Genomic DNA, 124,982 nt, shown 5'->3' on the forward strand with positions numbered 1-124,982 from the left:
TCTTGGTGGCACTTTCTTGGATACCTTTGGTTCATCCTTCAGCAACCTTTTCCTACCATATACTCCCTTCTACCCCTATTGGATGCAGAGGAAAGAATGTCCCATTTCCTTCATGAAGCAATTCTATCTGTGCCTCTAGTTATATCTCTTTCCTCTCTCCTTTCTTGATAAGTTATTTCTCTCAGTCATTCTTATTCCCCCTTTTGTGTGAATCAATTCGACAGGTACATTTTTCTCCATCATCAAACTTTATGCTGCATCCTGTCCTCAGCACCCCAGCTTACAGATCCATCTCTCATTTTTCTGGCTGTTGCCCTGTGTTGAAAGCTGACACTTGAACATGAATCTACAAGTCCCTTGTACATGTTGGAGATACTTCTGTCCTACCATTCTTAAGTTAGAAGTTTTATTATTATTATTATTTTTTTTTTTTGCCCCTTCAATTTATTTCAGATTGGGAGACTGAACTGACAAGCGATGAGTCAATTTACAAGAAGGTGGTTTTGGGGGAAGAACCGCCTGGTGGGATGAACATTACAAAGCTCCCCAGAGAAAACTTGGGTTGTAGTCAACTTGAAGAGAATCATGGAGACCCCCAGAGGCTTTTGAGGCAAGTGGTGTACATCAAATCAAAGGCATTTGCTCGAGAGAAGGCTGCTGCCTGGCATGAATTTGGGGAAAGCTATAATCTGAGCACAGACTTTGTTTTATCACAGGGAGGTTCTGTAGGAAAACACTTCCATAACTGTGACCTAGATATTAAGTGTTTAGTAGCTGATCCATTCTTAAACCATCATCATATGGGATCTACAGAGCAGAGACCCTTTGAAAGTAATGAATGTGGGAAAGACCTCAGCCAAAATTGTCCATTTTTGCAACACAAAAGAACTCAAACGTCCACATATGCTGAAAGTAGGAAATCATTTTATCATGATCTGGCTCTTACAATACACAACGAAATTAATATGGTGAAGAAGCGTTATGATTGTTTCCATTGTGGGAAAGTGTTTAACCGGAGGCATTCCCTGAGTGAACATCAGAGAATTCATACAGGAGAAAGACCATATGAATGTCAGGAATGTGGGAGGACCTTTACACACAGCTCAAACTTCACTCGACACTTGAGAACTCATACTGGAGAGAAGCCCTATGCATGCAGTGAATGTGGGAAAGCCTTCAACAGGATTTCTTCTCTTACCCAACATCAGAGGATTCACACAGGGGAAAAACCCTATAAATGCAAGGACTGTGGAAAATCCTTCTGCCAGAGTTCTTACCTGATCTTGCACAAGCGAACACATACCGGCGAGAAGCCCTATGCATGTAATGAATGTGGGAAGGCCTTCAGTGACCGCTCATCACTTAACCAGCATGAGCGAACTCACACTGGTGAGAACCCCTATGAATGTAATCAGTGTGGAAGAGCCTTTAGCCAGAGGTCCTCCCGGATTAGGCATGAGAGAACTCACACTGGAGAAAAACCATATAGCTGTGATGAGTGTGGAAAGGCATTTAGCCAGAGTTCTTCTCTTGTCACTCATCAGAAAACTCATACTAGTCAAAAAACCTATAAAATCATTGCCTGTGGGAAGGCTTTCTATCAGAGCAGCCACTTTATTTCATTTTAGAGCTGGCTTGCTGCCCTGCAAAATACTTTTTTAGCACTCTACCAAGTAAGTATGATTAGACATTGCCCTTCTGATGTCCTGCTTGAAAAAAGATAGGCTTATGCCACATTCTTAAATAAAAGCTCTGAGATCTAGATCTCAGAGGAGCCTTGTGGTGGGGGAAATTGCCACTGAGCTATGCTCAATGAGTTCCACTTTCTTAGAAAAGATCAATAAATTGGAATACTAACGTGGAATGGGATTTTGCTAAGAATGATCACATTGAGTTGTTGAATCAAAAGATATTCTGTTTCAACTTTTTGTTTCAGTAATCTTTCAAGCTCTGGTCATGTAGCTTAGCTGGTTGGAGTGTCATCCCCATGCTCTAGGGTTTCAGGTTCAACCCCAAGTTGGGCCACATATAAGAAGCAACCTATGAATGCACAACGAAGTGGAACAACAGATCAATATTTCTCTCTGTCTCTTTCTCCCTTCCTAATTCTGTCTCTAAAATTATTCAATAAAAAGATCTTTCAATACTTTACATAATTATCCCACTGCTGTTGGTCTTTAGTGAGGTCCTGACTTGTCCCACACTCTACTATATATAATACAGAGTGTATGTTAAGACAGAAAGTGTTTGGGGAGCAATGTGAAAAATAGGGTGCAAAATAGTATACATAGTTCTATCCTATAAAGTTAAAATATATACATACATGGGCAAAGGCTGGACAGGGACATGTAGAAATGAACTTTACTGGTCAGGGTTGTGTGATTATGTGTGATTTTTTTTAACTTTTGCTATTTCTGGAATCATTTTTACAATAATTAAGAATCAAACAACACCACGGGATATTCCGTTTCATTGACCAGTTAGGGAGGACTGTGGGTACCAAGATGACTGGGATACAGTGCAAAAGGACTTAGTGGACAAGGAGAGGTGAGGTGACTGTTGGTGGCCTGGGAAAAGTCCCAACTGTGAGGTGTGTTTGCCAGAGTAGAGACCAAGAGTGCTGATACACATTATCGTCATTGCCATTGTTCACTGTTATTGGTGCTTCCTGCATTCCTGATACTGCTCCAGCACTGTGTTTCTATTTTTTCTCTTTTTAAAAAAGATTTTAAAAATTACTAATTACTTATTCACTTTAGAGAGGGAAGAGGGAGGGAGAGGGCGCGGAGGAGCAGAAAGCATCAACTCCCATATGTGCCTTATCCCAGGCAAGCCCAGGGTTTTGAACCGGCCACCTCACTGTTCCAGGTCAATGCTTTATCCACTGCACCACCATAGGTCAGGCCTTATGTTTCTTCATTTAACCTTTTCAACAACCCATGAGATAGTAGTTCTTCCTGTCCCCATGATACAGGAGGTGAACAGAATTAAGGTAACTTGCCCAAAGGCACACACTAGAAAGTAGTGGAATCCAGATTTGAATTTGAGAAACCTGTACAAAGCCAATGCCACATTAGGAGGGTTAGGGAAGCTGTGTTCTACATTCTTCCTCAGAAGCCATCTAACTCATCTGAATCTTCCCCTTTCCCTAGAGCTAAAGAGGAGTGTTGCCTGTCAGGTTTGTTTCTTTTTTTCTTTCTTACTTTCTTTTCTTTTTTCTTTTTTTTCCCCTCCCTCCCTCCCTCCTCTCCTTCCTTCCTTATTTATTTTACAGAGAGAAAGAGTCAGAGAGCAGGATAGATAGGGACAGACAGACGGGAATGGAGAGAGATGAGAAGCATCAATCATTAGTTTTCGTCGCGACACCTTAGTTGTTCATTGATTGCTTTCTCATATGTGCCTTGACCATGGGGCTACAGCAGACCGAGGAACCCCTTGCTCTAGCCAGCGACCTTGTGTCCAAACTGGTGAGCTTTGCTCAAACCAGATGAGCCTGGTGTTCAAGCTGGCGACCTCGGGGTCTCAAACCTGGTTCCTGCACATCCCAGTCCGACGCTCTATCCACTGCCCCACAACCTGGTCAGGCAGGTTCAGGTCTTTATTAATTTACGTGGGACCTGATCACATGAATATAGTTGCCTTTTGTTAAAGGAGAGGTCCCTTATCTGGGGTCTGTGTAGACCAGTGGTAGTCAACCTGGTCCCTACCGCCCACTAGTGGGCATTCCAGCTTTCATGATGGGCGGTAGCGGAGCAACCAAAGTATAAATAAAAAGATAGATTTAACTATAGTAAGTTGTTTTATAAAGATTTATTCTGCCAAACAGCAAAAATCTGACATAAAGTACTTGGTAAATAATTATTATTATATGCTTTAACTTGCTGTAACTCTGCTTTATAAATTTTATAAAGTAAAGTTACTTCCCTACTTTATAAATCACCATTACTGTGGAACCGGTGGGCGGTTAGAAAATTTTACTACTAACAGATACAAAAGTGGGCAGTAGGTATAAAAAGGTTGACTACCCCTGGTGTAGCCCATAGTGGGTTGATGGATGAATCTCTTTAAGGACTCCATAAACAACCATGAGCTGGATACAGAGTGTGTGTTGGAGACTACAGATGTGCTCTCTGGAGAAAGTATCTGGCTTTCACCATATTCTTAGGCATAGTTGACTTAGAGGTGCTGTGAGTTCCATTTTTCAGTTTTGATCTTTCCCTTCTGCCAACAAGTATTTAGAGAGTATCTGAACTCTCTGTGGTGCCCGGTGGCTGTATGTAAGATAGACATATTCCAGTGATGAGGAAGCAGGGTGGCTTCACGAGCATGTGACCTGTACAGTCGCCCAAGACTCTGCTGTCAGAAAGGTTCTATGGCTGGTTTAAAATTCTGCTCTATCCATCTCAGTATTAATAATATTGTTCTTTTTTTATGGCAGAGACAGAGAGAGGGGGACAGATAGGGACAGACAGGAAGGAAGAGAGATGAGAAGCATCAATTCTTTGTTGTGACACCTTAGTTGTTCATTGATTGCTTTCTCATATGTGCCTTGACCGTGGGGACTACAGCAGACTGAGTGACCCCTTGCTCAAGCCAGTGACCTTAGGCTCAAGCTGGTGAGCTTTGCTCAAACCAGACGAGCCCTCACTCAAGCTGGTGATTTCGGGGTTTTGAACCTGGGTCCTCCACGTCCCAGTCCAACGCTCTTATCCACTGCGCCACTGCCTAGTCAGGCTCAATATTAATAATTTTGAAAAGTGTACCCTAAGTTTTCATTTTGTAGTTAGCCCTACATGTTCTGTAGCCAGATCCATGATGGAGTGAGGGGCAGGGAGAGTTGTTCAATAAGTAACCAAGTACTTTAATTAAATAGTTACAGATTTTGGTAGACTCTTTTTTTTAAAGAAATTATTGTTTGATTTTAGTGAGAGAGAGACAGGAACATTGATCTCCTGTATGTGCCTTGACTGGAGATTGAACCAGCAACGTCTGTGCTTTGGGATGATGCTCTAACCAACCAAGCTATCCAGCTAGGGCAATTTTTGGTAGATTCTTTGCAGCACAAAAACAGGATGCTGCTGTAATAGATAATAAGAGAGGAAACAACCTCAGATAAGGCCTTTCTGAACATCTGAATTTAAGTTGAGATGTGAATTATTGGAGCAATTAAGATGAGGTATTTACCAGAGGAGAGCTTAAATTTAGCTCTGTTTTTACATGTGGTTTTATGATCATTAAAAAAAAACCCCACAGTTTTGTTTTTATTTCTATGACTGAAAAGTATTTTGAGAGAGGATAATATTTTTTGAACTTCTGGGTTTTTCTATGTCTTCCTTCCTTTTTAAAAATACAAGTTATTTTTCCTATCTTATTGCACTGGCTCTCTCCTTCAGTACTATGTTGAATGGGAGTGTTGAGAACAGATTTCCTTGCTTTGTTCCTTATCTTAGAGAAAAGTATTCAGTCTTTCACCATGGAATGTGATGTTAACTGTAGGATTTTCATAGATGCCCTTCATCTTTATTTTTTTTAATTAAATTTCTGCTTTTAATATGCTGTAGCTTGAAAATGTGTCTACTGTTTTGAATCTGAAATTTATTGAGGTTTACCATGTGACTAAGTTTTAGAAGTGTTTTAGAGATCTTGAGAAGCAGCTGTATTCTCTGCTTTTGTGATTAGGTATCTGGCTCATCTATTGAATCAATCTTTTTTTTTAAATTTATTTTATTTTATTTTTCATTTTTCTGAAGCTGGAAATGGGGAGGCAGTCAGACAGACTCCCGCATGCGCCTGACTGGGATCCACCTGGCATGCCTACCAGGGGGTGATGCTCTGCCCCTCTGGGGCATCGCTCTGTTGCATCCAGAGCCATTCTAGCGCCTGAGGCAGAGGCCACAGAGCCATCCTCAGCGCCCGGGCCATCTTTGCTCCAATGGAGCCTTGGCTGCGGGAGGGGAAGAGAGAGACAGAGAGGAAGGAGAGGGGGAGGGGTGGAGAAGCAGATGGGTGCTTCTCCTGTGTGCCCTGGCCGGGAATCGAACCCGTGACTCCTGCACGCCAGGCCGACACTCTACCGCTGAGCCAACCAGCCAGGGCCTTATTGAATCAATCTTATTAAACAATGGCTCTCAAATTTCATGTCAGGTGGTTCAGATTTAGTAAGAATTGGAGCCCAGTAATATGCATGTTTAAAATATACACTATGTTATTTTACTGGTGTTCCTTCTCTTTCAATTATAGTTGAGAAACACTTGATTGTCCTTGCATTGCTGATTCAAAGATAATTAGCTCAAAAGAACTAAGTTACAGTTTTCCATTACCATTGTGTTTAATTTCCCTCACTACTTTCTGTTATTTTTCTGCTTCATTTTTGTTGTTTTTTCATTTGTTTTTATTTTATGCTTTACTTGTGAGTAACTCATGGCAGGACTTCATTGTGAATTGTACCCTTTATCATTTTGAAGTTGTCTCTTTTTCTGCTTTAATTAATAGCATCACCTCTGTCTTTTAAACAAAATCTGTTTTTGGCAATATTTTTCACCTCCTTTGAATTTCAGTTTTTATTTTAGTGACAGAGAGAGATGGAGACAGAGAAGACAGACAAGAAGGGAGGGAGATGAGAAGCATCAACTTGTGGTTGCATCACTTTAGTTGTTCATTGATTGCATGTCATACATGCCTTGACCAAGGTTGGGGGGCTCCAGCTGAACCAGTGACCCCTTGCTCATGCCAGCAACCTTGGGCTCAAGCCAGTGACAGTGGGATCATGTCAATGATCCCACACTCATGCCAGCAACTCTGCTTTCAAGCTGGTGAGCCCATGTTCAAGCTGGCGACCTCGGGATTTCGAATCTGGGTCCTCAGCATCTCAGGTCAATGCTTTATCCACTGCATCACTGCCTGGTCAGGCTGAATTTCAACTTTTAAGATAATTTTGTTTATTTATTAATTTTAGAGAGAAGGGAAATGAGAGAGAAACATCAATTTGTTGTTCCACTTATTTATGCATTCATAGTTGTTTGATTTTTAAAAATGTTTATTTTATTAATCTTTTAGAGAGCAGAAGGGAGAGAACAGGAGAGAGACAGGAACATCTCTTTCTGTATGTTCCTTGACCGGGAATCAAACCAGCCATTTCTGCTCTTTCAGATGATGCTCTAACCCAGTGGTCCCCAACCCCTGGGCCACAGATCGGTACCGGTCCACAGAGAAAGAATAAATAACTTACATTATTTGTTTTATTTATATTTAAGTCTGAACGATGTTTTATTTTTAAAAAATGACCAGATTCCCTCTGTTACATCCAAGACTCACTCTTGACGCTTGTCTCGGTCACGTGATACATTTATCCATCCCACCTTTAAAGGCCGGTCCGTGAAAATATTTTCTGACATTAAACCGGTCCATGGCCCAAAAAAGGTTGAGGACCACTGCTCTAACCAACCGAACTGTCTGGCCAGGGCAATTGGTTTATTCTTGTATGTGCGCTAATTAGGGATTCAACCCACAACAATGATGTACTAGGACGGTGCTCCAACCACTGAAATAATTGATCAGGACTGAATTTCAATGTTTTAAACGCCCTGTAGCTCTCTTTAACATACAGATGGATTTTGTTTTATGATCCTTTTTTAAAATTGGTTTTAATTTATTGTGTTTATAGATTCAAGTATCCCCCCAAATATATCTCCCCCCACCCCCGTGTTCCTCTCAACATCCCCCTTGCCCCCCTCCCCCCAACGCCTTCCCCTCTTCCCTCCAGGATTTGCTGTCCTGCTCTCTATAATGCTGTGTTATGTATATATAATTTCACTAATCTCTTTCCCTTCTCTGATCCCACTGTCTCATCCCCTTTCCCTCTGTCTGCTTTCCCTCTGGTCTCTTTGACCCGCCTCTGCCTCTATTCTACTCCTCAGTTCACATTGTTCATTAGATTCCTCAAATGAGTGAGGTCATATGATGTTTTTCTTTCTCTGCCTGGTTTATTTCACTTAGCATAATAGTTTCCAGGTTCATCCATGTTGTCACAAAAGGTAAGATTTCCTTCTTTTTCATGGCTGCATAGTATTCCATTGTGTCTAAGTATCATAGCTTTTTAATCCACTTGTCCACTAATGAACACTTGGGCTGTTTCCAGAGCTTGGCTATTGTAAACAATGTTGCAATAAACATGGGGGTGCATTTCTTCTTTTGAATCAGTGATTTGGTATTCTTTTTTTTATTATTTTTTTTTATCAAGAGGGTTTAATTTTATTTTTTTAATTTTTTTAATTTTTTTTATTTTATTTATTCATTTTAGAGAGGAGAGAGAGAGAGAGGAGAGAGAGACAGAGAGAGAGAGAGAAGGGGGGAGGAGCTGGAAGCATCAACTCTCATATGTGCCTTGACCAGGCAAGCCCCAGGGTTTCGAACCGGCAACCTCAGCATTTCCAGGTCAACGCTTTATCCACTGTGTCACCATAGGTCAGGCCTGATTTGGTATTCTTAGGATATATTCCTAAAAGTGGGATGACTGGGTCAAAAGGCAGTTCCACTTTTAATTTTCTGAGGAATCTCCATACTGTTTTCCACATGTATGGAAAACAGTGGAATGCACCAGTCTGCACCAGTCTGCATTCCCACCAGCAGTGCAGGAGGGTTCCCTTTTCTTCACATCCTCGCCAGCACCTATCTTGTGTTGTTTTGTTAATGAGCGCCATTCTTACGGGTGTGAGGTGGTATCTCATTGTGGTTTTAATTTGCATTTCTCTAATGATTAGTGATGTTGAGCATTTTATCATCTGCCTATTGATCATCTGTATGTCCTCTTTGGAGAAGTGTCTATTCATTTCTTTTGCCCATTTTTTGATTGGATTGTATAATCCTTTTTTTTTAACTTTTCAAGATTTTTTTTCATTTATTTATTTATTCATTTTAGAGAGGAGAGAGAGTAAGAGTGAGAGAGAGAGAGAGAGAGAGAGAGAAAGGGAGAGGAGCAAGAAGCATCAACTCCCATATGTGCCTTGACCAGGCAAGCCCAGGGTTTTGAACCAGTGACCTCAGCGTTCCAGGTCAATGCTTTATCCACTGTGCCACCACAGGTCAGGCTATAATCCTTTTTATTTATTTATTTATTTATTTATTTATTTATTCATTTTAGAGAGGAGAGGGAGAGACAGAGAGAGACAGACAGACAGACAGACAGAGAGAGGAGAGATGGGGGGGGGGGAGCTGAAAGCATCAATTCCCATATGTGCCTTGACCAGGCAAGTCCAGGGTTTCGAACCGGCGACTTCAGCACTTCCAGGTCAACGCTTTATCCCACTGTGCCACCACAGGTCAGGCCCCTTTTTTTTTAATGGATACATTTATATCAGTTATTGCTATAATAAATGTTGGCTTTAATTCTGCTAACATTTTATGTCATTTTTCTTATTTTTGAAGTTTCATTTTCTCTTTATTTTATACTATATTATCTGTATTGGAAGGGTGTATTTATTTTCTGTTAATTTGGAAGGTGTGTTGTCTGCTTTAATTTTTTTGGCATCTTATTTTTTATATTAAACATTACATTAAACTTGTATATTGTGGTTTATTTAACATTAAGCAGTTTTTGAAGGATAAGAAAGTCAAATTATGGGCCCTGACCTTTTAGCTCAGACAGATAGAACTTCATCCTGAAAATACAAAGGTTACAGTTTTGATCCCTAGTCAGAGCACATATGAGAAGTGACCAATGAATGCACAACTAAGTGGAATAACAAATGAATGCTTCTCTCCCTTTTTCTCTCTCTGTCTCTCCAAAATCAATCAATCAATACATATTTTTTTAAAAAGTCAAATTGTATATGTATAGGATAATAGCATATTTATAAAATTTGAATATAAGGACAGTAATGTTATAGTTTATGGGTCCATATGGCTTAGAAGTAATAAGAATCCCATTTGTGAATATGGTTTCCCCTGAGGACACAGAGGAGTAGGATCCTGGAGGGGATACACAGGGCGTTTCAACTCTTATCTACAATATTTTCCTCCAAGAAATCTCACAGAGTATGGTGAACTAATAGGATTTCATACAGCTTAGCAGTAGATCCATGACTATCAAAATGTTATCCCCTGCATATTTTATATGATTGAAAAGTTTCATAATAGTTTAAAAGTGTCCCCCTCCCTTCTCGCTGAGTTGTGGTTATCATTAATATATGCCTTTGTGAGGAATGCAAAAATCAACTTTCCTAATGTTTTGCAAATGAATATTTATGGTTTGGGGTAAAACTTAAGAATATCATCTATACAAAAAGTGCTATATTAAAAAATACAAGAAATGCTATGTTTCAGACACAAAGATGTTGTTCTCTGAAAAACAGATCACTCTAAGATGTTTTATATAGGAGCAGAATCATGTTGAAAGAGCAGATAGAACATTCATGGCTGTCCCAAATGAGATTGGGAATAGAAGTTATTTGGGCCACTTCTTGTTTCTCTGCTTCAGACTCACCGTATGAGTTTTCTGTTATTAACGTAACAGATTACCACACATTTAGTGACTTAAAACAGCCAGTTTTATTTGTGTAACAGTTCTGGAGGTTAGAGCATAAATCCCAGGTGTGTATAGGGCTACATTCTTTTGGCAGGCTCCAGAGGAAAATTGTTTCTGGTCTTCCAGCTTCTAGAGGTGCCACATCCCTAGCTTCAGCCCTTTCCTCCACCTTCACAGCCAGCAGCGCAGCCTCTTCCATCTCTGACTCAGGCCCTCCTGCCTTCCTCTCATGAGGCCCCCGTGATGATATTGGGTTCCCCTGGGAATCCAGTGCCATCCCCATTTCAGGGTTCTGAACCAAATCCTATCTACAGAGTCCTTTTGCCGTGGGAGGTGACAGTCAGGTTCCACTGATTAGGATGTGCGCATCTTTAAAGGGTTGTTATTCTACTAGCCACACTTACCCTTTCATTCTTTGCTTTGTGACTGTGGGTGGGTGGAAATGCTATAAAACATGTTTCTACGTTCATTGTCAGAGGCTTCTCATTAGGCTCTGCTTATGGGAGATGCAGGAGGGAGGGTGGAAGGCTGGAGGAGGGAGAAGGGGATTTGTTCTGTCCTGCCTGGCCCTCTCTTTATGTTTGAGACTGGCTTTGTTTTCTATGTACATAAATACATTCCAGCGTGGTCCAAATACCTTTAATCACACTTCTTTCCGCTCAGATTTCCATAGTTGTTACTCTCTTGTGGCAATGAATGTTTTGTCAAAAATTCAGAGACCAACTTCATTTTTCACTTCAATAAATAAAATGACATGTTTTTTAAGAGTGATATTCCTAGTACAGCTCTCTGTACATGTTATGGCAAGTAGACCAGGAGTGCTAGAGGTCCATGTCAGGACACAATCTGAAGGCCGACTTCTAAATTCCATACTGATTTGTTGAAATTTCGGAGTAGTTGTAGTGCATATTTTAAAAATGCATAAAACTATATTTTATTTAATAGTTTATAAATCCAATGAGTAGTTTATTTTTAACTTGAAGCTTTTAAAAAATCCTCTGAACACTAATTCTTATGAGATTATATCAAACCTTTTTGGAAATCATAAGGAATTTTAAAAATTCTGTTTGTTCGGTCCCGGTCAGCTAGCTAAGCAGTAGACCATCGGCCTGGCATGTGGCAGTCCCGGGTTCGATTTCCAGCCAGGGCACACAGGAGAAGTGCCCATTTGCTTCTTCCTCCTCCTCCCTCTCCTTTCCCTTTGTCTCTCTCTTCCCCTCCTGCAGCCAAGGCTCCACCCATTGGAGCAAAGTTGGCCTGGGCACTGAGGATGGCTCCATGGCCTCCGCCTCAGACACTAGAATGGCTCCGGTTGCAATAGAGCAACGCCCAGATGGGCAGAACATCGCTCCCTGGTGGGAATGCTGGTGGACCCTGGTTGGGCACATGCAGGAGTCTGTCTCTCTGCCTCCCTGCTTCTCACTTCAGAAAAATACAAGAAATAAAAAAATAAAATTCTGTTTGTAATAAAATTATGTGATATTAGAGGTTGGTTGATGACTAAGAGTTTTCAGGTTTATCCCAAATATATAAGGTTTTTTGCTGTTTATTTGTTAAAGTAGGAATTCAGTTACCTTAGTGGTATTAGGTACATTCATACTGTTGTGCAGTATCAGAGCCTTTTCATTTTCAAAATTCTCTGGGATACACTGAAGACCTAATCTGACATAAATTTCCTTGTGGTGTAAATGCACACTGAGAATTCTAACATCTCCCTTAAAGCGGTGCTGAGAGGAGCCTGTGTGCAGGATGCAGCCCAGCATCTCACTTCCCAGGGGCTTTGGGCAGTGGTGGGATTCAAATAATTTAACAACTGGTTCTCTGCCCTAATGACTGTTTTAAGTATAAAAAAGATATACCAAAAGGTAGTTTATTATTTCATGCATTTAATACTTAAATAAGAACAATTAAAGAGGTACACAAAACTAGATTATAAGAGAGTTGTTTTTTTTTGTTGTTGTTTTTTCTGAAGTGAGAAGTGGGGAGGCAGACAGACTCCTGCAGGAGCGATGCTCTGCCCATCTGGGGCGTTGCTCCATTGCAGTTGGAGCCATTCTAGTGCCTGAGGTGGAGGCCATGGAGCCATCCTCAGCACCTGGGCCAACTTTGCTCCAATGGAGCCTTGGCTGTGGGAGGGGAAGAGAGAGATAGAGAGAAAGGAGAGGTCTGGAAAGGGTGGAGAAGCAGATGGGCACTTCTCCTGTGTGCCCTGGTTGGGAATTGAACCTGGGACTTCCACACGGTGGGCCAACACTCTACCTCTGAGCCAACCAACCAGGGCCAAGAAAAAGTTTTAAAATATTAAATGCTTGACAAAAAACAATAAAACTGTTATGTTCTATTGGTTCATTGTGTCCTAGCTTGCTATTGGTTTCAATGTTCAGGGAACATCACTGCACTCATAATATCTTGGGGGAATATTGGGCCTAACACAAAGCTGAAACAAATGACAGCTTGTCACCCCCAGATTGTTTGACACTTTTCCTCTTTATGTTATATGTTTGTTTACTGAAGTAACAAACATGAGGGAATTAAAATGTAGTATTTCATCAAAGGTATGAGTTTATCAAATGAATAAATACATATTACAAGCATAGTTCTGTCCAATTTTTTTCACCTGTGGACAGAATGAACATGACTATGGGCGCTTAGAATACACTGTTGCGCAAGTGAACGTTAAAAATGAGTAAGGAATGGCCTGACCTGTGGTGGCGCAGTGGATAAAGTGTCGACCTGGAACCATGAGGTCGCCAGTTCAAAACCCTGGGCTTCCCCGGTCAAGGCACATATAGGAGTTGATGCTTCCTGCTCCTCCCATTCTCTCTCCTCTCTACAATGAATAAATAAATAATTAAAAAAAAAAGAGTAAGGAATGTAAATTGTGATTTCCACATTGGGCGGCTACTCAGATGCCCACCTTAGAGAGAACATTGATTACCAGTGCCATTTTAACAACCAGTTCCCAAACTCAACAAAAAATATAGGTATCGGTTCTGCCAAAGCGGCAAAACCAGCTGAATCTCACCGCTGGCCTTGGGTTGCTGACCTCAAAACCCATTGTGAAGGCAGAAGGCGGGGCCACCTGGTTGGTGTCAAAGGTCACACCGTACCTGGACCCGTGGTGAACTCCTTGAGAGCCGAGAGATGGTGAGTGCGCAGGGGCTGGTTCCAACTAGCGGAAATCCACTGGAAACTAAGCGGGACTCTGCAGTGCATGCGGAGACGTCACTGTTGAGTGTCTGTTTTTAAACAAAGGGCACTTGATCAATGGTACTTCGCCCTAGGCTGACCCCAGATCACGAGGCCCTCCTGTTCTATCCCGGCTCGGGGCAGAAGGCACTGCGGAAGGAAGCTGCATCAGAACTTATTGGTCCTGAGCGAGGGTTCAGATGTCATTCCCCAGCTGCAGGCAGATGCCCATATGCCAGGCAGGGAGCAGGTTCTGCTGGCCGCTAATGTCCTGGGCTGTGGTCAGCGAAGAGTGTCCCAACGGCCTGCCACTCAAGGTGTAGAGGGCGGTGCCTGAGGTATTTGTCCATTCAGGATGACAGAGCGGTGCATAGGAAAGCAATCAGGACGCAGGGGCGGGGCCCAGAAAACTATCCAATCAAAGGTGTCAGGGGCGGGTCTAGGGAGGCTGTCCAATCCGCGGCTCCTGGGAGCGGGCGTTCCTGAAACACCGTTCAATCTAGATGTCAGATTCCTGAGCAACATCTAATTAGAGATTCTGTGGGAGTGAGGTGAACATTGCTTTCTGCGGATCGCGGCGTTGGTGCGCAGCCCCAGGTCTCGTGTCCACGTAGTTCTTACGTGCCAGGTCGGCGAGGAGGACACTTTGAGAGCCGGGAGATGGTGAGTGCCCAGGGGTTGGTTCGAACCCGCCGGAATCCTCTGGAACCGGCTGCGGGCTGGGTCTCTTCGAGCCTCCCGGGGTCCTCACCCGAGTCTCCTCCTTCGGCACGTGGTGAAGTCCTAGCATCCTGTCCGGCCCCTGCATTGAGTCCGGGGTCTCAGGACCGCGGCATTGGGTGACTCAGATGCGCGCTGCTGCACCCACCCGGAGGGCGGCGAATGTCAGCCCGGTCGGCCGCTCCCAGTGGACAGCCTGCGGGATGGGCGGATGTCTGGGAGACCTACGTGGGGACTCCCGAATTGGGACGGATCTCCTGCTAGGTTCTTGGTCCCTAACTGACTCCATTTATTATTCCCTGGATGGACACAGAGGTCATCTGACCAGGCGCTTGTAGTGAGTAAAAAAGATGATTCGGGTCCCTGAAGGGGGGAGAGAAACTAACTCAGAAGATTGGGAAAGCTCATCCAGTGAGATTGAAGCAGTCACCTGTAAAGCCATCCGCACTTGAGACTCATAGCCGGACACGAGCCTGTGTCCTTTGTTCAGGGAACACGTCAGAACAGAGAGGGAGGGGCAACAGAGTGGGGAGGGTCTCTCATGTGGTAGGACGGCTTCACCGGACCCTTGAATCTGAAGTCATTTTTGTCAGTGTTCCAGTTCAGCACTGCCCCTCCCTGGGTTTGTCACCTTGAAAAGATGTATTCATTTATTGGAGCCTCAGGTTTTCAGCTAATAATTAATATAATATAATTAATCTAATATAATATATTTTTTTCTTCTTTTTTTTTTTAGCGCAAGAGACAGATAGGGACAGACAGGAAGGGAAAGAGATGAGAAGCATCAATTTTTCGTTTTGGTACCTTAGTTGTTCATTGATTGCTTTCTCATATGTGCCATGATGGGGGGGTGCTCCAGCTGAGCCAGTGACCCCTTGCTTAAGCCACTGACCTTGGGCTCACGCCAGCTCCTTGGGCTTCAAGCCAGCAACCTTTGGGCTCAAGCCAGGGATCATGGGGTCATTTCTATGATCCCACACTCAAGCCAGTGACCCCACACTCAAGCTGGTGAGCTCACGCTCAAGCCAGATGAGCCCATGCTCAAGCCAGCGACCTCAGGGTTTTGAACCTGGGTCCTCTGCGTCCCAGGCTGACACTCTCTCCACTGAGCCATCAACTGGTCAGGCTAATATCTTTTTAATTAATAGATCTGGAGAGTTAATATATTTCCTCAGAGGTGAATTATATGGGGGAAAAGTATCTTTCCTTAGAGAGAGTGAGAGAGAGAGACAGGAAGGGAGAGAGGTGAGAAGTATCAACTCATAGTTATGGTGGCTCTGGCTGGTTGGCTCAGTGGTAGGGCCTCCCCCCTGGCATGCAGATGTCCCTGGTCCATTCCCTGTCAGGGCACACAGGAGAAGTGACCACCTGCTTTTCCACCCCCATTTCCTCTTTTCTCTCTCTCTCTCTCTTTCTCTCTCTTCTCCTCCCATAGTCATTGCTCTTTTGGTTGGAACAAGTTGGCCCTGGGGGCTGAAGATAGCTCCCTAGCCTCTGCCTCAGACGCTAAAAATGGAGCAACCTCAGCAGATGCATCCCTGGGTAAGCGGTTTGCCAGGTGGATCCCAGTAGAGGCACATACGGGGTCTGTCTCTCTGCCTCTACTCCTCTCACTAAAAAACAACAAAAAACAAACTCATAGTTGTGGCACTTTTAGTTCATTAATTGCCTCATACACGTTCCTTGAAGCTGGGGATGGGGGAGCTCATGCTCTAGCAGAGCCAGTGACCCCTTGCTCAAGCCAGCGACCTTGGCCTTCAAGCCAGCAACTTTTGAGCTCAAGCCAGTGTCTGTGGGTCATGTCTATGATCCTACACTCAAACCAGTGACCCCAAACTCAAGCTGGATGAGCCCATGCTCAAGCTGCGACCTCAGCATTTCACACTTGGGTCTTCAGCATCCCAGATTGACACTATCCACTGCAACGCTGCCTGGTCAAGCAAAACAGCACTTCTTTTCCTTGGCAGGGTGGAGAATTTGACAGTAGGTAAAACTGTTGTTTGCTATTATCTGTAATACATTTTGCTTTAATCTGCTGTGTATTGATATTGTCTGTGGAAGAGGTGAGAGAATAAAGTATCTTTGTTATTGGATAACTTTTTATCACTTTTTTTTTTTTTTTCAGGAATTTTTTTATTAATTTTATTTTGTTCTGTTAACATGGATTCAAATGTCCCACTGAATATAACACCCTCCCCCATTCCCATGTCCCTATTTACACCCCTTTGCCCCTCCCTCCCTCTAACTCCCGCCCCTCTTCCCTCTGGGATTTCCTGTCCCATTATCTGTATCTCTGTGTTATGAATATATGATTGAACTAATCTCTTCACCTTCTCTGATCCCATCCCTTCATCCTCCTTCCCTCTGACAGCTCTCCCTCTAGTCCCTGTAACCTCGTCTGTGCCTCTATTTCCTTCCTCAGTTCACTTTGTTCCTTGGACCCCACATGAGTGAGATCATAGGATATTTGTCTTTCTCTGCCTGGCTTATTTCATTTAGCATAATAGTCTCCAGGTCCATCCATGCTATCAAAAAAGGTAAGATTTCCTTGTATCTTAACTTTTTTTTTTTTTAAAGTGGTAATTTTTTTTATTTATTAATTTTTTAGAGAGGAGAGGGAGAAACAGAGAGAGACAGAGAGAGAAGGGGAGAGGAGATGGAAGCATCAACTCCCATATGTGCCTTGACCAGGCAAGCCCAGGGTTTTGAACCGGCGACCTCAGCATTTCCAGGTCGACGCTTTATCCACTGTGCCACCACAGGTCAGACTATCTTAACATTTTTTAAAGAGACCCTTGAGTTATTCATTTTAAAATTCTCAGTGACTAGGATACATTACTTATTAAATGAGTTTCGTGTAGAGGATGAACTTAACTTTATGGTTAACACTGGGAGGAAATAATCGAACTGTCTTCTAAAAGCATCAGGTTCAGTGCGATATGTACTTAATCTTTGCCAATACCGTCCGTTGAATTAACCTATTAATCAAAAAGTAATATGGCTGCCTTAAAGTCTTTCTGAAAAGAAGCAAGTAAATGCAAACAAGATACAAATACAACGTTATTAGTGACTGTGATACAGCTGCTGGTGTCCCTTCCCGCCGCAGCAAAGAAAGCACACGACCTTGAGACTCCAGCGGCCATATAGTCGCCGGATCCTAAGGAATTCAACCAAACTGAGACAAAGGACGCTGGATCCATGGCGGCTGCGCTCTTCTCGGCCAGGACAAGTCCTCAGCTATTTTTCCCGGCCTCTGGGAAGGGAGGGCGGCCGCCCAAAGGACAGCGAGGGCCGCACTTCCGTAAGGGATCCTCACGCGGAGCCCAGCGGGAGCCCAGCGCCTTCGCCCGGTGCCTAACACAGACCCGCACGGTGGGCAGAGCACGGGGATCTCCACACACTCACCAGCCGACGTGATTAAACGACGACAGTCAACCTCTGTAACCCGGCACCCAGACTTACACACGCCTAAAAAACCACTGTTTCATGTATTAGTCATTTCTGCCACTGCTCTGTGATGGTTGCCCTGTTGTGAATTACTAGACAAGGGCTTGCTTCAAGGTGTTGCTCAGCCTGACCAGGTGGTGGTGCAATGGATTGAGCATTGGACTGGGACTCGGAGGACCCAGGTTTGAAATGCTGAGGTCGCTGGCTTGAGCATGGGCTCATCTGGTTTCAGTGCATGCTCACCAGCTTGAGCTTGGGGTCACTGGCTTGAGCGTGGGGTCATAGACATGACCCATGGTCACTGGCTTGAGCCCAAAGGTTGAGCAAGGGGTCACTCGCTCTGCTGTAGCTCCTCCCCCGCCATGTCAAGGCACACATGAGAAAGCAATCAATGAACAACTAAGGAGACTAAGGAGCTGCAACGAAGAATTGATGTTCTCATCTCCCTTCCTGACTGTCTGTCCCTATCTGCCCCTCTCTCTATTTCTCTGTCTCTGTCACACACACACAAAAGAGATGTTGCTCATTTCATGGATTGAGTTGGTTATTCCTCTGCTACTTCCATTATGTCAGGATTACTATGCCTTTAAAATCCTCGCTGTGTGATATTCAGGCCCTGCGTTGTACTTCAGAATATTTTGGCATTTTTTGGATATTTGTTCTTCCTGTTAGGTTTGTAAAATTAGTATTTTTCAAATTAAAAAAATTCTTCTGTGGGGATTTTATGAATTTTATGAAGATTTCAGGTCTGGCCTGACCTGTGGTGGTGCAGTGGATATAAAGTGTTGACCTGGAATGCTGAGGTTGTCAGTTTGAAACACTAGGCTTGCCTGGTCAAGGCACATGCTCCTCCCCCCTTCTCTCTCTCTCTCTCTCTCTTCTCTAAAATGAATAAATAAAATCTTAAAAATAAAAGATTTCAGGTTTCTTTTGGAAGAACTGATATCTTTTTTTTTTTTTTTTTTTTCATTTTTCTGAAGCTGGAAACGGAGAGACAGTCAGACAGACTCCCGCATGCGCCCGACCGGGATCCACCCGGCACGCCCACCAGGGGGCGACGCTCTGCCCACCAGGGGGCGATGCTCTGCCCATCCTGGGCGTCGCCATATTGCGACCAGAGCCACTCTAGCGCCTGGGGCAGAGGCCACAGAGCCATCCCCAGCGCCCGGGCCATCTTTGCTCCAATGGAGCCTCGGCTGCGGGAGGGGAAGAGAGAGACAGAGAGGAAAGCGCCGCGGAGAGGTGGAGAAGCAAATGGGCGCTTCTCCTGTGTGCCCTGGCCGGGAATCGAACCCGGGTCCTCCGCACGTTAGGCCGACGCTCTACCGCTGAGCCAACCGGCCAGGGCAGAACTGATATCTTGGTAACCAAGTTCTTTTTAAGACCATGGGCCATCTTTCCATTTATTTTATTTCACTTGGTTATTTTTCTTAATGTTTACAAAATTTTCCATTTGGTTCTTTTTATAGCCTTCTTTAGACTTGTTTAGCACTAATTAATTTTTTTTTTTTTTTTTTTTTTTACAGAAACAGAGTCAGAGAGAGAGATAGACAGGAACGGAGAGAGATGAGAAGCATCAATCATCAGTTTTTTGTTGAGACACCTTAGTTGTTCATTGATTGCTTTCTCATATGTGCCTTGACTGCGGGCCTTCAGCAGACCGAGTAACCCCTTGCTGGAGCCAGCGACCTTGGGTTCAAGCTGGTGGGCTTTTCCTCAAACCAGATGAGCCCACACTCAAGCTGGCGACCTCGGGGACTCGAACCCGGTTCCTCTGCATCCCAGTCCAACGCTCTATCCACTGCGCCACCGCCTGGTCAGGCGAAGTGTCAGTTCTTCATTGCTGCTCCTTAGCTGTTCATTGATTGCTTTCTCATACGTGCCTTGATGGGGGTATGGGGCTACAGCAGAGCGAGTGACCTTTTGCTCAAGCCAGCGACCTTGGGCTTCAAGTTAGCTACCTTTGAGCTCAAGCTAGTGACCATGGGGTCATGTCTATGACCCCGCGCTCAAGCTGGCGACCTTAGGGTTTTAAACCTGGGTCCTCCACATCCCAATCCAACATTCTACCCACTGTGCCACCACCTGGTCAGGCACCAGAGGTAAGATCTTTAAACCAAGCATTCTTTTATGAGATAAAGGGCTTTGCCAGGAAAGGAGTATAAGGATGTCTGCATGGAATAGGAGGCTTCTGTTGGCTCTTCTCCGTAGTGCCAGGTGAAATCTAGCTTATCTCCTTATCACACTGGGAAATAACAATCACAATAACAAAACAACTGTAAGTTGTTTGTGAAAGACGGGCTAGTGGTAAGAGTTGGCATGATGTTATTCCTGGACTATTCTGCATTTCCTCTACTCTGAACCAGTTTTAATAATGTCTGCATTACAGAGTTTTCATAAGACTGTGTGAGTTACTGTATGTGTATAAAGCTCATTGCAGAGCTTTTTGCATAAAATGGGTGCTCAATAGCACACTTTAAAAATGAATGTTGTAGAATGTTAGAAGTATTTGATGTTTTGATCTGGATGTGTTGGGAGTTCCTGTCTTAGTCAGCTGGGGCTGCTATAACAAAAATACCACAGACAGGAGGGGTTTATAAACAGCAAACATTTATTTGTCGCAGTTCTGGAGGCTGGGAAGTCCAAGATCAAGTGCTGACAGATTTGTTGTCTGCTGAAGTCTGGCTTCCTGGTTCATAGGTGGCTGTCTTTCTACTGTGTCCTCAAATGGTGGAAGGGTTCGGGGGGGCTCTCTGGGGTCTCTGTTACAAGGGCACTAATTCCATTCATGAGGACTACGTGGACTCCCAGGATTCATCCTGTAGACCTGCTCATGGCTGTGATATATTGCAGCGTAAGAATAAAGCCGAGTCAGCCCAGAAGAAAGGAGCCTGAGGCCAAGTACTAAGGATAACAGGTACAGGGTCCCCTCTATTGATACCACAAAGCAACCAGGTGTGACGACAACACATTTGAAATGCCTACCAGGGAAGCTAATGAGAGATTCAGTTCAGGATTTTTATTGGGGACTGGTCATGTAGATGCCTTCTTCCTGGCCTGAACCAAGAATTCAGACTCCTAGAAGGAGAGCAGATCTTTGGCAGAAGCCCTACTATTGTTTGTATAAAAAAGGCACAGGGAGCCACTTGTATCAGGGTGTTGGGAACTCGACCCATATCCAACTGACCATCTGCTGGCCAAGGGCCAACCTTGCAAGCAGGTCTTTCTGAGGATAAGGACTCTCAGGCCTGTTTGACTAACACTTCTGCACAATTCATTCCCTTGACCCTCCGACAAGGCATTTTACAAAAAAATTATTAGTAGGATCCTATGCAGTAGGGTAAGACCACTGCATTACTGATTTTGGTTATGTCCTTTAGCGGTCCTGGACTTAGCCAGTTTGAGTAAATCACATTAACTATAAAGGTCTTGGAAAGCCAGTGGAGTGGGGGGGGGGGTCTTCCTCAAATATCTGTATTCTTTTTTTTTAATTTAACCTTGACCCAGAGAGAGAGAGAGATGGGGAGAGGGACAGATAGGGACAGACAAGAAGGAGAGAGATGAGACGCATCAATTCTTCGTTGCAGCTCCTTAGTGTTGGAGACTGCAAGCTGGCAAAGCCCTTGCAGTTCAAGACTTAGCCAAAGGTTAAGCTCTTCCCCACAAATCCATATTGGGTTTTTTTTTCTTTATAAAAATTTATTTAGGCCCTGGCCGGTTTGCTCAGTGGTAGAGCGTTGGCCTGGCGTGCAGGAGTCCTGGGTTCGATTCCCAGCCAGGGCACACAGGAGAGGCGCCCATCTGCTTCTCCCCCCCTCCCCCCTCTCCTTCCTCTCTGTCTCTCTCTTCCCCTCCCGCAGCCGAGGCTCCATTGGAGCAAAGTTTGCCTGGGCGCTGAGGATGGCTCTATGGCCTCTGCCTCAGGCGCTAGAGTGGCTCTGGTCGCAACAGAGCGATGCCCTGGATGAGCAGAGCATCGCCCCCTGGTGGGCGTGCCGGGTGGATTCAGGTCGGGTGCATGCGGGAGTCTGTCTGACTGCCTCCCGGTTTCTGGCTTTGGAAAAAAAAAATTTATTTAAAATAAATCAAAGATTTAAATATAGGATTTGAAACAATAAAATACAGAGAAAAATACATAGATTCTAAATACCTAAATCTCAGCCATAAAAAACTTTTTATAAATTTGATCCCAAAGGTAAGGGAGGTAAGTGCAAAAATAAATGACTAGAACATTATCAAACCTAAAGGCTTCTGCACAGCTAAAAAAACTGACAACAATAAGGAAAAAGGCAACATATTAAAAAAAAGATGATACAAACAATAGCTCTGAAAGCGGTTAATATTCAAAATATTGTTTGTATCTTTTTTTCAAAATATATAAAGATCTCACAAGGCTCAACAACAAACAAACAATTTAATTAAAAATAGGGAGAGAGCCTGACCTGTGGTGGCGCAGTGGATAAAGCGTCGACGTGGAAATGCTGAGGTCGCTGGTTCGAAACCCTGGGCTTGCCTGGTCAAGGCACATATGGGAGTCGATGCTTCCAGCTCCTCTCTCGCTCCTCTCTCTCTTTCTCTCTCTCTCCCTCTCTCTCTCCTCTCTAAAATGAATAAATAAAATTTTTTAAAAAATAGGGAGAGAACCTAAACAGACACTTCTCTCATGAAGACATACAAACAACAAAGTGATGCACAAAAAGATGCATATCTAAACTATGAGATGCCACTTCACACTTGATAGATTGGCTGCTACCAACAAGAGAGATAATAAAAAGTTTGGAGTGGTTGTGGAGGAAATAGAACCCTATTTTCACAGTTGGTGAAAATGTAAACTGGGTGACTTGTGGTGGTGCAGTGAAGAAAGTGTCGAACAGGAACACCGTGGTCGCCAGTTGAAAACACTGGGTTTGCCTGGTCAAGGCATATATGAGAGTTGATGCTTCCTCCTCCCCTCTTCTTTCTCTCTTTCTCTTCTCTCTGGCTGAGTTTCAATCACTTCCCAGTCTTGAGAATCTCAGGCTGTAATTTGCCACCACAATCCTTCCACTTTTCTTTCCCAAGCTCTTGTGGCACTCAAGCCATTTCACAGAAACCCCCTTCTCACTTCTGCTGCCTCACTGCTGCCATGTTGAAAGAGTTCCGATATTGGTTATTAAGCTGAGTATTTCTAATCGTCTCATCCCCCACCTCACTTGCTTGATTAAGTTGCTAAAGGCAGTTTTCTTTTTACCCATTGTTTTGTAAAGTTAAGATGTTACCCTTGGTGGAGGGTTTTCTGCACTCCAGACATTTCCTAATGTAGCTTGGGAGAATTCCTGATGTAGCTTGGAAGTGTGACTTTGTATCTAAGCTCTTTTGTTTTGTAAAATAACTCAGCTTTGCACTGTAAAAATAAAGCTTTTCGGGAATGCAGGCAGCACTTGTAGAAAAAGCCTGCAGAGAGACTTCCTGATCCCATCCTTTCTTCTCTGTGTCCTTTTTTCTCAATCCTCCACTGAACCCACTTGAGACTTGCAAAATTACTAGTCGTGTGGGTTCGCGACACCTTAGTCTCCTTTTTTTTTTTTTTTTTAATTTTTTTTTTTTTTGTATTTTTCTGAAGCTGGAAACGGGGAGAGACAGTCAGACAGACTCCCGCATGCGCCTGACCGGGATCCACCCAGTACGCCCACCAGGGGGCGACGCTCTGCCCACCAGGGGGCGATGCTCTGCCCCTCTGAGAGGTCGCTCTGTCACGACCAGAGCCACTCTAGTGCCTGGGGCAGAGGCCAAGGAGCCATCCCCAGCGCCCGGGCCATCTTTGCTCCAATGGAACCTCGCTGCGGGAGGGGAAGAGAGACACAGAGAGGAAGGAGAGGGGGAGGGGTGGAGAAGCAGATGGGCGCTTTTCCTGTGTGCCCTGGCCGGGAATCGAACCCGGGACTTCTGCACGCCAGGCCGACGCTCTACCACTGAGCCAACCAGCCAGGGCCCTTAGTCTCCTTACTTGTTCATTGACTGCTTTCTTATATGTGCCTTGATGGGGGGAGGGGTTATAGCAGAGCGAGTGACCCCTTGCTCAAGCCAGCAACCTTTGGGTTCAAGCCAGTGACCACTGGGTCATGTTTATGATCCCATGCTCAAGCCAGCAACCTCGGGGTTTTGAACCTGGGTCCTCTATGTCCCAGTCTGACGCTCTATCCACTGTGCCACTGCCTGGTCAAGCATGGAGAAGACTTTGACAAGTACAGACTTCCTATAATTAAAGTCAACCTGCCTTCAGGTGGGAGGGACAATATAGCTCTCAAGTGCTTTCCCAAAGCTCCATGCACAGCCCCAGATCAGTACAATGGGCCCATAACATTGAAGATACTGCAGAAAATTCAAGGCCTAGGCACTGTTGGAATCCATGGGAGTCCAAAAGACCAGAGTAACAGGCTTTATTGAAAGGAAGAAAGGAACCCTGCCGGGCACTTCTCTTGGGGAGAAGAGTGCAGGTTACAGACTAGGGGCGAGTTATATAGTGTTTGGGAGAGCCTGAGGGGATACTGAGGCAAAAGTCCTGGTATGTCCAGAATGCTCCTCCTTGGGGGGCTTTGAGCATGTGGGTGTTGAATCAAAAGTCCTGGTATTGCCTGACCTGTGGTGGCGCAGTGGATAAAGTGTCAACCTGGAAACACTGAGGTCGCCGGTTCAAAACCCTGGGCTTGCCTGGTCAAGGCACATATGGGAGTTGATGCTTCTTGCTCCTCCCCCTTCTCTCTCTCTCTCTCTCTCTCTCTCTCTCTCTCTCCCCTCTAATGAATAAATAAAATCTTAAAAAAAAAAAAAAAGTCCTGGTATGTCTGGAGCCCCTCCTTGGGGTGGCTTGTCAGCTTTTTGGAATTCCTCTGTCTCAGGGGCGATAGTCCAGTAAGGGTGAGGTCTGACAGATAAGCGGAACATCAAGAGGGCAATTTGGAATACACATATCTATCAGGCACCACCACCCTGAGGTTTGGGTATCCTTGGTCTGGTGAGATGCACGCTGCCCCAGAGGCTGTATTTGATCAGGTGCAAGCTTATCCAGCCCCTGAGAATGTGAAAGGGGTGCTGTTGTAAAGTACCCATACCTCACTTCCGCGGGTTCACGTAAAGACACCAAGTCCAGCCCTGGCCGGTTGGCTCAGTGGTAGAGCATCGGCCTGGCGTGCAGGAGTCCCGGGTTCGATTCCCGGCCAGGGCACACAGGAGAGGCGCCCATCTGCTTCTCCACCCCTCCCCCTCTCCTTCCTCTCTGTCTCTCTCTTCCCCTCCCGCAGCCGAGGCTCCATTGGAGCAAAGTTTGCCCAGGCGCTGAAGATGGTTCTGTGGCCTCTGCCTCAGGCGCTAGAATGGCTCTGGTTGCAACAGAGCGATGCCCCAGATGGGCAGAGCATTGCCCCCTGGTGGGCGTGCCGGGTGGATCCCGGTCGGACACATGGGGGAGTCTGTCTGACTGCCTCCCCGTTTCCAACTTCAGAAAAATCCAAAAAAAAAAAAAAAAAGACACCATGTCCAGATGAATTTTGAAGGATTTTATTAAAGGAGGAGATTTATTGAATATGCTGGCTGCATATGGCTGACACGAGGCATTTGCAGACCCAAATTGTGTGCACCAAATACATTTCAGGGGCTGGTTATACACCTTGATCACACAGGCTGGGGGGGAGCATGACATCATGACACAAACTTATAACATTTGTTTTTAGGGGATCCACAAAAACATTAAAACTTTTAAGGTAATACAATCAATGACATTTACAAATCTTTCAGTGTCTATCTCCCCTCCTTTGCTCAGAGGTATGTTACTCTCAGGATTTCAGGAAGGAGGAGGAACTACAATCAATGTAGGGTGGTATGTAAATTCTGTCTCTTATTGAAAGAGAAGAAGTTCCTCAGTTATCCTTTATTTTAGATTTAAAACTAAATGACCCGGCCTGACCTGTGGTGGCGCAGTGGATAAAGCGTCGACCTGGAAATGCTGAGGTCGCCGGTTTGAAACCCTGGGCTTGCCTAGTCAAGGCACATATGGGAGTCGATGCTTCCAGCTCCTCCCCCTTCTCTCTCTGTCTCTCCACTCTGTCTCTCTCTCTCCTCTCTAAAATAAATAAATTAATAAAAATTAAAAATTAAAAAAATAAATAAAACTAAATGACCCATTGTCCTTGCAAGCCAGAAACTTCTACATTCTTCTCCCTCCTGTCCCCAAAGGAAAGATGGGACAGGAAAGCCTGAACTTTCCTCCTAAAATATCAATATTAATTTTGCAGCTTTTTGGTACCTTATTACAGTGCAAGCCTTTAGAGATTTGGGGTTTGGGAGGATTTTTATTCCCCACCTGGCACTGTGCCTCTGTTGCTTATACCACCTGTGAGGTCAGTTGGCAATGGGAGAAGGTCATGTGAGGAACCAGGCCTGGGAACTTTGGCTGGAACTGCCCACACCTATGTTTGCCAAAAAGAAACGGCCCAGAGCCCTTTGAAAAAGACTGTCTGTCAGCCAATGAAATTTCGCCACGTCATATCAACCCAACCAGCCTAATGAAGCTATAAATTACCCCCCAGTGGAAGAATCCTCGCAACTTCTCTGGCCCCATCTCGCGGATCAGAGAACCTTGTCTGGGATGCACTCTACTAAATAAAGCTTTTGCTATTCCACACTTGGTAAATACGCCCTTCTTTCTTCCTCGGAGGAGAAAATACCTTATACCACCGCGTAAAGAAAGAGCACATACAGGACAAAAGATCAGAGCAGCCAACCCCTTTGAGAAGAAAAGCAATACTGGTGAAGCTGATTAAAGCTCTGGGCATTGTGCAAAGAGGGCTACCATTCCACCCGTCTGTGACTCCAGAAGGTGGGAACCGGGCACTGTGGCAGACAACAGGAGACAGCTTAGATGGGACCCAGCTCCAGAGGGACAGAAACCTGACATGTCCACAAAGGAACAGCTCCTGGTAGTGTCCACAGTGCTTCTCTAAGTGGAGCCTCTCACAGAGGAACAAATCGCAGCATTCACTGGGCAGAAGGCAGAGCTGTTTGGCTGGCAATTCATCCAGAGCTCTGGAAATTCACTTTTTGCACTGACAACTAGGCTGTTTTAAAGGGATCAATCCAGTGGTTTGGAAAATGGGAAGCCGAGTGGTGGGTGATCATGAGTGACTTAAGGGGTCAGCATGTGTGGGGACATGTTTGAGTTCACCTGCAAGAGCCTGATGCAGTTCTCATTCTCTCTCACATCCAGATTCATGAGGCAGTGACACCCCCTGGCCATCAGGGAGTGGGAGCCCTGACCCAGGTATGAGCCCTAGCAGCCAACCCTTCAGTACATAGAGCAGACTGGGTTCATAGAAAGGGTGGCCATCGAGGTGCCCAGGTGGGATGGCACATGGCCACAGATGCCAACTGCCTTTGAATACAGTGACTTGACTAACGCAGTAACACAACTTTCTGTGTGTCCTAAACAATACCTCGACAACTGCCAAAAGAGTCTTGGTCCAAGAACCAGAGTTCCCAATTGGTGAGGGATGGACAAGTTGACATATTGGGCCCGCCTTGCAAGTGAGGGTTCTAATGGGCCTGGGTTTATGTGAACACTGTAGCTGGCCCAATACACAGTTTCTGTAGCCACACAAACTGGAATGCCACCATTAGGAGGTTGGAGAAGCAGAATACTGTGTATAAATACCCTTGAATAGACAGTGACTAGGAAAAGAACGTGGTATTGAACGGAGATTCCATCTGATAACCCCCAAGAAGCAGGGCTGTTAGAAAAAAAAAGCAATATCAAAGCATCTGATTAAATTAATACCACCACCACCTTGTTCAGGTGGACTAACGTACTGTCCTATGATTTAATACATTTGATTGAGAGCCAGTAAGGGTTGTAGCTGCAGTGACTTGATGGACACCAGTGGGCTACATACAGTGTGAACCTGAAAACCAAAGAGGGGCCATGATGGGGAAGCTGGGGAACAGTCTGAAGAATCTGCTGCCTAAGAGGGAACTAACATCAAACATGTGTTTGGCTGGTTGTTCCAGAAGGGCAGAACCAGAAGTCAGAAGAATGCACTGTACCTCGGGCCCACTGGGTTCCCAATATGTCTCTGTCTCTGACAGTACAGTAGATCCGAGAGTCATGGCTCCTTCACTTCCACATTTCAAGCTTCCTGCATCTTCCTCTTCTTGTGCCGTTAGCCTAGAACAGGACAATGGGATATAGTTTCCTACCTCACCCAAGCTAACCACACAATTCAGCGGAACCATCGGGACACCAGCTTTTATTTTCATTCCACGTGTCTCTTTAACTCAACACATTGTGTCCAATTTCCAACCAAGATCAAGGACAATGAGCAGAAGTCAAATTACGAACACAAACAGATGAGACTGTCCTCTTCGAAGATCTTTTCACAATTCTTAATTTCTGTGAAGAACACATGGCATTCCCCAGCAGCAAATGTGGAAGATTTCAGTAATACAGACTGAAGGGGAGGGTAGATATCAAGTTAGAAACTTCCAGTGTCTACAACAATGGATCAGAAGAGAAATTTCAACAATACAGGACTCATATCATGATCACATACTAAGATCATAATGGAGAATAAGTATCAAAAAAACTTTTATCTAAAATACAACAAGCCTGACCTATAGTGGTGCAGTTGATAAAGTGTCGACCTAGAAAGCTGAGGTCGCCGGTTAGAAACCCTGGGTTTACCTGGTCAAGGCAAGTAGCTACTACAAGTTGATGTTTCCCACTCCTCTCTTTTTCTCTCTCTTTCTCTCCTCTCTCTAAAAATCAATAAATAAAATCTTTAAAAAAAAATCAAGTTGCACATGAAAAAAAAAAAAACCCATCACCCAAGTCAAGACATTGTAATGGAAGTGAGGCAAATTGTATATAACTGTACCATTAATTAAAGTAAAATAGAGCACAATGTCTTTAGTACAGATGAAGACATTAGAAAAATAACGACATCTTAAATGTTCGTATCAGTAACATGAACTAGAAACTAACGCACAGGGATTCCTCTTCTGGGTGAGGCACTTACAAGAAAAACCACATTTGTAACGAAAGATTTTTTACTGCCCTGAGTTTTCATGAACAAAGTAAGTTAAGTGAGACAATCTAAAAATTTCCCACCTACTTTCCAGTCATACAGTTTCTTTCCAGTGCTTCCTCACAGTTACAACGTTCTAAGAAAGACTAAATACAGTCCCCATACTCAGAGCATCTGTCCAGTGTGTGTCCTCCTGTGTCTTCGCAAGGAGGCATAATGCCTGAAGGCTTCACCACGTTTCTGACATTCATAGGGTTTCTCCCCAGTGTGCATTCGTGTGTGTCTCTGCAGGGAAGAGGGCCTCCTGAACGCTTTCCCACACTCCTTACATTCATAGGGCCTGTCTTCACTGTGTGTTCTCACATGCTCTCAAAGGGATGAGGAATAATCGAAGCCTTTCCCACATTCTGTACATTCGGAGCATTTCCCTTCACTGTGTGTTTTCACATGTTTTCTAAAGTATTTGGGACAATGGAAGCCCCTCCCACATTCCTTACACTCATATGGTTTCTCCCCAGCGTGCATTCGCACATGTTCTCATAGGTAGGAGTTACAGCTGAAGGCTTTCCCACACTCCTTGCATTCATAGGGCTTCTCTCCAATGTGTGTTCTTACGTATCGTGTAAGATGGCACCCATACATAAAGGCTTTCCCACACACTCTACACAAGTGGATTTTCTGTCCACAGCGACCTCTCACATGTCCCCGAAAGTATGAGAGGCAAGTGAAAGCTTTCCCACACTCTTTACACTGAAAAGAGGTTTTTTTTTCCTTTTTTAATTTTTAATTTAATTTTATTTATTCATTTTAGAGAGGAGAGAGAGAGGGAGAGAGAGAGAGACAGAGAGAGGAGAGACAGGGGAGAGGAGCTGAAAGCATCAACTCCAATATGTGCCTTGACCAGGCAAACCCAGGGTTTCGAACCGGCGACCTCAGCATTTCCAGGTCGACGCTTTATACACTGCGCCACCACAGGTCAGGCAAGAGTTTTTACTATTCTGACTCATCACGTTTCTGTCAGATGCTCTCCTGGTGTCCTGACGCTGATAGGGTTTCTCCACAGGGTCTGTGTCCACAGCAGTGAGAAGGCATGACACACTCCTGTGGGCTTGCCCACAGTCCTCACACAGGTGAGGTTTGTGTCCACTGGGAGACCTCTGCTGATTCTTCAGGAAAGAACAATCCGTGCAGGCTTTTCCACACTTAGTGCATTCACAGGGTTTAACTCCAGTCGGATGTCTCTCATCCTCAGGAAGATCTGTGACCTGGTTCAGGGTGTCTCCACCTTGATTACCTTCATTACTCTCACAAGGACTCTCCACACAATGACTTCTGTTAAAAAGAAATGGCACATTATTAAGGTATAATTATAAGGGGTTTCTCTATTCATAATTTATAAATGGTTGTTAATGATTACTGTGAGTATATATTTACCATTTTCAACAAATGGGTGTGTTTTCCACACCGTCTGCCCTGTTACAACGTGGCACCAACACTACTCCAAATTTCCGCAAATGCAACCCAACCCCAGTTCAGTCCATCAAAAGCTGTCACAGGAGCAGGAGTCCAGGAAACACATCCAGAAGAAGTCCACATGGCACTGGAATTGCTGTCACACTTCCACACTCTGCAGCTAGCGTCAAAGTCCCAATGACCGCTGCTTCTAGCTAGCTGGTGATGACCCAGGTAGACTGGAAAAGCCATTCGCAGCACGCATGAAGACGGAGCTTCCCTTTTCTTTAAATTGGAAAGATGAACCCAGGGGGCCTTATACTGAGCTTTACAGCCATGGGGTGGTGAGGAGAACCTTGGGATACACTAAGCTGGGTGGCAGAGATAAATTTGTAAGTTGGCAAAAAAGGAAAAAAGGAGCTCTAAATTAGGAGTAGGTCCCAGCCTAAAATATGAGTGGGGCATTGAGGCAGGAGGAATAAAGGAAAGACTATATATTAAACAAAGCAGCAGAAAATAGGACTATCAACACCCACAACAGAGATCTTCGAGGGAAGAATAAAAAACCTGAATATTCAGGCAAGACATAGTTAAGTGGCCCCTGTGTAAATGAGATCAGTTTACCTGCTACTTGAAAGAAATAGCCTAGATTCATCCACAGTGTCGTAGATGGGGCCGACGGCCCTGGGCACCTTCAGCCTTCAGTGGCAAACCCCAGCAATCTGGGCAAGGTTAGGTCATAGGTGGCTGGAGCAGGGCTGGAAGAGACTGAACACTCCCTTCGAGGAGTGAGGGGGAAGCCTACCTTCCAGTGTCCCTTCTTCCTCACAGCAAAGGCATGTAAGCCTGGCAGGCTTTGGCTCAAATGACCATCCTTTGTACTATTGAAGCAGGGCCCTGATGGAGTCCTATGAGGTCCAGTTGGAGCATTGGAGCCTTTGAGGGCATATGCCAAGAGCTAGTATTTTACCTGATCTCCTTTGGGCATTTTCCTGCCTCTTGGTACCTTAAAAGCCATGCTCAGAAGATCTCGCTGAGGGGCTTGAGGGTCCTGATCTGCCTAAATATCTGGAGCTATTTGGAAAAAAAAATAAAACAGGGTTATTGGCTAGAATCAAATTAAAAGAGGGTAGAAGTTTGCAGGAGAAAAGGATTTGGCGTCTCCTGTTCATCAGCATTCAAAAGAAATTTTTTTAAAAAGATAAGGTAGATTTGCAGGAATTCCAGGATGACTCCCCCTTTTATATATTTTTTAAAATTGACCTTAAATATTTGCTGGGTACACTTTAATAATACCTTGACTTTAAAGATTGTAAGAAATACCCGTAATTTGAAAGGCTTGACAAAATACAGTACAGTGATACCTCGGTTCTCGAACATAATTCGTTCCGGGAGAACGGTCGAGAACCAAATTGTTCGAGAACCGAAACAATGAAACCCATAGGAAATAATGGAAACTGGATTAATTTGTTCCAAGCCCCAAAAATATGCCTATTTACTGGTGCTTTCTCACAAATAACGACTTCATTGATGCTGTCACCTGCTAACTCTTTTTCTTTAATGAAAATAAGAAGCAGCTTCTCCATTTCCTCCATTATCTGAGGCCTTTGCTTTGTTAACAATGTAACACCTTTGGCAACATTGGCAGCCTTTATAACAGCTTTATTCTTAAGGAAAGTTGAGATAGTAGATCTTGGCATGCCATACTCAGCAGACAGATCTGAAACACGTGTGCCCTGTTCATATTTGGCAATGATTTCTTTTTTCAGCTCAATCGTTGTTCTCACAGCTTTCCGCTTACCTTTGTCTGCATTACCACTTCTGGCTTTCTTTGGACCCATGTCTAAGGGTTAAATTCAGTGTACAAAGCGTGCACAAAGCGTGAGTCTCTCCACAAAGCGTGAGTCTCACCACAAAGCGTGACTCTCACCACAAAGCGTGACTCTCACCACAAAGCGTGACTCTCTCCACAAAAACGTGATTCTCTCTCTCCACAAAGCGTGACAAAGCGTGACTCACACTGATGACGCAGGCAAGGCGCGCTCGGCCGAATGAACGCCATTCGGCTCAACTCGGCTAATCTCGGACGTTCGAGTTCCAAATATTTGTTCGGATTCCAAGACAAAATTTTCTCGAATTTCCTGGTCGAATACCGATTTGGTCGAAAGTCAAGGCGTTCGAGAACCGAGGTATCACTGTAAATGCTTTTGCTACATATGCAGGAACATTGTCAGTTTTAATCACATCAAGAAGCCCAATAATAGAAAATGCATAGACAATGAGTTATAACATGCTTAGCAGCCTCTCCTGTTCTGGCAGAGGCTACCATAAATTCAGAATAAGTACCCACCGTAATGTGGACATAGGACTGTTTGCCAAATGAAGGTATATGAGTAACCTCCATTTGCCAAAGTTGTCCTCGTAGGAGTCCTTGAGGGTTAACTCCAAATGAAGGGACAGATTGTAGAATAGGATACCTTGGACAGGATTTACCAATCTGCTGTGCTGCTTCCCGAGAAAGTTGAAACTGTTTACGTAGGGCTGCAGCGTTCTGGTGATGAATGGTATGAGACTGAATTGCTCGATCTGTCGTGGTTGCTCCAAATAATTTTCTTTTGGGTGGTGTTGGTCAAATAAGTTTGTAGATATGATATATATGTTTGCTCGCTTGTGACTTGTATTGGGTGTGGGGGACAGGCTATAAGCAGGCCAGGTCGTTGTAGCCTAAGGTTTGGTTTTAGGACTGGGCTTTTCCCCACACCCTTGACTGATTGTATGATCTGGGTGGTGTACTCTCATGAGGAATCCAATTATGCCTTGGATAAGTGACTTTGTATCAGAGACTTCCTTGTTAGTATATTGGATTAAGGGATTTTGGTTTTCTACACTATAAAGTGGGACAGACCGGGAGCTTACCCACTCAGTTCCTGCTATCGCGATTGCAGGGGCTTCCCTGATCCCTTGCCCTTCGTGGGAAAAGCTGGTTTTCTGCTTTTCCCTTGTCTTCTTTTGTGGTTTGCCTGTCTTGGTGAGACACCAATAAATAGGATGGCCCACCATCCTCCGACTCCGCCATTTCTTTACCATCTGCCTGAATCCAATGGGAACCTGCATGGGCCAGGCGGCTGCTTTGATAGTGACAGCCATGGCTCCTGGCCTTACAGGTGGCTTGATCAACAAGGGCATTCCGTTGTGCTAAAGCTCCAGGGAGCATGGAGTGAGCTCAAATATGTCCTATAAAACATGGAGTTCTATGTTGACGTACAAGTCTTTGAAGAAGGAGAAATTGCTGAAATAGTTCATCAGCAGTTGTCCCTAAGACAGCAGTCTCTATAGTGGAAACAACCATAAGTAAATATTTGCTGTCTGTATACAGATTAAAGGAGGAATATGGCAAATGCTGAAAAGCCATGATAATGGCATGTAATTCTAGTCTTTGAGCTGATTTCAAGACAAATTATTTTAGTATAAATTTGTCCATCAATTTTAAGCCTGCTATTCCTGAGCTAAACCCATCAGTAAAGACTGTGTTTCAGGAATGGGCTCATTAACAATTATTTTAGGAAATTCAAATGTAGTAACTAATGAAAATTGAACTATTTTATTAGCTGGGTAATGAGAATCAATTTGACCTCTAAAATTTGTAAAAGCAATTTGCCATTTAGTGGAAGTTTCCCAGAGCCATTGTTGTTGATCCTTTGATAAAGGAACAACAATAATTTGAGGCTCAAAACCTATAAGCTGTAAGAGTCGCCTACGTTCCTTGATAATCAAGGAGGCGACAAGATCAAGATACGAAGATAAAACTTTTTTAGAAGTAACAGCCAAATGAATCTATTCAGTAGGACCTGAAGTTTGCCCACAATAGTCTCATTGGAGTGTAACTTGAGGGACAAATTAGTAAGGCAATTGATTCTTCAGGATTTATGCGTTTAGTTGGGGCTTGTTGCAAGGCTTTTTCTTCAAGCTTTAAAGCTTGTTGTCCCGCAGCTGTAAGTAGCTGAGGAGAAGCTGGTTCAGCTGAGCCTCTAAGACAACCAAAAAGTGGTTTCAAGAGGGAAAGAATGCAGTGGTAAAAACAAAACAAAACAGTGGTTTCAATTCCCTGGTAGTTAATTTCAAGGAAGGTCTAAGCCAATTAATGTCTCCTAATAGTTTCTGGAAATCATTTAAAGTTTGCAAATGATCTGTCCTGATATCTATTTTCTGTGGACGAATTTGTTGTCCCTCAATAATTTGTCCTAAATAAGAAAAAGGTAAAGATTGCTGTACTTTTTTAGGAGCTATATAAAGTCCTGATTCTTTCAAAGAATATTCTAGTTGTTGCAAAATGATCAACACAGTGTCTTTATCTGGATGAGCGATAAGAATATTATCCATATAATAAATTATGTATGCCTTAGGGTGCTGCCTTCGTACTGGAGAGATAGCTTGAGAAACGTATTTTTGGCACAAGGTAGGACTGTCAGCCATACCTTGAGGCAAAACTCTCCACTGGTATCGCTCCATTGGAGCCTGGAAATTAAGTGAAGGAACACTGAATGCAAAACACTTGCAATCATGTAGGTTTAAAGGAATAGTAAAAAAGCAATCCTTCAAGTCGATAATTACAAGGTGAAAATTCCATCGAAGGTCAGCAGGGGAAGGGAGTCCTAGCTGGAGAGGACCCATAACTTGCAGTCTTATTTATTGCTCTCAAATCTTGTAATAGCCTCCTGTTTTATGATTTCTTTTTAATGACAAATATAGGCATATTCCATGGACTATTGGATGGTTCAATGTGCCCAAGCTGTAACTGCTCTTGTACCAATTGAGCAGCTGCCTTAAGTTTCTCCTGAGAAAGGGGCCATTGGTCTACCCATACAGGACTATCTGATTTCCAAGTAACTGGGTCTGCACAATGCCTTACTGGGGTAGCAGGAGCTACCAAGGCCCCTATGCTAAATTTTGATATCCTAATGCACACCTTCTGGTATTGGGTGCCACTTCTATGGGGGTGAGAATTCTCTGCTGTTATTTCCCTAGTTCCTTAGTGGGCAAAAAATTCCTGATCAAGCAGTTGAGTGCTGACTAAATTATTAGGACTGACAAGTAATGCTCCCATATTTTTCAAAACATCTCTACCCCACAAATTAACTGACAATCCAGGGAGCATATAAGGCTGAAAAAATCCAGAATGACCTTCTTAATCTTCCCAGAACTTTGTTGAGGGGATTTACTCTGCCCTATACCTTGTAATTCTGTGGCTGCTGCATGTGTTGGCTAGGAAGGAGGCCAATGTGGCTTAACAATAACAGATACATCAGCTCCAGTATCTAAAAGTCCTTTAAATTTACACCCTTGTATTGTTAGTTCCATTTCAAGGCGTTCCTGACCTATTTTTTTTTAATCAATTGGAAAAATTAGAGGAGCCTGTTGGTCAAATAAGTTTGTAAATGTGATATATATGTTTGCTCGCTTGTGACTTATATTGGGTGTGGGGGACAGGCTATAAGCAGGCCAGGTCGTTGTAGCCTGGGGTTTGGTTTTGGGACTAAGCTTTTCCCCACACCCTTGAATGATTGTATTATCTGGGTGGTGCACTCTCATGAGGAATCCAATTATGCCTTGGATGGGTGACTTTGTATCGGAGACTTCCTTGTTTGTATATTGGATTAAGGGATTTTGGTTTTCTACACTATAAAGTGGGACAGACCAGGAGCTTGGACACACAGTTCCTGCTATCACAATTGCAGGGGCTTCCCTGATCCCTTGCCCTTCATGGGAAGAGCTGGTTTTCTGCTTTTCCCTTGTCTTCTTTTGTGGTTTGCCTGTCTTGGTGAGACACCAATAAATAGGATGGCCCCCCGTCCTCTGACTCCGCCATTTCTTTATCGTCTGCCCGAATCCAATGGGAACCTGCATGTGAATGGCCACGATGGCGGCTCCTGGCCTTACAGAGCCAAATCACCAATTTTCTTGGGGCCCTTTTGCAGGACATGACCTGAGAAGCAGAATTAGCACCCTTATACTATTCTTCTAACTGCCTGAATTAGCTGTGAGACAAATTCCTGAAGTGACTTATTAGGTAGGGCCCTGCTTAATTTTGCTCAATTCCTTTGTTTTGCCTGAGTATAACCTTACACATAACAAGACAATTTATACACAAAAAACACAAGTATAACATATAACTTTGACTAATCCTAATATTTAAATTGCTATTTGGCTCCTAACTCTGAACACACCTCACAATGCACTAACCAAATCAGTAAGTCTTAAGGATCTACATTCTATTCTATTTAAATTTAAATGAGTGCTCCTTACAAGTTCTAAAAGCATTTTATTTTTTCTAAATATCAGAGCCAGCATTTCCAATTTTTGCATGCAAAAAACCCTCAATTCAGGCCTTAAAAACGGACACATTTTGACATTAAACAAAGACTAAACAGAAACAAGAATTAGATGAACCAGACAAACCAGAGAGAAACCCGGGATTTCAGAGCACATCCAGATTAGAAAGATGCCTGCCTGATATTAGTCAGGGCAATTTCTGACAAGGGACTGAAGGATGTGACTAAACAAAATCTCCCTGAGAAAATTTGCTCTCAGCAGCTGCTGGGATATTTTCTATAGTCAGATTCAACAGGTCCCCTGCCTCAATTTCCAGGCAAAGAATAAGAAAGAAACAAAATGATAGTTCAGAAGATCATAGTTAAAACATTAAAGAAAATCAGATCATGACAAGAAAAGCTGTAACTTTCCTAATACCTGAATCTCCTACCCATTCTCAAATTCTATAGTCACTGTAACCGGCGGCTCAGGTTGGCTATGCTGAGATTTCTCCCCTACCTCTACGGCCTTTTCATGGAAGTCTGACTTCCCCAGAAAATAATCACCCCCGGAGAGACAAGCACAAGCAATCGCCTTCCAGTCATTTGGGGGAAGAGCCTTTGCCCTAATAGTATCTAATAAACCAAGTGGAAAAGGGGCAGTAGGCCCATACTGAACACAAACAAGTTTAAACTCTTTCAGAGTTCTAAAAGGTACAGGTTCATGTTCTCGCACTAGTCTCCCTGTATCATCCTGTCTTTCTACAACAGGAAAATGGGTAAAGCCATCATTTACTGTTTCCCCTACATTTTGAGCCTGGTCTATAGATTGTTGGAGAGGGGATTTCCCAGATTTTGAGCTATAGACTCCACAATCAGCCCGGTAAGGGAACGGAGGAGCAGAGGGTTGAATGTATAAGGAGCTGAGGGCAGCGGAGGCCCCGCAGCTAAGGTAGCCATAGCCACGGATTTTTCATGGCCCCTGTCATCCTCAGACTCCAAGTTATCCTCGTATTCACATCCCTCTGTTTCCAGCTCACCCTGATACTCTTCAGACAACGATTTGTCTTCATACAGAAACATTTCTACATAAAGGTCCCTTATTTTTTACCCTATCTGTCCCATAATCTTTTACTCCTGACTACACTTTCCCAAAAAACTTTCTTTACTCTCTGTGTGCACTTCACTTTGGGGAGTTCGTCACCTTCCTTCAGTTTTAGTTTCCTTGTACTCATCTGTTCAGGTGCCACTTGCCGCGGACCAGCGCGGCTCCTAATAACGATGCAGAATTAAGGAAACACACTTATCAAAACAAAAACGATGGGACCAGGAGGACTTTTCAACATGCCTGGCAGTATCTGAGTGCCCCATAGCCCCAGTTTGCTTTATTATATAGCCATATGCAAATCAAGGACCCTGATACAAAGTTGCACATCCAAGGCTAAGACAGGAACTCTCCCAAGGCAAAAACAGGATACATTAGTGAAATCTACCAACATCTGAAACAAACAAAAAGTCAGAGGAAGGGCATGTATATTGCTTCCAGCAACCCAAGGAAGCAAGTAGTGTGGGTGCAAATACTCAGCATCAAAGCCAAATATGGAGATGGAGGGGGGAGAACTTAGCCTTTTGCTAAGCCTGGAATCTACAATGGCTTTTTGCCATTTACGGTCCACAACACCATGTGTAAATTTATGTTCATGTACTGATCCAAAAATGTATAGACATTCTATAAGGAAGAATGGATATGTAAGAAAAGAAATAATCTGAGACTTTGGCTATTTGGGACTTTGGCAATATTAAGGAAAATGGGGTCCAAATGGCAGCCTGTTCACTAAGAAATACTTCAAAAAAAATGGAGACTGAATCTGAGATAAATAATGATCACAGAAGCAAAGTAGGAAAGAAATAGGCAAAAAGCATGCGCCCAAATGCTCCCCTTACACAAGGAGATATAGAAAGTCTTCCCATATGAGTGAGGAGGGATGAATGTCATCCTTCTCCAACACAGACAGTCATGTTACCAAGAAATATCATCCCCTTGTCTAGAATTTGTTCTTCCTGAAGGTTGTTCCTCTCCTGATGTTCAGACCCCAAGGCCATAGATGCAGCATTTCTCACAGTCCCAGTGCCGCTGGGAGATCAGATACTGTGTGGCCACTGCCCTGCTCTTGGAGAAAGCTCATCATGAGAGAGGGTGGAGGGGAGCAAACGTTCCATGAGATGGGCTGCTACTGCGAGTGTCAAGGCTTTTGAGGATGGGTAAGTATGGGTGTAACTGCAGCAAGATCACCATTTTTGGGGACTGAATAAATAAACAGGGTATTTTTGCAATCTGGACAGAGGTGCTGGGCCCAAATCCCACCTCATTTGCCTGGTTAACAAAGAGCTACACCTGATTCTCATTTGTCTCACCCATGTTCTCTGGAGGAGGCTGGAAGCTAGTTTCTTATTAGTGTAAAGTAGATTTGGATGGTATGGTAGGGGTTGTCTTTAAGTTGCCTTGGAAACTTAATTGAATTGCTGATGGACCACATTTTTTTCTATGAATAAAAGTGGATGTGTTTCTGGGAGCAGGGACATTACGACTAAGGAACAGTAGAGACTGTTTGCCGTGGCATCCTCCTGAACCCATCTGTGTGTGTGTATATATATATATATATATATATATATATATATATATATATATATATATATCTTTAAGTCCCTGTCTACCATTCATTTCAAATCCGTACCTTTTCCGTTCAAAGACTCCGTAATAGACTCGTCATGGCTGGACCGTGACACACCATGTCAAATGTGTACTAACCACAGTGTCACACTCTTGGGGGGCAGAAACCATAAGGCTGCTCCCACCGCCTCACAATGAACCGGAGAAACTATGGTCACGTATAAAATTTAAAAAACCCTCAGACTTCTATTCAAAAGAAATAAAAAGTCAATTTAGTACACAAAACTTGATTATGGAAAAGCTATTTGATTCTAGGTGGGGTCCATGAAGGCTTGAACTGTGTCTGTCCTTTTTTCAATATATTTTTATTCCTTGGACCAATAAGAAATAAAAATTGTAAGAAATGTCTTCCCTAAAATCTAAGGGAAGGGATGATCCTTACCCACTGAGGCCAGGTTACTGCAGGTCTCCAGCGTCACATCTCTGTAGAGCTTCCTCTGAGCAGCATCCAGCAAAGCCCACTCCTTCACAGCCACATCTGCAAAGACCACTGAGTTCTGAAACATCCCACAGATTCTCTTTCAACAAGGCACCACTTCACCAATGTGTGCGGGAAAGTGGGGCAAGCTGACAGGGACCTGCACTCAATTCCTAGGACTCCTGAGCTCATATTCTCAGGAGAAATGACAATAAGCAAACAAACTAAATGCAGTACACTCAGGGATTGAAGGGCTTGGAACCTTGAAGCAAAGTTCAACAACAAATAATATAAATTTTATACACAAGTAGTGAAAAAGAATAATTTTTAATGATAGAGCAGATTCTACAGTAAGCTAAAGACTGAAAAATAAAATTAACATTCAGATAACATGGAAATGGATCCTGGGCTCGTTCAAAAGTTATTTTTTTGTGAACTCCAAGACGTGTAATCAGAATGTCGGCACATCATGAGATTCCCAGTGCTGCCTGATCTTAAGAACCCTTGCCTTGGGTGCCAACAGCATCGGGAGCCCGACCTAGTCCTCTCATATCTGACAAAGATAGAGACACGACCGCTTCCAGGATGAGGTGGACACTGCGGTCAACCACACAGCCAGGGCCCAGGGCCTGGCACACCTGTTGGGTAAGAGGAGACCCAGGTTCCTGACGACTCTGACAGGCCAGCAGAGCCTCTCAGATAAACAAAGGCATGCCTGAATTTAAGGAAAATGGCCACTCAAAGAAGAATCACTGAAGGATCTGAAAGTAAGAGAGCCAATTTTCACTTTTAATAAGAGAAAGTAACAGAGGCCCTGGTGGGGTAGCTTGGCTGGTTAGAGCGTTGTCCTGACTCACCAAGGTTGTGGGCTTGATCCCAATCAGGGCACATACAAGAGTCAGCCAATGAATGCATGAATAAATGGAAAAACAAATCAATGTTTCTCTCTCCCTAAAATCAATCAATAAGTAAATGTTTTTCAAAAAGGAGGAAAAATAACAAACTTAATTACTATCTTTAAAATAATATCGAATGACACTGAATACATGAAATAAAGTCAACAATTAGAAAAAGAATTAGCAATTGTTTATTTTATTTTATTCATTTTAGAGAGGAGAAAGTGTTGTTGTGAGTCGGGGGCGCAGAGAGAGAGATCAGCAGACGAAATCATCAAGGACTCGCAAAGGACCACCACTCGCTCAGGCATATGGCCCCGAGTTCGCGCTGTGTCCTATTTTTATTCACAAGACTTCAAAAAGCTTGTTTACTGAGAAATTGGCATAACATCAAGTGTAACTTTTACTTAAAGATACATGGAGTACACCTGCATGATAGCTTAGTAACAACATAATATCAGAAAGCATTAATTGCTATTGCTTCTATGGTTTCTACAACATTTCTCTCCTTATCTCAAGAGATAACCTTGGAAAGTACAGAAATCTTATGAGAATGTTTTACTGAGAAAAGCCCAGCAACTGCCTTCAGTCACATAGACCTGTTTCAGTGACCCGCCTTCAAGTCACAAAACAATTTTCTTAGCAAAACTTTATTTTCTTGTTGGCTGTGTTCCCATCCAAGGCCATGCAATGGGTTATTCCACTACATTTCCCCCTTTTTGTTTATGCTGAATGTTATGAAGCACCACAGAAAACACAGCCTTCTGTCGTTTATCCCTTATTTCTCTTGCTTTGATTTGTCAACAGACTACATATAAAAGAAAACATAGAATTAATATTATTATAAAAAGTCCCACAGTGGATCCCCAAAATTCCTTAATATATTCAATAGGATTTAATTGCGATAAATTATCCATTAATCCCTTCAATATAGGTTGACATGTTAGAATTTCTAATTTTCTTTGAAAAGCTTCATGAATATGTCTTTGTAATTTAATAATTTCTTTAGTTACATTATCATGATTTAACAAATGCTTTTTAACATTTTCCTAAGGGAAATAAGTATGATTTTAAGAAATAGGGGTAACACAAAAAGTAGTTACATTCTAATTACATCTTAGCTTAATTTGTCTTTGCAGGCTAACAATTTGATCTCTTAACATAATCATAGTCTGTTATAAATCATTAACTTTAGTATTAATGTTACTATTTATACGTTATTGAGAAGTCCACTGTTGTTCAGAATCTTCATGCCATTTTTGCACAAAGTCCACAGTCTGAATACTTTGATGTAATGTAACTCCAGATACAGCAGCCGCGGTGGTTACAGCTATTAGTCCTATAATGATGGCGATGATCAGTCCAACCAGTCTCTTGGTTTGCTTCAAGGACTTAATAAGATGTTGTAACAGCATCATGGAAGGGGAACCCTGCCACATCCGATGCATCTGTACTGGAATCTAGACTCTTGTTCAGGTTCTTAAAATGTAGACTTTGACTATTTTATTAAAAGGAATAGAAGAATTAATACATGTATAAAAAGCACTCTTATTGCAAGTTATTGAATAATTTTCAGCTGTCTATTTGGTTTCACCTATAACAAACATATAAAGCAATCTAACACAAGCAGATATAAAATGTGTTTCATTTTTCTTAAAGATTAACATAATATAATTAGAAGGATAATTTCTCCAGATTTTTCCTTTCTACACTGACATATGTTTAAGTGTCATGGCTACTTTCCACAAATGATATTGTATAGAACCAAATTCTATATGAGGAGCTTGAGGTGACATCCCTCCTCTATGCTATATGATAGTATGATTACTTTGATCACTAGCTGTAATTAAACTATTGTTCTTATGCCACCTTAAGTCAGCACCCTGCCCTTTAAGTTGGGCAGAGCTAGCTATGAGGGCTTTAATCTATAACGTTTTATGTACAGATGTATTACTTTTAAATCTATATCCTTGTAACAAATGTTTTTTTTTTCATCTCCTTTATTGTTCTTTGACAATAGAGAGCCAAGTTTGAGCTTTTATTTTTAAACAATGTGGCTCATGTCCTATACATATAGGTAATTCCTCAATTTCTGTTGTATGATTTTCTAATTTTATGCCTTCTTTCAAAGGTGCTAAGGGACCTCTATCATTAAAAGGTCCTAGAAGCCAATTAGAGTCATTAACAAAAATAAGAAAGGCACTATTTTCCTAATGAATAGCTCTACTTAATAGAGGATTAGGAACATATGCCTAATAACTAAAATTTTCAGCTCTACTTACCGGAATTGTTACCAAAGCAATCATTGCTAAAAACAGGTTAGTAGCATTTTTTTTTCTAGTAGCTTGTAGCATATTTTTACCATTAAAGATCAGCTTTTTAAGTTGAACCCAACTTGGTATTTTAGCCTTTTCAATACCAAGCAGCAGCACCTTTAAGATTCTTCTTTTGAAATTCATTTCTTCCATCTCAACAATGGGCAGATATAGAAAGAATCTATTGTTCTTATTCCTGTTGTTAGTTTAATTCTGCAAGCAGGACTCCAAAGGACTTCACCAGATTTTGCAATGACACAAGCAAACCCTCTTCCCCAATGTTGCACTACACTAGGTACCTATTGATTCAACTCACTTTTATAATGTATAGGTTAATTAATCTTAGAACCGTTACTTTTCGTCTAATGTCTGCAGCAGTCAAATTATTTTCTCCTGTATTTAAGAAATTTAAAGAAAATAAAGCTTTGTGTAACATAATTCTAGTTAATAATTTCCTTTCTTCTCCCCCCTTTTGTTTAAGTTACATATTTTTCAGAGTGCAATTACTGCGTTCAATAATTGCTTGTTCTTGTGGATTATATGGAATTCTAGTAGTATGTTTAATATTCTAAAATGCTAAGAATTGTTGAAATTTAGTAGATGTATAGGCAGGACTATTGTCAGTTTTAATTTCTTTAGGAATGCCTATAACATTAAAAGCTTCAATAAGATGTTGAATGACAAAATTAGCCTTTTCTCTAGACAAAGGTGTGGCCTATTGAAAGGAAGAATAAATATTAATAAAACTGTACATAAGATAGTTTTTTAAAAGAAGAAATATAAGCAATATCTATTTGCTACAGGTTATTACTGTGTTGCCCTCTAGGATTCATTCCTCTCGGTAATGGAGGAGCATTTATAATACTGTACTGAGGACAGTTTCTAACAATATTCTGAGCTTCTTGCCATGTTATTTTAAATTTTTGCATAAAATATTTTCTATTTGTATGAGTCTCTGTATGAAATTTAGTAGCTATTTCTATTGATTTAATGAGTAATTGATTAATTTTATTATTTGTAGTAGACATAGGTCCTGGTCAAGCTGTATGAGAACGAATGTGAGTTATATAGACAGGCGAATTTCATTCCTACAATAAAAGTTGTAACTCTTGAAACAATTTGTGCAATCTAGAACTATTATTTGAAATATAAACAGCTTCTATAAGTTTAATTGTATGTTCTACAATATGTGAATCAGTAACAGTGTTAATAGGACAGGATGTTTGAATTTTGTCTTCAACTACAATCAAACTACACTGATTTAAGGTTTCAGAAGCATTTTTAAGAATGACTGAAAATTCAGCATTATTTTTATAAGCTATTAATATGTCATTTATATAATGGATTATTAAAGATTGAGGATATTTTTGACAAATTTTTTTAAAGGTTGATTTACATAATGTTGATACAGTGTCTGACTGTTCAACATTGCTTTTTTTTTTTTTTTTTTTTGTATTTTTCTGAAGCTGGAAATGGGGAGACAGTCAGACAAGACTCCCGCATGCGCCTGACTGGGATCCACCTGGCATGCCCACCAGGGGACGCTCTGCCCACCAGGGGACGATGCTCTGCCCCTCCGGGGCGTCGCTCTGCCACAACCAGAGCCACTCTAGTGCCTGGGGCAGAGGCCAAGGAGCCATCCCCAGCGCCCGGGCCATCTTTGCTCCAATGGAGCCTTGGCTGCGGGAGGGGAAGAGAGAGACAGAGAGGAAGGAGGGGGGGTGGAGAAGCAAATGGGCGCTTCTCCTATGTGCCCTGGCCAGAAATCGAACCCGGGTCCCCCGCACGCCAGGCCGACACTCTACCGCTGAGCCAACCGGCCAGGGCCTCAACATTGCTTATTTAAGTAATATAAACTTAGTAAGAATAGTTAGTTATGCTTATTGTTATGGACACAACAGCTAGCATTGCTAGAAACAGAGTCAATGATTTTTTTGAAGTCTTAGTCTTAATTAAAACATTTTTTGCTTCCTGGGTAAGTTTATTTAATTGTCAAATTTCCCTTTTTTCTATTTCCAACTTATGCCGAGGCTTCAATTTTCTGGAAGGTATCTACTAGTCCCATATCTGTGGAGATAAGAGCAAATCCTCACCCCTACATTTTGTCTATATTACTGTTGTAAATTAGCAAACTGTCCGTTTAAAAAGTTCATCTTGTGTAATATTAATAAGAGGGTTAGCATTAGCATTTTGATTAGCTTGAATACAAGCTTGATTTTCCTAAGTTATAAATTGTAACTCTTTCGCTTTTGAAAGAACAGTCCAAGCTAACATTTCTAAATTTTTTGAAATAAAACATTCAGAGTAAAAAAAAAAACATTCAGAGTCTATGAAGGAGGATAGTAGTTCCTGCGTATAAAGACAGTTCTATACTGGGAGCAAGCCGTTTTTAACTCTTTAAGAGCTTTGACAGAAATTTGGTCATAGTGAGTATCAAAAACTCCTTGTCAGAAAGTTTAGACTGTAATTTAAAAAGTTGCTCTTTTAATTATTTATAAGATAAATGTTTTTCTTTATCAGAGGCCAAATGACCCTTGTTATTTTCCTATTGTAAAAGAAATCTTAGAGCTTTGTTAGGGACCTTTCCTAAGCCATGCAGCTTAGTGACTACTACCTAAGTGGCTAAAAAGAAAACTAATGTTGCTTAGTAATAAGAGATGCATCAGTTTCTATATCTAAAAGTTTTTTGTATTGTTAAGTCTATTATAGGGCATCAGAGGAACTAAATTCCCGCTTTCCTCAGTGCCTCCTTTTTCAGGATGTTGCCTTACAAGCAGCCAACTGTCTGAAGCAGCTTGAGATAAATTCTTAAAATGACTTAATTTTGTTTAATTCCTTAGTTTTACAAATTTGAGCATATTTTACACATAAACAAGACAATTTTCAACACAGAAACACAAGTATAACATATAACTTTAATTAATCCTAATACTTTAATTCTTAATTGATTTCAAACTTTGAATATACCTTACAATGTATTAACTAAATTAGCAAGTCTTAAGGATCCATATTCTATTTAACTTAAATTTAAATGAGCGCTCCTTATAATTTCTCATTTTAAAGCAAAGAATATATGGATGAAACTTTTTCAATATAAAAGCCGGCATTTTAAATCTTTGTATGTAAACACAATTCAGACCTTAAAAAATCACATTTTAGACAACATCAAACAAAAACTAAACAGAAATTAGAATCAGACAAACCAGACCAAACAAACCAAAGAGAGGATTTCAGAGCACAGTCAGACTAGAAAGATGCCTGCCTGATTTTAATCAGGGCATTTTCTGACAGAGGGACTGACGATGGATGAGACTAAACAAAATTTCCCCAAGAAAATTCTCTTGGCAGCTGCTGGGATATTTCCTATAGTCAGATCCAACACATGTACTCCGCCTCAGTTTCCAGGCAAAGAATAAGAAAGAAACAAAATGATAGCTCAGAGGATTGTAGCTAAAACACCAAAGAAAATTAGTATTTATTTATTTTATTATTACAAAGACTAGAGAATTCTAAGGACTTCATGATTCTTCTATATATCCTAATTCTAATTGAATTTGTATCAACTTATGTAAAGCTGCAAGCTTTTCTTCTTTGTCCCCAACTCTAGTGATTTGCATCCAGGCTTTAAGACAAGCGATCTAATCTGAGCTATAACAGCATCAGTATAACCAGTTTGTTGTCCCACAGTGGCATAAGCGCCAACATTGATGAGCATTTCAAAAGTAGCTCCCGGGGGATTATTTCTGATGTTCATGCAAGATATTTAAAGAGCCTCCTCTCTCCACCAAGATTTGAATTATAAATATTGTCCTGGTTCCAAAACTGTACTAACAAGTAAATCCCAATCTAAAGGAATCATTAAATGATCATTACAATACGAAGAGATAAGGCCTTGGACATATGAGGACTGAGGTTCATACGCAGCAACAGATTGTTTGACTAGCTTTAAGAAAGTAAATTCAGTTTAGTCAAATTGGATATTATGCCCTCCCCCAGGATCTGGAGTATTAAGAGGAAAAGGCTGTCGAATAATTGGAAAAATAGATGCAGAAAAATTACTAGAATTAGATTCTAAATCATCATGACGCATAAGCACCTGTTGCATTTCAGAGATTTCAGGGAATTGAAAAATCCTTCCCCTGCCAGTACCAATTAATTTTTTACCTTGAATTGGAGGAGCCGTAGGCTCACATTAATTTTGCTTTTGAACAGGATAAGCAGTATACTGATTTCCATTCTCCTATTGTTCCAGTGTAAATTGTAGTTTACTTAATAAATGTTTTAGACAGGCAACATCATCCATAGGGGCTCCCTCATTTTTTAAGAAAGAGGGATGAAAGCCTGTGGATGGCTGAATTTCATTAACATTATCAGTAACTTCAGAAGCAGAGACAGTATTGTCCAAGTCATTATTCTGTTCATTCTGTGCTGTATCAAATTCTTCAGGCTCATTAAAAATAACCTCACTCAAGTCTTTAACAGAATCTCCATCTGATTGCAAAGGTCCAAGGGCTGTAGTAATAAGATTATAAGCAGCCCACATTTCAGCATCAAGTGGATCTCCGTGCTGATGAACACAGCCTAAAGATTTTCCTACTTGTTGCCAAATATTCAAATTCAATTGATTACAATGTTCAGTGTATACCAATAACAGTGTTTCTGAATAGCATTTAAAAGACGTAACAAAACCTTGTCTTTTATCTGAATCCCTGATCCTCTTGAGAGGGATTTTAAAACTTGTACATAATTGTCCCCTAATGAATGGGAATTTCCCATGACTTTGCTAGTTACTGGAAAGTTTCGCGTACACAGCGTGTCCAACTTACCCTTTCGGGGTTCCATCTGTTCTCAATCTCTTCTTAAGGCCCCACAGTAGGCACCAAATGTTGTTGTGAGTCGGGGGCGCAGAGAGAGAGATCAGCAGATGAAATCATCAAGGACTAGCAAAGGACCACCACTCGCTCAGGCAAATGGCCCCCAGTTCTCGCTGTGTCCTATTTTTATTCACAAGACTTCAAAAAGCTTGTTTACTGAGAAATTGGCATAACACCAAGTGTAACTTTTACTTAAAGATACATGGAGTGCACCTGCAAGATAGCTTAGTAACAACATAATATCAGAAGGCATTAATTGCTATAGCTTCTATGGTTTCCACAACAAGAAAGAGAGAGAAGGTGGGAGAGGAGCAGGAACAATCAATTTCCATATGTGCCTTGACCAGGCAAGCCCAGGGTTTCAAACTGGCAACCTCAGAGTTCCAGGTCAACGCTTTATTCACTGAGCCACCACAGGTCAGGCAGAATCAGCAATCGTTGAGAGTAAAATATATTCTAAAAACTTCAAGAAAAAAAAACCCCAAACATTAATTATAACAAAAACAATGCTACTAAGCTGGAATTACAACTAGGCTTTGCTAACCACATACCTGATACAGCCTTCTATTCTAAATATATTTACAAAAACTCATAAGAGAACAATAAAAAATAACAATATAAAGACAAATAATACAATTAAATAATGGACAAAGAATGTGAGTAGACATCTTTCTAAAGAAGAGCTAAATGGCCAATCAGCACATGAAAAATGCTAGACATTAGTCATCAAGAAAATACAAATCAGCCTGACCTGTGGTGGCGCAGTGGATAAAGCATCGACCTGGAAATGCTGAGGTCGCCGGTTCGAAACCGTGGGCTTGCCTGGTCAAGGCACATATGGGAGTTGATGCTTCCAGCTCCTCCCCCTGTCTCTCTCTCCTCTCTCTCTCTGTCTCTCTCTCTCTCCTCTCTAAAATGATAAATAAAAATAAAAAAAAATAAAAAAATTTAAAAAAAAAGAAAATACAAATCAGAATTAAAGCAGATAGCTGCTCATCTCCTAGGACAGTGATAAGACAGAGAGACAGGCAGGTGCTGTCAAGAAAGTGAATAAGGCCCTGGCCGGTTGGCTCAGCGGTAGAGCGTCAGCCTGGTGTGCGGGGGACCCGGGTTCGATTCCCGGCCAGGGCACATAGGAGAAGCGCCCATTTGCTTCTCCACCCTGCCCCTCCTTCCTGTCTGTCTCTCTCTTCCCCTCCCACAGCCAAGGCTCCATTGGAGCAAGGATGGCCTGGGCGCTGGGGATGGCTCCTCGGCCTCTGCCCCAGGCGCTAGAGTGGCTCTGGTCGCGGCAGAGTGACGCCCTGGAGGGGCAGAGCATCGCCCCCTGGTGGGCGGAGCCTCGCCCCTGGTGGGCGTGCCGGGTGGATCCCGGTCGGGCGCATGCGGGAGTCTGTCTGACTGTCTCTCCCCGTTTCCAGCTTCAGAAAAATACAAAAAAAAAAAAAAAAAGAAAGTGAATAAGTCAGAACCCTCACACTTTGGTTTATGGTAAGTAATGTGTTAAAGACACTTTGGAAGACAGCCTGGTGGGTCCTTAAAATGATGAACATGGTATTCACATAATACAGCAATTTCACCTTTAGGTGTCTCCATGCACAGGACAAGTGAACACACATCAACACAACAACTCATACACAGACATTCCCAGCAGCATGATTCACAACAGCTAAAAAGTGGAATCAAGTGACTTGGACTTCAAAAGTCCACAAAGTAACTTGGATAAGCAAAATGTGGGAATATTCGTACAATGGAATATATTTGGCAATAAGAGGAATGAAGTCCTTATTCATGTCATAAAATCAATAAGCTGTAAATACATTATTACCAGGATTCACAAAGACCACAGATAGTGTTATATCATTTACATAAAATGTACAGAAGCCAACCTATAGAGACAGGAAATAAATGAAGATGTGGTTGACTGATGCAGAGTGACTGCCAGCAGACACAGGTTTCTTTTTAGGGTGATGAAAATGTTTCAAATGAGAATATAGGGATAGTGGCTAAACTTCTGTAAATGAACGAAATACAGTATAGTTACCAGTATGTTAAACAGGTAAACTTTATGGTATTTAAATTATATCTCAGTTAATGCTGTTGAAAAATAGGTTTGACAAGCCAAAAACATATTCTTAAATTAACGGCAACTTTATTTAAAAACAATAGAACTTGGGAATATAAAAGCACAAAAAGAACCAATTCTAGTAACACTAAGAATTCATTCACCAGCACAGAATAAAGAGAGTGAAAAGATAAACCACACTTGAGCCTGACCAGGCGGTGGCGCAGTGGATAGGGTGTTGAACTGGGATGCGGAGGACCCAGGTTCGAGACCTCGAGGTCACCAGCTTGAGCGCGGGCTCATTTGGTTTGAGCAAAGCTCAGCAGCTTGGACCCAAGGTCTCTGGCTAGAGCAAGGGGTTACTTGGTCTGCCGTAGCCCCCTGGTCGACGCACATACCAGAAAGCAATCAATGAACTAATGATTGTAGCTTCTCATCTCTCTCTGTTCCTGTCTGTCTGTCCCTATCTATCCCTCTCTGACTCTCTGTCTCTGTAAAAAAAAAAAAAAAAAAAAAAAAAAGATAAACCACACTTGAGAAAATGAGTAAAGTAAGTATCTGCATATGAAAAGGGGATTCCTGCCCAGAGTAGCTAAGAAAACATCAGGCATCAATAAACAAAAATGAATTAAAGGCGACTAAAAGACTGAAAACTGATTCCCGGAAGATGAAACACCACATGATCTGTTTCAGTGGTGACCAGTAAAAATCATACGTCACTATAAAATTCTGGGTCACACATTACATGGACAAAAATTAAGTTAGAGCCTGACCAGGAGGTGGTACAGTGGATAGAGCGTTGGACAGGGACACGGAGGACCCAGGTTGCTCCGTGAGGTCACTGGCTTGAGTGTGAGTACATCCGGCTTAAGCTCAGGCTCACCAGCTTGAGTGCCAGGTTGCTGGCTTGAGCATGGGATAACAGACTATGCCTATGGTCGCTGGCTTGAGCCCAAAGGTCACTGACTTGAAGTCTAAGGTCGCTGGCTTGAGCAAGGGATCACTCTCTCTGCTGTAGTCCCCCGGTCAAGGCACATATGAGAAAGCAATCAATGGACAACTAAGGAGCCGCAAGGAATAATTGATGCTTCTCATCTTCCTCCCTTCCTGTCTGTTTGTCTGTCCCTATCTGTACTTCTCTCTCTTCCTCTCTCTGTCACAAAAATAAATAAATAAATTGAGTGGTAGCAATCACATGGAGAAAATGAGCACATGGAAACAAAAGGGATCTGTGTAAGTGTGTGTTGTTGACTCCTCTCTATAAAAGCAAAACTTAAGTCCTGGCTGGTTAGCTCAGTCAGTTAGAGTGTCCTCCCCAAACACCAAGATTGTGGATTCCATCCTGGGTCAGCCCACCTACAGGAAGCAATCAATGAATGCACAACTAAGTGAAACAACAAATGAATGCTTCTTTTTCTCTCTCTCCCTTCCTCTGTCTCTCTAAAAAAATTCAATCAATCAATACTAATGATAATGATAAAGCAAAACAGACCAGACCAGCAGAGGCAGCAGCCAGAGCAGGGGTAGCCTGTGCCCTCTCCTGCTGCCGGGATCTCTTTCCCTCTTCCTCATTCTCCTCCTCCAGCCCCACTTCATTTTCAGGTTTCACCCTCCTATACCTGTGACCAAAGACTTAACCACTCAGAAGTCCAGCTCTCCAGAACACTGCTCAACGTGAACCCTGGTGTGACCGAAGGTGGATTAAAGGTCACTCTCACTATCTTCACTATCTGGCTACTTATGCATGGAAAGGAAGTGGGCAGCATCATCGGAAAGAAAGGAGAATCAGTTAAGAAGGTGTGCAAGGAAAGTGGTGCGCATGCATCAACACCTCAGAAGGGAACTGTCCTGAGAGAAGAATCACTTTGGCTGACCCACTAATGCCATCTTTAAAGCCTTTTCTATGATCATTGACTAAATGGAAGAAGACATCAGCAGCTCTATGACCAATAGCACAGCTACCCCCCACCCCTGTCACCCTGAGGTTGGTAGTCCCTGCTAGTCAGTGTGGCTCTCTCATTGGGAAAGGTGGTTGCAAGATCAAAGAAATTCGAGAGAGCACAGGGGCTCAAGTCCAGGTGGCAGGATATGCTTCCCAACTCAACTAAGTGAACCATCACTGTTGCTGGTGTTCCTCAACCCATCACTGAGCGTGTGGAACAGATCTGCATGGTCATGTTGGAGTCCCCTTGCCCCAAAGGGCGCGATCATCCCAAACCAGCCCAAGTCATCCAGTTCTCTGGTCATCTTTGCCTAGGTCAGGACTGGTACAGCACAGGCAGCGACAGTGTGAGCTTTCCCCACCCCACCCCACCCATGTACCTCAACCTTGACCTAGAAGGACTACCTCTAGGGGATATACCATTCAAGGACAATATGCCATTCCACAGCCAGGTTCGGCAAAGCTGCCCCAGTTGGCAAGGCAACAGTCTCATTTTCCCATGACACATGGCAACACCAGATTTAGTGGTTTGAATGCATCTTCTCCGACTATTTCTCATGAAATCACCATTCCAAATGATCTGACTGGCTGCAAAATTGAGCATCAAGGCCCCAAAATCAATGAGATCTGTCAGATGCCTGGGGCTCAGATCAAAATTGCAAACCCAGTCAAAGGATCTACTAGGTTACCACCACTAGATCTGCTGCCAGCATTGTCACAGGAGCAGTTAGAACACAGGTTCATCCATAATCCCTTTCTGCTGTTCACCACCACTCATGATCCATCTGCGTAGTTTCTGAACAGTAAGTAATTCTAGGTTTTAAATAGTTTAATTTTCAGTTTCTACACACTTTGTTACCCACTCGTGATTTTTTAACTAAAGCATTTTAGTTCCTTCCTCTGTCCAGCTGTTAATGCTGAGATCCATATTTAGTTTTAAAAACTTCTCCCTGTTGGGGTTTTTTTTTTCTTTTTTGGCTCATGAATTTTTTTTCTGTTTGTCATGGAAACGTGAGTGGAATATGAATACATTTTAATTTAGTTCTGAAAAAAAAATCACAAAACATCCCAATTGTTGAGACACTCCCAGATCACATGGTCAGAGCGTTCTCCCAACTGCACAGACCCACCTAGAGTGCACAGTCCCTTCTCCATCCGTTGCGATAATTCTTTCGAATGTATGTCTCTCTTTATAAAGCTTGGATTTTTCATTTTCCACAGGTTTGGCCAAGTGTTCACATTTTCCCATCTATATCCAAGCTTTATTCAGGTGTCTGCTCTCCCAACAGACCCAGACATTGCCCCAACCCCGTCTGTACAAGCAGTGAGATGGAGACAAGGCCCTGCTGACCTGGGCCGAGCAATCGCTGACCACAGGGCGGCCCTTCCTGCTTTACCCTTCTTCTACTATAAAGAAACTCCCTTTTCTGTCTGATTTGAGGCGCGGGCACACCTGAGAACTCAGACTTGTCCCTACTGCACCAGGCTCTCTATCATCCCCGACGCCCAGCCTGTGACTGCTGGTGCAGGCGACCATTCGCTCTCGGTCCACCCCACAACCAGACGCAGACTCGGATCTGACCCCGGGGCCCCTACGGGAGGACGGGATTGGACGCCGAAACCCACACGCGGCCGAGGGCGGAGATTTCGGCCGGGATCTCCGGTACGGCACCGGAATACTGAACTACGCCGCTTCCACTCAGAGCCCGTCGTACGAACCAGCGCCTCCCGGGTTAAGGCCGTGACCAAAGCACTCACCATCTCGCCGGGCTCAGAACTCTCCAGAGCATCCGCCAGCAAGCGGCTCTGTAGGCAGGGCAGGTGAGAGCGATAAGGACAGGTACCCAGGAGTCTAGCGAAGAAGTTACCTGAGAGTGTGACGTCACGCCGAGGACGTCAAACAAGCAGTGAGAGCCTACGGGTCTTCCGACCCTTCTAGATAATCCCTGATAGGACATTTTCACTCTGAAGTGAGTGGCCGATGTTACATGACTGAGACGGGCGGATATTCCAATTCTGGGCCTCACCCCTTCCCTGCCTAGCTTCCTTTCCTGACCCGGACCTACCATTTCCTAACGTTGGTTCTGAACCGAATGCGCTATCCAGCACAGTGAACCCGGCCTCCGCCCACAAGTCAGGAGGCCCCGCCTGAGCGCTCCTCCTGAAGCGGGAAGTCCTGACTCAGTTTTCCATGGAACATCCCCTGCATGGAGCTGGGGCAGGACAGGGCTGGACAGATGTCCTGGTGACCTGCGCGGTCAGGGGTCTGTCCAGGGGCAAGTTCACATGGGTTCTGTACTTTTAAAGAAAGAAGCACTATCACTATCCTGGCTGGGTAGCTCAGTTGGTTGGAGCATCTTGCCAATACAGTACTCCAAGATTGAAGGTTTCATCCCAGGTCTGGGCGCATAGAAGAATGCGCCCAGACACTAGGTGACTTTTTTTTTTATTATTCATTTTAGAGAGGAGAGGGAGAGACAGAGAGAGGAGAGACAGAGAGAGAGAGAGAGAGAGAGAAGGGGGGAGGAGCTGGAAGCATCAACTCCCATATGTGCCTTGACCAGGCAAGCCCAGGGTTTCGAACCGGCGACCTCAGCATTTCCAGGTCGACGCTTTATCCACTGCCCCACCACAGGTCAGGCCTACTTGGTGACTTTTGACACTAGGTGCCCCCGCCCTCCATCTATGCCTCCAAATTGGGGTTTAAGGTAGACAACCCAACGCCACTGTCCTTTGCCCAGTGTAAAGGGCAACCTGGTGGCCCGAGTCTATGCGCTGGACTCCCCTCAGCACAGACACAGGTATGAGATGTTAGATTTATCAGGTGTGCATTTTGCTGCAAGGAAGTTTATGTCTGATCAGGTTTTCAGTCAGTCCCCAGAGAATTCTGAAATGTGAAAGGCTGTATTTCCTTATGCAGAGTTTATAGTGATGTTGCACAGCCTTATGAATGTACAAACACCACTGAGTTTTATGCTCAAAAGTGTGAATGTTGTGAATTATATTTCCATTAAAACCAAATTTTAATGCCTTAAAAATCATAACCCTACTCCCTGGCCACTACTAAAATAATTTGTTTCTATGGATTTGCCTACTCTGAATATTTTATGTAAATGGGATCATATACTAGATGGTCTTTTGTGTCAGTTGCTTTTTACTCAGCATATTTTCAAGGTTGATTTCTGTTGCAGCATGTCAGTGCTTCCTTTTCATGAATGATTAATATTGATGCTATGTCTGTGCTACATTTTATCTATTCAGCAATTGATGTACATTTGGGACATGCCCAGTTTTTGGCAATTTTGAATAGTGCTGCAATGAACATTCCAGTACCCATATTTGAGTATCTCTTTCAATGTAGGTAGAAGTGGAACAGTTGGGTCATAGAGTGTTTCTCTGTGTAACTTTTTTTTTTTTTAAGATTTTTTAAATTTATTCATTATAGAGAGGGGAGAGAGAGAGAGAGAGAGAGAGAGAGAGAGAGAGAGAGAAGGGGGAGGAGCAAGAAGCATCAACTCCCATATGTGCCTTGACCAGGCAAGCCCAGGGTTTTGAACTGGCAACCTCAGCGTTTCCAGGTTGACGCTTTATCCACTGCGCCACCACAGGTCAGTCTCTGTGTAACTTTTTGAAGAGCCACCAAGTTGTTTCCACAACAGCAGCACCATTTTACATTTCAACCAGCAATGGACAAGGTTCCAGTTTTTGCACATCCTCAGTAACAACTGTTTTCTGATTTTTTTTTAATGGGGGTTGTTTAACAGTTATCATTAACTTTTTTTTTTTTTTACAGAGACAGAGAGAGAATCAGAGAGAGGGCTAGACAGGGACAGACAGACAGGAATGGAGAGAGATGAGAAGCATCAATCAGCAGTTTTTCACTGGGACACCTTAGTTGTTCATTGATTGCTTTCTCATATGTGCCCTGACCGTGGGCCTTCAGCAGACCGAGTAACCCCCTGCTCGAGCCAGCGACCTTGGGTCCAAGCTGGTGAGCTTTTGCTCAAACCAGATGAGCCCGCGCTCAAGCCAGTGACCTCGGGGTCTTGAACCTGGGTTCTCGGCATCCCAGTCCGATGCTCTATCCACTGCATCAGGCTGTTTTCTGATTTTTTTATTCTAGCCATTCTAGTGCATGTGAAGTAGAGTCTCCTTGTGGTTTTGATTTGCATTGCTCTGGAACTAGTGATACTGAGATCTTTTCATGTTCATTGGCCATTTGTATCTCATCTTTGGAGAAATGTCTATTCAAGTCCCTTGCCCATTTTTAAATTGGGTTGTTGGTAATTTTGTTATTGAGATTGTAGGGTTCTTTATGTATTCTGGATGATAAAACCCTATCACATACTATAGTATATGACTTACAAATATGTTCTCCCATTCTGTGGAGTGTCTTTTCACTCTCTTAATAGTGTGCTTTGATACACAAAAGGTTTAAATTTTGATAAAGTCCAATCTAGATATGATTTCTTGTGCTGCTTTTACTTTGGTGTCATATTTAAGAACTCACTACCAAATTCAAGTTCATGAGGATGTAACCTTGTGTTTCCTTCAATCTTGTCCAGGACAGCCCTCTGGTGACAGTGAGGATTCTCAGCAGAGTCTCTTTCTAGTCCTGGAACAACTAGGAAGAAGCTCCTGATGAAACAGAGGTCTCTCTCTCCCCCCCTCTCTTTCTCCATATGTGTGTGTGTGTGTGTGTGTGTGTGTGTGTGTGTGTGTGTGTGTGTGTGATAGAGAGAGACAGAGAGAGGGACAGATAGGGACCAACAGGAAGGAAGGGAGAGAGATGAGAAGCATCAATTCTTCGTTGCAGCTCCTTAGTCTCCTTAGTTGTTCATTGATTGCTTTCTCATATGTGCCTTGACTGGGGGGCTACAGAAGAGTGAGTGACCCCTTGCTCAAGCCAGCGACCTTGGGCTCAAACCAGTAATCTTAGGCTTCAAGCCAGCGACCTTTGGGCTCAAGCCAGCGACCATGGGGTCATGTCTATGATCCCACGCTCAAGCCAGCAACCCTGTGCTCAGCTGGTGAGCCCCTGCTCAAATGGATGAGCCTGTGCTCAAGCCGGCGACCTTGGGGTTTTGAACCTGGGTCCTCCACGTCCCAGCCTGATGCTCTATCCACTGTGCCACTGTATGGTCAGGCTGTAGATGATTTTTTAATGTGAAAGGCTGTGAAGTATTTTTTACATTTTTAAAATTAATTATTTTTTAGAGAAAGAGAAGCATTCATTTGTTGTTCCACTTAATTGTACATTCACTGGTGGCTTCCTGTATGTGACCTGACCTGTAATTGAACATGCAACCTTGGTGTTTTGGAACAACACTCTAACCGACTGAGCTACCTGGCCAGGGCCAAGTCCATAAAGTTTTTTTTTTGTTTTTTGGGTTTTTTTTATATTTTTTCGAAGCTGGAAATGGGGAGAGACAGTCAAACAGACTCCCGCATGCGCCCAACGGGATCCACCCGGCACGCCCACCAGGGGGCGACGCTCTGCCCACCAGGGGGCGATGCTCTGCCCCTTTGGGGCATCGCTCTGTTGCAACCAGAGCCACTCTAGCGCCTGGGGCAGAGGCCAAAGAGCCATCCCCAGCGCCTGGGCCATCTTTGCTCCAATGGAGCCTCGCTGCGGGAGGGGAAGAGAGAAACAGAGAGGAAGGAGAGGGGAGGGGTGGAGAAGCAGATGGGCACTTCTCCTGTGTGCCCTGGCCGGGAATCAAAGCCGGGACCCCTTGCATGCCAGACCGACGCTCTACCACTGAGCCAACCGGCCAGGGCCCAAGTCCATAAAGTTTTAAGGTAACAATTTCCACTTTAAGTGACAGTGGTTCATTCCCATGTGAACATAATTGTATTATGGTTCTATAATTTTATAATTATGCTGCCAACATAAAAGATTTTAATGCTTAATTAATTTATAAGTCAGTTTACCTTACTTGCTAGTACACGCAGACCCAGGAAAAGCCCAAGACTGAGAAACTTACCTAGGCAGGGCCTCTCAGGAAACTGCATAAGGAAGTAGTATTCTCTGCCCAGCTTGGCAAGTCCAGAGAATTCTACAGGGTAAAAAGGGACCCATGTTGACCAGGGAGGACAATGGCCTGTTCCAGGAACTAGCATGTAGCAGGAGGCAGTTGAGGGGTGCTGATTGACGTCAGAATAAACAATGACGGGAGGTTGCTGTAAGCATTGTCCATTCTGATCCTGGTCTAGCTTTCAGGTCAGACAGTGGTCACCTCATAGAACAGTGTCTTTGCCACACACCACCTCTTGTAACTGGCTCTTATAGTCTCATGTGCTTTCCATCTTCCAGGAGGCGCCCTAAGTGGTCAGCGAGAAGTGGACACTAAGGTCCCAGGTTAGAGACCTAGAGGTTACCATTTTCAGCATAGGCTCCTCCGGCTTGAGTCAGCAAGACCTTGATCTTCCACAAGATCCCAAGGTCATTGGCTTGAACCCAAAGGTTGCTGGCTTGAAACCCACTCTTTGCCTGGTGTACTGGTGTCTGTTTACAGCTCGGTCATCTGTTCTTGTCTTACTGTTGGACCGAGAAGTACTAACTCAGTTCCCTCACTGAGTAGTACTTCTACTCCACAGACATGGCAGGAAGGGACAGGCAGCTCTGGTGACCCTCTGAGTTAGATGTTGGCCTAGTGGCAAGGTGCCTGTGGGTGTGTGCTCTTTTTTTTAAAGAACACTGACACTCAGTTTTTTGTTTTGTTTTGTTTTGTTTTTTGTTTTTGAGAGAGACAGGGAGAGAGAGAGAGAGACAGGAACATTGAGCTGCTCCTGTATGTGTCCTGACTGGGGAATCGAACCAGCAACCGCAGTCTGGGATGATGCTCCCACCAACCGAGCTGCCTGGCCAACGCTTAATTTTTATTACTTTTTAGAGAGACAGAGAGAGGAAGGGAAAGAGAGGGGAGGAGGAAGGGTAGTATTTATTGTTTCACTCAGTCATGTAGTTTTTGGTTGCTTCCCATGTGTGCCCTGACCAGGGATCAAACCCCCAACCTTGTTGTTTTGGGATGACATTCTTAACCAATTGAGCTAACCAGCTACAGCCACTGACACTCAGTTTTTTTTTTGGGGGGGGGTTGTATTTTTCTGAAGCTGGAAACGGGGAGGCAGTCAGACAGACTCCCGCATGCGCCGGACCGGGATCCACCCGGCACACCCACCAGGGGGTGATGCTCTGCCCATCTGGGGCGTCGCTCTGTTGCAACCAGAGCCATTCTAGCGCCTGAGGCAGAGGCCATGGAGCCATCCCCAGCGCCCGGGCCATCTTTGCTCCAATGGAGCCTCGGCGGCGGGAGGGGAAGAGAGAAACAGAGAGGAAGGAGAAGGGGAGGGGTGGAGAAGCAGATGGGCGCTTCTCCTGTGTGCCCTGGTCGGGAATTGAACCCGGGACTTCCACACGCCAGGCCCTGACACTCAGTTTTAATGTGTGATCGTTGGCATCAGGAGATCCACTCTCCATCCCACTCCTGCTTGAAGTCAGCAAGGGTGGGAGGGCAGGTCCCTTGTCCCTGTGAGGGAAATGAGACCCAGTCACTCCAGTATGCACAGGACTCCTCTGAGCACAGCCATGGTTGTGAGATATTTGTATTTTCGCACGTGCAAATAAATTTAAACTGCAGGGAAATTAGGTCACATTAGATTTGAAGTTAGTCCCTAGAGAATTTTGAAATGAAAAAGATTATATTACTCTGTTCAGATGGTAGTGATGTCTATATAACTCTGTAAATTTACAAGAAGCCAGTTTTATACTTAAAAGTATGAGCATTATGAAATGTGAATTATATCTGGTTCATTTATTTATTTTTTTAGAGAGGAAGGAGGAGGAAAGACACATTGATTCATTGACTTGTTTGTTTGTTTGTTTATTTATTTATTTATTTATTTATTGTATATTTCTGAAGTGAGAAGCAGGGAGGCAGGAAGACAGACTCCCGCATGCACCCAACTCAGATCCACCTGGCATGCCCACTAGGGGGTGATGCTCTGCCCATCTGGGGCATTGCTCTGTTGCAACCAGAGCCATTCTAGCGCCTGAGGCAGAGGCCACAGAGCCATCCTCAGCGCCCGGGCCAACTTTGCTCCAATAGAGACTTGGCTGAAGGAGGGGAAGAGAGAGACAGAGAGGAAGGAGAGGGGAAGAGGTGGAGAAGCAGATGGGTGCTTCTCCTGTGTGCCCTGGCTGGGAATCGAACCTGGGACATACACACCCCAGGCCGATGCTCTACCACTGAGCAAACTGGCCAGGGCTTGTTCCACTTTTTTATGCATTCAGTGGCTGATTCTTGTACATGCCTTGATGGGGGATCAAAACCCCGCAAACTTAGCATATTGGGATGACACTAACCAACTGAGCTACCAGTCCAAGGAAAGGTTTATTGATAAAGAAGGCCTAGCTCAAAAAGATTGGAGATCTAATTGTCTTTTAGTTTAGGGAAGCTCAAAATTTCAGGTATTTTGTACATTAAGAGAAGGGAGAATGGGTGAGGTGAAGAGGTGAGCGGGGACAGGAGACAGTCAAGGAGCTGAAAACTGGTCCAAGGAAAACTGATAAATTTCTAAAACACCTTTATTCCTAGTTGACCCCCACTGATTAAGGTGGGTTCTGGAGTCATTACTTTGTGCATATTCCCCCATTGACACAGGGGCTGCTTAAGCCTCAAGCAGATAATTAGATATCTATAGCAGGAGCTATTAGCATGAAGGCCACCAGAGAGAAGAAGCATTTCGCTCCCTTACATCTTTATTTAATCTGTAAACTTCTACTGACTTTCTTGTCCTGGCTGGATAGCTCTGTTGGCTAGAGTCTCATTCCACAGCACAGAGGTTGCCAGTCTGATCCCCGGTGAGGGCACATACAGGAACAGATCCATGTTCCTGCCTCTCTCTCAAACCAATAAAATAAGGGTCACTGGCTCAGCTGGAGCCTCCCCCACACACCTCCTGCTGTCAAGGCACATATGAGAAAGCAATCAATGAACAAATAGGGTGCCACAACTATGAGTTGATGCTTCTCATCTCTCTCCCTTCCTGTCTGTCTTGCCCACCTGTCTCTCTCTCTCTGACTAAAAATAAAAAATAAAATCAATAAAATAAACATTTAAACTTCTACAGACTTTCTTGTATTCTAGCATATCAACTGACAAAAGAGGTTAAACTCTACAAAAGGTGAAACCTACTACAGAATCAGATAAGGAACTCAAGGACCACCATTAAAAAACAAGTTAGCACTAGAAAAAATCCAAGATTGCACCTGAAACTCCTTCTCAAGCTACCTTTTGAGGCACTTTTCTTCATCAGCATATTGAAAATGATGCCCAGATGTGGAGATTAAACATTAAAATGAGACATGCAATGAATGACTAGCATTTTCTAAGCATGATTGAAAGCTTCATGCTCCCTTAGAAATCTGAGAACTCTCCACCCTTCCTCAGGAATCCCCACCCCTGAACACACCTGCCTTCCCCTTAGATCCTTTAATACTTTCCAAATTCCCAAGAACCAGGGAAAAAGAATTACTAGGTCGTATAGAACAAGAGCAGAGAGGACTTTTTGGACACCTTTTGACAATCCAATATGGAGTCACTGTCAGCCATGACAGTTATGTAAATGGCAGTATGCCCAAGACTGAAGTAATGGGTATAATAGAAACAGCCTTCGGAAGGGCTCAGAACACCCAAAACCACAAGTTTGGACACTCGGGTAAGGATTCCATCTAGACCAGTGTTTCCCAACGTGGGGCCCACGCCCCACAGGGGGGCAATTCTATAGTTAAGGGGGGCAATTTGAAAATGGACTCGACACGACTTTAACTCTTTCGCCCCGGGCCATTTAAATGCAATGCTAGATATCGGTGCCAAATTTAACAAAAAATGCAATTCTTAAATAATTGTGGTAAATAATTATTAAGTATAATTTCATTTGACGAGACCAAAATATCAACTGGGTGATTGGCGTCGTCAAGTAAACTTCGTCCTGGGTTCACCGCGGAGCGTGCCGTCTGCCGCGGGGAACCCCAGACGTTTTAAAAACTCGCTAAACAACGCAGTTATTCTCACCTAATTGGCCCATCGCAACTTATGTAGTGTTTCACATCATTCAGTTGGTGTTAATTTGAAATAAGTGTCAGTCAAAACTGTTGTAAAAGCTCGTTGATTTAATAAATATACACATATATATTGTATAGATATAATTGGTAAGTATTTTATTTTTATCAATATTAAACTCTTTATTAAGTACTTCTTGCATCGGGGCTAGAAAGCACTAATATTTTATAAATATTATTGGGGCTATAATAGTGCATGCACGACAATTTTAATTTTAGAAGCATAACTTTCCAGAAAATTTTGTCAAGTGGAAAAAATATAGATACCTTTTGATTTGCGGTGGTAGTGTAGTAAATGTGTTATATACATTTAAATAAATATGAATTTTTAGTATACGTTTACTCTATGTCACATTGAATATATTTTAACACATATTTTAATATTAGTTTTTAATTGATCTTATTTTTATTTCTTGAATATATTTTAACACATATTTTAATATTAGTTTTTAATTGATCTTATTTTTATTTCTTATAGCCCATAGTAAAATGAGTGGTGCAAGCAAGAAAAAAACTCATCAATATTCGGAGGAATATTTAAAATTTGGGTTCATACCCGCTGTTCACGATGAGCGGATTCCTTTTTGTCTTTTATGCCAGCAATGCTTGACCAACGAATCAATGAAACGAGGTCGTCTTGAGGCGCATTTGAAGGTGAAACATAGTGCTCATATTAATTCAGATTTGAGTTACTTTAAAACTTTAAAGAAAAATTTTGAAAAAAGAACAACATTAAAGTCTCTATTTACTGCTCATACTTCAACTAATAATCGTGTTCTTGAGGCTAGTTATCAAATTTCTTTATTCATCACTAAAACTGGAGAAAATCACACTATAGGAGAGAATTTAATAAAACTGTCAATATCAGCATTTCTTAAAACGGTTCTTGAAAAAGATGACAAAGAAGTAAAAGCTATGCCACTCAGTGACAATACTGTTAGCAGAAGAATAGACGAAATGAGTGAGGATATTGAAAAACAACTTATTGAAAAGCTGAAAACAAGAAAATTCTCCTTGCAAATGGATGAATCAACTTTGAGAGACAGTGAAGCAGTATTGATAACTTACATATATATTGATAAAGGACATTTTGCTGAAGAAATGTTGTTCTGTAAAAGATTAGAAAGCACCACTACCTCCAAAAATATATATAATAAGCTAAAAAAACTACTTAGATGTCAATGATATACCAATGAAAAATATAACATCTTGTGCTGCAGATGGTGCTCCCAATATGATGGGCAAGAAAAATGGCTGCTTAAAATTGATGAAAGATGCAAATCCAGAAATGATTCTTGTGCATTGTGTTATTCATAGGGAAAACTTGGTAGCTAAAAACATCTCGCCTGTTCTGAATGAAGTATTACATACAGTAATAAAGTGTGTTAATGCTATTAAAGCTAGTGCCAAATATGAGCGTCTTTTCAAGCTATTTTGTGAAAAACAAAATGAAGACCATGTGAGACTTTTACTTCATACTGAAGTACGATGGCTATCTAAAGGAAACTGTTTGAAAAGATTTATGGAACTGTTTGATACTCTTAGTGATTTTTTAAGCGACAAACCTGAAATGAAGTATCTGTTAACAATAGATGGTAAAGCATTTGTGAGTTATTTAGCCAATATCTTTGAAAAACTAAATATATTAAATAAGCAACTTCAAGGAACAAATAAAACTCTTGTCGATGCAAAAGCAAAGATATTTGGTTTCATTACCAATATTGAGTTATGTCAGAAACATTAACAACAAAAACTTTAAACAGTTTCATTGGCTCCAAAAATGTGAAGTAACTGATACCGCTTTACTTGTTATTGTCAATCATTTGAATATTCTATCGGCTGATTTAAAAGAAAGATTTTCTGATTTAAAACAAATTGATTTCCCAACATGGATGATGCAGCCAATGTTAGTGGATTTGTCTGATATATCAAATATGCAGTATCAAGAAGAACTCGCAGAATTGCAAAATGATGAGTCAGTTAAAGCTTTATTTAATATCAAAGGAGCGATGGCATGGCTTTGTGAGGAAACAGAAATCAAATACCCAAATTCAACCAAATGTGCAAGAAAACTATTGCTACCGTTTCCATCTTCATTTTTAGCTGAATGTGGATTTAGTGCTGTAAATGATTTACTGGTAAAAAAAAAAAGAAATCGGCTGGATATAACACAATGTGGAGACTTGAGACTAAAGCTAACCAAATTGGAACCTAATATAAAATCTCTGTGCAGCAAGCATCAAGCGCAAGGATCACACTAAATTAAAATAATAAAATAATAGAGAAAAATCTGTATTAAAATTATTTGGAATTTAAATTTCTGTTTTTCATTATATGTTTTGAAATTTTACTTACTGTGTTTTGTTAACAATTTCATAGTGATTTCTTCCTAGAACCTATCATTTATGTTTATTAAGTGAACAAATCAATTTTTAATGTTAAAAATTATGTATGTTACATAGGGGGGAAATAAAAATTTTAGAAAGGTTAAGGTGGGGCATGGCACAAAAAAGGTTGGGAAACACTGATCTAGACACTAACATAAGTGGGACCTCTGCCCACTGTGGGCCATAAGAACTCAGAGGTCTGACCATTCCACACTTGAGTTTGGCTGTACCATGGATTATGCTTGTAGCCCACCAGGACTTCCCTTCCACCTGAGGCATGTTGCCACTGTAGCTGCCTGGCTTGAGACAGACACCTGGCTCTCCACTGCTGACACTGCCAGTGACTGGGACTTCGTAAGGGAAACCTGTTCTGCTTGCTTCTGTCGGGTAAGTTCTCCATCTCTGTGTGTAACCTGTGTGTAATTTTATTGGTTTATTGGGGAGGTCTCTCCTAATAAAACTGACATTGTGGATAGACATAAATATGTGGGAGTGGCTCCTTTCAGGGATGCTCCCTTGCTCATAACATTGGTATTCAAATATCCTTCATTCCTATGCCAAGGAATAAAGTTTCTGACTTTGCCAAATACTGTCTCATCCTATTGATGTGAATGACACCAGGCAAAACGAACATTATTTGGGGTCCCTGACTCGCAGGGGTCCGTGAAAGAATCACCTGTGGTATACAGGATACAGTAAGGGAGGAATTCTAGAGCACTTTTATGGTTTTAAGTAGCTGGAAACTGTTTATTTCTTTCAGAAAATATATCATTTCACTATTAAACTCATGATAAACTGTAAATCAATCAGAATTGAACACATCTAGCCTTTACAAATCATAATTCCAACTATTAGGTTTTAACAGAAAATAGTACAGGATCACAGCATCACCAACTCTGCAGCTCGTATGGAAGAGTCACTATTATTTTAATCCTTAAATCCATCCCTTTACCTCCCTTTAATGCGTGAACGTTTCTGCATTTTTCCAAAAATAGTAGGAGGAGGACGAATGTTCCTAAGACACGTCTCGGGAGGCATTTCCACAGCGCTGTAGCACCACACCCCACTGGTGAGGGTGGACACTGATGTCGGGACCCAGAAGACCCTCACGTAGGGATCCGACAGGAGGCAAGGACCACGTCGCGGCTGAGGGCGGAGACTCGGCCTGGTTAGTGGGGACAATGGGAGACCAGTGCTGGCTCCTGCAAGGTCCAATTACCCTCTCAGCCTCCCGCAGCTCCGCGCACTCACCATCTCCATACTGCTGAAAATAACCGCGCCCCGCGGCTCCTGACCCGGGCAGGTGAGACCGACCATGACGTGACAGTGGAGCGAGAAAAACGGGGCCGTAGCGCAGCTATGGGTCCGAGTGAAGCCTCCCGCAAATTGTGACCGGTTGCCCTCTTCCCTGATTAGAGATTCAGGACCCAGATCCCTGACTGGACAGTGATTATTTTCTGGAGCTTTGATTGGACATTAACCTGTCACTACCCATCACCTCTGTGATATAGTGTTACTAAGTGAAACTGAAGGGCAGAAGCAGAAGTTACGTGGCTGATCTAGGCTAGAAGTGTGCTTTTTTATTTTTTATTTTACAGAGAGTGGGGAGGATGAGGGGGATGAGAAGTATTGACTCATAGTTGCTTCACTTTTGTTGTTCACTGGTTGCTTATTGTATGTGCCTTGAGTTGGCTTGCCCAGGGCTTCTTGGGCACCAGCTCACACCTTGTATTTCTGTTAAACAGCCCAGTCAGTCAAGTATGTACCCAAACCAAACACCAACTTTTTCTTTTCAATTTTCTTAGCGGTCCTGGCTTCACACAGTGAGCTCCAGGAGCTCCCTTGTGATGGATCAGAGTCTATAGTCCATAGGTTTGGGTTTTCCAGCAATGGCCACAGATTTAGGTCCTCTGATGCTTGGACTTTCTTCTTCTCCTCTAGGTCTCACCTTGTTTGTATAAGATCTTATTTCTTTTTTAAAAAAATATGTATTGATTGATTTCAGATGGGGTGAGGGGAAGAAGCATTCTTTTGTTGTTCCACATAGTTGTGTACTTATTGGTTGCTTCCTGTATGTGCCCTGATCAAGGATCAAACACGCAACTTTCGTGTTTCCGGATGACACTCTAACCAACTGAGCTAAATGGCCAGGGCCCTAGATCTTATTTCTGTATTGAACACCCACTCTATTGACAATTTGAGAAGATTTGGGATCCTCACTTCATCATGACAGAGTCAATGGTGCAGACAAAAATCCACAGGACTTTATCTATGGCAGTGTTGACTGGCCACAGTTCCATCCTTCCATGTGAGAAATAAGCCCCTTCCTCATCTCTCAGATTATGGACATTTTATTACTGAATACAACAAGCCCTCAGTGTGTGTGCAGTTGTTATATTTATGTGATTAAAAATGATGGGCATTTTACTCAAGGATATGCATCTATTTCCCAGAAAAATTGTATTGTGTTTTCAAGTCAGTTGCATATTAACAACTGTTACTGTCTTTACTTTCCACTGACTGAGAGGTTAAATTAAAATATCCCTTTGCATTTATGGGCTGTCAAATTAGCCTCACAGTTTCCTCAATTGAAGATAATCAGTCCATACCCTTATGCATTTTTTTGAGTTATTCGTTTTTTAAAGAGAGGATAGAGAAAAGGTGGGAGGGGCAGGAAGCATCAACTCTTAGTAGTTGGTTCTCGTATGTGCCTTGACCCAGCAAGCCTGGGGTTTCGAACCAGCAACTTCAGCATTCCAGGTTGATGTTTTATACACTGCACCACCACAGGTCAGGAATGTGTTCTTAATAATACCAGGTACATATGAGTTTAAGTTTTTCATTCAGGTAAATGTCTATTCTTATAAAACTTTCATTGTTAAAATAACTAATAGTATGTTAATAAGAGTAAAATAATGATTTTGCCAATGGTCTCTAGCCAGAGACTACCAGGATTACACCTGTAGTCAAAGAAAGTAGGGGTCTGGCTCACAGCATTGGGGATGAACACACCTCATGCAGGATGTGTCAGTAAGAGCAACATATTATGACATTTATGACATTAGGACATCTTGACATATGTTAGCTGATTTGAATGAATGTTTGAGGAAGTGACCCACTAATCTGGATTAGTTGATGTCAGAAGGTAAACATAATTTTATGATTGGATATCTTAATTGTTCTTATCTCAAAAGTAGAGAGAATGAAGTACAGCTAAAATTATTTGACAAAGAGGCACCAGTCACAGTAGCAAGAAGCAGGTATATTTGGTAAATTTTATGGTTTGTATTCCATTCCATTTTTATCCTTTTTACAGACATGTACCCTCCCTCTTGCCTCCAAGCTCCCCTCTCAGGACTTACTCTCTGCTGCCCTGCAGGTGAGAAGATAAGGACTAGACCTGCTGGCCAGGTGCTCACAGGCTGCAGCTACTGGGAGAGTGGTGTCCAGGTGGGCAGTAAGCATGCCTGTCCTCGGCCCTGACTGGAGGGTGCTCCTTGAATCTATACCCATGGGACTGTATTCTAAGTGACAGGCCTTTAGGATACAAGGTACTGATCCACCAGCCCAGGAAGCTGGTTCCAGCAGAACTTTCACCTAACCTTGTAGACTTGACAGCTGACTGCAGGTGGGGGCAGGGAACACTCCTTGTCCTTCTCTTGGACCAGCAAGTCCTAAATCAGGTTCCCCACAGAGCACCCCTTGTATGGAGCTATGTGAGGATGGTACAAAAGCACCTAGTGACCTCTGGGTCAGGAGTGAGCTGGAGCCATGGTCCTATGAATCCATGCCCTTTGTTTAACAACAAAGACACTCAACAGTGATGTCACCTTGTACAAGGTAGGGTCCCACTTGATGTTCCTATAACATTAAGACAAGGAGGCTCTGCCATCTGTCCCTGCCCTACTTCTGGGTCAGCAACCAGAGTCATATCAGCTGGTATTGGAATCCCACTGTGTGGTGTGATCCACTCTTCCATGAAGTGGCAGGTCAGTGCAGTTATGGCAAGCCTTATCCGTGTGTTGGTGTCCCCATAAATAATGATAATATTGACCAGTAAATCAATGACACTGGAGAGTCAAGTCCATTCTGATAATTGTTAGAATTAAGTATGAGCTTCCTCTCAGTACAAGTAATTTTACTGACCATTTCCTCTTTCAAGTCCCTCAGGGATTAGTCACCTTACATATCATCTGAGACAGAGCCACAGCCAGATAAATAAAGATACTTCTAGAATGCACATGCCAGAGAAGTATCACTGGAAGCCATCTGACACAGAGACAGAAACTAAGCTTTGTCTTCTGGGGGCAGATCAATAGAACCATAAGTGAGCTGAATGAAAAGAGAAAAGTGTGGCCCATTGTCTCATCTCATGGAAATTATACAAGGGACCATCAGTGGGCAGAATTATCAGTAAGTTGTCATTCATCATAGGAAGAATCATCCTGTGGATATTCAGCAAAATTACTAGCAACAAGATGTTAGACAAAAAGGTTTCTATTCTGCTATCAACTTTCCATTAAACCTCTAAGCTATTTGAAAACAAACATTTAGGCCCTGGCCGGTTGGCTCAGTGGTAGAGCATCGGCCTGGTGTGCGGAAGTCCCGGGTTCGATTCCCGGCCAGGGCACACAGGAGAGGCGCCTATCTGCTTCTCCAGCCCTCCCCCTCTCCTTCCTCTCTGTCTCTCTCTTCCCCTCCCGCAGCCGAGGCTCCATTGGAGCAAAGATGGCCCGGGCGCTAGGGATGGCTCCTTGGCCTCTGCCCCAGGCGCTGGAGTGGCTTTGGTTGCAACAGAGCAACGCCCCAGATGGGCAGAGCATTGCCCCCTGGTGGGCGTGCCGGGTGGATCCCGGTCCAGCGCATGCGGGAGTCTGTCTGACTGCCTCCCCGTTTCCAGCTTCAGAAAAATACACACACACACACAAAAAAAAAAAGAAAAAAGAAAACAAACATTTAGAAGCAGCATTTCCAGAAACTAGCAGAGTCTACTCAAGGCACTTATGCCTATAAACTGAAGCTCTGTCTCCAAACTCATTCCCACCACAACAAAAGTACTCACCTCACCAAGAACACTGTTTTAGTTTCCCATAGACAATTAGGGAAGGTATATATGTCCACTTCCCCTTTACACTATTGAGCTGCAGGAGCTTGACTCCTGGTGCTGTCTGGCTGGAGACCACTGACATAAGCAATAGTTAGGTTATCAGTATTAGCAATAAATAAAGAATTTTTATTTCAAAAAGATGGTAGCTGGATAAAAATTAAGAAAAAAACAACCAGAAAATAATTTCAAAAGGTGTATTTAGTATTATTACCGCAGAATACATATGAAAAAATGGTCACAATTACAATAAGTTATTCCTTAGAATGGGTTATTTTAACATATACTGCCAGTTTATTAATGAAATATAAAACATAATGTGACAGTATACAACAAATTTGAAAACCTAAATAACAGTTTTCTAAGAAACAATGTAGGAAACTCCATTTGAAAAAATAAAAAGTTTGAGTCACATATAAAAAAAATAAAAGAATTAAACACTTGTTAATCACACATAAAAATTGAATACAATTCAACATATTGGGCTTACCATTAAACAAAACTTCCACAAAGTGCCAAATGTATTCTATTCACAAATGCTTATTTCAACCATGGAAGCCTGACCAGGCAGTGGCACAGTGGATAGAGCCTTGGACTAGGAGGCAGAGGACCCAGGTTCAAAACCCCAAGGTCGCCGCTTGAGGGTGGGCTCACCTAGCTTGAGTGTGGGCTCAGCAGCTTGAGTGCGGGGTTGCTGGCTTGAGTGTGGGATCATAGACATGACCCCATGGTCGCTAGCTTGAACTGAAAGGTCCCTGGCTTGAAGCCCAAGGTCGATGGCTTGCAGCCCAAGGTCACTGGCTTGAGCAAGGGGTCAGTTGCTCTGCTATAGCCTCCACCCATCAAGGCACATATGAGAAAGCAATCAATGAACAACTAAGGTGCCACAATGAAGAATTGATGCTTCTCATCTCTCTCTGTTCCTGCCTGTCTGTCCCTATCCGTCCCTCTTTCTGTCTCTGTCACAAAAAAATAAAAAACAAACAAAAACCCCACAAAAAACCATGGAAGTATCCAGAAAGAACTGCAAGGTCAGTGCAGCTTCTCAACAATGCAATCTGGGAGGTAAGTTTCCTGTATTTGTGGCTCCACCATTAAATATGTCAGGATGGAGGCAGAGAAAAGACTTACAAGTAGAGAAACAACAAGTTTCCTACAAAATTCACATAATTAGGAGAAGCACTGGAGATGAAGGGGGTAACAGAATGAGAGAAGATTGCTAAAGTCCATAGCCTGAAGAAATGGCCTGTTGGACATGAAAGAGCTACAGGAAAATAATGCAAAGCTCTGTTTGAACCTGAAAACCAAAGAGGGTCCATTATGGAGGAGCTCCTAGAAATGTCTGTGGAATCTGCTGCCCAAAATAAAACTAACATCAGATGTGTTTGCTTGGCACTGTTCCAGATGGACAGAGCCAGAAGTAAAAAGAATGTGCTGTATCACAGGCCCACAAGGTTCCCACATCTCTGTCTCCTGATAGGAAAGAAGATCTGAGAATTATGGATTCTTTATTTCCAAACCTCATGCATCTTCCTCTTCTCATGACCTAAGCAGAAGGAAGATGGGATATAGCTTTCCCACCTTAATCCTGTTAACACTATACATGGAATCATCTAGACACCAGTTTTCATTGTCACACCACAGAAGGGTTTTTGTTGTTGTTTCTTTTTAAATGAGAGAAGAGGAGACAGTGAGACAGACTCCCACATGTGCCCTGTCCAAGATCCACCCAATAACCCTGTCTGGGAACAATGCTCAAGTACTGAGCTATTTTCAGTGCCTAGGCTGATGCACTCAGACCAACTGAGCCATCCTCAGCACCATGCTTGAACCAATTGAGCCACTGGCTGTGGGAAGGAAAGAGGGTGGAAGGGGAGGGGGAGAAAAGCAGATGGTTTTTTCTCCTGTGTGCCCTGACCAGTAATTGAACCTGGGAGGCCCATATGCTGGGCTGACACACTATCCACTGAGCCACAGGCCAGGGCCACAGAGTTTCTCTTTGTATCTTAATACATCATGTCCAATTTCCAATTAAGATCAAGGACATTGAGTAAAGGTCAAATTATGATCATAATCAGAGGTGATTTTGCCACAATTACAAACTTCTGTGAGGAACATCAATGTGGTATCCACTAGCAACAAGAAAATGTGAAAATACAAGTTTCAATTGTTGTTTGGTTCCCTTCCTCATACAGGGCACCACTGTCACAGAGACAATGACTACTTGGAGACCACATGAAGTCCACCGAGGTACCTAGGGAAGACCTCTATATGGTTTCATGAGATAGCCCTGACCCCTAGTCTTTACGGGTATTTATTGATACACACAAATAGAAGCATGGACAAGAATGAGGAAGTCAGGAAGGGGAACATTTTTAGAGTAGAAAAAAGGGTAAGGAAAGTAGCTCAAATGTCCCCACCTAGTGATTAATCAGAATTGCTAATTATACCCCTATTGTCCTGCATTTAGCACAGTACTGCATTCAGTACTTTTGTCACTACAGCTACTCTGGCTCTTGCCTCCGGGCACTGAACTCTGCCCCTGTTCTATGTTCCTAGTCAGGGCCTAGATTCAATAATAAAGACCAAAGAGAAGAGTAGATATTAAGTCAGGAAACTCCACTACCTGCAGCAGTGGATCAGAAAAGAATTAAACACAAGTTGCATATCATGATCACTTTCTAGGAATATAATGTAAAGTAAGACTCAAAAAACTTTTCATCTAAAAATATATCATTTCACATAAAAAATCAAATAAAATAAAAACCACTTACTCTAACCACTATGCTGTTACATCTGAAATACAAAATAATACTGAATGTCAGCCCTGGCTGGGTGGCTCAGTGGATAAAGCATCACCCAGGCATGCCAGACGTCACAAGTTTAACCCCTGTCAGGACACATACAAGAAGCAATCAATGACTACACAACTAAAAGCAACAACTAAATGAAACAATGCTTCTCTCTCTATCTTCTCCTTTCACTCTCTTTCTCCCTTCCGCTGGCAATGGAAAAAAAAATTTAAATATTGATTGTAAACTGTAATTGAAAAACAATTTAATTTTAAGTAAGAAAAGATATATAAAATAAAGGGATAATGTGTCTACCACTCAGAATTCACAAATGTAAACAAAGTTTTGCCATTAAAAAAAAGTAAGAAGAGGCCCTGGCCGGTTGGCTCAGTGGTAGAGCGTCAGCCTGGCGTGCAGAAGTCCCGGGTTCAATTCCCGGCCAGGGCACACAGGAGAAGCGCCCATCTGCTTCTCCACCCCTCCCCCTCTCCTTCCTCTCTGTCTCTCTCTTCCCCTCCCGCAGTGAGGCTCCATTGGAGCAAGGATGGCCCGGGAGCTGGGGATGGCTCCTTGGCCTCTGCCCCAGGCGCTAGAGTGGCTCTGATCGCGACAGAGCGACGCCCCAGAGGGGCAGAGCATCGCTCCCTGGTGGGCAGAGCATCGCCCCCTGGTGGGTGTGCTGGGTGGATCCCGGTTGGGCGCATGCGGGAGTCTGTCTGACTGTCTATCCCCGTTTCCAGCTTCGGAAAAATACAAAAAAAAAAAAAAGTAAAGAGAGGGGCCCTGGCTGGTTAGCTCAGTAGGTTAAGTGCATCATTCTGAAATGACAAGGTTGCAGGTTCAATCCCCAGCCAGGGCACACATGGGAAGCAACTGATGAATACATGATTGAGTAGAACAATAAATGAAAGCTTCCCCTACCCCTACCCTCTCTTTCCCTTCCTCTCTCTGTCTCTCTAAAAATCAATAAATAAAAAAATGAAGTCCTAGCCAGATAGTTTGGTTGGTTGGAGCACCATCCTAAAGCACAGAAGTTGTCGGTTCGATCCCCAGTCAGGGTACATACAGTAACAGCTTGATGTTCCTGTATCTGTCTCTCTCTCTCCTGGCCTCTCTCTAAAAAAAAATTTTTAAAAAGAGGAGCCCTAGCACTTCTTAACTATTGTATGATATTGGGCAAGTCATTTTGGCTTTCTGAGCTTCAGTTTGCCCAACTTTAAATTCAACACAATAAAAATATCGCTGTATTATGAAAAAAATAATCAATACCCCTAAGTCCAAAAGTAACTGTAATGGAAATGATACAAATTTTATATGACTATACAATTATTGTATTTAAAGTCTGAGATAATAAAATATGTGTAGTATACATGAAGGGACATAAAAGAAATATTTCTCATCTCAAGTTTTCATACTAGCAACATGAACCAGAAATTAACACACTGGTAATTGCTATTAAGGAAAGCTGTTGGCCCTGGCAGGGTAGCTCAGGTGGTTAGAGCATCATCCCAATACACCATGGTTGTGGGTTCGATCTCGGCTGGGGTACATACAAGAAGCAATCAATGAGTATATGACTAAGGGAAACAACAAATCAATGTTTTGCTCTCAAATCAAGGAAGAAGAAAAAAAGAACGCCACAAACAGGGAAAAAAAAGGATGAGGTATTTAGAAAGTCAATACCACATTTGTAAGATTTCAGTCTTTCTCTGAATGTTCACATCAAAATAAATCAAGTGCTTCCATCCATCCAGGTTTTCTTCAGTGTGTTTGCTCAAATTTACAACAAAATTTTAAGGAAGAATGAAAGCATCCCCTAGTCCCTGTATTCAGTTTCTGTCCATCACGTATCCTCACATGGGCTTGCAGATATTTGAGATGTGAAGGATCTTGCTGACATTCAGGTATTCTTTTCACTGTGCGTTCTCACATGTTTTCGCAGGGATGTGGGATATCTGAAGGCTTTCCCACACTGCTGACATTCATCAGGTTTCTCTCCAGTGTGTGTCCTCACATGTACCCTCAGGTTGTCAGGATACCTGAATGTTTTCCCACACTCCTTACATTCATAGGGTTTCACCCCAGTATGTGATCTCATATGTCCTTGAAGAGAGCAGAGACGACTGAAGGCTTTCCCACATTGCTGACACTCAAAAGGTCTCTCCCCACTGTGCATTCTCACATGTATTCGAAGCGATGAGAGAAAACTGTAGGATTTCCCACACTCTTTACACTCATAGGGTTTCACACCACTGTGTATTCTCATGTGACCTTGAAAATGTTGAAGCTGTCTAAAAGCTTTCCCACACTCCTTACACTCATATGATTTCTCCCCACTGTGTGTTCTCACATGTTTCTGAAGGTAAGAGTGACTAGTGAAGGCTTTGCCACATTGCTGACATTCATAGGGTCTCTCCCCAGTATGTGTCCGCACATGTACTCGCAGGGATGCAGCATACCTAAATGCTTTCCCACAGTGCTGACATTCACAGGGTCTCTCCCCAGTGTGTGTCCTCACATGTACTTGCAGGTTTGCAGGAAACCTGAAGGCTTTCCCACATTGCTGACATTCATACGGTTTCACTCCACTGTGTGTTCTCACATGCCCCCGAAGGGAGGAATGACGACTAAAGGTTTTCCCACAGTGCTGACAAACATAGGGTCTCTCTCCACTGTGTGTTCTTGCATGTTCTTGCAGATTCGTGAGATACCTGTAGACTTTCCCACACTCCTTACAAATGTAGGGCTTCACTCCACTGTGCGTTCTCACGTGTCTTCTAAAGTACTTCAGGCTACTGAAAGCTTTCCCACATGCCTTACACTCATAGGATTTCTCTCCAGTGTGAGTTTTCGCATGCCCTATAAGGTAAAAGTAATACCTAGAGCCTTTCCCACATACTTTACGCACATGGATTTTCTGTCCACAGTGACCTTTCACATGTCCCCAAAAGGATGAGTGGCAAGTGAAAGCTTTCCCACATTTCTTACACTCAATAGAGTTTTTATTACTGAGACTCTTCATGTTTTCCTCAGATGCTCTCCTGGTGTCCTGACGCTGATAGGGTTTCTCCACAGGGTCTGTGTCCACAGGAGTGCTGAGGTGCGAGACACACCTGTAGGATCGCCCACAGTCCTCACACAGATGAGGTTTGTGTCCACTGGGAGATCTTGGCTGATTCTTCAGGAAAGAACAATCCGTGCAGGCTTTTCCACACTTAGTGCATTCACAGGGTTTAACTCCGGTCAGATGTCTCTCATCCGCAGGAAGATCTGTGACCTGGTTCAGGGTGTCTCCACATTGATTACCTTCATTACTCTCACAGGGACTCTCCCCACAATGACTTCTGTTCAAAATAGGAAGTACACTATTAGTGATGAATGATCATAAGTGATTTATTTATTTATGATTACTGCTGATATTAAGAATTATTTTTGACCACATATTTACCGTTTGAATGAGTATGTTTTTGACCCTGTCTGCATTGTTCCATCAAGAAGCAAGCTTATTGCTCTTGCTGAGCTAACACAGGGCCATAACATTTTTTTGTTTGTTTTTTTGTGACAGAGACAGAGAGAGGGACAGACAGACAGGAAGGGAGAGAGATGAGAAGCAAGTTTTTCGTTGTGGCTCCTTAGTTGTTCATTGATTACTTTCTCATATGTGCCTTGATTGGGGGACTACAGCAGATCAAGTGAACCCTTGCTCAAGCCAGCGACCTTGGGCTCAAGCTGGCAAGCCTCACTCAAACCAGATGAGCCTGCACTCAAGCTGGCGACGTCGGGTTTCAAACCTGTGTCCTCTGAGTCCCAGTCCGATGCTCTATTCACTGCGCCACTGCCTGGTCAGACAGGGCCATAACTTTTAGTGTTCTCTGATATCTGGAGTTTCCTGATCATTGTTTCTATCTGAATTCTGTTTCAGATGCTCGATATCTACATCACATTTATGAAATAGTGTCTCGTGAAAATTCTCTGAGTATGCTATTGATTAGCTAGCTTTACACTTTTTCTTGAATTTCAAGTTAGTCGAACCCCCTGTGAGATTCCCTGTTCCCCTGTGCCACTCACCTCAAATGCCTCTCTTGGAGTTGATGCTGATTTGCAATGTTATAAACTGTATAGTTTTCTCTAAAAACAGACCAGGAATCCTTTCTTATGAATCTTAGTAGTTTCTCTTCACCGGATATTTCATTCTCCAAAGTATCCTGCCCAGGATATGACCCATGGGTTTTAACTTGAGTGAAACAATCTGTAACAACTGATAGCATAATTCAATTAAATTTCCTGGGATTGAAATGGTGGAATAAAGAAAAGAAAATAACAATGTATGGATTAATTTTCATTAACTGATTCAAAAGAGTAAATACATTTTATAAAGAAGAATAAATTTATAAGCAAAGAAAAATTCTAAGTATCTTTGCTATTTGGGATGATGGCATAATAGGAAAAGTGAATCAAATGGCAGCCTGGTCACTAAGAAATAATGCAAAAAAAATAGAGACTGAATAAAGATAAATATTATCAAAAATGCCAAGTAGGGAGAAACTGCACGTGCCCAAATGCTGCCTTTACAAGAGGAGATACAGAAAGTCTTCCCACGTGAGTGAGGATACATACCATTCAACAAGAAAGCCAGGTAAATGTAAAACGTCACCCTTTTCAAACACAGATTAAGTCATCTTTCTAATGGATTTGTCCAAATATCAATCTGTTATCTATAATCTATTCCTCCTCAGAGTTGTTGCTTTCTGGAGTTCTCAGACACAGAGGCCCGAAGCCTTCTTCACAGTCTCTAGCTGCTATTAGGAGAGAGAGGTGTGTTTGGCCAATGCCTTGCACCTGGAGAAAAGGTCCTCACGATGGAGGATGAAGGGCACCAAACGATCTATGAGAAGGACCCACACTTAGGCTTCACAGCCAGTGACGATGTATAGTATGGATTTAATTGTAGCATGAACATGTCAAATGCATATTAATCAGTGTAACTTTCTCAAGGGTGAAAACCATAAAGCTGCTCCCCTTGTCCCACAGCAGACCAGAGACTGTGTTCACACACAAATTAGGGAGCCTCAGACTTTCGTTCAAGAGAAAAAAAATCAATTTATTTATTTTTTAAATTTTATTTACAAAATTAAATTTAACAGGTGACATTTATCAATAGGAGTACATAGGTTTCAGGTAAACATTTCTATAGTATTTGAACTGTTGATTATGTTGTATATCCATCTCCCAAAGTCTAATAATTTTCCATCACCTTATATTTGTCCCTCTTCACACCCTTCCCTCTCTCCCTCCCCCACATCCCCCTCACCCTGGTAACCACTTCACTGAGAAAAAGTCAATTTAACACATAAAACTTAGTTATCATGAAAAAGATACCCGACTACAGATTGGTTCCACGAAGGCTTGGATTGCATGTCATTTTTTTTCCCTTCAACATATTGCCTTTCCATGAACCCAATAAGAAATGACACTTGTAAGCAATATTTTTTCCCTAAAAGACTAAATGAGGGATGAAACCATCCTCACCCACTGAGGCCAGGTTCCTGAAGTTTTCCAGCATCACATCTCTGTAGAGCTTCCTCTGAGCAGCATCCAGCAAAGCCCACTCTTCCTGAGTAAAATTCACAGCCACATCCGCAAAGACCACCTTGTCCTGAAACATCCAACAAATTCTATATCAACAAGGCACCACTTCACCAACCTGTGCAGGAGAATGGGGGAGGCTGACAAGGAATGGAACTCCATTCTTGGAACTTTGGAGCTTGTGTTCTTTTGGGAAATAACAATAAGCAAGCAAATCAAATGCAGTACACTCAGTAGTGGTAAGAACTTGGAACCTGGAAGAAAAGTGCAAGAATAAGTTATATAAACTTATCCACACATAGTTAAAAAGAATGACTTTATGCTTGGCCTGTGCTGGGGCGCAGTGAATAGAGTATCTACCTAGAATGCTGAGGTCGCTGGTTCGAAACCCTGGGCTTGCCAGGTCAAGGCACATTTGACAAACAATGGACAGCTAAAGTGAAGCAACTATGAGTTGATACTTCTCACTCCCCGTCCCTCTCTCTTTTTTCTGTAAAATCAGTAAAAAGAAAATCGTAAAAAGAAAAAAAAAAGAGAATGACTTGTACTAGATATAGCAGATTCTGAGTATGTTAAAGACTGAAAATGAAATCTTCACAGAATGTGGAATTGAACACTTGGCTTGTTCAAAAGTTACTATATTTCTTTGTCAGCTCCAACACTTAGATCCAAAATGTCAGAAATAAATGAACAGAGATTTCCAGTGCTGCTGGATATTTTAAATGGCTCTCACCTTGGAAGTCAACCATGTTGAGGAGCCTGGTCCAGTCCCCTCATATCTGACAGAGGCACAGACACAAGCCCTCCTAGGATGAGGTGGACACTGGGTATATGTGTAAGTGAAGCCTAGAGCCTGGCACACCTGTTGGCTAAAAGGAGAACCTGGTTCCGGAAGAAATTTTAAAGTCAACAGGACCGCTCAAATAAACAACTGAGCGCCCAGAATTTGAAAAAAATGGTCCCATAAATAAGAATCACTACCCTGGCCGGTTGGCTCAGCGGTAGAGCGTCGGCCTAGCGTGCGGAGGACCCGGGTTCGATTCCCAGCCAGGGCACACAGGAGAAGCGCCATCTGCTTCTCCACCCCTCCGCCGCGCCTTCCTCTCTGTCTCTCTCTTCCCCTCCCGCAGCCAAGGCTCCAGTGGAGCAAAGATGGCCCAGGCGCTGGGGATGGCTCCTTGGCCTCTGCCCCAGGCGCTAGAGTGGCTCTGGTCGCAACATGGCGACACCCCAGAGGGGCAGAGCATCGCCCCCTGGTGGACAGAGCGCCCTGGTGGGCGTGCTGGGTGGATCCCGGTCGGGCGCATGCGGGAGTCTGTCTGACTGTCTCTCCCTGTTTCCAGCTTCAGAAAATAGCAAAAAAAAAAAAAAAAAAAAAGAATCACTAATCTAATGGTAACAGAGCCAAAAGCTACTTTAACAGAGAAAAAGAAAAAACTAATGTATATTTTAGAGCAATACTGGATGATAACACACCAATGAAATAAAGAGCAAACAAATACATATGGCCAATAAGCACATAAATAATTCTAGACATTAGGTCATCAGGAAAATGCAAGTCAAAACTAAAGCAGAGCCCTGTCCAGATAGCTCTTTGTCCTCAAATACAGAGGTTGCTGGTTCGATCTCCGGTCAGGGCACATGCAGGAACAGCTCGATGTTTCCCCCTCCACCTTCTTCTCTTGCTAAAATCAATAAATAAAAATTTTTTTAAAAACCCCAAAAACTAAAGCAGGTATTTGTCACAGTACAAGGATGGCTATGAAGATAGACAAGTGCTGGTGAGGATGTGAGGAAGTCGGAACCTAATAAAGGCACCTTGGACGACAGCCTGGCAGGTCCTTGAAATGATGAACACGGTTATCACATAACATAGCAATTCCACTCCTGCATGTCTACGTAACCAAGAGAAGCAAAAACAAATATCTACACAAAACTAGTACAGTCATGTGCCAAACAACATTTCAGTCACAGACGGACTGCATATATGAAAATGATTCCATAAGATTATAATGGAGCTGAAAAATTCATATTTTTTTGTAGCTATCGTAGCACGTGTTTGTGGTGATGCTGCTGTAAACAAACCTATTGTGCTACCAGTAATATAAATGTATAGCACAGATAATACTATACAATTACTTGATAATGATAATAAAGGACTATGTCATTGTATTTTTATGTATTCCCAAGGTGCCAAGATCAAGGAAAGAGGCTGACAACTCATTAAACAAAGAGCTTATTGAAGGAAACTTACAGAGACAGAAGCAGAGTCTTTGGCGGCAGCAAGATTGCATATCTCTGCAGCAAAAAGGGGAAGCAGGTGCTAACACTGGTGACTTGTAGCCTTGTGGCATGTGCTTGTTTTGTTTTTTTTTTGTATTTTTCTGAAGTTGGAAACAGGGAGGCAGTCAGACAGACCGGGATCCACCCAGCACGCCCACCAGGGGGTGATGCTCTGCCCATCTGGGACGTCGCACTATTGCAACCAGAGCCATTCTAGCGCCTGAGGCAGAGGCCACAGAGCCATCCTCAGCGCCCGGGCAAACTTTGCTCCAACGGAGCCTTGGCTGCGGGAGGGGAAGAGAGAGACAGAGAGGAAGGAGAGGGGGAGGGGTGGAGAAGCAGATGGGCGCTTCTCCTGTGTGCCCTGGTTGGGAATCGAACCCGGGACTCCTGCACAGCAGGCCGATGTTCTACCACTGAGCGAACCAGCCAGGGCCAGCATGTGCTTGTTAAAAGCTGTATAATTCAAATCAGTAGTCAACTTAATAGACCCACTTGTCTATATGAGAACATTACTTTCCAGTGACAGAGACTCACTCATCCAGAGGTGAATGAGTGCTCAGCTAGCTTCATAATAATGGCATTGGTCATGTCAAGTATAGGGAAATATTTCACCTAGCAACTATATTTTTTATTATTATGTTAGATTGTACTTTTTATACTTATAAAAAAAAAGTTAGCCTGACCAGGCGGTGGCACAGTGGATAGAGCGTCGGACTGAGATGCAGAGGACCCAGGTTCAAAACCTGAGGTCACCGGCTTGAGCACAGGCTCATCTGGTTTGAGCAAGGCTCACCAGCTTGATCCCAAGGTTGCTGGCTCGAGAAACAGGTCCCTCAGTCTACTGTAGCACCCTGGTCAAGGCACATGTGAGAAAGCAATCGATGAACAATTAAGGAGTTGCAATGAAGAATTGATGCTTCTCATATCTCTCCCTTCCTGTCTGTCTATCCCTATATGTCACCAAAAAAAAAAAAAAGTTAGCTATAAAACTGGATGCCACGTTACCCTACAGCAGCCTCCTGCATCTCATGGTGACTGCATCTGTTTACTGTAGCATCTTCTTTTGTGCTTGATTAAATCTCTCTCTCTCTCTCTTTTTTTTTTTTTTTTTGGACAGAGAGAGAGAGACGCAGAGAGAAGGACAGATAGGGGACAGACAGACAGGAAGGGAGAGAGATGAGAAGCATCAACTCTTTGTTGTGGCACCTTAGTTGTTCATTGATTGCTTTCTCATATGTGTCTTAACCAGGGGGCTCAAGCAGAGCGAGTGACCCTTTGCTCAAGCCAGCGACCTTTGGGCTCAAGCCAGTGACCCTGTGCTCAAGCTGGTGAGCCTGTGCTCAAGCCAGCGACCTCAGGGTATTGAACCTGGCTTCTTCTGGGCCCAGTCTGATGCCCTATCCACTGCGTCACTGGCCTGGTCAGGCTCATATTGTTTTGTACAGTAACATGCTGTATAGGCTCGTAGTCTAGGTGTTTAGTAGGCTACCCCATCTAAGTTGGTATAAGTGCATTCTATGATGTTCACACAACAAAATCGCCTAAGGATGCATTTTTCAGAATGTACCCATTGTTAAGCAGCATATGACTGTACTAGAAAGCCCGGCAGTCATACGAAATGACCACTGTTCTAGATATTATATATTGTAATTAAAATGATTTGTGCAAAGGTGTCAGCTAATTCAAACTGAATTACCCAGGGCAGGCGGCGAGGATGCCCCTTTGCTTAGTGCCCCACGGGGTTTCCCCCTTCTACTTGCTTAATTGCTTAAAGTAGAGTGCAATGAAGGAAACCACTGGCGGTACATTTCTTAAGAGCCACTGCTAGCTCAATAAATAAAGGTGATTTAAATAATAAAATGTTAATTCACATGTCAAAGATCTCTTTGTACACAACATTTCTTGTGTAGATCTTTCCATCATTTTTTACAATGTTTCCATACTTGCAACATTGAGAAAATCCTTTCTTGCCACGGTCAAAACGATTAGTTTCTAACTTGAAGTTTAAGGACTGACAGTGTTCACATTTAATATTCATGTCACCAGAGGAATGCTCAAAAATTAAAGTTTCTCCGTTTGAAACTGTTTTAATCCTTTTTGCGTTTCGGTCAGCATTACTCTGTCGTTTTTTTTTGCATTTCTCTCCTGCCTTTGTTCAAGGGACTCATTTTGTTGAGACAGGCTTTTTTGTCTTGCATCTGAGGCAAGCCTTGTTTCTCTATGCTCAGCAGTCTCATTTTGCCGAGAAAGATGCATTTGCTCTGCGACTGAAGCAAGCCTTGTCTTTCTCTGCTCAGTGGTTTCTTTTTGTCGAGAAAGCCGTTTTTGTGCAGCTTTAGCTCCTTTTCTCTCCTCTTCAGTGCTGTATTTTCTAGGAGGCATTCTTAAAAGAAATTACGTTAAGACGTAGTTTTTATGTAAAACAGATGATTGCCAATGCAAATGTTCACCTTTCCCCTGACCCGCTCAATTTGCGTTCAGCCAGGGCAACTTCACCCCATTGGCTAGTACAGTTACGCAAGCAACCAATAAGCTATCGGCGACAGATACTTAAGCCGCATATAATAAAGATAAACATATTCACAATAGGATAATTCAAAATAGCCCCAAAGTGGAAACAACTCAAAAGTCTACATTTTGGAAAGCAAAATGTAGAATATTCATGCAATGGAATATTACTGGCAATATAGAAATAAATACTGTCAACTGTAATTGAAAAATAAAAAATGATTTTAAAAAATTAAAAATGAAAGAAATAAGTACTGACTGATTTATGGCACAAAATCAATAAACCTTAAAAACATTACCAGGCTTCACAAAGACCACACTTTGTATTAAATCATTTGTATATGAAATGCACAGAAGAAGCATATCTGTAGAGATAATAGGTAGATGAATAAATTGCCAGGAACCAGGCTTCAGGTGGGGGGGACTTGATTGACAGAGACTGCCACTAGACACAAGTTTTCTTTTTGGGGTAATAAAAATGTTCTGGTCCTGGTCGGTTGGCTCAGTGGTAGAGCGTCGGCCCGGCGTGCAGAAGTCCCGGGTTCGATTTCCGGCCAGGGCACACAGGAGAAGCGCCCATCTGCTTCTCCACCCCTCCCCCTCTCCTTCCTCTCTGTCTCTCTCTTCCTCTCCCGCAGCCGAGGCTCCATTGGAGCAAAGATGGCCCGGGCGCTGGGGATGGCTCCTTGGCCTCTGCCCCAGGCGCTCGAGTGGCTCTGGTCGCAACAGAGCGATGCCCCGGAGGGGCAGATTGTCGCCCCCTGGTGGGTGTGCTGGGTGGATCCCGGTAGGGCGCATGCAGGAGTCTGTCTGACTCTCCCCGTATCCAGCTTCAGGAAAAAAAAAAATGTTCTAATTACAATATGGATAGTTTCACAATTTGGTAAATATATCAGATACCACTTAATTTTATACTTGAAATAGGTAAACTGGCCCTGGCCAGTTGGCTCAGTGGTAGAGCGTCAGCCTGGCGTGCAGAAGTCCCGGGTTCGATTCCCGGCCAGGGCACACAGGAGAAGCGCCATCTGCTTCTCCACCCCTCCCCCTCTCCTTCCTCTCTGTCTCTCTCTTCCCCTCCCGCAGCGAGGCTCCATTGGAGCAAGGATGGCCCGGGCACTGGGGATGGCTCCTCGGCCTCTGCCCCAGGCGCTAGAGTGGCTCTGGTTGCAACAGGGCGACGCCCCGGAGGGGCAGAGCATCGCCCCCTGGTGGGCAGAGCTTCCGCCCCAGGTGGGCGTGCTGGGTGGATCCCGGTCGGGCGCATGCGGGAGTCTGTCTGACTGTCTCTCCCGGTTTCCAGCTTCAGAAAAATACAAAAAAAAAAAAAAAAAAAGAAAGAAAAGAAATAGGTAAACTATACAGTATGTAAATTTTATCTCATATAAGGCTGTTGTTAAAAAGTTCAGAAAAACCCAAAAGAAAATTATTTGGAGCAACCATGACAGATCGAGCAATTCAGTCTCATACTATTCATCACCAGAACGCTGCAGCCCTACGTAAACAGTTTCAACTTTCTCGGGAAGCAGCACGGCAGATTAGGAAATCCTGTCCAAGGTATCCTATTTTACAATCTGTCCCTTCATTTGGAGTTAACCCTCAAGGACTCCCATCAGGACAACTTTGGCAAATGGATGTTACTCATATACCTTCATTTGGCAAACAGTCCTATGTCCACGTTACAGTGGATACCTATTCTGGATTTATAGTAACCTCTGTCAGAACAGGAGAGGCTGCTAAGCATGTTATAGAAGCTCATTGTCTCTATGCGTTTTTCTATTATTGGATTTCCTAAACTGGTTAAACTGACAATACTCCTGCGTATGTAGCAAAAGCATTTACTGTATTTTGTCAAATCTTTCAAATTATGGGTATGTCTTACAATCGTTAAAGTCAAGGTATTATTAAAGTGTACCCAGCAAATATTTTAAGATCAATTTTAAAAAATTTAAAAGGGGGGAGTCATATCCTGGAACTCCTACGGGTCTACCATATCATGCTTTTTACTTAAAAAGTTTTAAATTTCTTTTCAATGCTGATGAACAGGAGACGCCAGATCTTTTTCTCCTGCAAACTTCTACCTTCTTTTATTTGATCCAGCTAATAACACTGTTTTGTCTTTTTCCAAATAGCTCCAGATATACGGAAAAGGTTTATATAGGCGGATGGGGATCCTCAAACCCCTAAGCGAGATCTTCTGAGCATGACTTTTAAGGTACCGAGAGGCAGAAAAAGCCCAATAGAGATCAGGTGAACTACCAGCTTTAAGGAGACACCCTTAAAGGCTCCAACGCCCCAAAGGGGTCTCATAGGATTCCATCTGGGTCCTGCTTCAATAGTGAATAGGAAGGTCATTGAGCTAAAGCCTGCCAGGCTTACATGCCTTTGCTGTGAGGAAAAAGGGACACTAGAAGGTAGGCTTCCCCCTCGCTCCTCTAAGGGAGGGTTCAGTCTCTTCCAGCCCCGCTCCAGCCACCTATGGCCTAACCTTGCCCAGAATGCTGGGGTTTGCCACTGAAGGCTGAAGGTGCCCAGGGCCATCGGCCCCATCTACGACACTGTGGATGAGCCTAGGGTATTTCCTCCAAGAAGCAGGTAAACTGATCTCACTTGCTCAAGGGCCACTTAACTATGTCTTGCCTGAATAGTCAGGTTTTTATTCTTCCCTCGAAGATCTCTGTTGTGGGTGTTGATAAGTCCTATTTTCTGCTGCTTTGTTTAATATATAGTGTTTCCTTTATTCCTCCTACCTCAATGCCCCATTCATATTTCAGGCTAGGACCTATTCCTAATTTAGAGCTCTCTTTCCCCCTTTTGCCAACTTCTATCAATATTATGAATTTACCTTTGCCACCCAGCTTAGTGTATCCCAAGGTTCTCTTTGCCACGCCACAGTTACAGAGCTCCAGGGAAAAGCAACCTGGTCTCATCTCTCCAGGCAGAGGAGAACAGAAGCTCCATCTCCATACATGCTGCAGATGGCTTTTCCAGTCTACCTGATCATTACCAGCTAGAAGCAGCGGTCATTGGGACTTGGACGTGAGCTGCAAAGTATAGAATTGTGACAATTCCAGTGCCATGTGGACTTTTCCAGGATGTGGACTTTTCCTGGACTCCTGCTCCTTGTGACAGCTCCTAATGGACTGAACTGGGGTTGGGTTGCATTTGCAGGGATCTGGAATGGTGTTGGTGCCAACTTGGACTTGGTGAACATGTTAAGGACACTACTCTTTTATGGATTCTTGCTGTATTGGCCAAGAGTTTGCTTAAAGGCCTTAATCACTGTAAAAAAAAATAGTAGACTGGATAAAGAAGATGTGGCACATATACACTATGGTATACTACTCAGCTATAAGAAATGACATCGGATCATTTACAACAAAATGGTGGGATCTTGATAACATTATATAGAGTGAAATAAGTAAATCAGAAAAAAACAAGAACTGTATGATTCCATACATTGGTGGGACATAAAAACGAGACCAAAAGACATGGACAAGAGTGTGGTGGTAATGGGGGGGGGGGGGGGAGGGAGAGGGGGAGGGGAAGGGGCACAAAGAAAACTAGATAGAAGGTGACGGAGGACAATCTGACTTTGGGTGATGGGTATGCAACACAATTGAATGACAAGATAACCTGGACATGTTTTCTTCGAATATATGTACCCTGATTTACTGATGTCACCCCATTAAAATTAATAAAAATTTATTTATAAAAAAAAAGTTCAGAAAAAATAAAAATATAGGATGAGACAAAAGTAGGTTTATAGTTTTCATTATGCAAAACACAGAGCTTATTCTTACATTATAATTTATTAATTATTATATTAATTTCCATAAGAACAACTGTAAACTTATTTTTGCTCCACCCTGTATATCCTTCTTAAACTAATGGCATTATTATTTAAATACAATAGAACTTGACCAAATAAAGTATGAAAATGAACTACAAATACAGATGATGTATTATAGAAGTGTACACATGAAACCTATATAATTTTTTTTTGGGGGGGGTTGTATTTTTCTGAAGCTGAAAATGGGGAGAGATAGTCAGACAGACTCCCCCATGTGTCCGACCGGGATCCACCCGGCACGCCCACCAGGGGGTGACGCTCTGCCCCTCCGGGACGTCGCTCTGTTGCGACCAGAGCCACTCTAGCGCCTGGGGCAGAGGCCAAGGAGCCATCCCCAGCGCCCAGGCCATCTTTGCTCTGATGGAGCCTCGGCTGCGGGAGGGGAAGAGAGAGAGACAGAGAGGAAGGAGAGGGGGAGGGGTGGAGAAGCAAATGGGCGCCTCTCCTGTGTGCCCTGGCCGGGAATCGAACCCAGGACTTCTGCATTCCAGGCCGACGCTCTACCACTGAGCCAACCGGCCAGGGCCAACCTATATAATTTTATTAATCAATGCCACCCCAATAAATTAAATTTAAAAATAAATAAAGTACAAAAATGGAATAAAATTTCAGATGTTTCAGAGGTTAAACACATTGAGGAAATATTACAAAGCACTTGTGGGAAGAGATTTTTTAACATTAGATGTAATGGAATAAACGTATAGAAATTGGTAAACATACCTGAGATGATACAAGAGAACATCTGAGAAATATCAATGATTCCAAATTATAGAAAAAAAAACACATATTACCAAGATCAAAAAGGGACAATTCAAAAAATATTCAAAGACAGGAACATTCACAAATATAAAGGCAAAGGCCCGGCCCTGGCTGGTTGGCTCAGTGGGAGAGCGTTGGCCAGGCATGTGGAAGTCCCAGGTTTGATTCCCAGTTAGGGCACACAGGAGAAGCACCGATCTGCCTCTTCTCCCTCCCCCCTTTCCTTTCTCTCTGTCTCTCTCTTCCCCTCCCACAGTCAAGGCTCCATTGGAGCAAAGTTGGCCCCGGCGCTGAGGATGGCTCCATGGCCTCCGCCTCAGGCACTAGAATGGCTCCAGCTGCAACTGAGCAATGCCCCAGATGGGCAGAGCTTCACCCCCTGGTGGGCATGCTGGGTGGATCCCAGTTGGGCGCATGCAGAAGTCTGTCTGACTGCCTCTCACTTCTAACTTCGGGGGAAAAAAAAAGGCAAGGGCCCCGGCCAATTGGCTTAGTGTTAGAATGTCAGCCTGGCATGTGGATGTCCTGGGTTTGATTCCCCATCAGGGCACACAGAATTGCCCATCTGCTTCTCCACCTCTCCTACTTTCACTTCTCTCTTTTTCTCTCCTCCATGGCTTGATTGGAGTGAGTTGGCTCTGGCAACTGAGGATGGCTCCATGGCTTCTGCCTCAGGAACTAAGAAGAGCTTGGTTGCTGAGCAACAGAGCAATGATGCCCCAGATGGGCAGAGCATTGCCCCCTAGTGAACTTGCCGGGAGGATCTCTGTCAGGGCACATGCGGGAGTCTGTTTCTCTGCCTCTCCTCCTCTCACTAAAAAAATTATATATATATATATATATATATATATATATATATATGGCCCTGGGTCAGCTGGCTCAGTGGTAGAGTGTCAGCCCAGCATGTAGATGTTCCGGGTTCAATTCCAGGTCAGGGCACACAGGAGAAGCACCCATCTGTTTTTCCACTCCTCTCCATTTCATTTCTCTCTCTCCCTCTCCCTCTCTCACCCTCTCTCTCCCTCTCTTCTCCTCCCCTCCTGCAGCCATGGTTCAATTAGAGCAAGGTGGCACTGGGTGCTGAGGATGGCTCCATGGCCTCCTCCTTAGGTGCTAAAAAAAAAAGACCCCATTTGTAACGGAGCAAGGGCCCCAGATGGGCAGAGCATCACCTCCTAGCAGGCTTGCCAGGTGGATCTTGGTTCAGGCACATGCAGGAGTCTGTCTCTGCCTCCTCTCCTCTCACTAAATTTAAAAAAAAAAAAAGTATATATAAAGGCAAAAAGCTCTTTTAAAAGGCAATCTAATATATACATGTATATAAAGCATAAGAACTCAAAACCAAGCTCATTTTATTCCAGAAAGGCAAGGTGGACTAAATATTGATTGTTCAATGAATATAATTTATCCCATTGATGAAAAACATCACATGAATCATAGGCTTCCAATACATAGATGCTGAGGACATGCAGATCTCATGTCACTGTTCATTGATGACAATACACCTTAAAGACAAAGGAACACAAATAGAAAGAAATAGTGTCTATATAAAGCTCAGAGTCTGCTTTGCCTGACCTGTGGTGGTGCAGCAGATAAAGTGTCGACCTGGAATGTTGAGGTCACCAGTCTGAGACCCTGGGCTTGCCTGGCCAAGGCGCATAGGGGAGTTGATGCTTCCTGCTCCCCCTCTTCTTTTTCCTCTCTAAAATGAATAAATAAAATCTAAAAAAAAAAGAAAAGAAAAGAAAAGAAAAAGAAAGCCCAGAGCCAGGTTCCTATTTAACAGTGAAATAGTACAGCTGTTCCCTCTGAGATCAAGAACAAGAAGGTGAGGATGGCACATATACATGATTTCACTTATAAGTGGAATCTGAAGAAAAATACGAAAAAACAAACAAACAAAACAGACTCATAGATACAGAGAACAGACTGAGGGTTGCCAGAGGAAGGGGATTGGGGCCTAGGTGGAAAAGGTGAAGGGATTGAGAAGTACAGATTGGTAATTACAAAATAGTCACAGGGATGCAAAGTACAGCATTGGAAATATAGCCGATAATACTGTAATAACTATGTATGGTGCCAGGTGGGTGCTGAAAATATCAGGGGTACACTTTATAAAGTATTTAATTGTCTAATCACTGAGCTGTACACCTAAAATCAATACAAAATAATATTGAATGCAAACTGTAATTGAAAAGTTTTTTTTTTTTTAATCAATTTCAGTTCCACTAACAGTGACAAGAAGAAAATTACATTTTAAAAGATACCAATTAGTCTCCTTTTCTTCAGGTGCCTAGGTACTTGACCTGCCTCAGCCACCAACTGTTAAGGATTGGGAGTTGCAACAAGGGCACAGAGATGGAATTGGAAACATTGTGTTCTATTTCAAGAGAAGATTAAAGGTTTTGGAAAATTTCTGGTTTCTTCTCTTATTTTTTTCTCTTTCTTTTTTTTTTTTTTTTTTTTTTTTTTTCAGAGAGAGATAGATACAGAAAGGGACAGACAGACAGGAAGGGAGAGAGATGAGAAGCATCAACTCATAATTGTGGCACCTTAGTTGTTCATTGATTGCTTTCTCATACGTGCCTTAACCGGGGAGCTCCAGCTGAGCCAGTGACTCCTTGCTCAAGGCAGTGATCTTGGGCTTCAAACCAGTGACCTTAGGGGCTCAAACCAGCGACCATGGGGTCATGTCTATGATTCCACACTCAAGCCGGTGACCCTGCACTAAAGCTGGTGAGCCTATGCTCAAGCCCAGTGAGCCTACACTCAAGCTGGTGACCTCGGGGTTTTGAATCTGGGTCCTCTGTGTCCCAGGCCAGTGCTCTCTCCACTGTGCCACTGCCTGGTCAGGTTGGTTTCTTTTCAATGTGGGGTAAAAATGGTGGTTCCTAAGTCACCTTAATAGAAATTTCCATCCTCAGGAAAAAAAAGGAAAGAGTGGCCAGTGTGAGCCAGCTCACATCCTCAGCCTACTTCCCACAGTGTACAAGAGAACCCAGGTCAGAAGTTCAAACACCTTCTGAACTGGGGGCAAGGCCCTCCCTGCTGACAGGTAGTCCAGGATGGGACCACTCAAGGAAGTAATGAGGGGACCCTGAGCCCTCCGAAAGCAAACTCTGGATCCCCAACACCCTGCTCTCTCTCCTCAGTGTACAACAACACGGCCTCAGGACCTCAACTCTCATCAAGCAGATTAAGCATAAGTTCTGGCCCAAATTAACCCTCAAATTCATCAATTTCCCTCCAACAGTAAAATCCAAAGTTTCACTTGCTAAGTCTGACCTTCACAGTTTTAATCAGTTTGCACAAATCACATTAACTCCACCATCTCAGTGGATAATACCAAACCAACCATCACAGGTCACAAGCCACATTTGCATTAATCTTTTGGCATCAGCTGTTAATAGGAAGTGGGGTAGGATTGCTCAGTGTCACAATTCTGCACCCTCAATGGAAGAGTCACCAAGATTTTTACAAATCCTTTTTAATCCATATCTCCACCAACCGTGCATGAAGGGGTAAAACTGTGTGCATTCCTCCCCGCAAATCATCAGAGGCATCTCTGGTTAAATGCTGGAGTAACATGCGTCAGCAGGACAAAAACGAGAGATACTTAACTACCTTCACTGACATGAAGAGACAAGACAAAAGGAATTCAGTCATTTTACATCTGCTGAATCCTGAGGCTGGAACAAGGGAAAGCTCTTAGTGCTGAGCTGGACACAGAAGGGGCTGCTCACAGGCATTAAGTGACAAGGCTGAATACTTCCTCACCCTGTTCCCCTGGAAACATCCGTGGCAGACAAAAGGAACCACCCAACCCTGTGATCTGGGAAAGGGCACGCTGCGAGAACCACTGACTTAGATAGACTCTCAGGTGTCTCCTATGTCTACCTATGACAAAGCCGAAGGTAGACCCCCTACATCCCCATTCTCTGAGTCCTAAATGATTGGCTGTACTGTTCAAACAAGCAGAACAAATGCTTGTTGGCCAGACCTTGGTTCAACTTCTCTAACCCTAGATTCAACTTCTCTAACCCTAGACCCCTGAACTTAGGCCTGTCCTCAGCCTTAGCCTGCAGACACCCCCTTCTGAGAATAGGCCAGCCTCTGGGACCTACCATCCCAACCACACCTAGTCCTTCCACACTTGGTCCTTTATACTTTTGTTGACTCCTCTCTATAGAAGTAAAACCTAGAAAGCCCAACTCTTGAGACACTTGCAGATGGTATGGTCTGAGAGTTCTCCCTACTGCACAACCCCTACCAGAGTGTACAGGCCCTTCTCCCCACCCTGTGAAGTAATTCTTTTGAATGAAAGTCTGCTTACAAAGCTTTGATATTTCAAATTTCACATGACCGAGTGATCACAATTTCCCATCTTTTCTTTTTTCTGTGTGTGGCAGAGACAGAGAGAGGGACAAGTCAGACAGGAAGGTAGAGATGAGAAGCATCAATTTTTTGTTGCAGCTCCTTAGTTGTTAATTGATTGCTTTTTCAATTAATTGACTGGGGGGCTACAGCAGAGCTAATGACTCCTTGCTCAAGCCGGCGACCTTGGGCTCAAGCCAGCGACCATGGGGTCATGTCTATGATCCTGCGCTCAAGCCGGGTTTGGAACCTGAGTGCTCTGTGTCCCAGTCCGACGCTCTATCCGGGGCGCCATCGCCTGGTCAGGCTCAATTTCCCCATCTTTTATCCAAGCTTTCCTCGCCTTCAGTCCTCCCGACAGGCCCAGACATTGTTCCCATCCCGCCTGACCAAGCACTGAGATGCAGAGAAGGCCCCGCTGACCTGAGCTGAGAATGCGCTGACCACAGGGTGGCCGGTTCCTGTCACACCAGCTCCCTGCTCACCCTCCTGCCACGGAAAAGAAAAACCTGTTTCTGATCTGAGACGCGGGCACAGCCCTGAGATCCGAGCCTTACCCTTTACTACAACAGCCTTTGAATGAAGTCTGGATTTGACGTTATCCGTCAGAGCTAGACGAAATCCTCCCACTCCCAGTCCCTGAGCACCCGCGATGGTGGTCGTCTGGTTCTTCCTCGGTCCCCTAGCTAGACCAAAGACTCGGAGCCCGGTCGCACCCCGCAACCGACAAAGGCGACTCGGACTGGGAAAGAAAGGGGGCGGGGGCGGAGAGGCGGGCCGCACACCGCTTCCAGCCGGGTCTGGCCTGTTCGAACTAACCCATCCCAGTCTCGACCCACTCCTCGCCTCACCATCTCGCGGCCGCGCTCTACGATCTCAGAGTGTCGTTCTCTTCGCGGCTCCGCAGCCACGGAAGGTGAGAGAGACAGTGACAGGACATCCACTGACAGAGAAAGATGTCAATGATAGAAGTGAGAGTGCCCGCCTCTGGCGGTGAATGCACAGTTCCCCCACAGATTGGACAGTGTCGCAGGCACCCGCGACGTGACTGGACGGAACTCCAGGTTGTCCCTTCCCAAGGATTCTGATTGGGCATAACTTCGTCACGCCACTAGGCTTTGATTGGACAGTCTTAGAGACCCCTCCTCTTTCCATGCCTTGATTGAGCAGTACCTCGGCCCCGCCCCTTACTCCTTATTTTGCTTTGGGCCCCGCCTTCGTCCTCCCTCATTGGACAGAGGTACAGACCCTGGGAACCTAAGTACAGTAATTGGCGGAGGCGGAGGGCACCCGGCTGAACGTCAGTAGCTACGTGGGCCTTAGTCCTTCTCTGCTGACTCTCACCCTCCCGACTCAAGACATGGGCTGTGAGCCAAACCTGCCCCTACCCAGGTTGACCCCCGCCTCTGTCCGCAGTTCAGGTACATCACCTTATCCACTTCCTGGACCAGACTCAGTTTCCCTGTGAATCTTCCCTTATCAGTAGCAGGGGACAAGTCCGGACCCAAGGGCCTGGTGATCTCTAGGGGCAAGGGTCTACAGTGTGACTAGGTCACCGTGGATTTTGTTGGAATCCATGGGAGTCTGAAAGACCAGAGTAACAGGCTTTATTGAAAGGGAGAAAGGAAACCTGCCCAGCACTTGTCCCGTGGAGAAGAGCACCGGTTACAGACTAGGGGCAAGTTATATAGTAGTGTTTGGGAGAGCCTGAGGGGATACTGAGGCAAAAGTTCTGGTATGTCCGGAGTGCTCCCCCTTGGGGGCTTGCCAGCTTCTTGGAATTCCTCTGTCTCAGGGGCGATAGTGCAGTAAGGGTGAGGTCTGACAGATAAGCGGAACATCAAGAGGGCAGTTTGGAATTCTATCAGATTTGTGCCCTTTGTTTAGAAACAGACATTCATTGCCTGACCTGTGGTGGTGCAGTGGATAAAGACAACCTGGAACGCTGAGATCGCCTTTTCCAAACCCTGGGCTTGTCTGGTCAAGGCACATATGGAAGTTGATGCTTCCTGCCCCTTCCCCTTCCTCTCTCTCTCTCTCCCCCCTCTCTAAAAGGAATAACACACACACACACACACACACACACACACACACACACTAAGAGAACAGACATTCATTGATGAGACCTGTGCAAGGGATAGGTTTTCACTTATGACCTTTAACAGCGTGAGACCCCATCCCCATATTGGGCTTGAGGTCAGCAGCCTGTGGCCCAAGGTACTTGGTCCGTACCAGAAGTGGACCTATCTGACTTGGGAGCTTAGCTTCAGTACAGCCACAAGTGTGAGATGTTGGAATTCTCACTGCAATTTACACTGCAAGGGAAATTTAGTCAGACTAGGATTTTAGTCCCTGTAAATTTTAAAATGTAAAAGATTGTATTTTGATGCAGACTGAAGACTTTAAACGAACACAATCAATTGGGAAGATCTGTGGAGGAGCTAAAGCTCATGGGAGGAGTTCTCACGATGTTGAAGTTCTCACACACTGTTGATACCACCAGAACTTTACAGGAACTCTATGCTTAAAATAAAGCTCTATAGTTGTAACTGCCCCTTCCCTTAGCTTCCTTTTCCCCCTCCAACATGGCAGAGGTCAGTGTGTGCATGTTGCTTGCCATGTCTGCATTGTGGAGTTTTTTTCCCTAGAATAAATCCTTTTTTGGTGATAAAACATCTAGACGATATTGTTGGTTTTTGTTTTTTTTAAGATTTTATTTATTGATTTTATACAGGTGTTGTAACAAGAAGTATCAACTCATAGTTGCTTCACTTTAGTTGTTCATTTCTCAGTTGTCACGTGTGCTTTGGCCAGATAAGCCCAGGGTTTCAAACTGGCAACATCAGTGTGCCGGGTCGATGTTCCAGCCAGTGCACCACTGCATGCCAGGCTAGATGATATTGTTTATATTTCCTTATTCAGATTGGATAGTGATATTGCTCAGTTTTGTGAAGTACAAAAAGCTGAGTTTTACACTTAAAAGTGTGAATAAGTAAATCACATCTCCATTTTTAAAAAATAAATTTAAAGGCCCTGGCTGGTTGGCTCAGTGGTAGAGCATCGGCCTGGTGTGCAGGAGTCCCGGGTTCGATTCCCAGCCAGGGCACACAGGAGAAGCGCCCATCTGCTTCTCCACCCCTCCCCCTCTCCTTCCTCTCTGTCTCTCTCTTCCCCTCCCGCAGCCAAGGCTCCATTGGAGCAAAGTTGGCCCAGGTGCTGAGGATGGCTCTGTGGCCTCTGCCTCAGGCGCTAGAATGGCTCTGGTTGCAACAGAGTGATGTCTCAGATGAGCAGAGCATCACCCCCTGGTGGGTGTGCCGGGTGGATCCTGGGGGTGCATGCGGGAGTCTGTCTGACTGCCTCCCTGTTTCCAACTTCAGAAAAAAAAACCAAAACAAACAAACAAACAAAAAACCCCCCAAAAAACCACTTAAAGGTATAATAGCCATGACGACCCTACCTCCTGGCCACCACTAAAATACTTTCCCTGTGGCTTGACCTGTGCTGGTGCAGTGGATAAAGCATTGAACTGGAATGCTGAGATCACTAGTTCAAACCCTGGGCTTCCCTGGTCAAGCAAGGCACATATGGGAGTTGATGCTTCCTGCTCCTCTCCCTGCCCTTCCCTCTCTCTCCCCGCCTCTCTAAAACAACAACAACAGAAGAAGAAAAAACTTTCCCTGTGGATTTCTCTATTCTGAATATTTTTGGCCTTTGTGTGGCTGATTTCACTCAGCATACCATTTTCAAAGTTCTTTAATGTTGCAGGATGTGTCAGTGCTTCCTATAGCTGAAAGTATTCCATCTTATGTATATGCTACATTTTGTTTTCCATTCATGAAGTCAAGGAGTGAAGATATCTCAGAAAATATTAATTTTTTAAACCTGGCCCTGGCCAGTAGCTCAGTTTGCTAGTGTTGTCTCCATACAACAAGGTTGTGGGTTCGATCCCTGGTCTGGGCACATACAATCAGTGAGTGCACAACTAAGTGGAACAATGAATTGATATTTCTCTCTCTCTTCCTTCCCCTCTCTTTCTCTTGCTCATCAATGGAAAAATGAAAATAAATAATTTTAAAAGTCAATTTTTTAAAAAAGGTGTTGTGAGTTGGGGGCGCAGAGAGAGAGATCAGCAGACGAAATCACCAAGGACTAGCAAAGGACCACCACTCGCTCAGGCAAATGGCCCCAAGTTCACGCTGTGTCCTACTTTTATTCACAAGACTTCAAAAAGCTTGTTTACTGAGAAATTGGCATAACATTAAGCATAACTTTTACTTAAAGATACATAGAGTACACCTGCATGATAGCTTAATAACAATATAATATCAAAAGGCATTAATTGCTATTGCTTCTATGGTTCCCACAACAAAAAGTTGTGTTTTTTTTAAAAAGGTTTCTATGCTAGTTAGGACTAAAAGCCACAAGAAGGAAGTCACATAGTACTGTTAAGCATTATAGAAATTGCTTGGCCTAGAGCCTGTTAAACTATACAATGAGGCTCTGGCCAGTTGGCTCAATGAATAGTGTCAGCCTAGTGTATGGACGTCCCGGGTTCGATTCCCAGTCAGGGCACACAAGAGAAGCAACCATCTGTTTCTTTCCCCTCCCTCTCCTTTTTTTCCTCTCACAGCCAGTGGGCCCGGGTGCTGAGGATAGCTTGATTGGTCTGAGCGCCAGTTGATTGAGCAGCCACCCCAGTCAGGAATTGCTGGGTGGATCCCAGTCAGGTGCAAGCAGGAATCGGTCTCAGTATCTCCTCTTAAAACAACAACAACAAAAAACTATACAATGAGTAAAAGTCACAAGATGTATAGCTTCTACCCTGCATATCGAGATAACCAAGTAACACACATTGTTAAGATGTTTTCCAGGACACAAAGTAAGCCACCCACTGAAACCAAGGATCCTGGTTTACTGTATGATTTTGATGTAATGGGTAGCCCCAGCCTTCTATTCAGTTTCTCCACAGCATGCCCTGTAAGCCTTACTAGTCATTAACCCCTTAAGGCAGCCAGAAACAGTGGCTATGCATTTACTAAGGCTCAGGTTTGGGTGACTGTTAAAGATAAAATCGTAGCCTAAGTTGAGTGTTGGCTCCTGAGCCCTAGAGCAGAACGACCAGTAAACCAAACTGAAGAACATCCAATGCTGACCTCAATATGTGAAATTATGATTAACTGCCCTTACTGAACAATGAGCACAACCCACAACCCCAAACCTTGTACTCATTATGAATCATGATTTTGCTCTATAAAACCCCTTGTCAGTAAAAATCAAGAAGTTAGGGTCTTTGACCATCAGCTTCCTGTTCTCCTGGGTGACACCACTGATAATAAAAAATAGCCGATCATTCCCCACTGCAATTCTCGGTGCTTAGTGTTCAGTTCTGCTAGTGCCAGGTGGGTGAACTTTCTGTTTGTAACATTCATCCATTGATGGACATGTCCACCTTTTGGCTATTTTGAATAGTGCTACAAGGAACATTCATGTAACCTATTTAAGTATTTGTTTCAATATAGGTTAGAGAGAAATAATAGGGTCATATATAATACTATGTTTAATTTTTTTTTGAGAAAATACCAGCTCTTTTCCGCAGTGGTTGTACCATTTCACATTCCCACTGGATGTGTACAAGGGTTCATTTCTCCACATCATCACTTTTTTCTGAATTTTCCATTCTTGCCATCTTAATGGGGAGAAGTGGTATCATCTTGTGGTTTGATTTGAATTTCCCTGGTGATTAGTGATGCTGAGAATCTTCTCATGTATTTATTGGCCATTTGTATTTCATCTTTGGAAAATTATCTTTGCCCATTTTTTTTTTTCATTTTTCCGAAGCTGGAAACGGGGAGGCAGTCAGACAGACTCCCGCATGCGCCTGACCGGGATCCACCCGGCATGCCCACAAGGGGCGATGCTTTGCCCCTCTGGGGCGTCGCTCTGTTGCGTCCAGAGCTATTCTAGCGCCTCTGGGGCGTCACTCTGTTGCGTCCAGAGCCATTCTAGCGCCTGAGGCAGAGGCCACAGAGCCATCCCCAGCACCCGGGCCATCTTTGCTCCAATGGAGCCTCGCTGTGGGAGGGGAAGAGAGAGACAGAGAGGAAGGAGAGGGGGAGGGGTGGAGAAGCAAATGGGCGCCTCTCCTGTGTGCCCTGGCCGGGAATCGAACCCAGGACTCCTGCACGCCAGGCTGACGCTCTACCGCTGAGCCAACCGTCCAGGGCCTCTTTGCCCCTTTTTTAAAAGGGTTGTTTGTATTTCTGTAGAGATGGGTTATTTATATATTCTGGATAATAAAACTTTATCGCCTATAGGATTTATGGATATGTTTATTCTGTGAGATGTCTTTTCAATCTCTTAATGGTATCCTTTGATGTACAAACAATTTATATTTTGATGAAGTCCAACCTATGTACTTTTTCTTGCATTGCTTGTGCTTATGCTGTGATATTTTAAAAATCATTATCAAATCTGAGTTTGTAAAGATTTCCTTAACTCTTCGGTTACCCAGGCCAACCTGCTGGTGAGGCAAGGATTCTCAGAAGAGCCACTGTCGTGCCTGGAATAATGAAGATGCTCCTAATAAAACACACATCCCTAGAAAACTTTTTAATGTGAAAGTCCAGGTAGTGAAGTTTCCACTTTGCATAACTATTAAGTAATAATCCTAAAACACTGTTAATAACCATTTGTCTATGGTTACCTACATATACTTTTGAAGTTTTATATACACAATTGTGTCAAGTCTGAAAAAAATGGTGACTTTTTTCTTCCTTTATAAAACTTATACCACCCGACATGTGGTGGTACAATGGATAGAGCACTGACCTGAAATGCTGAGGTTGCCAGTTTGAAACCCTGGCCTTGCCCAGTCAAGACACATACCACAAGCAATCAATGAACAACTACAATGAAGCAATTATGAATTAATACTTTCTGTTCCTCCCCCTCTCTCTCCTCTCTCTGGAAATCAATAAATAAAAAAATAACTTACACCTGTTTCTCATGGCACTGGCTAGGATATATAGTCTATTGCTGAAGGGATTGACGTGATGGGTGTTCTTGTTTTGTATATATTTTTATTAAACTTTGACCACTTATATATGCATTCTTTCATAAACATTGCTTTTGACAACGCCCTTCAAAGAGTTGTGAGGGTTCTTATCTATTTCTAAACTCCTAAGAAATTTGTCATGGATAAATGTTAAATATACTGCTCACAAAAATTAGGGGATATTTTATTGCTTCATATTCATTTTGAAATATCCCTCTAATTTTTGTGAACAGTATAGTATAAAATGCTTTTTCTTCATTCATTGAAATAATTTGAGATAGTTTTTTGTTAATGTGGTATGGTGATGAGTTATCCTTCTTTTTATGAAGTTTTTCTTTTTGTTTTGTTTTGTTTTTTGTGACAGAGAGACAGAGAGAGGGACAGACAAGAAGGGAAAGAGATGAGAAGCATTAATTCTTTGTTATGGCACCTTAGTTGTTCATTGATTGTTTTCTCATATGTGCCTTAACGGGGTGCTACAGCAGAGCGAGTGACCCCTTGCTCAAGCCAGTGACCTTGGTGTCAAGCCAGCGACTTGAGCTTCAAGCCAGCGACTCTGCCGTCACGTCTATGATCCCACACTCAAGCCAGTAAGCCCACGCTCAAGCCAGATGAGCCTGCGCTCAAGCTGGCGACCTCAGGGTTTTGAACCTGGGTTCTCTGAGTCCCAGTCCAACACTCCATCCACTGTGCTACCACCTGGTCAGGTGTGATGAGTTATCTTAACTGTTAATGTCAATCTTGGATAAAATAATTGAAACAATTATAAGAGTAAGTTAATCATCCAGAATGGGACATTTTTTACATCCTCTTAGCTAATGAAACATAAAACATAATAACACAGCCCTGGACAGTTGGCTTAGTGGTACAGCATCGGCCCTGGATGTTCCAGGTTCAATCCCAGATCCAGGTACTCAGGAAAAGCAACCATCTGCTTCTCCACTTCTCCCCCTTTCCTCTCTTTCTTCCCCTCCTGCAGTCAATGGGTCAATTAGTTCAAGTGCATATGCCCAGGTACTAAGGATGGCTCTGTGGAGCCTTTGCCTCAGGTGCTAAAAATAGCTCAGTTGCAAGCATGGCCCCAGATGGGCAGAACATCAGCCTCATATGGGGGTTGCTATGTGGATCCTGGTCCAGGTGCATGTGGGAGTCTGTCTCTCTATCTCTCCTCCTCTCACTTGGAAAAAAATAAAAAATAATAAAATAAAATAAAAAACATAATAACACTTATTAGTATATAGCTGATTTGAAACCTATGTAGTTAAAGCTTCATAACAATGTAGAAAACTGTTTGACAAAAATCCATATTGTTTTAAATCACATATAAAAAATGAAAAAACAATGGGTAGCCACATATAAATATGAAAAGAAATTTAACATATCAGGTTTAGCCTGACTGGGCGGTGGTGCAATGGATAGAGCGTCGGACGGGGATGCGGAGGACCCAGGTTCGAGACCCCAAGGTCGCCAGCTTGAGTGTGGGCTCATCTGGTTTTAGCAAAGCTCACCAACTTGGACCCAAGGTCCCTGGCTCCAGCAAGGGGTTACTCAGTCTGCTGCAGTCCCACGGTCAAGGCACATATGAGAAAGCAATCAATGAACAACTAAGGTGTCACAACGAAAAACTAATGATTGATGCTTCTCATCTCTCTCTGTTCCTGTCTGTCCCTATCTATCCCTCTATCTGACTCTCTCTCTGTCACTGTAAAAAAACAAACAAAACAAAAAACATATCAGGTTTATCATATAGAGAGAATTCAGCTGTAAGAGAAAATCTACAAGCTACCAAATATGTTCACAAATGCTTATTCTAATCCTGGGAAGTATCTAGAAACAAGAAATGCAGTGTCAGTGCAGACTCTCAACAACATAATCAGGGAAGCAGTGTCCAGCATTTGTGCCTACAGTGTTAAAAGTGTCAGGGTGGAGTCAGGAAACATGCCTACTATTAGAGGAACAAGATGCTTCCCACAGAAATCATATTAGCAAAAACAAAGAAGGTTTGAAAATGAAAGAAGATAATTAAGAGTGATACTTGAAGAAGTAGTCTGATGGACATCAGAGAGCTATAGGAAAATGCAAGGATCTTTGTGAACCTCAAAACCAAAGAGTGTCCGCCCTGGCCGGTTGGCTCAGCGGTAGAGCGTCGGCCTAGCGTGCGGAGGACCCGGGTTCGATTCCCGGCCAGGGCACACAGGAGAAGCGCCCATTTGCTTCTCCACCCCTCCGCCGCACTTTCCTCTCTGTCTCTCTCTTCCCCTCCCGCAGCCAAGGCTCCATTGGAGCAAAGATGGCCCGGGCGCTGGGGATGGCTCTGTGGCCTCTGCCCCAGGCGCTAGAGTGGCTCTGGTCGCAATATGGCAACGCCCAGGATGGGCAGAGCATCGCCCCCTGGTGGGCAGAGCGTCGCCCCATGGTGGGCGTGCCGGGTGGATCCCGGTCGGGCGCATGCGGGAGTCTGTCTGACTGTCTCTCCCCGTTTCCAGCTTCAGAAAAATGAAAAAAAAAAAACAAAAACCAAAGAGTGTCCATGATGGGAAGCTGGCACAAAGGTCTGCGGGATCTGCTGCCTAAGAGGAAACTAACATCAAATGTGTTTGGTTGCAACTGTTCCAGAAGGGCAGAGCCAGAAATCAGAAGAATGCACTATAACCAGCCCACTGGGCTCCCACGCATCTGTCTCCTGAAGAACTGAGAGTCACAGCTTTTTCACTTCCGCTTTCCAAATCTCACATCTTCCTCTTCTCGTGAACTTTAACTCAGAACCATAAATTAAAGGCCAACGGGGTAAAGTTTCCCACAACACAATTTAGTGGAACCATCTGGACACTCTCATCTTCACACCACAAAGTTCTCTTTGTGAACTCAATGCATCATATCTGATTTCCAACCAAGATCATGGGCAATGAGCAGAGGCCAAATTATGAACATAATAAGAAGAGACTGTCTTCTTCCAAAATCTTTCAACAAGTAGTAATTTCTGTGAAGAACACATGTGTTTCATCCCTCAGCAACAAATGTGAAAGATTCATCTTTTAGTAATATAAATTCATGGGAAGGGTAGATATCAGGTAAAAAAACCTCCAGTATCTACAGCACTGGGCCACAAAAGAAATGTGAACAATACAAGTCTGACATACTAGGAACATAATGGAAAGTAGAAATCAAATTGTTTTCATCTAAAGTTATATTACATTGCACAGAAAACAAAAACCACTGTTACCTGAGTCCAAGAGACACTATAATGAAAATGAGACAAGCAGGACTGCATTTGACCATTAAGAAGACAAAAATCATGATTACAGAAGAAATATGTATAACATGGACAATGAAGACACTGAAATTGTTAAAAGATTTTGCTTACCTTGCTTCAGTCATCAATTCAGATGGAGACTGCAGCCACAACATCCAGAGAAGGCTGAGACTCAGAAGGGCAGTGATGGAAGAATTAGGAAGTATCACCAAGAGCAAAGCCAGGTTATTGGAGACCAAGGCTAAGATAGCCACACCCAGCCCTGGCTGGTTGGCTCAGCGGTAGAGCGTCGGTCCAGCGTGTGGAAGTCCCGGGTTCAATTCCTTCTGTGTCAAGGCACACAGAAGAAGCTTCCATCTGCTTCTCCACCCTTCCCCCTCTTCTTCCTCTCTAACTCTCTCTTCCCCTCCCGCAGCCAAGGCTTCATTGGAGCAAAGTTGGCCTGGGCACTGAGGATGGCTCCGTGGCCTTTGCCTCAGGTGCTAGAATGGCTCCAGCTGCAGCGGAGCAACATCCCAGATGGGCAGAGCATCACTCCCTGGTAAGCATGCTGGGTGGATCTCAATCAGGACACATGCGAAAGTCTGTCTGACTGCCTGCCCACTTCAAACTTTGGAAAAATACAAAAAAAAAGAAAAGAAAAAAGATGGCCACACCCTCATATTCCCAATTACTATGTAGGGATGCAAAAGTTGAGAGTGAAGAAGGCTGATGGGGAAAAATCAATTCACTGAAATGTGATGTTGGAGGAAACTTCTATAGCTACTCTGAACCATCAATAAGATAAACAAGTGGTCCCTAGAGAAAATTAAGCCTGAGACATGGCGGGAGGCAAAAATGACAAAACTGAAGCTATCCTACTTCGGGCACATCATGAGAAGGCAGGGTTCTTTGGAAAACATAATAATGCCAGGAAAAACAAAAAGCAACAGGGAAACAGAAGACCAAATATGAGATGAACTGACTCCATACAAGAAGCCACAGATATGCGTGTACAGGAGCTGAGCAGGACTGTCCAAAACAGGACACACACTACAGGCTCATTCATAGGGTCACCAGAGTCAAAGCCAACTCAATGGCACATAACACACACACACACTTACAAAGACAAAATCATACTTATAATAATTCAAATATTTGCCTGAGCAGGTGGCGTAGTGGATAGAGCCTCAGCCTGGGACGCAGGGGACCCAGGTTCAAAATCCCGAGGTCGCCAGCTTGAGCGCGGGCGCATCCGACTTGAGTGTGGGCTCACCAGCTTGAGTGTGGGGTAGCTGGTTTGAGCGTGGGATTATAGATGTGACCCCATGGTCATTGGCTTGAGCCCAAAGGTCATTGGCTTGAAGCCCAAGGTCATTGGCTTGAGCAAGGGGTCACTCACTCTGCTGGAGCCTCCCTGGCAAGACACATATGAGAAAGCAATCAATGAACAACTAAGTGCCACAATGAAAAATTAATGCTTTTCATCTCTCTGCCTTTCTGCCTGTTTGTCCCTATCTGTCCCTCTCTCTGTCTCTCTCACTAAAAGATTTCTGTCCTGCCCTGAGTTTGCATGTACAAAATAAGTGATGTGCTATACCTGAAGGCTTCCCCACATTCTTACCACTCAGAAGGTTTCTCTCCAGTGTGTTTGCTTGTCCTTTACAAGACGGTAAGGGAGAATGAAGGTTCCTCAGTCCTGGCATTCAGGGTTTCACCCTGTTGTGTGTCCTTATATGTACTCGCAGGTTGGTGGGATACCAGAAGGCTTTGCCACATTGCTGACATTCATAGGGTTTCTCTTCGTAGTGCTTTCTCTCGTGTTTTTGTAAGGATGACGACCAATGGAAGGCCTTCCCACATTGTGTACACTCATATTTCTCTCCACTATGTGTTCTCACATGTCCTCTAAGGGAGGAGTAACGACTGAAGGCTTTCCCACAGTGCTCACATTCAAAGGGTCTCTGACCCAGTGTGTGTTCTCGCATGTTCTTGAAGGGAGGAGGAACAACTGTAAGCTCTCCCACAATCTTTACGTTTATATGCTTTCACTCCACTGTGCATTCTCACATGTTTTTGAAAATATTGAGAATGCCTAAATGCTTTCCCACACACCTTACATACATAGGGCTTCTTTTCACTGTGTGTTCCCATGTGTTCTCAGAGGGAAGAGGAACAACTGTAGGCTTTCCCACATTCCATACATTTATAGGGTTTCACTCCACTGTGTGTTTTCACATGTCTTCTAAAGTATTTGAGACAACCAAAGGCTTTTCCACACTTCTTGCACTCATACAGTTTCTCCCCAGTGTGTGTTCTCTTGTGTTCTTGTAGATAGGAGTAACAACTGAAAGTTTTCCCACAGTGCTTACATTCATAGTTTTCCCATAGTGCTTACATTCTCTCCACTGTGGGTTCTCACATGTTGTATAAGGTAGGAATAATATCTAAAAGCTTTCCCACGTACTTTATAAGTGTGAATTTTTTGTCCACAGTGGCCTCTTAAATGTCCCTGAAAGGAGAGGCAAGTGAAAGCTTTCCCACATTTCTTACATTCGATAGAGTTTTTATTTACTGAGATTCATCACGTTTCTGTCAGATGCTCTCCTGGTGTCCTGACGCTGATAGGGTTTCTCCACAGGGTCTGTGTCCACAGCAGTGAGAAGGCATGACACTCTCCTGTGGGCTTGCCCACAGTCCTCACACAGGTGCGGTTTGTGTCCACTGGGAGACCTCTGCTGATTCTTCAGGAAAGAGCAATCCGTGCAGGTTTTTCCACACTTAGTGCATTCACAGGGTTTAACTCCAGTAGGATGTCTCTCATCCTCAGGAAGATCTGTGGCCTGGTTCAGGGTGTCTCCACCCTGATTACCTTCATTACTCTCACAGGGACTCTCCACTCAATGACTTCTGTTCAAAATAGGAAACACACTATTTGGGATTAAAGATTATAAATGATGCCTTGATTAATTATTTATTCATGTTGGTCATGACTATATTGACTACATATTTGCTATTTTCTTTTTGTATGTGTGTGTGACTGACAGAGACAAAGAGATGGGCAGATAGGGGCAGTCAGATAGAAAGGGAGAGAGATGAGAAGCATCAATTCTTCATTGCAACACCTTAGTTGTTTGATTGCTTTCTCATATGTGCCTTGATTGGGGGGGCTACAACAGAGCGAGTAACCCCTTGCTCAAGCCAGCGACCTTGGACACAAGCCAGTGATCATGAGGTCATGTCTATGATCCTATGCTCAAGCCAGCGATCCCATGCTCAAGCTTGTGAGCCTGCACTCAAGCTGGATGAGCCTGAGCTTAGGCCAGCAATCTCAGGGCTTCTAACCTGGGTCCTTCCCACCCCAGTCTGATGCTCTATCTACTGTGCCACCACATTGTCAGGCCATAATCACCATTTTTGGCCATAATTGCCATAATTTTCAGCCAATGGATAGGGTTTTAGCACTCTGCATTCTTACAACATGGAACAAGCTTATTTCTCTGGCTGAGCTCAAATAGAGCTATAACTTTCAGTGTTTCTTACATCAGGGCTTTCCTGATTGTTTCCAACCGAATTCTGTTTTACATACTCAATACCTATATCACATTTATGAAAATGTTGTCTTGGCCCTGGCCAGTTGGCTCAGTGTTAGAGCATTGGCCTGGGGGGTGGAAGTCCCAGGTTCAATTCCTATTCAGGGCATACCGGAGAAGCACCCATCTGCTTCTCCACCCCTCTCCCTCTTGCCTCTCTCTTTCTCTTTCTCTCTCTCTCTCTCTCTTCCCCTCCTGCAGCCGTGGCTCAATTGGAGTGAGTTGGCTCTGGGAGCTGAGAAAGCTCCATGGCCTCGGTCTCAGGCCCTAAGAAGAACTCGGTTGCTGAGCAACAGAGCAACGCCCCAGATGGGCAGAGCATCACCCCCTAATGGGCTTTCCAGGTGGATCCCAGTTGGGGCACATGTGTGAGTCTGTCTTTGCCTCCCCTCCTCTCACTGAATTAAAAAAAAAGAAAAAAAAAGACAATGTTGTCTTGAATATTCTCTCAGTACACTATTGATTAGGTAGGCTTTCACTTTTTTTGTAAATTTCAAGTTAGTCTAACACTCTGCTGAGAACCTCCTTCCTCCTATGGGAGTGCCACTCACCTCAAACGCCTCTTCCAGGTTTGATGCTGATCTCCAATGTTATGAAATGTCTTGCATTCTTCAAAAAAAGACCAGGAATCAATTCTTGTGAGTCTTACTATTTGCTCTTCTGTGGATATTCCATTCTCCAAAACATTCCACTGAAAACGTGACCTTCTGGTTTTGTGCATGAAACACTCTGTAATAATTGAGAGCATATAATTTCTTTGGATCAAGATGGTGCAATAGAAGAAAGTAAACAGACCATAGGTGGATTTTTTTTCATATACTGATCCCAAAATATAAACAAATTTTATAAGAAGGATTACACAAGTGAACAAAGAAAAACTCCAAGGATCTCGGCTATTTGAAACTTTGGCAATAATGGGGAAAATGACTCAAAATGGTAACCTTTTCACTAAGAGATACTCCCAGAGGTGAAGACTGATGTTAAGGTACATAGTATCAGAAAATCAGAGTTGGAAGGAACTGAGGAACATGCATGCCTCCAAATGCTCCCTTTACATGAGGAGATACAGAAAGTCTTCCCATGTGAGTGAAGATAAATAAAAAATCCAACAGGGAAGCCACATGAAAGACAAATGTGGCCCTTCCTGGCTGGCTCAGTGGATAGAGCATTGACCTGGCATATAAACATCCTGGGTTTGATTCCTGGCCAGGGCACCCAGGAGAAGCAACCATCTGCTTCTCACTCCCTCCCACTCCCCCTTCTCTCCCTTTCCCCTTCCACAGCCAGTGGCTTGACTGGTTCCAGCATTGGCCCTGGGCACTGAGGATAGCTCAGTTGCTCCGAGTGTCAGCCTCAGGTGCTAAAAATAGCTCAGCTGATCCGAGCATTGGCCCTAGAAGGGGGTTGCCAGGTGGATCCCAATCAAGGCATCTGCGTGAGTCTGCCTCACTATCTCCCCTTCTCTTACTTGAAAAAAAAAATGAAAAGGCTGTGATACGGCTCTGGTGGATTAGCTCAGTCAGTTAGGTGGTCTCAAAACCACAAGGTTCCAAGTTCCTTCAGGTCAGGGCACACATAGGAAACAACCAGTGAAAGCACAACTAAGTGGAACAACAAATGAATGCTTCCCTTCCCCTTCCCCTCTCTCTCCCTTCCTCTGTCTTTTTAGAATTCGATCAGAAGTGCAGAGGTCCCATCAGGGCACATACAGGAACAGCTCAATGTTTCTGTATTTCTATCTGTCTCTCCTTACCACTCTCTCTCAAAATAAAAAAGAAAGAAAGAAAGAAAAATATGGCTGTGATATTTAACTGATTTAAGAAAAAACTAAAACTTAAATAAATTTAGATTGGACCTGAAAACTCTTAATACACTGATTAAATTGGTCCCAAACACTCATTTCCTATGACTGCTCATTTCAAAAATACCCTCCAGTTGAGGGTAGGATATAAGTATAAATTCCAATATCATAATCATTTTTCTTATGAATATAATTTTTAAAATGCATTTTCTGCCAGACCAGGTGGTGGCGCAGTGGATAGAGTGTCGGACTGAGATGCAGGGGACCCAGGTTCGAGACCCCGAGGTCGCCAGCTTGAGTACGGGCTCATCTGGTTTGAGCAAAGCTCACCAGCTTGGACCCAAGGTCGCTGGCTCCAGCAAGGGGTTACTCGTTCTGCTGAAGGCCCGTGGTCAAGGCATGTATGAGAAAGCAATCAATGAACAACTAAGGTGTTGCAACACGCAATGAAAAACTAATGATTGGCCCTGGCCGGTTGGTTCAGTGGTAGAGCGTCGGCCTGGCGTGCAGAAGTCCCGGGTTTAATTCCCGGCCAGGGCACACAGGAGAAGCGCCCATCTGCTTCTCCACCCCCCCCTCCTTCCTCTCTGTCTCTCTCTTCCCCTCCCGCAGCCGAGGCTCCATTGGAGCAAAGATGGCCCGGGCGCTGGGGATGGCTCCTTGGCCTCTGCCCCAGGCGCTAGAGTGGCTCTCGCTAGAGTGGCTCTGGTCGCAACAGAGCGATGCCCCAGAGGGGCAGAGCATCGCCCCCTGGTGGGCAGAGCGTCGCCCCCTGTTGGGCGTGCCGGGTGGATCCTGGTCTGGCGCATGCGGGAGTCTGTCTGTCTCTCCATTTCCAGCTTCAGAAAAATACAAAAAAACACAAAAAAAAACACACAAAAAAACTAATGATTGATGCTTCTCATCTCTCTGTTCCTGTCTGTCTGTCCCTGTTTTCCCTCTCTCTGACTCTCTCTCTGTCTCTGAAAAAAAGAAAAAAATGCATTTTCTAAGATCTGGAAAAGAGGTTTCCATCATTTTCATAAAATTAGTGTTTAGGGGAGAGCTCAGTACAGGCAGGACAAGTGTTTAGAAAGTTTCTTTTTGCCCAACCTGTGGTGGCGCAGTGGATAAAGCGTCAACCTGGTCACCAGTTCAAAACTCTAGCCTTGTCCAGTCAAGGTACATAGAAAAGCAACTATGAGTTGATGCTTCCTGCTTCTTGCCCTCCCCTTCTCCCTCTCTCTCCTCTCTCAAATCAATAAATAAAATCTAAAAAAAAGTTGAAAGTTTCTTTAAAAAGGAAGTTTCTTCGCTTTGACCAAGTATTAGCTGAAGAGAGTGCAGTGGAAACTCTAACCAAAGGAAGCATTATGCTTCCAGGAAAATCTCAAGGAAAGTATTGCAAGCAATATCCTTTCCTCCAAAGCAGGGGTTGGGAACCTATGGCTCGTGAGCCAGATGTGGCTCTTTTGATGGCTACATCTGGCTCACAGACAAATCTTTAATAAAAAAAATAATAACATTAAAAATATAAAACAGCCTGACCAGGCGGTGGTGCAGTGGATAGAGCATCGAACTGGGATGCGGAGGACCCAGGTTCGAGACCCCAAGGTCACCAGCTTGAGCGCAGGCTCATCTGATTTGAGCAAAGCTCACCAGCTTGGACCCAAGGTCACTGGATTGAGCAAGGGGTCACTTGGTCTGCTGAAGGCCCCCGGTCAAGGCACATATAAGAAAGCAGTCAATGAACAACTAAGGTGTCGCAACGAAAAACTAATGATTGATGCTTCTCATCTCTCTCTGTTCCTTTCTGTCTGTCCCTATCTGACTCTCTCTCTATGTAAAAAAAAAAAAAAAACTAAAAAAAAATATATAAAACATTCTCATGTATTATAATCCATTTATTTCCTACCACTCATATTCATGGTTGCGGGTGGCTGGAGCCAATCACAGCTGTCCTCCGGGACAACACCAAATTTTTATTGGATAATGCTTAATGTACATGGGTTGTCGTATGGCTCTCACAAAATTACATTTTAAAATATGTGGTGTTCATGGCTCTCTCAGCCAAAAAGTTTCCCGATCCCTGCTCCAAAGGAAAGTATGGAGAGATTTAACCAGTTAGTGTGAAGTTGGAGATAGAAGTTCTTCCAGAATATGGAGACACCAAAGTATTTCTAGGGTCTTTCTTTCTTTCTTTCTTTCTTTCTTTCTTTCTTTCTTTCTTTCTTTCTTTCTTTCTTTCTTTCTTTCTTTCTTTCTTTCTTTCTTTTCTTTCTTTTCTTTCTTTTTTTCTTTCTTTCTAGATTTTTTTTAGACCCTGGCCAGTTTGTTCAGTGGGTAGATTGTCAGCCCAGCATGTGGATGTCCTGGGTTGAATCCCTGGTTAGGGAACACAAGAGAAGCGACCTCTGTTTCTCTTTTCCTCCCTCTCCCCCTTCTCTCTGTCTTCCCCTCTCGCAACCAGTGACTCGATTGGTCCAAGTGTTGGCCTCAGGTGTTGAGGATAGCTCAGTCAATTCAAGTATAGGCCCTAGATGAGGGTTTCTGGGTGAATCCCAATCGGGGCGCATGTGGGAGTATGTCTCTCTAACTCCCCTCAGCTCACTTAAAAAAAAATTCTCACCTGACCTATGGTGGTGCAGTGGATAAAGCGTCAACCTGGAAACGCTGAGGTTGCCAGTTCAAAACCCTGGGCTTGCCTGGTCAAGGCACATATGGGAGTTGATGCTTTCTGTTCCTCCCCCCTTCTCTCTCTCTCTCTCTCTCTCTCCCCCCCCCTCTATAATGAATAAATAAAATCTTAAAAGAAATTTCTCCAACCCTTTCATCTCTATAGGTAACATCATTAATTTTTATAAAGGGGTTTACAATGACAAGTTCATGAACCAGTTTTCTCTAAAGAGACACTGGGGCCTGACCTGTGGTGGCGCAGTGGATAAACCATCAACCTGAAACATTGAGGTCGCTGGTTTGAAACCCTAGGCTTGTCAGGTCAAGACACATATGGATATTGATGCTTCCTGCTTCTCCCTCCACTTCTCTCTCTCTCCCCCTTTCTCTCGTTCTCTCTGTCTCTCTCTCTTAAAATGAATAAAGTCTTAAAAAATAAATATAGAGACACTGGATTCTTTCCTATCTTTTGCTACTCAAATGTTGCTCTATGTTGGGGAAATATGATTGAAACAAAACCTCCTACCAACCCAACAAACTTCTCACAAAGGTAGAAGAGAAAGAAAAATTTTATTATTGAACCAGCACTAAACCAGAATGTAATGCGCATTGCAGGCAATCTGCTAAGAAACTGCAAAGACGACAACAACAACAAAACCCTGGAAACTGCAAAGACAGAAAGAAATCTTGGCCCTTTATGTAGATAAGCAGATGCATAACCAATCCTCAGATGAGATCCCACAACACTGGGCACACCAATAGTGAGTCAGCAGTGCAGCTGGTAGTTAGCTGACCATTTGTGTTAGTTAATCGGCTTTAACCAAATGAAAAACATTTCCTATCTCTATGACAGGAGGTTGTTTTGCATACCTGGAGAGAAACACACCCAGAAGGTAGGCTCCCACCCACTCACAAAAACTGGAAGAAGGGCACCATCTCCCTTAATGATTGCACTTTAGAGAGATGGTTCCCAGGAAAGACTCCTGGGTGGTAAAGTTGGCAAGGGCTTTATCAGACTTTCAAAGGGTTTACATACATTTCAAAAGAAAGAAAAAGAAACCCTAACCACAATTCTCTAAAGAAAATACTCTAAGAAAAAAGGAGGGAGAAATCTCCTTATTTTTAACAGAATGAATTAAGGCTCTTATTCTTAATTTGATTTGCCTTTACATTGTGTGTGTGTGTGTGTGTGTGTGTGTGTGTGTGTGTGTGTGTGTGAGACAGAGATAGAGACACACACAGAGGGACAAATAGGGACAGACAGACAGGAAGGGAGAGAAATGAGAAGCATCAATTCTTTGTGCAGCTCCTTAGTCTCCTGAGTTGTTGTTCATTGATTGCTTTCTCATGTGTGCCTTGACATGGGGGGGGGGGGCTCCAGTCAAGCCAGTGACCCCTTGCTCAAATCAGTGACCCTGGGCTCAAGCCAGCAACCTTGGGCTTCAAGCCAGCGACCTTTGGGCTCAAGCCAATGACCATGGGGTCATGTCTATGATCCCACACTCAAACCAGTGACCCCGTGCTCAGGCTAGATGAGCCTGTACTCAAGCTAGCAACTCAGGGTTTTGAAACTCGGTCCTCCGCGTCCCAGCCTGATGCTCTATCCACTGCACCACCGCCTGGTCAGGCTTGCCTTTACATTTATAAAAAAGGCAAATTTCAAGGGATCTAGTATAACAGGTTTGAGAATCTCTTCTGAACGTCAAGCACTGGTCATTAGTACCACAGTGGAGTATAACTCAACCGTACAAAGGAGTGAAGCACTGACACTCACTGCAGTGCAATGGACCTTGAACACATGATGCTCAATGAGAAATCAGACAGGAAAGACCACAGTGTGTGATCCCACTTATATGAAGTGTCCAGAACAGGTAAACCCAGAGGCAGAAAGTAGGTTAGTGGGTTTTTGTTTGTTTTTTATTTTAGTGAGAGAAGAAGGAAGAGAGAGAGAGAGAGAAAGAGAGAGAGAAACATTGATCTGTTCCTGTATGTGCCCTGACCAGGGATTGAACTGACAACCTCTGTGCTTCGGGAGGAAGCTCTAATCAACCGAGTTATCCTGCCAGGGACGGTTAGTGATTTTCAAAAGGGGGTTGAGGTGGGGATGAAGAATGACTACTAATGTGAAGGGGGGATTCTTTTTGGGGTGATGGAAATGTTCTGGAAGTGATGGTGGAAATTGTTGCACACATTGTGAATATACTAAAACCACACTTTAAATGGATGAATTGCATGATATGTGAATTATATCTTAATAAAGCTGTCATTTAAGAAAAAGAATGAGCCTGACCAGGCAGTGGCTCAGTGGCTAGAGCATCAGACTGGGATGCAGGGGACCCAGGTTCGAAACCCTGAGGTTGCCGGCTTGAGAGTGGGCTCACCAGCTTGAGCGTGGGGTCGGCGGCTAGAGTGTGAGATCATAAACATGACCCCATGGTCGCTGGCTTGAGCCCAAAGGTCGCTGGCTTGAAGCCCAAGGTTGCTGGCTTGAGCAAGGGGCCACTTGCTCTGCTGCAGCCCGCCCCCCCAGTCAAGGTACATATGAGAAAGCAATCAATGAACAACTAAGAAGACTAAGGAGCCCCAATGAAGAATTGATGCCTCCCATCTCTTTCCCTCCTGTCTGTTCCTATCTTTCCCTCTCTCTGTCTCTGTTTCTGTCACAAAAAGAAAGAAAGAGAGCCTGACCACACGGTGGCACAGTGGATAGAGCATCAGACTGGGGTGCGGAGGACCCAGGTTTGAGACCCCAAGGTCGCTAGCTTGAATGCGGGCTCATCTGGTTTGAGCATAGCTCACCAGCTTGGACCCAAGGTTGCTGGCTCGAGCAAGGGGTTACTCGTTCTGCTGTAGCCCCATGGTCAAGGCACATATGAGAAAGCAATCAATGAACAAGTAAGGTGTCACAACGAAAGACTAATTATTGATGCTTTTCATCTCTCTCTGTTCCTGTTTGTCCCTATCTATCCCTCTCTCTGACTGTCTGTCTCAGAGGAAAAAAAAGAAAGAGAGAGAGAGAAAGGAAGAAAAAAGAAAGAAAGAAAGAAAGAAAGAAAGAAAGAAAGAAAGAGAAAATGAATGAATTCTCTCACAATGCAATGTGGAGGTTTGTATCCTAGGGTGGTGTGGTATAAGGCCTAAAATTAAGGCTTAATATTATATGCTGCCTTGGTCAGAAAAAAACAAAAACAGGAGGACCTTGAATGGCCTAACCACCACCCCCTCAACTCTGCTCCTGCAGAAAAAGTCCTCTTGCCAAACAACTATCCTTGTCAAAGTGACCAGATACAGCTCTTGCTTATCCCCAAGTTTTCACTTCCCTGCAGGGTGTGTAGTCTTCCTACGCCAGGCTATCAGTGTATGTGACAAATCGCTGTCCATCTCATTTGTCCAGTATTGTGTTGGCCACTCCCATAGCCCTGGAGTGGGTGGGGATGGCTGCTTCACCAATGAGGTGGGGAAAATGTGATTAGTATCCCATGTGGCAAAGTATGTTATTTATTCCTTTGGGCTAGCTGTCTCTGCCCAGTAGAATGTAAACAACTGGAATGATGAGACATTACTGGTCACCTCTGAGCCCTCAGCACTCAGAGAGTAGAATCAATGAATGAGAGGCATTAATAATGAAAAAATTTTGTCACCATATGGAGAGAAGGGAATACTCCATCATAAAGATACAAAGACAAATTCTGGGTTGTTTTGAAAGGAAAGAAGGCACCTCCTCAAGTCAATTATCAGGCAACTTTCACCCAGCAGGGTTCAGGGCAACCCATAATCAAACATATTAATAGTTCTACAGCAAAAGGTAGAAATAGTAGCCCTCAGTGAGGCAACTAAATACTGTACAGAGCAGCACAAAAGTCAGGGTCAGCTTTTCCCTGAAAAAGAATGTGGATATGGTCTTACATTCCTGAAAAATGAATTACCAAAATTATACTTTCAGAGATTTCTGGATATTGATCTATACACAATTTCTAAATGTGTATGCACCTAGTAACTTGGCCTCAAAATATTATAAACAAATAAAAAGAATTAAAGAAGATGCAACATTCACAAAAAAATGGGAGATTGGGGCACAAATCTCCGAGGAACTAAAAGTTGAAGAGGTGAAAAATTAGTTGCCTAGAGTGTTTTTCTTTTTCTCATAGATTGATCTAATGGACTTAAATAAAACTCTTAAACCAACAATTAGAAAATACACATCCATGACAAACCCACATGGAAAATGTAACTTTAAATAACCACGTATCAGACGCATCATGGACTTCAAGCATCCTTGAAACAGTGGTTTCAGGAGAAATATTTGTAGTACTGAACAGATTTTGATGGCAGTTGCACGAACCTATATCATAAAATAACACAAACATACACATGTGTATGTAAAACTGTCAAACTCTGAGTAAGGTCTTTGGATTATACCAATGTTGAAATCGTTGGGTTTTTTGGTTTGTTTGTTTATTTGTATTTTCTGTTTTGATACTGTACTAAAGCTCTGCAAGATGTTACCACTGGGGCACGCTGGGGCAAGATTACACAAGACCTCTCAGTGAAAGTCTAATTATTTTGAAGTTAAAAAGTTAAAAAAAAAAACAAAAAAACGGCTTAAACCAGTACCGGGTTTTCTTCACATAAACGTGCTCAAAGTTGACCAGGCAGTGGCGCAATGGATAGAGTTTCAGACTGGGACGCAGAGAACCCAGGTTCAAAACCCAGAGGTCGCCAGCTTGAGCGTGGGCTCATCTGATTTGAGCAAGGCTCACCAACTTGAGCCCAAGGTCGCTGGCTTGAGCAAGGGGTCACTTGGTCTGATGTAGCCCCCCGGGTCAAGGCACATATGCGAAAGCAAAGCAATCAATGAGAAACTAAGGTGTCGCAGCAAAGAATTGATGGTTCTCATCTCTCTCCCTTCTGGTCTGTCTGTCCCTATCTCTACCACAAAAGAAAAAACAAAACAAAACAAAACATGCTCAAAGTTAACTATGCAGAAGTGGAGCGGCTGACTCAGTGTGTTACTGCAACTCCAAGCTCCTGGACCTTTCTCCCGCTGGTGGCTGTGACCTTCATGGCTACAGAGGGCTCCTCCAACCCAGGCACCATGTGGGGATTCCAGGCAGGCATAAAAGGCAAGGGAGGCAGGAGAGCAAAAGGTAGACGGTGAGGAGTACAAGCTGGTCATCTCTGTCCCGGTGCCTTCTCTCAACCTCTCATTGTCTAAAACTGTGGGGCATGGCAATCAGTGGATGCAACTAAGGGTAGAAGATGACATTCTTGTTAATTATTGTGCGTTTCTGGTTTTCTGCTGCTCAGAGTACATCACTCCCCTGAATCAAACAGAGATTCTGTTAGTAAGGAGTTGATTATTCGACGACCTCAGTGGCCTCTGCAGTTGAACCCCAAAACACACCCTAACAAAGACCAAAGAATGAGAGATCAATTTTGAAAGATAACTTAAAAAACCACATTCATATTAAGACATATTGGACAAATATTTAGAATTTGATTGTGATGGGCTGGGGGGAGGTGGGGACAGAGGGCCAGGGGATTTCAGGCCTCTCCAAGTCCTCGCTCGGGCCGTCACTGTCCGAACTGCGACCGGTCACACACCCCGGCCCTGCACGGACCACTGGAGGGGAAACGACATCATATTCTGCAGATGCGGAAACTGTAGCTCAGAGAGATCTGGCTGTTCACTTGGCCAAAGTGGCACACGGTTCTGGAGTTGCTCCCCCAGCAAACTCTTCCCGACTCAGGTATCAGCGCATAATCCTTCGTCCAGCCGGATTTTAACAGGAGCACACGACATCCTCCACTGTAGGGCAGGACTCATTCCAACACCAAGGGCTCATCTTCCGTGGAGCGGAAACCAACAGTTCTCAGCTGGTGCTGATGGATAGCCCCTGAACACCCAGGCCGCCGGCAACCTCTTTCCAGCGCTCCTGCTTTCGGTTCCGGGCTGCAGGGAGCGGAAATAGAGGCGGGTTCATTGGGATTGGTGAAGCCTCAAGGGTGGGACGAACCGTTTCCTCCAAACAGCTGAACAGAGCTGGGACGCGATTGGGCCAAGGGCCTACCCGCCCTTCTAGGGCGTGTCTGAAGCTGGAACGGCACAATGAGCGTGGCTGCTATGGGATCCGCCTTGGGGCGTGGCTTGAATCTGAATAAGGGCCAGCTGTGAGACTAGAGACTGGTCACTGTGCTTGTCTAACGCGCTTAAGTCACCGTGAAACGCAGTAACAGCTTACATAAGCTATATATGCTTATTTCCCTCAATACTTTCTTCATGCTAACACAGTCCATAAAAATATATTCCTATATGCTGTAATGTTTCCTCCTTGAATCTCTCATTTCTTCCAGAAATGTGAAATTTTGTGCGTTTCTTTCATGTGACTTTTCTTATAAATGCGGTGTGATACCCGTCCTGGCCACTGGATGGCGACCTAGTTCATATTGTTACTTTTTTTATTTTTTTTATTTTTTTATTTTTCCGAAGTTAAAAGTGGGGAGGCAGTCAGAGGGACATTCGCATACGCCCCACCGGGACCCACCCTGCATGCCCACCAGGGGGCGTTGCTCTGCTGCGCTCGAGCCATTCCAGTTCCTGAGGCGGAGACCATGGAGTCCTCCTCAGTGCCGGGGGAGGGGGGGGGGGCAACCTTCCTCCGCAGGTGGGCACTTCTCCTGTGTGCCCTGGCTGGAAATCGAACCCAGGACTTCCACACGCTGGGCCGACACTCCACCACTGAGCCAACTGGCCAAGGTCTGACACATTTTTGAATATTTAGTTTTTGTGCTTTGGGCCAAAAAATATATGTGGATTCTTAAATACATTCTCCTTAAGCATTTTCTATATCCTCCATTCTGCTCTTCTCACTGAATAGAAAAATCCTTGCCTTTAACCTGTTTAGATTCTGGTTAAGAGGAACCAAAAATTAACCCTATTAATAAATAGCATACCCTGGCCTGTGGTTGCATAGTGGGTAGAGTCAACCTGGAACACTGAGGCTGCATTCGAAAACCCTAGGCTTGCCTTGTCAAGGCACATATGACAAGCAATCAATGAACAACTAAAGTGAAGTAACTATGAGTTGATATTTCTTCTTTCTCCCCGCCTCCTCTCTTTTTTTTTTTTTTTTTTTTTTTTACTTTTTTGATACTTGAAGTACAACTTTATTCTGATTCTAAATGAAAGGAATGGGAATGACATTAACCAACAAGGTCTGACCACGGAAAATTGTGATGCTACTGCAGCAGTCTTATGGTTGAAACTCAATAAGGAAACAACTGTGCTTCAAACAACTAAATATGCAGGTCCAGAAAACGAAGGTATTTTTTAACTGCCACATTCACTCTGAAGCCCATTCATCTCTCAGCATCCCAAGATCAAGCACAGGTTCTGCTTAGCTAGATAATAAAGTGGCAAACACGCTGCACCACTGACATCACAGGACAGTTGCCTATAAAACTAGACTTCTGACGCTGGGCTCCAGCTTCCCTGCTCACAGGTCGTTGTTCTTGTCCGGGACAGCATTGGTCTGAGCAACATCTAGATCAGGGGTCCCCAAAATTTTTACACAGGGGGCCAGTTCACTGTCCCTCAGACCGTTGGAAGGCCGAACTATAAAAAAAAATATGAACAAATCCCTATGCACACTGCACATATCTTATTTTAAAGTAAAAAAACAAAACGGGAACAAATACAATATTTAAAATAAAGAACAAGTAAATTTAAATCAACAAACTGACCAGTATTTCAATGGGAACTATGGGCCTGCTTTTGGCTAATGAGATAGTCAATGTGCTCCTCTCACTGACCACCAATGAAAGAGGTGCCCCTTCTGGAAGTGCGGTGGGGGTCAGATAAATGGCCTGAGGGGGCCGCATGCGGCCCGCGGGCCGTAGTTTGGAGACCCCTGGTCTAGATCATGCTTGTATTGTGCTGCCAAGGCCAGGTCCATGACAACTTCGGGGGGGGGGGGGGCGAGGGCAGGCATGGTGACAAACTCCAAGTTAGGGTCTCTGATTAGTTTTCTAGCAAGACAGAGGAAGGGCTTTTCAAAGTTGTAGTTACTTTTGGCAGAAATGTCGTAGTACTGAAGATTCTTCTTTCAGTGGAAAACGATTGATTTGGCCTTAACTTTCCTGTCCTTAATGTCCACTTTGTTGCCACACAACACAATGGGATGTTTTCACACACTCGCACCAGATCTCTATGCCAGTTAGGCACATTCTTGTAAGTAACTCTTGAAGTTACATAAAACATTATAATGTCACACTGGGCTTGGATGTAGTAGCCATCCCTCAGGCGCTGAACTTCTCCTGGCCCGCCGTGTCCAATACGTTGAACTTGATGGGCCCTCTGTTGGTGTGAACATGAGGGGATGGACCTCCACGCCCAGGATGGCGACATACTTCTCGAACTCCCCGGTTAGGTGGCGTTTCACGAAGGTTGTCTTCCCCAGCCCACCGTCACCGACCAAGATGAGTTTGAACTGGACCTGGGGTTCTCCTTGGGCGGCCATGGCGATGTGGCTTCCAGAAGCATCTTCGGGCCTCATCTGACTGAGAGCCACCTCCTCTCTCTTTAAAACAATAAATAAAACATTTAGTAATAGCATATATAATAAATTTAATACATCACAGTGTGACAGGGGAGTAGCTGCAAACCCCTATCCCTTCTGCTGGCTCTCCACTCCACCCCACGCACAGCTGTTTGATTTGCAACATATATAGGAAGCTTCTAATCTGTCCTAACCTCTCTCCCTCCTCCCCTTCTAGGGATCAAGACCCAGTTTTTTCCAGTTTCTAGGCAAGATATTCTGGTACTGGTGGGCTGGCCCAGGGAGAAACAACAAGGTTGCGGATTTGATCGTCATTCAGGGCACACACAGGAAGCAACCAATGAATGCACAACTGGATGGAACAACAAATGAATGCTTCCATTGCCTCTCTATCTCTCTGTCTCTCTAAAACTCAATTAATAAATAAAATATTAGGCCCTGGCCGGTTGGCTCAGTGTTAGAGCATCGGCCTGGCGTGCAGGAGTCCCGGGTTCGATTCCCGGCCAGGGCACACAGGAGAAGCGCCCGTCTGCTTCTCCACCCCCCCTTCCTCTCTGTCTCTCTCTTCTCCCGCAGCCGAGGCTCCATTGGAGCAAAAAGATGGCCCGGGCACTGGGGATGGCTCCTTGGCCTCTGCCCCAGGCGCTAGAGTGGCTCTGGTCGCGACAGAGCGACGCTCCGGAGGGGCAGAGCATCGCCCCCTGGTGGGCATGCCGGGTGGATCCCGGTCGGGCGCATGTGGGAGTCTGTCTGACTGCCTCCCCATTTCCAGCTTCAGAAATAAATAAATAAATAAATAAATAAATAAATAAATAAAATATTAAGTCCTGGCTGCATAGCTTAGTTGGTTCTAGCATCATCCTAAAGTGCAGAAGTTGCTGGTTTGATCCCCAGTCAGGGCACATACAGGAATGGCTCGATGTTCTTGTCTCTCTGTCTCTCTCTCCCTGCCTCTCTCTAAATTAAAAAACAAAAACAAAAGACAAAGTTAGTGCCACCATGAATTCCCTAATTTATTTATTTTTAATTTTTATTTATTGATTTTAGAGAGAGGAGGGAGAGAGAGAAAAACATTAATTGGTTGCTGTACTTATTTATGCATTCACTGATTAATTTTTGTATGTGCTCTGACTGGAGATTGAACCCACAACCTTAGTGTATCAGGATGGCGCTTTAAACAACTGACATACCCAGCCAGGACATGAATCCTCTCATTTAAAAGTGATTCCACTTTGAGGATGTGGAACACCTGGGGCCCTGAGACAATGCTGGTGGGAACAGAGATGATGCAGTCACTTTGGGAAGTAGCCCAGGAACTTCTGAAAAAGTTAAACAGGCAAATTCTAGTACCATACCTAACAGGTCAACTCATAGGCATCTAACCAAAAGAAATGAAAGCAAATTCCAACATACAGAGATGTACACAGATGTTCATTACAGTTTTATTCATGATCATCCCAAACTAAAAACAATCCAAATGTCCATCAGAGAGTGAATTCAATGGAATACTACTAGGTAATCAAAAGAAGCAAAATACTGACACATACAAAAATATAGGTGAACCTCAAAAACATTATGCTACAGCCTGACCAAGTGGTGGCCTAGGATGCTGAGGACCCAGGTTATTGAAACCTGGAGGTCACTGGCCTCAGCTCAATGTCACTGGCTTAAGCAAGGGGTCACTGGCTCAGCTGGAGCCCCTGGGTCAAGGCACATATGAGAAAGCAATCAATGAACAACTAAGGTGCCGCAACAACAAGTTGATGCTTCTCATCTCTCTCTCTTCCTATCTGTCTCTCTCTCTTGCTTAAAAAATAAAATTTAAAAACGTTACGCTATACTCAATGAAAGCAGCCAGACAGCAGACACATACTTTGTGAGTACAGTCATATGACATTTAGAAAAAAGCACACCTACAAAGACAGAAAGCTAGGGATGGGCCTGACCAGGCGGTGGCGCAGTGGATAGAGAGTCGGACTGGGATGCGGAGAACCCAGGTTCAAGACCCTGAGGTCGCCAGTTTGAGCACAGGCTCATCTGGTTTGAGCAAAGCTCACCAGCTTGGACCCAAGGTCACTGGCTTGAGCAAGGGGTTTACTCGGTCTGCTGTAGCCCCATGATTGATGCTTCTCATCTCTCTCCGTTCCTGTCTGTCTGTCCCTCTCTATCCCTCTCTCTGACTCTGTCTCTGTTAAAAAAAAAAAAAAAAAGAAAAAAAGAAAGAAAAAAAGCTAGGGATGAGAGGAAAGGATTGATTCATAACAGACAAGGGAGACATTTCTGGGATGATGGAAGTTTTCTAAAATCGGATTCTGGTGATGGTTGTACAACTGGACAAATATACTAAAAATCATCCAACAATATGCTTAAAATGGATGACCTCATTGTTATGTAATTATACTTCAATGAATCTGTAATAAAAAGTTCTACCTGAAGAGGGTACCAAAGGCCACAAGTTCAACTCAGAAGCAGCCCAAGTCAGGAATTTTCAACCTTTTCCATTTCACAGCACACAAAAACTAAAATTCTTTAGCACATCAGAAAGTATATTATATTTTTTACTGATCTGATAAAAAAAAAGGTATTAATTTTGACTCGTTTACACCAAACGGCTATTGTTGTGTTGGATGTCGTTTTTTTTGTTGTTTTTTTTTTACATTCCAAGGGAAGAAAGGTCAGTGCCCCTGATTGAATAGTCAGGAATTGCATGGTTTAGAAATTCTTGCAGCATCTGGTTGAAAATCACCCGCCTAGGGGATTATGTCTAATTTGCACAGGCTACCTTCCCCTCCGCTCACCTCATGGAGAGAGTGAGCGGGACCCTCAAAAAGTATTCTGTAGCCTTTCAATGCCATGGTGGTGGTGGGGGGAGGTCTCCCTGGGATAAATCCACTGCCTTCATTCACATGATGCCATTGGAACTGGCCAACTGCACCTTTGCTGGGAAGCCTTCAACAGTCTAAAACAGCCTTAGCTTGTCTGTCTGTCTAAAGCAGCGGTTCTAAACCTGTGGGTCGCAACCCCGGCGGTCGCGATGGCTTTAGGCGACCCTGTGTTTTTGTCGTTCGACTCCCGCCAGGGTCGCGACCTCATAGGTTGAGAACCGCTGGTCTAAAGACAACCTCAGCCTGCTCACCCTGCCCAGCTCTAATGGGGAGGAGTGTCAGAGGCATGCAGGGCCCCCTGGAGGGCACAGAGCCGCCTTGGATTCCCAAATGAGACACAGGCATCTGAGGCACACACCAAAAATGCATATGTATGGATGCAGCGACTTTCATTCAGCCATCTTTCCAGCAATGCACAAACACGACAGACATCACAAGGCTATACATCCTGGAGCAAGACAACCTGGGTTCAAATCCTAGTTTAGCCATTTAGTAACTGTGTGACCTTGGGCAAGTTAGGTAACCTCTCTGGGCCTCTGCAAAATGGGGATTATCCGGCTTCATAGAGAATTGAATGGGTTGTTATAGTTATTTCATTTCTCTTTTGAGCCTTGTAGAGGGCAGAATTGTGTCCCCCTCAAAAGATATATTCAAGTACTAACTTACTACCTGCCTTCACTCCCCACTCATCTATCTCCTGACAACCTGGGAATGTGACCTCATTTGGAAATGGGTTATTGCACATGTTAAGATGAGATTATGCTGAAATAGGGTGGGTCCTAATCCAGTGACTGGTGTCCTTATAAGAAAAGAGAAATTTGGACACACAAGAGAGAAGGCTATGTGAAGATGGACACAGCAATAAAAATGATGTGTTTACAAGCCAAGAAAGACCAAGAACTGCTGGCCACCTCCAGAAGCTGGAAGAGGCAGGAACACCCCTCCCTGCAGCCTTCAAAGGGAGCTCTGCCCTGCCAACGCTTTGATTTTGGACTTTGGGCTTTCAGAATGTGAGAGAATAGATTTTTGTTGTTTTATACCACCCATTTTGTGATCATTTGTTACAGCTGTCTGGGGGAAAGAAATACAAGCCTCTTTCCACCAGGTGGCAGAAAGCAAACCTCAATCAATGCCAGGTAACTCAATAAATTCACTTTTCCTGGGGCCAGGTCTAAGTTCAAGGGCAATCATGTAGTGTCTGAAAGTGGGAGCAGCTGGGAACACCCTGCCCTTGAGCATCACCCCACTTGGTCAGTGTCTTCAGAGGGTCTTTGTCCTGCTGCTCTTGGACATTCATTAGCTGGCTGGCCACCAGGGTCCTACCTGACAGGCTTTCTGCAGCTTTTCCCTCATTTCTGACACTTGGCCATTGTCTCTTGCTTATGTGGGCCATTGGGAAGTTCTGGGGATGGGGGAGAGAATGGGGCAGTTGAAGCTTGTCACCTCCCTGTGGTCACTCCACAGCTTCCTCTCCACCCTAGGATTTCTCTTGACCCCTCTGTCTGGTCCACACCTAACCCAGGTGACTCTGGGCCCCTGAGGTTCTGAGGTCTTCAGGACAAGCCCAGGGAATTACAAAGCTTTGGAAATGCAAACCTCTTTTCTCTCAAACTTTCATCCAGACCTCGGATTTCCACCAAGTAAAGCACAGCTCAGAAGCCAAGAAGGAAATCTGTGCTTCCTCCTTTCCTCTCTGTTGTCATCCATCCCCTTCCCCGGAGCTCAAGGAGGCTGCATTCCCTGCTGGCCAGGGTGGGGCAGGCAGGGGACAGTAAAAAGAACCAACGGGGGCACACACCAGCAAAAGTTCCAAATACTACCCAACGCCACATACAGGGTTTTCAACGAGTGAGAATAGAATGACTGCCATAAAATGCTTCCGATTTCTATGTGGACCTAGAATTTTTCTTTTTGAAGAGACTCAGATCTGTGCCATCCCGTGGAACTTTCTACGATGGAAATAGTCTAGATCTGTATTATCCAATGCAGACAGCCTCCAGCCACATGTTGACCACTGAGCAATTGACATGCGGCCTGTGCATCTGAGAAACTGAGCTTTAAATTTTATTTAATATTAATTTGTTTTAAGCATTGACAGGTACCCAGAGGAAACCAGAAGAGAAAAGCCAGTTTTGGATGAACTGGTATGCCCAGCTGAAAGTCTACAACCACAGAGAGGAGAGCCAGGCGCACAGAGGGAGGCAATTAGCAGGCTGAACCATAAATAAAATATGCTTCAATTAAGGGCCAGTTGAGGGATCATGGGTGAAAACTTATTTTGCGGTTCATGTGTGGCAGCCTCACTTTCACCTCCACAGACCAACCACAAAACCCAGTTATGTGTTTACATCAGAACCTCTGGGGGCTTATGCATCCCAAGGTCTGAATCCTCAGTTTCCCCCGAGTAACAAAGAATAGATCAGGGGAAACGGAAGAGATCTCTGGTTCCTGTGGATCCCAAGCTAGCACATGGGTCCAGGAGCCTGTGGCCAGTTGTGAAAATGTACTAAGAGTCCTGTCAGCATTATATGAATATTGAACACAGCAGGGCTTAGAGCCACTTAGATTAAAACAAGATAACTCCAATACAAACCACATTTGTAGTAAAATAAAATAAAAAAGGAGGAATGGAAGTCTCCCTGAGGCGGTGACCTCTGAACCGGAGCTGAAGGTGAGTGAGTCAGAGGCTGGCAGTTGAGAGGCTACCAGGGCAGAAGAAATAGCTAGTGCAAAGGCTCTGTGGTAAGCAGAAACTTGGCCCCTCACCAAAACTCCAGACTGACCACTTCATAGCTTAAGTCAACGTTTCAAACAAGGCCAAAACAGAACTCTTGAATCCCTCAGCAGCTCCTACAACTCCCCACATCTCTGCCATCACTCCAGGCCTAGGAAACCCACTACTACTTCCCACCTTGGCCTTGAACTTGGTAAAAAATGTACCAGCCTCAAGGCCTTTGCAGTAGCTGCTTTCAGCTCTCAGATCCGCGGTCCCTGGGCTTGGAGGGCAGTAGGGAAAATTCCTGATAAAATGCGTAGCCTGGGGCTTGGCTCATGGGAAGCACTGGATAAAAGGGAGCTGTTAAGTTTTCCTCAAAAAGGGGACTTGAAGCTTCGTTCACATTGCAAGTTATTGAATATAATGAAAACATTATTAGCTCATATCTAAGGACTAGCGTGAGAGTGCTAAAGATTTCCCCGCCCCAAGTGACGATGCCCCCACCCCCCATCTCCTGCCATAAGCCAATCCCGGGCATCACGAATAATTATCAGGCTGCTCACCAAACAATGCAACTACACGCCGCCCAGCCCTTTCCCAACTTGCACCCTCACCCTAAACCCCATTCCCTCATAAATAGCCTTGCCCCCGCCTGCACCCCAAACTGCCTGCGGCTCTCTGAACACTTCCTCTCCCCGCAGTAGACCGCAAGGGTTAAACTGCGGCCTCGAGCTCGCTGATTGACAGCCCGGCCGGCGCCCGGGGAAAGTAGGCCAATCA

General features: G+C 43.7%; 2 protein-coding genes, 3 non-coding genes and 4 pseudogenes across 6 annotated transcripts in view; 3 read left to right on the plus strand and 6 right to left on the minus strand.

Annotated features, from left to right (window-relative positions):
- ZNF554 (zinc finger protein 554) overlaps positions 1-3,701 on the plus strand; it is a 16,062-nt gene extending 12,361 nt beyond the window's left edge. For both annotated transcript variants that reach the window (XM_066343194.1, XM_066343203.1), the window contains exon 4: positions 454-3,701. In XM_066343194.1, coding sequence (XP_066199291.1) covers positions 454-1,628 — 1,175 coding nt within the window. In that variant the 3' untranslated portion in view covers positions 1,629-3,701. The remainder of the gene's footprint in view (positions 1-453) is intronic.
- Positions 3,702-19,150: 15,449 nt separating this feature from the next.
- TRNAV-AAC (transfer RNA valine (anticodon AAC)) lies at positions 19,151-19,226 on the minus strand. The gene has a single exon. It is a non-coding gene; the product is annotated as a tRNA-Val (tRNA).
- A 9,871-nt stretch (positions 19,227-29,097) lies between these two features.
- Positions 29,098-32,748, minus strand: LOC136388252 (zinc finger protein 77-like; annotated as a pseudogene).
- An 18,455-nt stretch (positions 32,749-51,203) lies between these two features.
- LOC136388253 (poly(rC)-binding protein 2 pseudogene) lies at positions 51,204-53,678 on the plus strand (annotated as a pseudogene).
- A 15,322-nt stretch (positions 53,679-69,000) lies between these two features.
- On the plus strand, positions 69,001-69,076 carry TRNAT-GGU (transfer RNA threonine (anticodon GGU)). Its single transcript has one exon. It is a non-coding gene; the product is annotated as a tRNA-Thr (tRNA).
- A 732-nt stretch (positions 69,077-69,808) lies between these two features.
- LOC136376844 (zinc finger protein 77-like) lies at positions 69,809-92,729 on the minus strand. The gene is made up of 4 exons (XM_066343251.1): positions 92,557-92,729; positions 77,872-77,998; positions 76,411-76,600; positions 69,809-75,686 (listed from the first exon to the last, which is right to left on the minus strand). Exons 1-4 carry the CDS (start codon positions 92,557-92,559, stop codon positions 74,243-74,245), a joined length of 1,764 nt encoding a protein of 587 aa, XP_066199348.1. The 5' UTR covers positions 92,560-92,729; the 3' UTR covers positions 69,809-74,242.
- TRNAS-GGA (transfer RNA serine (anticodon GGA)) lies at positions 87,023-87,098 on the minus strand. The gene has a single exon. It is a non-coding gene; the product is annotated as a tRNA-Ser (tRNA).
- A 10,971-nt stretch (positions 92,730-103,700) lies between the features above and the next one.
- Positions 103,701-110,979, minus strand: LOC136388254 (zinc finger protein 77-like; annotated as a pseudogene).
- Positions 110,980-117,539: 6,560 nt separating this feature from the next.
- Positions 117,540-118,607, minus strand: LOC136389193 (GTP-binding nuclear protein Ran-like; annotated as a pseudogene).
- Positions 118,608-124,982: the final 6,375 nt, after the last annotated feature.

Source organism: Saccopteryx leptura, chromosome 1 (assembly GCF_036850995.1).
Source record: "Saccopteryx leptura isolate mSacLep1 chromosome 1, mSacLep1_pri_phased_curated, whole genome shotgun sequence".
Lineage (NCBI taxonomy): Eukaryota > Metazoa > Chordata > Mammalia > Chiroptera > Emballonuridae > Saccopteryx > Saccopteryx leptura.

What these genes read in the sequence shown, in the direction of transcription:
- LOC136376844 (XM_066343251.1), bottom strand. An exon ending in CAGGAACCTGGCCTCAGTGG is followed by an intron (nt 76,601 to 77,871) that starts GTGAGGATGGTT and finishes TTATGCTATCAG; the next exon opens with TTGTTACAGATTGTTTCACT. An exon ending in CTCCAAGAGAGGCATTTGAG is followed by an intron (nt 75,687 to 76,410) that starts GTGAGTGGCACA and finishes TATTTTGAACAG; the next exon opens with AAGTCATTGTGGGGAGAGTC.